Source organism: Typopeltis vanoorti, chromosome 24 (assembly GCF_054136105.1).
Source record: "Typopeltis vanoorti isolate ZY-2024b chromosome 24, IOZ_Tvanoo_1.0, whole genome shotgun sequence".
Lineage (NCBI taxonomy): Eukaryota > Metazoa > Arthropoda > Arachnida > Uropygi > Thelyphonidae > Typopeltis > Typopeltis vanoorti.
Window position 1 is genome coordinate 35142062 of NC_143572.1, and position 144179 is coordinate 35286240.

The window sequence follows — 144179 nt, forward strand, 5'->3', positions numbered from 1 at the left end:
ATTGCACATATGTGATGCCTCCAGGAAGTCCAGACTCATCAAGGGAGAGGCACTGCTCTATAACCGTGTCACACAATCTGCCAACTACAGCCCACCACCACCAGTATTTCCAAAATGAAACATCCATGCCCACAACAGGATTCGAACCCAGCCTTTTGGCTGCAGAACAGATATACTAATCACTCGGCAATATGCATTTTTTTTTCTTTTTTCTTTCATGACTTCTATGAATGTTGGCAGTGTTTATCTGGATTGATGGGGAGGGAAGGACAGCTAGAGATAATGATTTGCATTTTTGCTTTTCATTTTGAGATTTCATTTCGTAGTAATCACGTTGTGTGTAAAAAAATTAGGTTATGTAGAAGATATATATTTGCTTGTTTTGCTTTGTATTATAACATTTTTCTTGGATATTTATGTGAATAGCACTTTGTCATCAGTATAGTGTGGAGTCACATGGCTGAAGTTAATGGATATGGCATCAGTCATGTAATTGTTATGCAGTTCATATGGTTTCTGGAATTCTCAGTTATCAGAGAGAAGCCAATCTCCAAGATTTCTGCAGTGCTGTCATGGTAGTTACTTACAGACAATAATATACTGTAGTTATTTTTGTCAACAATTTTGCAACATTCATCTTTCAAGTTTACTCTTATGTGCATATATATGTTTCAGATCAAAAACTTACTTGCCTCTGGCAAAGAGAGAGAGAGGGGGGGAGGAGAACTTTAGGGATATGCATACACCACTCATATGTGATGGTCATCTTCTAATATTCTAACTTTCCTGCCAGCTTTCTTCTTGCTTACTTCCCCCTAAACTGTTTTTTTTTTTGTAAACTGATTATACCAACAAGAAAAGTTTTGTTCAAAAGATCTGTTGTTTAAAGAGCACTATAATGTATTATAAAGAGTAATTCCTTCATGAAAAAAGAAATTCCCTAGTTAATTTCCGGTACTAAACAGCTGAGTTTTCTTCCCATCAAAAATGGATAGTTTAAATATTTCTTACTGTGAAATTTAAAAGGTTCACTTGTGAAATAAAATAGTTCACCCTGTGAACAGTTTTATTACCTAAAAACAGGTTGTTGAATATATAGATTGAATAGAATTTTAACCAGGCAAGTTATACTCACTATTTAAACTGAATATTCCATTTATAATAAAATTTCACTTGCAATGACAAAGCAAACTTTTTTTTATTAGAATTTGCATTTGAAAATTCTTCAGTGAACACATTTGGTAAGAGAAGGTTCTAGCATTTGATTATCACCAGTAAAAAGAAAATTTATCAAAAGTATGTAGCAACATTAATCTCAATTCTAGATTGTTTTTCATTTTACTTAAATTTTTATAACATCAAATACTTATACAATATATAATTTTCTTGTTTTTTTTCTTTTATTATTTTTTTTTACAAAGGGTTCATTGCAGTTAACTTACAAGAGAATTTCCTGCCCCTAGATACATTTCTGAAACTTTTGAAAACTTATATTCTACAACATTTTTTGTTGTTGTTAAAACTGCAACAATGTGTAGTATACAAAAAACCTACACACTGCAGAATGAGTCATGGAATAAAGCAGTGATAACTAATCAAAAACAACTTTTTGGGTAATACCAAAATAATTAACACACAAAACTAATACTCAGGGTAGGAAAGAATATAAACAATCTATAGAATAAAAGAAATGGAATATAAGGGGAGGGAAATACACTTTCACACAGATTAAGTTCATGGCATCTTAATGTGACTAGAAAAAAAATACAAAAAATTAATTTCAACAAGAAACCATATAAAAGTATGATGACATTATAATACATAATTCACAGTTTAAAATGTGTCTATTGTAAATATTTAATTAGGAACACTGAACAAGGCATGATTTGTGGTCTTCGAAAAGCCAGTGTAAAATTGAAGCAGAAAATAAATATTTTAGTAATGGTCTATTAATGCAGTTACATGTTTTTAATCTTCTTAGTAACAAAAATATTTTGCATGTAACTAATTCATTGTCTAATGTCAAAATCAAACAAGCACTTCATGAACAAGTTAAGAGTAGAACATCACATAAATTAGAATAAAAGTTCACCTTGCTGCCACACCAATACCAAAACAAACTACACCTTTTCTTACAATAATTTCATTTACAATATTTGATATACATAAAACAAAACATTTCAGTATCCTAAATTTACAGAATGCTGTTAAACAAAACATTAAAAAATTATGTACTGTAAAATGAGTAAAAACATTTCAAAATAGAATATAAATTATCACACCAATTTCTTACAAGTACTATCATCATATGGTCTTATTTTTGTGCAGGTTTTTTTTTTGTCATTTATAAACTTGTAACAAACTATGTCACAGATTATCAAAACATTACTCTTCGCAGACCATTATTTCTTCCAATTTATATGACACAGTAAATATTCCTGCTTATGGTTATCTGACTAAAGATCACACTCAGTTTCCTTGTCAGTACTTGTAACATACAGCAATATTGAAAAATTTCATTATTTGAAGTATAGTACTTTAAAATCTGAAAACTAGCCACAGGGGGAAAAATATATTAAAAGCCATACTACAAAAAAAGTAAGTATATAAAAAACACACGTGCAACATAGATTACAAACCCGAAGAGTAACCTGTGCTATGTGACTAAACTAAGCACAAGATTTAATTATGACATTCTATGATGAGCATTTTTAACATTCAACTCCCTACATTTCTGTTCCTAAAACACACAGAACTTGCAAATCAGATGACAAATACGAGAAATTTGAATCAGGTTACATATAATTAACACTCCTTGCAGTATTTCATCAGAAAGTGTAGCCTTTTCGTGGCTTGCAATAAAAGTGAGCACTTAAAATGTTCATCACAATATCTTCTTTATCATGAAGCCAAAAGTAGAGAAAGGGTGAAAATAAAATATGAATATGCTAAACCAGTTTGCATTTTCTCTGTCGCCTTTTCTGTGGTTCAGGTCGTAACACAGCACGCACAGCTTCATCAAAAACCTATAAAAACATACATAAAAATAAGCATCTTGTTCATATGTAAGTTAATAAATGAATGTTTAAGACATTATTTTTACAACTATCACATTTATTTAAACCTAAGGCTAATGTTTTATCTTTGCCTTCTGATTCTGATGTTAGTATTTCAGAAGCTATCTGATCAATACCTCTTTAGCAGCCTGGTAGGCTGGGTGGATATCATACCTGCTCAAAGCTGTGGATTCAAATCCTGCCACGAATGTTTGTGATTGGGGGGGGGGGGGGTAAATTTATAATTGAAAAAAGTTCCATATCCTGTGGCTCATGACAGGGGCATGAGCCACACTTTCTGAATAATACTAAAAAAATTAGATCAATAACAGTATTAAATATTACATAATGGATTCAAATCCCACCATAGGCATGGATGTTTGTAAAAGCCCATGGGCTATAAAAGCCTACTCTGTACAAGCTTGTATAGCTTCGAGTTAATAGGGGTTGTCTTTTTAAGGCAGCACCCCATCCCTAATTTTGATGCTCGTATTTCAAAAGTTGTCCGAGTCATTACCAATATTCTTCTGAAGAATCTAAATATAAAAGTAGTAACTACTCCATGATATCCTTCCCATTAGAAAAGATGTTAATATAAGCTAATTCAATAGCTCATAGTCTCTTAGCATTCCATTTGTACAATACCCCCCCTCCCTCTCTCCCTATATTTTCCTGAAAGAAAGACCTCTCAGCCATAACTTTATAGAATCTCTGTTGAGCTGGTCTTCACTCTGAGTACTGCAGATTGAGTGCATTTTTAGCCAGTTGCAGACAAAACATAGCAAGTAAATGAAATACATGTAATCAAAATGGACACAAACTAAGATTGTCATTTATAATATGAGAATAATGAACTCTGTATATAAACAAAGAAACATGAATATACATGGTCAGCCAGAGGATTATCACAAGTTTAAGTTAACCAAGTTAATCCTAGATATAAGAGGATATTGATACCTTGAATTAAACTGATAATTATACAGTATTATCAAAAATTTGATTTAAACCAAAATGCTAAAAATAAAGTGGAAAATAACTATCAACTGGGTTACAAAATTTCATCATTACAAGATTCACATACTAGGCAACGTCAAAAATGAAATTTATAAACAGAAACTAGACACGAATCAAATGACATAGAAGAGGAATGGGAAAATCTGAAACAAATCCTGACAAAAGCAGTTTACGAATAACAGAGTAAATGGAATAGATAAAGTGGACTACAAAATTAGGACAAAGAAATAGAAAAGATTATAATAATAATATTAAGTTACCAGAAATAGTTAAATTCTAAGACAGTGGAAGCAAAAGTAGAGTACTAAAGAATTACAGTGCAATTGCAAATTGAAAAGTAAGGAAAGAAACAGGGATGGAACAAGTTTGTAACAGAACAAAGAAATAAAAACAAGAGCTTGGTCTTGTTTTTATTTTTTTTATATGTTTTATTGCTCTTGTTAAAAACAAGAGATGATTTAAATAGGTTGTCAGTATGAGCAAAAGATAATGGGTGTCAGTTTAATGTGGAGAAATGTAAAGTTATGCCTTTTTTGGATAGACAGATTACAAGCTGTGCATCACATTGATGGCACTATACTCCAGGAAATAGATGAAGCTAGAGATTTAGGGGGTGGTGGTGGCAGACAGAGTTAAAATTTAGAGGAAATATTGCTAAGGTGGCCTGTAAGATTACTTGGCTATTGAAGAACACATTAACAAGTAGAGATAAGGAAATTATTCTTCTTTATAAGCCTTGATATGTCCACATCTAGATTACTGTAATCAAGTCTGCTCTACTGGACTTCTTGGGGGATGAGGAAGAAGTGATAGAGAAGATTCAGAGACAAGTGACCAAGATGGTCTATAGAATGTTCCCTATGAAGATAGATTGAGGATGTGTGGATTGCAGAAGTTGATTGATAGGAGAAAAAGGGGAGATATGACAGAAACATTTAAGTTGCTTAACACTTTCATTGCCAAGCTGAAAATTGGAATTTCGTGTGGTGGCCAAATTTTAAAAATTTTTTTATTTAGTTAGCGACGGCCACACGATAACGCGTGATCGACCGTTTGGTGAAAACTCTCATCACGCGTATCATTCATTGCCAAGCTGAAAATTGGAATTACGTGTGGTGGCCAAATTTTTTTTTATTTTTTTTTATTTAGTTAGCGACATCCACGTGCTAACGCGTGATTGGCCGTTTGGTGAGAACTCGCATCGTGCGATATCGCGTGATTGGAAATGAACATGTTAAAGGGTTTTATAGGATTGATGCAGGGGAGATGTTTCAGCACGTGGCTGGAGGATGGCCAGAACATGAGATCATCCCTGGAAGTTGAATAATGGTAATGGTATTGTCAGAAGGGGGTGTGAGGACTAGATTTTTTGCTTTGAGAGTTGTGAATGAGTGGGATGGATTGCCCGAGTCAGTTGCAAGTGCTCTGTCTGTTAATGGGTTCAAGGAGATGTATGATAGATTGTGTGGATAGTTTGGGTCTCGCAATGAGTCTTCAGTCTCCATGGAGGTGCCTGTACAATAATAAAGTAAAATTCTATACAACAAATAATTATCTAACAGAAAATATATGTCAGAATTAAAAAATATAATAAATAAGATTAAAAATAGGAAACATCAGGAGAAGACAATATAAACATTGAACTGTACCAAAATGCAGATGAAAAATTTAATGACTTCTGAAATTCTTTAATATGGTGTGGATTTCTGAACAAAACTTCCAAGTCTTGGAAAAAAAAGCACTAGCTATCCCAATTTATAAAAAAGGAAATAAAGGTGACTGTAATAACTATAGTGTAATTTAGTCTGCTAAATGCAGGATACAAATTATGTGCAGGAATGTTAAAAGAGAAATAAAATAGTATTGTAGGGAATGAACTACTTGAACAAAATGGATTCCAAAAAGACAAATCTTGCATACTCAAAATTTTCACTCTAAAACAGAGCAGAGTGGTAAAAAAGAAACATAGATAGCCATCATTAATTATGAAAGCCTTTGATAAAATTAATAGAAAAAATTGTTATTTAAAAGGTTAACCAATTTAAATACACAAAACAAGCTCTTGCAATCTATTCAAGAAATATACACAGGAAACAATAGAGGAATCAAATTAAAACAAATTTCATAATGGAAAGACATAACAGATGAAATAAGGCAAGGATGCACCCATCACCTCTACTTTTTAAATAAACACACACAAGTGCTGAAACCTCTTAATTCTATAATTTTTTTCAAAACCTCTGAAATGTCTACTTATCTATCTTAAAAGAAAAAACAATTACAATTTAATGAAAACGTGGGTAGAAGGGTTTTAAGATATGTTCTTTCTTGTGATTATATCAGTTGCTTTAATATCATATTTGTTCTAGGTGTGCATCAGAACTTATCAGCCTCCCCTCATGTGTGTACGCGAGTGCAAAATTATAATAATCTGGTAACAGCATAATCTATTTAGTATACAAATAATCCCAACACACAAATACAGTGCTTGTTGTATTTGTATACAGAAATCAGTAAAGTCATTAAATTAAATTTCAAAAACAATTAATATCAAAAGTAAAGACAAAAATAATGGCTTTCAAAGGAAAAAACCAATAAGAAGTAAAACAGATATCAGAACAAGTAAATACTTTCAAATACCTAGGATGTGACTTATATCATATGAAGATGAAAATGATACAGACATTACAATATCAAACTTTGTTAAAGTAAACAGCATAATAAATTATGTATTTAAGCCATCCTTGGTAAAAAAAAAAAAAAAAAAAACACACACATCATAATTAGATTATATAATGTTCTGTCTAAATATTCAAATTTCTAACATGTACCCTCAAGAGGTGTACAGGACATTACGATAGCAATGATGTAAGGTCTTCATGTAGTACTAACTTCCTATCAATAATTTTCCTACAAATCAATCTGTTATCTGTCAAGAATCCAACATTATCATATCTTATATTTCTGTCTTCTAAGGAACTTTTTTTATTGTTCCAATCCACCTATATCTTGGTCTTCCTCTGAGTCTTCTTCCTCCCAATCTGGCAGAGAACACTTGTTATGCTAATCTTTCCTCCCCATTGTTCAAGTGACCATACTACCTAAGATTAGCTTGGCTAACACATTCCTGGATACTAACAATTGAAGTTCTTTCCTAATATTCTCATTTTTAATATGATATTGCCATTGATGCCATCTGTTCACGCCTCTAATCTTTCTCAGGACTCTCATATCTGCAGTCTCTAGTCTTTGGTCAAGTGTTTCACTTCTGACCCAGCTCTCAGATTCATACGTTAAAACTGGTTTGAACACTGTCTTGTATACAGCTAATTTAGTGTTTCGACTAATTTCTCTCTTATTCCATATGAATTTATTCAATTGACTTCCCACCATACCAGCTTTGCTGATTCTGTTGTCTATTTCCATATTTAATTTACCATTGTCATTAAAAATTGTATCTAAGTAACTGAAATGTTTCACTAGGTCTACAGGTTCTCCATTCATGACGCATTTAATATTTTCAATGTTTCTGCCTATTTTCATAGTCTTTGTCTTGCTATTGCTGATTTTCATAACAAATTTATTACAACAGTTATTCAATTTAGTCAGGGAATCTTGCAGACTTGTGGATTTATTTAGAAGTATAACATCAGAGTTGAGGTTAACAGCTCCAATTTTGATATCAGGTTTATTGCTACTTTCCTTCATAATGTGATCCATATTGATAATGAATAACAGAGGGAATAACGTACATCCTTGTGTGACACCAGATTTAACATCAAACCACCTTCTGTACTTGCTGATTTACAACTCAAATAAAGATGGAGTATTGCTTGGTATAATGTACCATGACATAATATAACTAGCATTTTGAATTCTCTTGACACCTTGTCATATGCCTATTCCAGGTCTATTACAAAACTTAAATACAGATCTTTGTTACATTCCCATGGTTTCTCAACAATTTGTCGTAAAGTGAAAATCAAATCCCGACAGCCTCTATTTGGCCTGAATCCAGGTTGTTCTTCACCAAGCTTCCATTCCACAATCCTTCTCAAAGAATAATAATAATAATAAAGTATGCTTGCATACAGTGGCGACTGGTGACAATAGAAACAGGTGGGGACAGGGGCTAAAAACAACTTAATTTTTTTTATATTTATATAGTGGGTTCTATTGTTGATTTATAGTTATTATTTCTATTACAATAATGTTTAGTCAGAATCCACTGTTGCATTGAGCTATTAATTTTTTAAAATTGTTAAGATGTAACATATACAGGCTCAACCTATTAATAACACGAAAACATTCAAGATTTGCAGTGGGCATATAAAACAATAAAACAGATCAACAATGAGAAAAAATAATAAGACAATGAAAGAATCGCGTGCTATTTACGCACAAATGCAGTGATTGGGCCAGCCAAAAAGGGCCCCAAAATAAGCGTTGTGCCCAGTAAACAAACACGATTGCTAGTGCACGTGCAGACGTGCTTCACAATCAAAGAATTGCGTGCTATGTACGTACCTGCCAACACAGTGACTGAGCCAGACTAAAGTGGCCGCAAGATAAGCGTTGCACCTGGTAAACAAACACTATCACCAGTGCATGTGCTTCACAATCAAAGAATCGCGCACTATGTATGTATGTGTCAACACTGGGCCAGGCTAAACTGGCCCCAAGATAAGCATTGCGTCCAGTATACATACACAATCGCTAGTGCACGTGCCTCATACATGCCCTGTGTTCTACACGTATAAAATAGGGCCAGCCGTGGCTGGCCCCAGAGACCGTACTAAGTCGCATTATACAATATTGCCACAAAATACTACAGTAATTTATTAAACAATAAAACGTGTTGGAAATAGATCAAAAAATAATAATTACAAGAAACATATTTTTTAAAACTACAATTATTGGGTTAGTTATACAAATGTAGATGGGGCCTGGCCCCTATAGACGAGCCGCCCCTGCTTGCATACATCTTACCAGGAACACTCAATAGGGAAATACCTCTGTGATTTGCATTGTTTTATTTCCCTTTTTGTATATGGGTACTGTGAGAGCTCTACTCCAATCATCTGGAATTCGTCCCTCTATCCAGGCATTCTGTACTATGCAGTGCAGCCACTGCAAGACATTTATACCTCCATACTTGAACATTTCTGGTCAAATATCATCTACTTCTGCTACCTTTCCACATTTTCTGGTCTCTGATGGCTTTTTCTACTTCAAGTATGGATATGTATTCCTGACTGCATGCCTGTTGAGTGTTTTTTTTTTTTTTTTTTTTACCACTGTGCTGTCACTGCTTGTTTCCTTTAAGAATTTTTCAAAGTAATTACTCCATACATTAAGATTTTCTTTTTCTCAAGTTTTCATGTCACCTGTATTATCTCTAATTGCTTTTACAGTTCTCTTTTCATCTATTTCTGAGTATTTTCAACAGCCTCCAGAATATTTTGCCACCTTCCTGATAGTTATTTTCCATGTTCTTGCCAAAGTCTTCTCATGATTTTTGTTTAGCTAGTTTTACAGTGTTTAGCTTTCTTACATTTGTCTCTGCATTCTCTAATAGCACAAGTTGGACTTATTTGCCAGGAACTTTTGATATGCATTCTTCTTTTCCTTCACTGCCTCTAACTTCCTGTGTCCACGATGCAGTTCCGATTTTCTATCTTTGCAGACAACCTCACCACAATGCCTCTCTGGCTAAATCAAAGTTTTCTTCAGGGCTTGCCACTGAATCTCCAAGGTTTTATTCCTATTATCAAACTCTTTCATTTTTTCTGAATAATGTGTGTATTTTAGTCTACAGTTTATATCTGATTGCTGCACAACTTTTGAGTTATAACTTTCTTACAAGTTCGTCTTTTCAATATGAACTTCAATTTTAACCTGCCCAAGACTAAATGGTGATCACTTCCAATTTCAAATCCTCTGTACACTCTAGTGTCCTGCACTAGTGAGAAAACATCACTATCAACAATAACATAGTTAATAAGGCTATTTTTTTTTTTTATTCCTTTCCTCCATGTGAATTTTTGCATTTTTATGTTGGAACATTGGGTTAGTAATAACCAGTCCATGTCCTGAGCAGAAATCCAACCATTATTTGCCATTATTAGCTTTGCTCTTTTCTCCAAATTTTTCCAAAATATTTTTATGTCTGACAGTCATTTCTTACTCTGCTATTTAGATCCCCAACAATGACCAACTTTTTTTTTCCATTATGTTCGTTGTTTTCTCTAAAGCAGGGGTCAGGAACTGGCAGCTCCAGAGCTGCATGTGGCTCTTGGCTGAATAAAGTGCGGCTCTTTTATATTGAATTAAAAGATAATTAATACAAACAACTACATATTTTTTTTTGATACGGCCTGTTCGTGGTGCTAGATTTTATGACATGAACAACTGACAACCTACGTTACATTTGAAATACATCTAAATGTTAACCCTGTCTAAGGTAATTAGTGTCACGGCAAAAATTTGATCTAATTGATTAGCTGTCCTGTCAAACACACGGATTTTAGATACATACGAATTTTAACTGTCAAAATAAATATTCTGTTAGTTAACTTATTTATTGTGGTACTTAACTGGTGTTTATTTTAGTGTCAGGTAATGTTATGCACAAATTAATTTTTAATTATGTTATTATATTGAATTTGTGTTTTTACTTGCAGGTAAATTTGTGATACCTCCTAATATGAGTTCAAGAAAAAGAAAACAGAGGATTTGATAAAATGTGAATGATTATTACTGAACTGATTACTGTAATTTTAGATTCATTTACAAGAAGATTAAATTTGCTTGTAAATTTACAATCAGGAGATGATGAAATTTCAATAACATCCGTTAAAATTGCAATTTAAAATTAATAGATATTGAAGCTTTTCTGGAATATCAATTGCAGAACTACAAATGGAGCTTCTGGAAATTCTGAAAAGCATCTGGGTACAAAAACCTCAGGAAATGGTAGCACAAATTGAAGAAAATGAGGAAACTATGGAAGAAACACCACAGGAAATTATATTTAAATGTTGGAATTCTTTCCCAACTAATTATTCAAATGCCAGATGACTTGCTTTTGAGGTTTCGACTCTTTTCGGTTCAACGTACAGTTGCAGACAATTTTTCTCTTCAATGAATTACATTAAAAATAAGTATATTTTTAATGTTAAATATAGGAACAAATTGACTGATGAAAGTTGAAAGTCGAATTACTATTAAATTGCACGACATACAATCCAGATTTAAGTAAATTGGTTGAGAAGATGCAAGATCAAAAGTCTCAATGAATTTTAAATGAAAACAATCAAATATCTATTAAAATACATAATATTGTATTTTTGTTTGGACTAATTCTTTTTGCGATACAAATCCTGATATTTTTGCAATATTATACTTAAACATGTTTCGTGATTAAAAAATTAATGTTATTATATTTACTGAACATATAAAAAATTTATATGCAAACATAAAAGTGGTATTTGATATCTGGAAGTGCTGAATTAAAAACAAATTTACCTAAGTTTGAACTAAGTGCAACTTTGAGTCACCAGGAAAAATCTAATTGAAGTTGTGGCTCCCAAAATTTTGTTTTAATTAATTTTTTTGGTGGAATGGCTCTTTGGTTCAAAAACATTCCCGACCCCTGCTCTAAAGCCTCAAAAAATTCTTCCACTTCTATCTTAGTAGAACCTTCTGTGGGACCCATAGGCACAAGTAAGTCTCATTGTCTAGTTGTTCCCCCATTTTGATATTTGCCCACATCACTATTTGATATTGCCTGTCAGTCATGAAGATAAGCTTTGTATTTAGTGTTGAATACCATAGCTACTCCTTTTCCTTGATTGTTATTGCCTGAATATAACATTGTATTTATCGCTTAGAAAGATTTCACCAGTTTGTCTTTTTTTTGTTTTAGTCACCTCTATTATGCTGATCTGGTACTTATCCAACAATTCCTCAACCAGCTCCATATCTTTGCCATTCAGGCCTGTTATTTTCGCTGTTTGTCTTGGTTCCCTGGTGAAAACAACAGAGGGCCTTGTTTAACCGGGCACCGCCCCAGCCTGCATGAAATTCTGTCATGTTGTACCATCATTTTATTTGTGATTTAAGCCAATAAGAATACAATTTGGTCAGCTAAATCCCAAATTGCCAGCCCATCCTTGCTAGTTCAGTATCCAGGTATCTGTCTAAACCAACTTTATTATATGGATGTGAAACAGGGACTGTAAAAACAGAACAAAGAATCAAATGGCAGAAATGAAATTTCTCAAAAAACACGGTTGGATATACTAAATGGGAATCATAAAACAAACGAAGAAATTTTACAATCCCTGAATATAAAACCAATTAACTATTATAAGATAATATAAAGAAAAATAGTTAGAACATCTAAATCAAATCAACAATAGCAGACTGCTAAAAAATACTATATGGATATAAAATAAATGGAAAAAGAATTGGAAGAATAAGAAAGAGTTGGCATGAGACTGGAAGAGTCCACTTGACCTAAAATCCACAATAAGAAGAAGCAGAAGATATTTTAAATATATCACATAAAATCAAGAAATGCATCCCACAAATAAGGAATACAAAAAATAAATAAAATAAAACTGCCATATATTTATACTGTTGCTTCAATTATTAGAAAATTTTGCAGTGTACATTGCCTATTGTCTTGTCAGATGTCATCTCCACCATGTACTGTTTTATGATTCTCTTTTGCTTTCTTCATAGAAGAAAAAGGTCCGATCCCTAATATTTCCCATCCAATCTGTTCTTTGTCTTCCTCTTCTTTTTTTTCCCTTGTATCATTCCTTCTAGAAGTGTTTCTTGTAGGGATTCATGCCTTAGTATGTGACCAAGGTAGGTGGTTTTCCTTTTCTTAATGGTTTTCAACAAATTCCTATCTTCTCCAATCATCTCTAATATTTCTCAATTAGTTTTTTTGGCAGTCCATGGGTCCAAGAATTCTTCTGAGGATCCACATCTCAAAGGCTTTTAGTTTATTTTTGCAATATTTTGATATTGTCCAGGTTTCTGCTCCATATAGCAGTGTTGACCGTGCATAGCATTTGGACAGCCTAATTCTTGTTTTTGTTGGAATTTCCCTTGAGGCAGAATGTTTTTCATGCTAATGAAGGTTGATCTAGCAATTTCTATCCTTAGTATTTCCTTATCACACTTTCCATTCTCTGTAATTAGTTGACCCAAATATATAACTCTCTACTTGATCTAAAGTATTTCCTTTGATCATAATATTTAGATTGGGTATTTTCCCTTTTTCTTTTGTTACCAGCATGGTTTAAGTTTTTTTGAAGTTGAAATTAAGTCCATATTTTTCACTTAGCTTCAGCGTCTCTTCTAGTAGGTTTTGAAGATTTTTTTTTTTATTTTCAGCTAGCAGTATGGTATAATCTGCATATCTTAAGTTGTTTATATTCCTACCTCCTATGCTAACTCCTTTAAATTCTTCTAATTGCTGGAAGATATTTTCAGTATAGAGGTTAAACAATATATGAGAAAGAACGCAGCCTTGTCTGATGTCCTTCTTTACTGGGAATTCCTCCAAGATTTTTATTAAGCCAATTTGCTCCCAATATAGATTTATCAGTAATCTGGTATCTTTACCATCTACTCCTAAATTTCTGATGCATTTGATTAGTTGTTATGTTGTATATTGTCAAAGGCCTTTGTGTAGTCAATAAAACATAAGTAGACTTCTTTCTGCTTCTCCTGATATCTTTCTATAATAGTTCTAATGTTGAAGAGTCCTTCTCTAGTTCCTTTATTTTCCTGAAAACAAGATTGTGTTTCATTAATTTCCATTTTGATTTTATGTTTATTTCTTTCTAGGATGATATATAACATAACTTTTGCTATCTGACTGATTGTTCTGTACTATTCCCATTTGATTGACTTTTTTTTTTTTTTTTTTTTTTGGTATTGGTAAGGAATGTTGAGTGCTAAAAAAAACTTTTGGCAGGTGTCCAGTTTCGTATATTTTGTTACATGTCAGTCAGTGATCTTATAGCCTTATCATCTAAAGCCTTTAGATATTCTGCCATAATTCCATCCATTCCTGGTCTCAGTTTCCTAATGGCATTTGTTACTTCCCAGGTAAGAATAGTAGGCCCCTTCAAATCTTCTTGCATTGGCTTATCTATTCTATCATGATTGTAGAGTTCCTTTGAATACTCTACCCATCTATCCCTTATTTTGTCTTTCTCCATTAAGATGTTTCCATTGGTATCTTCGATGCAATGAGAGCCTACCCTTTTACAAGATTTGCTAGTTAGCTCCCTAACTTTTTCATGAAGTTCTCTGATTTTGTGCTTTTTGTCCAGAAGTTCAATTTCCTTGCATTTATTGTTGAGCCATAGTTCTTTTGAAATTCTATATTCTTTCCCGGTATCCTTGTTTAAGTTCTTGTATTCAGGACGATTTTTGTTTCTTTCTTTCCTCCATTTTCAGTATGTCATTCATCCAGGGTTTACTCATCTTCTCAAATTTGGGAATTGTTTGTTTTACTGCCTTTTTTATGCCCTCTTTAAATTTCTGCCTATTACCAATGACAAAAAAATGTTATGACTGGCTGGTGAAAAAAAAAAAAAAGCCTGTATATTATTCCTTCAAGATTAAGCCAACAGACATATGGGATCATTCGGTACCCATGACAATTTTCTCTGCAGAAACTTTTTCAGTGTTCATGATCAATAACACACAGCTAATACTACTTAGTTTCTGTAGGAATAACCAAATCCTTTCCTCCTCTTTGGAAAATATTTGTTAAGGTTTATTACAGCTGCATAGAACTTTATAATTATCATGATTTTGTAGTGAAATTTTATCATTTTTTTTATTCTAGTTTTTCAATTTATAATCCCCCCCCCATAATACGGGTATCTTCTGAAATCCTCAACTGACTTATTATTTAACAATTATGGTCATTTAAAGCATTTTAAGTGAAGCAAGCTGTGTAGGTATAAATCATATGAGAGATTTCATTTAGACCCTTTTCTTGATATCTTCACAACTGCGATCTGTTTTCTCTCCACCACACTTACCCATTGTTTGAGAGGAATTTTATACTTTGACTCTATAGTTAAAATTTTTTTTTTTTTTAATCAACATTTGGAAACTCCCAAGCTTTCAGGAAGTTGATATTTGTGTAAGTAACAGAAAAAGGTAATTAATGCTAACTTACTAGCTAAAAACTTTTCATATGATTTCTTTTATGGGCTCTAACTTCCTGTGTCCACCATGAAGACTTAGTTTTATGACTTTTCAGAGAACTATTATGTGTTTCCATGGCTGGGTCCATCATAATTTGCTTCAGATTTTATCCCTTCCCTAGCCCATAAATTACTTTGCTCCCCCTCCCAAGAATATTTGCATATTTGGGTCTATAATTCATAGTTTAATATGCATTTTCCCCTTTTCAATGGGATATGCTTTTTATCCTGCTTAATACATAGTCACTTCCTATTTAACCTTCCCTGTACCAATTTTTTGGACCAATCCAAAGACATGACTATCAACAATAACAATCCATAAGGATTTATACACGGTTATGCTGAAACAGCAGTAGTAACAACTAGTACAAAATAGAAACTAGCATCTACATGAAATTATTAGCCATACATGCCCTTTCCTCTAAATTCACCCTGAATATTTCTAGATGTGTGGGATGGATTCATGTTCTGTTGTTTAGGTTCTTCAGCAGGAATTGGTTTTTCCCCCTTTTCTCCATGTCAATTGCCTTCTCTAATAATTGAAAAAAATTCCTCTATTTCTTCTTTACTATAAAGTTCCAAAGGGAGACAGAAGTATGTGAAATGAAGGAAGATGAGGAGTTGGTTTGGAGCTGAAAGGTATATGGATGTTAACCAGCAAATGTACATGTTTGTACATGATTAAAGAGAAGTGGAGGAATAGTGGTGGCCAGTTCAGTGAAGCAGCATCCATGAGAAAGTGATTGGAGAGAGAAAGATCTATTTAGTAAACAGCTCTGTTCCAGATACAATCTAGCATTCTGAGGGAGGATTTGGTGCCTATCCCAGATATGAAAGTAATATTCTAAGGCTGGATGAATTTGGGATTTATAAAGTGTTAGGAGTTGAGCTGAAGAAAAGTAATGTTTAGAATGAAAAAGAATACCAAGTTTTTTTGAAGGCCAAAGAAGTTATGGACATGAAAGTCAGCCCAAGAAAAGTAAATGCTCTTAGCTGGTGAGTAGTATTATCAAAAGTGAGAGCAGGATTCTGTTCTGGTAACATTAAAACTTAAGTTACCACAACCAACACGCCAGAATCAAGTTCACCCTGGAAAAAGAGGAAAACAACTGCCTCCCCTTCCTAGACACACTAGTCACCCGCCAGCCTGATGGAACTTTGGTTTTCTCAGTTTACAGAAAACCCACCCATACAGGTAGATACACCCACCAACAATCTCACCCCCCCCTCACAACAATATGGAGTGGTAAAAACACTATACAACAGGGCTAAACTAATCTGTTCTAACGACATAGCCCTTAACACTGAACTAAATCACATCCTCAACACTTTCTCAGCCAATGGCTACCCCCCCCAAAAAATATTAAAACCTACAAACCACAGCCCCCTCCTCCCCCCTGCCACAAAAAAGATTACTCTAAATCCATCACCATTCCCTACATCTGAGGCACCTCAGAAAAAATTACCAAAATTCTAAAAAAACATGACCTCACCTCCTGTTACAGGCCTTACAGAAAATTGGCATCCCTTATCCGCTCTACCAAAGACCAACCACTTCCCCTAGACCTACCTGGTGTATACCAGGTCCCTTGCAGTTGTAAACTGTCGTACTTTGGCCAAACAGGCAGGACAGCGAATATCAGAATTTCTGAACACAAGGACTACACCCGGTTTGACAAATATAGCCATTCTGATCTTGCAGACCATGCTCTGGATACTCGCCACAGAATACGGTGGAAGAAAGCAAAAATAATACACCGGAGCAAATATAAATTTGAAAGATTATTTATGGAATCAGCCTCTGCCCTAAGAAACTCTCTAAACCTCAACAAATTTGGTTGTATGCGACTGCCCCAAATTTGGGAGGCATACATCAGCAGACCTTCAGCCCAACGGCCAAGAACGCCTACTTAGCCTGCCAGAGGGCACCATCAGGACTTCTAGGAGAAAGATAGCTTCATATCTTCATTTCCAGTTACTGTATTGTTAGGGCCTGTTGTGCTCCTGCCTTTTGTAAGTTCCTTTAGAAAATGGCAATGAGACATTGCCGAAATATCGGAAATATCTATTAAAGTATTATTTAATTTATATTGTGATCTACGTTGTTTCAATTCCCTAAGTGATTTAGAGAAGTATACTGTAATCAGCAAAGCTACAAATAGGATTGAATGTTAGTGAAAGATCATTGCTGTATATAGGCTAAAGTGTCATTATCTTAAAATGGTAACTGTAAAATTAGCACAAGTTATCTAAGTTAAGAAGCATGATAAAGATCCAGAGGAAGATAGAAAAATTGATAATTCGAATGTACTACATGTCCAAATTTGAGAAAGATTAATATATTTGCTAGACATCAAATAAATATAAAGAAATATTCAATGTTTCTTCACAATATCTTTAGATTACAATCTTAGTAAGAAAATTTTTGCCATGATAATTAAGAGTACTCGATTCCACAACAGCTGGGATAATAGCATTTCTGCTCTTTGGTAAGAAAAGACTTGAACATAATGTAATCTAGGTAGGACAATTGGGGACTTTAATTAAGTGTAAGTTAGCCAGCCCTATATGAGGATAGGATTACTTTTCCATCTGTAAGCCACACCCTCACTTTTGAAAAACAAACCTGATGTACAAACACATGCAATTAACAGAGAGATAAGTTTAGGAGACAGAGTAAGTAACCTCCTCCTGCAATGTAAAATAAACAAATGATAATGAATTCCTTAATGAATTAAAAATGATTAACTACATAAATATAATTTTAAAATAAGTATGAAAGCATTCACAGGTCAGAAATTTCAAAGTCGATAAATGATAATGACATCTAAACATTTAATATTCTTTACCACATTTTTATTTAATTCTTAATTAAATAAAATAAGAACTGGAAAAAAGAATATTAAGATTATTAGCTAACCTGTTTTAACCCACGTTGTGTGAGAGCTGAACATTCTAAGTATTTGACAGCCCTAATTTTGGAGGCTAGTTTTTGACCTTGTTCCCGTTTAATAGGGGAAAGACCCTGTTCTGCCAACTGTTGAAGTGTTTCCTTATCTTCTCTTAGATCTATCTTGGTACCTTCAGAGATAGAGGGAGGGAAAAAAAAGCCTGAAACATACTTAGGTATATTATTTATTAGACAATATAAGAATAAGCAGCACCCTCTATACATCTGATTTTTTTTTATTATTATTATTCGAGATAGCTCAAATATAAGATCACAATAATGAAGTCCTCAGAAATATCAACCTCAGTGAACTGCATAATCTTATTTATTTCTATATTTGAAAAAGGAAAATATATCATCCAGTTTCCTAAAAAATTACTGTCACATGACTATTCAGAATGATAGCATAATACCTGACAGCACTATTACTTACATTTAACTAAGACATAAGTGCAAAACAAGTTTATGCTCAGAAGTTTATTTTTGTACTCAAATCTCTTCAAGAATCTTGTTTAGGAAACTAATGACAAATGCTGACATATCTACTGGATACATGATGAAAAAAAACCAGGCAAGTACCTGAAATTACTACTGTTCAAAATAAATAAATATACACAGAAATAGACACAAAATTATAAATTTATTTTCTAGGGAAAAAGTATAAATCATGTATTTAATAAAAAATTATTTTCAAAAGAAAAAAAAAAAAAAAAAAGATGGCAACATTTATTATAAAATAATGATTTTTAATTATTATTTTCTAATCAAAATTTTTATAAGTTTTGCTTCGGTATTCGGCCAGCCAAAGCAGAAAAATTCCTGTTACATGCATCAGAATCATAACAAAGGCAACCGATCGGGAAAAGCGTCCACTTATCTTGTGCAAATGCATACAAAAGCTTGTCATTTGCTACAGAAATCATCTTTGGGTGCTTTTATTTTTGTCTATATTATAGTCTTAAAAGTTGTTTACATTATGAAGTATTAAAATTTGTTTTAAAATACTGAAAAATAGTACAGTTTTGACCATAATAAAAATAAACAATATCTGGAAGTTTTATGATTTACATGCAGATTCAAAATTTGCAAAATGTAAAATATCTGAACAAAATACAGTTGAACTTGGTTATGATGAGCACCAGGGGACCAACAAAGTTCCTCATTATGACCATTACTCAATATATAAGTGATGAGTTAAATCTACTTCCTGTTTTTTAAATTCTCAATAACTTGATAAAAAAAATACTAAAAACAAGTATTAGAGAAAAAAAAAAATTAAATACCTAAATATTATTTGTATGAATGCTTGTATAAACTACAATACATTTAATATTAAACCCAGTCCATAATTTTAAAATGCACTTCATACTCTCTGTGTGTGTGTCATGTTGTTTTCCAGTGCTAATGTGTAAGAATCTTTATTCTTCCACAATGTTGATACTGTTGATGAGGACAAAGAAAAAAGTGTTGTGATGTTAACATTTTTCATTACACGTTCTAACTCATGAATAATTTTGACTTTTTTGCAAACTGATAAACATTTTTAGTCGACACGTTTCTGATGCAAAGGTTCGTTTTTAACTGATTTTACAGTTGTAGTGGGGTTTGGTAAAGTGAGAGAAGAGCTGGAGGCTAGAGAACTGAAGAGGTAGGCAGAGCAAGGATGGTTTTCAAGAACAAGATCTTTCATTTTTGTCTATTCCAAGAAATACCTGAGAAATTAATAATGTCTGCATAGTTACCAAAATTTATACGCTATATTTGTGTGGTATACTCATAAAAGTGAGCAACGGTATGAGAATATGCATAAATGAAAATCATTATAGCTTTTTTGCTCATTTCAACACAGAAAAAAGGATATACATCTCTGATTAATCACAGAAAAAAAAAAAAAGTATAGAAATGAATTTATGAAAAGAAAACAATGAAACTGAAATACCAAACCACAAACATCAAAATAAATAAACCATATTTCAGATTATATTTTATATAATAAATAAAATAATAGAATGTAAATGACAAATAGGCAAAATCTCAGCATCATGCTATGGCTGAAATGAGTGCATTGGATAACAGGCCATACTCAACTCTTCAAAAAGAAGGATTTTCAAGGGTAATGAGTAAACTTATTTTGCCATACAATTTCTCATAAAATTTCCTTTGGAACAAGCTACCAGTGTATTCATTGATTTTTTTGTTTGTTTTTTTTTCCCAGAAAGAAATATTTATGAAGAAACCAAAACATATGCTACTCCAAAAATGCTTCAAGATTATTGTGAAGTCATTTTGATTGTAAAATCCATAATTATTCTCGATATTTCACAACTTAAAATAAGTTCAGTTATTATTTTTGAAAAAAATAAGTGCAATACTTTTTGATTTTTAACTGTAGCGTTTTAAATACAATGTTCTCTATAAAATTAAGTGAAGTTTTATTATATTGAAATGGTGGATATTATCGATCCATTTATATTTTATAGACTAATGTAAAAGGAAATTAAAGTCTTGAAAACTTATCAGAACATGAACCCATATATTCACCTATGATTTGTACACTGATTTTCCTACATTTGACTATAAAATTACAGGAATATAGAATGGAAGGATGAGACAATGTATGGGAACAAGGAGAGCAAGTTTTTATGAATTGCTGAGAGATAAATATCCCAGACAGTATGTGATTGAAGCAACTGGAGGTTTTGATGTTTTGGATTTGGTGATAACTTCACAAGATAGTTATTAATGAGGTGTTAACACTTTTACCAGATGGTGTGAGTGATCATGAGTTACTTGTTTTGGAAAGGTGGCAAAATAACCTGGAGGTAGAAAAAGCTCTGAAATGGAGAAAAGAGTGCTGTAAAAGGAATTAGAGATGATAAAAGTGACATGAAAACTGGAGAGAAAAAGAGATTCTTGATGTATAGAGTAATTACTTCGAAAAATTGTAAATGAAATGAAATGAAAGTGGTAAAACACTCAACAGGCATGCAATCAGGAATACATATCCATAGTTGAAGTAGAAAAAGCCATCAAAAGCCTGAAGCATGGAAAGGCAGCAGGAGTAGATGATATTTGACCAGAAATACTCAACTATGGAGGTATAAATGTCTAAATGTCTTGCAGTGGCTGCACTGCATAGTTCAGAAGGCCTGGAGAGAGGGATGAATTTCAGATGATTGGAGTAGAGTTCTCATAGTACCCATATACAAAAAAGGAAATAAAACAATGAGAATTACAGAGGTATTTCCCTAATGAGTGTTCCTGGTAAGATTCATGCAAGTTTTTCTTGCATAACTGATTTTCACTTTATGACAAATAGTTGAGAACTCACGGGAATATAACAAAGATCTGTATTTAAGTTTTGTAGACTTCGAAAAGGCATATGACATAGTGCCAAGATTAAATTCAAAACATTACAGTTATATGGTATCATGGGACATTATATCAAGCAATACTTAGTCTTTATTTGAGGTGTAAGTCAGCAGTATGAAGGTGGTCTGAAAAGTTCTTGGCCTCGACTATAGATGGCAACACTATCGGCAAGATTTTTTTTTTCCTAAGTTGGTACATCTGTCATAAGCAACCATGTGAAGCAAAAGTGTTGTCTGTATCCCTTGAAATGGATAAAATTGAGTATCGTGCAGTTATAAAATTCTTTTTAAAACAAGATTTAACACCAAAAGAAATTCATTCGAAGTTCATAAAAGTTTATGGACACTCTTCTCCTTCATTTTCGATAATTAAGAAATGGGCTGCCGAGTTTAACGTGGCCGTGCCAGCCTTGAAGATGATCTACTTGGACATCCAAAAAGTGTAACGACACCAGAAATCAATGATCAAGTGCAAGAGATGGTACTGGATAACCAGCAAGTCAAAGTCCATGAAACTGCTAAGACTATAGGCATTTCAAAAGAATGCGTAGGATATATTTTCCATGAAGAACTGCAAATGAAAAAGCTTTGTGTAAGATGGGTGCTGCACTTGTTCACAGCAGATCAAAAACGCACTCAAATGAAAATCTCTGAACATGCTTGGAGCGTTTTAACAAGAATAAAACTGATTTTGTGCTTCGTTTTATTACTATAGGTGAGACATGGATTCACCATTACACACCATAATCCAAACAGTGGACAGAAGTCAGTTGTTTGGTGCCAAAGAAGAGGACATGGCATCAGTGTTTTGGGATGCTATAGGCATTTTGTTTGTTAATTATCTTGAAAGGGTAAAACAATAACTTGGGAATATTATTCCAATCTTTTAACCAGACTAGATGAAAAAATTCAAGAGAAAAGATCTGGTTTGCAGAAGACAAAAATCATCTTTCATCAGGACAATGCACCTGCCCACAAAAGTGTTTCGGTAATAGGAAAATTAAGGGATCTGCACTATGAATTGTTGGAACATCCACCCTATTCCCCAGATTTAGCTCCCTCCGACTCCTATCTCTTCCCAAAACTAAAACACTTCCTCGCTTGTCAGCAATTTTCTTCGAATCAAGAGGTGATCGCTGCTGTAGAGTGCGTATTTCGCAGATCTTACTGAGAACACTACAGGGACAGGATAATGGCATTGGAGCATCGCCGGAATAACTGTATTAGTCTTAAGGGAGATTATGTTGAATGGGAATATAACAAAGATTTGTATTTAAGTTTTGTCGATTTGGAAAAGGCATATGACAAGGTGCCAAGAGAGAAGCTATTCAATACGCTGCAGTTATATGGTGTCAATGGGGCATTATATCAAGCAATCCTTAGTCTTTATTTGAGTTGTGAGTCAGCAGTTAGAATTGAAGGAAGTACAGGAAGATGGTTTAATGTTAAATCTGGTGTGAGACAAGGATGTACATTATCCCCTCTGTTATTCATTATCTATATGGATCAGATTATGAAGGAATGTGGTATTAAACCTGATATCAAAATTGGAGATGTTAATGTCAGCTCTTTGCTTTATGCGGATGATGTTATACTTCTAAATAAATCCGCTACAAGTCTGCAAGATTCTCTGACTAAATTCAATTGCTGTTGTAATAGATATGGTATGAAGGTCAGCAACAAAAAGACAAAGACAATGAAAATAGGCAGAATCATTGAAAATGTCAACTGTGTTGTGAATGGAGAACCTGTGGAACAAGTAAAACGTTTCAGCTACTTAGGCACGATTTTTAGTGAAGATGGTAAATTAAATATAGAAAAAAGACAACAGAATCAGCAACGCTGGTATGGTTGGAAGTCAATTGAATAAATTCATATGGAATAAGAAAGAAATTAGTCGGAACACTAAATTAGCTGTATACAAGACTGTGTTCAAACCAATTTTAACTTATGGATCTGAGAGCTGGGTCAGAAGTAAAACGCTTGACCAAAGACTAGAGACAGCAGATATGAGAGTCCTGAGAAAGATTATAGGCGTGAACAGATGGCATCAATGGCAGTATCATATTAAAAATGAGGATATTAGGAAAGAACTTGACATTGGTAACATCCAGGAATGCGTTAGCAGAGCTAATCTCAGGTGGTATGGTCACTTAAATAGAATGGGAGAGGAAAGATTAGCAAAGCAAGTGTTCTCTGCCAGGTTGGCAGGAAAACGACCGAGAGGAAGACCAAGATATAGGTGGATTGATACGGTACAAAGTGCCTTAGACGATAGAAATATAAGATCTGATAATGTTGGAGTCTTGACAAGTAACAGACTGATTTGGAGGAAAATTGTAGATAAGAAGTTAGTAATGATGTAATTTTTTCATGTAGTACTGTCATATCCTGTACACCCCTTGAGGGTACATGGCAGGAATGATGATGATGATGAGATTATGTTGAAAAAAATAAATTTGAAATTATAAATTCATTTCTTCATTGTTAAACTGGGAACTTTTCAGACCATCCTCGTAAGTACAGGAAGATGGTTTGATATTAAATCTGGTGTCAGACAAGGATTGACATTGTCCCCTCTGTTATTCATTATCAATATGAATCACATTATGAAGGAAAGCAGTATTAAACCCGATATCAAAATTGGAGATGTTAACCTCAGCTCTTTACTTAATGCAAATATTATACTTTTAAATAAATCCAGTACAAGTCTGCAAGATAACCTGACTAAATTGAATAGCTGTCGTAATAAATTTGTTATGAAAATCAGCAATAGCAAGACAAAGACAATGAAAATAGGCAGAAACATTGAAAATATGAAATGCATCATGAATAGAGAGCCTATAGAACAAGTAAAGCATTTCAGCTACTTAAACACAATTTTTAGTGAAGATGGTAAATTAAATACGGAAATAGACAACAGAATCAAAGCCAGTATGGTAGGAAGTCAAATGAATAAATTTATATGGAACAAGAGAGAAATTAGTCAAAATACTAAATTAGCTGTATACAAGACGGTGTTCAAACCAATTTTAACATATGGATCATGTGTTTTATTAGAAATAAAACACATGATCAAAGACTAGAGACCACAGATACGAGAGTCCTGAAAAATTAGGGGCATGAACGGATGGTATCAATAGATATCTTATTAAAAATGAGAATATTAGGAAAGAACTTGACATTGTTAGCAGAGCTAATCTTAGGTGTTATGGTCACTTAAGCAGAATGGGAGAAGAAAGATTAGCAAAACAAGTGTTCTCTGCCAGGTTGGTAGCAAAAAGACCCAGAGGAAGACCAAGATATAGGTGGATTGATACAGTAAAAAGTGCCTTAGAAGACAGAAATATAAGATCTGATTATGTTGGAGTGTTGAGATAACAGATTGTTTTGGTGGAAAATTGTTGATAGGAAGTTAGCAATGATGCAAGTTCTTCATGTAGTACTATCATAGTATCTTGTACACCCCTCGTGGATACATATCAGGAATTTGATGAAGATGATAAAAATGACTGTCTTCCAGATTTTTGGTAAATTTACACCACCATACTTATTGAGATTTGCAGTATGTTTTAACACTCCTGCTGATTCCAAAAACAATCTCTCTGACTTATGCAGTGTTTCTGTTTTCTTACAATTGATCCTGTCTGAAGGGGTATCTCCTAGCCTGGTCCGCTAGACCCAATTTGCTATAATGGATGTATTTTTTTTTTTTATGTTCACCAAGGCAGATATCAATAGTTCTTCCTGTCTGTCCATAGCAAGCACAGGTACAAGAATAGGACAGTTTATAAACTCCTGTATATGATAAAGAAGAGAGTTTGTCCTTAGGTGAACAGATGAGAGTTGCTAATTTGACATAAGTTTTAAATACAGTGCATAGCTGATGTTTATTAAGCACTCTAGATATCTTTTCAGATTTGCATTGAACATATGGGATGGTAACAGTTTTGCTGTAGTCTTGTGTGGTAGACAATGGACTGGGGAGGATTGGATTTCTGGGAAGCATTTCGTATTTTTTCTATTCTATGGGGATTATAGCCACTGGCTAAGAAAGTGTGATGTGACATAAGTGAATGAGTGTTTTTAGAATACCATACTGTTGAGCTGATGGTGTGACTGTGCAAATATCTCCCTGTATATATGGGTTTTCTATAAACCAGAAAATATAAGGAACCATCTAGAAGCCATGTGATTAGTGTATCCAGGAAGGGCAGACAGTCATTAGCTTTGTATTCCATTGTGAAGTGGATTTTAAGATGGTAGCTATCCAATGCATCTGGAATATGTGGCCAAATAGCAAACACATCACCAACATAGCATAGGCAAACCACTGGCTTGAGATTGGCTGTATTCATATCTAGCTTTTTCAAGTGTTCTATGAAGAAATTGTCTAAAGGGGAGAGCCCATTGCAGTCCCAACTAGTTGTTTGTATGCCTTCCCTTTCTATGTAAAATAACCTGCGTGTACTGTGCATTTAAATAATTCAAGTATATCTCAGGAAAATGTGACTTTAGTAAATCAAGAGTTTCAAATTAATGGTGCATTTGTAAATAGTGAAGTGATATCAAAACTAATCATTCCATCTGAACTTAAGATATGGTTTTCTAAAATACTTTTTAGATAAAAAACAGAATTTTTAACAAAGGAGAGAGAATTATTTGTGAGGGTGGCTAGTGATTTAGCCAAATGTTTAGCAACAAGTTTGTATGTGGGACTGTTTATACTATCCACATGGTATACATTTTCCAACACAAATGGTGCCTAATTAGAGCCTTAGTTCCTAGTGTTGTCCATTACAATTGTTTAAACTAATCCCACTGTTATACCAAATTACTGTTTTGCATACTGTTACAAACTGCTTTTGTGCTCTGAAGATGCTGTATATAATACCAGTGAAATATCGGCAAATAAGTTAATAAACATTGATTATTTGCTCATCATTTTGTATTTTCATCAATGCCATGAAAATAATTAACATGTACTGCAAATATGTAAGCCTTTCCATGTGTTTGAGAATTCTTCATGAAGACAATATCATATGCAAGATATGACAATTCAGTAAGTGGAAGTTAAAGCTGGTGCAGCAGCTAAACAGGTCAGTCTTCTTAAAGAGGTGCAGAGACACCAATACAATACCAAACTGTGTCAGAATTAAAAACAAGGTTCACTTGGCCAAAGCTCTGCATATTTACAAACAGGCAAGTTTAGCACTATTACGTGAACAGATTAGTGCTACTTGTATGGAGCTCTCAAAAATAAATGCAACTATCAAGCTCTACGCAATAAACTATGCGATGTTTTAAACTTGGAACTGTGGAATATCCTTGACAGCATCTCCGATGCAACAACTAATAAAGAATTCAAAATTAAAAACTGGCAGCAAAAAAAAATTTGTTATTAAATAGACAAAGGGAATGCAACTGTGGTAATAAATTTAGCTGAATGCCGAATGCAAAATGCACATACTTTTACAAGACCAGTCAACATAGTCACCCTCACAAATAATTCTCTCTCCTTTGTTAAAAATTCTGTTCACCTATAAAGTATTTTAGAAAACCATATCTTAAAAAGTTCAGATGGAATGATTAGTTTTGATATCACTTTTACTATTTACAAATGTACAGTTAATTGAAATTCTTGATTTACTTAGTCACATTTTCCCCAGGATATATTTGAACTATTTAAATTCACAGTACATGCAGGTTATTTTACATGGAAATGGAAGATATACAACAGTCTTTTCCCCTTTCTCCCCCTATAGCCAATTTCTACAGAGAACACTTGAAAAAGTTAGCTATGAATACAGCCACTTTTAAACCAGTGGTTTGGTTACATTTTTGGTGCATTTAAATGGTCAACACCCTAAAATCCATTTCACAATGGAACACAAAGCTCATGACTATGTGCCCTTACTGAATACACTAATCACATGGCTTCCAGATGGTTCCTTATCTTTTTCAGTATATAGAAAACCAAGTCTCACCATCATCCAGTTCAACAGTATGGTATCCTAAAAACACAAACTCACAGAGCTAGAGCTATTTGTTCCAATGACAATGCTCTTACTGCTGAACTCACCATGTCACACCTTCTTAGCCAATGGTTATAATCCCCATAGGATAGAAAAAATACTAAATACTCCCCAGAAATCCCACCTCATAACCTACCACACAAGACTACAGCAAAACTGTTACTATACATACATTCAAGGCACATCTAAAAAGATATCTAGAGTGCTTAATAAACATCAGCTATGAACTATATTTAAACCTTATGTCAAATTGGCAACTCTCATCTGTTCACCTAAGGACAAACTCTTCTTTATCATATCCAGGAGTTTATGAAGTGCCTCATTCTTGTGACCGGGCTTACTATGGACAGACAGGAACCTTGGTGAACATAAAAAATACATCCAGCACTATTGTTATGGCAAACTGGATCTAGCAGACTATGCCTTGGATATCCCTTTACAGTATCAATTAGAAGAAAAAAAAAGTTCTACACAGACCTCATTATAAGTCAGATTGTTTTTGGAATCAACTGAAACTTTAAAACATATTGCAAACTTCAAGTACAGCTGTATAAATTCACCAAAAATCTGGGAGACAGTCATTTTAAGATCTAATACTTGTTTTCTCTCTTTTTTCAACATAGACAGCACCTAATTATGACCTTAGTTCCTTGTGTTGTTCTGTTATAACTGTTTATACAAGTCCCACTGTTATACCCAATTGTTGTTTCATGTACTGTGACAAACTGTTTTTATGCTCTGAAGATGCTGGATATAATACCAGCAAATAAGTTAATAAATATTAATTATTTTCTTATCATTCTGTGTTGTCATCAATATCGTGAAAATAAATTAACATGTACTGAAAACACATAAGCCTTTCCACGCATAGTATATTAGTGCAGATTGTGTTTTTAGAGTATTTAGTGTTTATAGTATATTTTTCTTAAGAATGCTAATAATATGCAATGCTAAGATGAACATCGCAGTGAAAAGTAAGAAGGCTTGTCCTGCTTAGGACGTTATTTAAGATATTGAGGAGGATACTGAAAATAATTTAACCTTCAAATTTTCAAAGTTAAAGCAAATTATTAGATAGACAATGCAGGAATTACAGAAATTCGAGGTGGTGTTTAAATGAACATAGGGAAGATAAGAAAATGAAGATGGATACAAAATAAGGAAACAATAAGCACAGAATCAGAAAGTATCAAAAATCAGACAAGTAACATTGATTGTAAAGAAGGATATTATTTGGTATGACACTATCAAAACATGCTGTTGATGAGTGGGTTATAACTAAGCTATCCCAAAGCAAAAATTAAAAATATAGTACATGCAATTTGAAAAACAGAAATTGTCATAAGTATACCAACAACTTAACTAGCAATAAGTTCAGCATGACAGAAGATATGCAAGGATTGCTGGAAGAAGAGGGAAAGTTAAACTCATAAGTATATTACCTAGATATGATAAAAATATAAAAATAAATTAAGAAGACAGGCTATGATGACAAATGATTCAATACAAAGGCTTTGCAGAAGGAATGGATGCAAGTTTTTGGATGTGTGGAGTGAGTGTGAGAGAAGATTAGATGATTTTTATAAGAGGGATGGTCTACATTTGAATGCTTTTGGTATCAGGTAAACTAATTACGATGGGAGGAATGGTGGGAATGTGCGTGCAAGAACAACAATGTAATGTAACCATGTTAATGAGAGGAATGGGCATTATCATTGAAATGAGGAGAGAATGATTTCATTTTTGTGTTCATTCAGTTCAGACCCATCAAATGTTTGCAAAGATGTCTGCAGATAAAAGGCATGAGAGAACAACAAAGATCTGCAAGTTGTCTAATTGAGTCACCCAGCCAAGAGTATACAAAAGAACAAGCAGGTAGCTTATGTCTGTACATGAATGCTAGAAGTATCAGAAAAAAAAGGGGCAGAGTTTGTTGCTTTGGTCAATATGTTAGGACTTCAGATTGTAGGCATTAGTGAGACTTGGCTATTAGAAGTAGACGTACTAATTGGTATCAAGTGAAAAGGGCAGTATTTTTAAGAAGGATAGACAGGAAGGAAAGGATGGGCATGCTACTAAATTGGATGACTTGAATCCAATTAGAGTTGAGACTTATGACTAATACTAACAATTTTTCATTTGGCAGTAAGTTTAAAAGCCATCTGGTGTGAGGTGCAGGTTAACAAGATCAAATACATATTGGAGTGTTGTTACAGTGAAGTGAATCAGTTGCTAGTGATGAAGAAATGCATCACCAAATAAAGAAGATGCAGTGAAAACAGTAATCATAACAGGAGACTAATTATTTAAACACTGATTGGAGAACAGTAAAATCTCATGAGAAGAATGAAACTAAATTTATTAGGCTGTTACAAGACAACTTCTTCAATCAGCATGTGACAGAAGCAATTCTAGGTCAAAGAGTGTTAGATTTGATTATAGTGTCAGAGGGGATTTTAGTTAAAGATGCGACTATTCTGTCTCCGGTTGGTGAAAGTGACCACACGATTCTCACTTGGGGAGCTAGTAAATTTATAAATAATGTTCCATTCAGAAAAGGTTACCTGCTGAACTACAAAGCAGGAAATTATGACCAATAGAGGAGTATGCTAGATCCTGCACCATGGTATCAGCTGTTGGATGGGAAGGATATCTACAGTGCATGGAAGTGTTTGATGCATTACTACAAAACAGTAGAGTAATTCTATCTTTGGAAACTTTGAATCCAGGAGCTGATCTTTCATTTTTCGAAATATAGGTGCGTTTTTGCATTTTTTTCCAATATAACCCAGATTCATCCTCATTGAACACCTGGTCTGTACTGTAACCACCTTCTTTAATGATTTTTAAAAGTTCTGCTGGGTATTTCCGGGCAGCTTCAACGTCTGCTGATGCTGATTCTCCCTGGATTTTAAGATTATACAAAGAAAACCGCTTTTTAAAGTTTTCGAACCAACCCTTACTGGCACAAAATCCATGCCGAAAGATTTCTTCTGAAGAATCTTGATTGAGTTCTTTTAAATGTTTATAAACTTTGAGAGCTTTTTGCTTATACAAAGGAATTTTCTTTTGAGTGCAATCTTCTATCCAAATCATTAGAGATTTCTCCATTTTTTCTATTAAAATTTTGTGAACACAAGCAACGCACTTTGCACTTACCGTTGACTCAGCAATAACACTTTCTCGGATTTTATGTTCATTTTGTTTGATTGTTCGAATTGTTGATTCATTTAAATTCAGAGTCCTTGCAACAACTCCTGGTTTTTTTCCAATTTTCAACCGATCCAAGATTTTAATTTTTTCTTCAAGAGAAACGAATTTCCTATTCAATGTTGGTTTTTTCCCCTTTCGTTGTAGTTTTAGTGGCCATTACAATAAAAATAAACTTTTACATAAAAAAAAAAGCATTACATATGTATGTAACTCATGAGAAAATCAACTGCTCAGCTTGAGAATAACACACTTATGATTTTAAATGTGCTTTCCTGGTAGAAAACGAAGACAATTTTCAGCAATAAACACTTTATATGGTACACCCTAGATTGCAAACCTATGGCACTCGTGTCAGAGAATTTTGCTGGCATGTCAACGATTTACAGGTGATATCCTTTTATACGCTTATAAATTATTCAATTTTTTTTTTTTTAAATTGTTACGATACGTACAAGCTGAATTTTGTTTTACACAAAACAGCAGCTATAAAGACGTGCATATGATTGGTGCGGTATTAACAAAAGATCATGCTGTGACAAAAGCAACTGACAAGTGTTGAGTTGAAATGCTAATTCTCTTCAATCGAATTCCATAACATATGAAACTGTCATAACATTCACTATTAGTTTTAACACGTTCACAACAGGGTGGGTGTCATTTATCGTTCCGATGAAACTTCTCATTACTGACTGGCTCAACTCACACAAACATTTCAACCCTTGGTTGAATTTTATGGCTTCTTGGCAGGCGAACTTGCACATTCGTTATATGGCATGTTTCGATTCTTGGTAGCCTTTTATTTTAAGTTAGCCTTTGTGATCTGTCATAATGACAGAGAATTTCAAATGCAATAAAACAAACACTTATTTAATAATTGAAAAATTGGACAATAGTTTTTAGTTAGATACTGTGTTTCGGTGCAACATATGGTTTTGTTTAAGTCTATACAGCATAGTTTCTGTGAGAGGGTACATGTGATTTATTAGTTAGCGCCGTTTTTATTCCATCTGTCTCTAATTGCACTATTTGTTGAGAATGACACAGACTGCAACAGCCTCTGTACAGTACCTTATCAGTGATATAATAAAACTAAATTCGATACTTATAACTACTTGCACGAAACAGGCAGACACAAATTTAACGAAGATAAAATTTGATTTTCGCACCTGGTCATCTAAATTCTCTTAATGATCTGTGTGAGAATGTGAGAGTTTTATTTTCCCCCACCAAATACGACATCATTGCTACACATAATTCTGCCACTGTTACCATCTCTTCACTCCATTGATTTTTCTCACATCTGCGGGGTTCATTCTTTATTCAAGTGTTTTATTTCTTTCTTCACTTAGATAAAGGATTCAACCAAGAATATAATTTCCATGGTGAAAAATATGAAAATAAATAAAGGGTTACTAGAAATTGTAGACCGCATTGTATAAGTATGCCTTGTATAAGTAATTCATGATTACCTATATAGATTAACAACTGATTGAAATTAAGAAACTTACCAACAAGAATGATTGGTGCATCAGGACAGTGATGTTTTATTTCTGGATACCATTTAGATGTAACATTTTCAAAGGAAGAGGGACTCACAACACTGAAGCATATAAGGAAGACATCCGTCTGAAACAAATTGCAGCAGATTTCAAAGTATGTTTATACCCAAAGTATAATTATTAAAGGGCATATATTACATATTAATTAAGAGCTCTTTTCATACCACCACCTTGTCAAAGATAGGAAGCATGTATGACCATAACCAAGAACTATGGTGACAAGAGAAACTTCTTATTGTTTGATATTAAAACAAAGCCCAAAGTCTTAAGATTTGAAGAAACAGAATATAATGTTTTACAGCTAAACAGATTGAAATAGAAGATGGCTACAGGTTTTTATATATACACACAAATATCAATTTGTAGTATTAACTCAGTACTGGGATATGTTCATATTTATACATACTGACTATAACCGAGACTGGAATAATTAAATTTATTCAAAACGCAACGCGTTTCATCGGAATGTCTGACTTCTTCAGGCGTGGGAACATAGAAAGCAAATAAAAAACACTATAAGAAACCTCATATCATTATAAAACGACTATTATAAAATTCAGTTAGCTTTGAACTGTAGCTACAGTCTGTGTTGAAGTTCTATTGTTAAGTAGCTGCGTGCATCTGATTTCACGTGTGTGCCAAGATCAGATAGCAGAACTGAAAGAGTCAGGAAGATTATAGCTAAGGTTATTTATGTGAATAGGGTCCATAACAATTTCCTTAGATTTGACTATGTGTTGCTCCACCTCGTCACGGAATATATGAAGGTTTGAGGTTGTTGTCCAGTTTATCTCATGTTGACGGCCTTCATCATTTGTGTTTATTGGAAACAGTACATGGCTTGACAGGGCACTTGCTCTAGTTCTTTTGTAGGCAATGTCTCTCTGGTGTTCTTCTAGACGTAGGAGGATGGATTTTTCAGTTTGGCCATAGTATTGCTTCCCGCAGTCACACGCGATTTTGTACACTCCTGGAAATTGTAGATGGTTGTGAGCTTGTTTGTATTTTCTTAAAATCGATCGTAGTTTAAGAAGAGTAGAGAAATAGGTTATGTTGAACTTTCTTAAATTCTTCTTAGTTTCATGGAGAGCGAGCTGATATATGGTAAGGAGATATAACCTTTTGGATTGTCTTGTGTTTCTGATTTGTTTTGATGGCAGTGGTATAGATGCTTAATAATAGTTTTCGACGAGTAGCCATTACTTGTGAAGGTTCTTTGTAGATGTTGTAGTTAGTTCATTTTTTAGATCTTCATCATCTGACAGTATAGATCTGGCACGATGTGCTAGGGTTGAGATGATACCCACTTTCTGTGCAGGATAGTGATGTGAGGACGCATCACTATCCTGCACAGAAAGTGGGTATCATCTCAACCCTAGCACATCGTGCCAGATCTATACTGTCAGATGATGAAGATCTAAAAAATGAACTAACTACAACATCTACAAAGAACCTTCACAAGTAATGGCTACTCGTCGAAAACTATTAATAAGCATCTATACTGCCGGCATCAAAACAAATCAGAAACACAAGACAATCCAAAAGGTTATATCTCCTTACTATATATCAAGCTCGCTCTCCACGAAACTAAGAAGAATTTTAAGAATTTCTCTACTCTTCCTAAACTAAGATCGATTTTAAGCAAATACAAACAAGCTCACAACCATCTACAATTCCCGGGAGTGTACAAAATCACGTGTGACTGCAGGAAGCAATACTAAGGCCAAACTGAAAAATCCATCCTCTTACGTCTAGAAGAACACCAGAGAGACATTGCCTACAAAAGAACTAGAGCAAGTGCCCTGTCAAGCCATGTACTGTTTTAAGTAAACACAACTGATGAAGGCTGTCAACATGAGATAAACTGGACAACAACCTCAAACCTTCATATATGCCTTGACGAGGTGGAGCGATGTATAGTCGAATCTAAGGAAATTGTTATGGACCCTATTCACATAAATTTTAAGAACCTTAGCTATAATCATCTGGACTCTTTCAGCTCTGCTATCCGATCTTGGCACACGTGTGAAAACAGACGCACGCAGCTACTTAACAATAGAACTTCAACACAGACTGTAGCTACAGTTCAAAGCTAACTGAATTTTATAATAGTCGTTTTATAGTGATACGAGGTTTCTTATAGTGTTTTTTATTTCCTTTCTATGTTCCCACGCCTGAAGAAGTCTGACAATCCAATAAAACATGTTGCGTTTTGAATAAATTTAATTGTTATTCCAGTCTCGGTTATAGTCAGGTCAATATATATATATATATATATATATATATATATATATAAAAAATAGGGTTACCAAGTAATTTTATAAACTTGGTTATTTTATTCCTAATCCCAAGTAAGCAAACAGTTCAGTTTGCAACTGAACGTAGTTCAAGTATAAAGGTGGTGCAACACCAGGGCAACTCATTGTAAAGATGGGTAAAGCTCTGATCACTATTATGCTTTACATTATGAAAAATACTATCTGACTAAGAGATGTATACTGCAACACATTATGGGTGGGGTCACTACCCAGACCGGTTTCAACCTTTTTTGAAGTCTCCTCAGTGAGTAGCTAGACCCTAAATACCAAGGTTTTAGTAATACAGAGCCTTATCAACTTTACCTATACAAGTTGCTACAAGGTATTTTTATTTTGAAAAAGAATCTCTGGAGGAGATATAGTTGTAAATAAGTTTTTTTACATTGGGAATAATGTATATTAGGGTTATCAAGTAATTTTATAAAGGTTAATAACCAAGTTTATAAAATTACTCAAATTCCTGCCACGTACCCTCAACGGGTGTACAGGATATGATAGTACTACATGAAAAATTTACATCATCATTACTAATTTCCTATCTACATTTTCCTCCAAATCAGTCTGTTACTTGTGAAGACTCCAACATTACCAAATCTTATATTTCTATCGTCTAAGGCACTTTGTACCGTATCAATCTCCATCTATATCTTGGTCTTCCTCTGGGTCATTTTCCTGCCAACATGGCAGAGAACATTTGTTTTGCTAATCTTTCCTAGCCCATTCTGTTTAGGTGACCATACCACCTGAGATTAGCTCTGCTAACGCATTCCTGGATGCTGACAACGTCAAGTTCTTTCCCAATATCCTCGTTTTTAATATGATATTGCCATTGATGCAATCTGTTCACGACTCTAATCTTTCTCAGGATTCTCATATCTGTGGTCTCTAGTCTTTGGTCAAGTGTTTTATTTCTGATCCATCCAGCTCTCAGATCAATAGGTTAAAAAACTTGTCTGAACACAACTTGTATAATTTAGTGTTCTGACTTTCTCTCTTATTCCATATGAATTTATTCAATTGACTTCCTACTATACCAACTTTATTGATTCTGTTGTCTATTTCTATATTTAATTTACCACCTTCACTGAAAATCGTGCCTAAGTAGGTGAAATGTTTTACTTGTTCCACAGGTTCTCCGTTCACAATGCAGTTGACATTTTCAACGATTCTGCCTATTTTCATTGTCTTGGTCTTTTTATTGCTGACCTTCATACCATATCTATTACAACAGCTATTCAATTTAGTCAAGGAATCTTGCAGGCTCGTAGCGGATTTATTGATAAGTATAACATCTTCCGCATAAAGCAAAGAGCTGACATTAACATCTCCAATTTTGATATCATGTTTAATACCACTTTCCTTCATAATGTGATCCATATAGATAATGAATAACAGTGGGGATAATATACATCCTTGTCTCACACCAGATTTAACATTAAACCATCTTCCTTCAATTCTAACTGCTGACTTACAACTCAAATAAAGACTAAGTATTGCTTGATATAATGCCCCATTGTCACCATATAACTGTAGCATATTGAATAGCTTCTCTCTTGGCACCTTGTCATATGCCTTTTCCAAATCGACAAAACTTAAATACAGATCTTTGTTATATTCCCATGATTTCTCGACTATTTGTCGTAAAGTGAAGATCTGATCCTGACAGCTTCTATTTGACCTGAATCCAGCTTGTTCTTCACCAAACTTTTCTTCCGCAATTCTTCTCAACTATTTCTGAAGAATACCTGCATATATCTTGCCAGTAACACTCAGTAGGGATATACCTCTAATTCTCACAGTCAGTTTTATTTCCCTTTTTATATATGGGTACTATGAGAGCTCAACTCCAATCGTCTGGAATTCGTCCCTCTGTCCAGGCATTCTGAACTATGCAGTGCAGCCACTGCAAGATTTTTATACCACCATATTTCAACATTTCTGGTCGAATATCATCTACTCCTGCTGCCTTTCAACATTTCAAGCCTTTGATGGCTTTTTCTACTTCAAGTATGGATATGTATTTCTGACTGCATGCCTATTGAGTGTTTTTTTACCACTGGTGCTATCACTGATGGTTTCATTTAGTAATTTTTCAAAGTAATTACTCCATACTTCGAGGATATCTTTTTCTCCCATTTTCATGTCACCTTTATCATCTCTAACTTCTTTTAGAGCACTCTTTCCTCCATTTCTAAGCTTCTTCAACAACCCCTAGAATATCTTGCCATCTTCTTGATATTTATTTTCTATGTTCTTGCCAAAGTCCTCCCATGACTTTTGTTTTGCTAGTTTGACACAGTGTTTAGCTTTGTTACATTTGTCTCTGTATTCTCTGATAGCACAAGCAGACTTATTTGCCAGGAACGTTTGATATGCTTTCTTCTTTTCCTTCACTGCCTGTTTAACTTCCTGTGTCCACCATGGAGTTCTGATTTTTCTATCCTTGCAGACAACCTCACCACATACCTCTCTGGCTGAATTAATCAGGGTTTTCTTCAAGGTTTGCCACTGAATCTCCAAGGTTTGATTTTTGTTCTCAAACTCTTTCATTTTTTCTTCAATAATCTTTGTGTATTTTAGTCTACAGTTCACATCTGAGAGCTTCTCAACTTTTATTCGCTTTAAAACATTCTTACATGTCATTCTTTTCAATATGAAATTCAGTTTTAACCTGTTCAAGACTAAATAGTGATCACTTCTAATTTCAAATCCTCTGTACACTCTGGTGTCCTGCACCAGGGAGAAAACATCACTATCAACAATAACATAGTCAATAAGACTTTTCTTATTCCTAGCCTCTTCTCTCCATGTGAATTTGTGCACATTTTTATGTTGGAACATGGTGTTAATAATAACCAGTTCATGTCCTGAGCAGAAATCCAACAGGTATTTGCCATTATTATTAGCTTTGCTCTTTTCTCCAAATTTTCTCAAAACATTTTTGTATGTCTGACAATCACTTCCTACTCTGCTGTTTAGATCCCCAACAAGGACCAACTTTTCCTTTTTCATTGTGTCAGTAGCTGTCTCTAGAGTTTCAAAAAATTCCTCCACTTCTATCTTAGTAGAACCTTCTGTATGACCATAGGCACAAATAAGTCTCATTGTTCAGTTCCCCATTCTGATATTTGCCCAAATCACTCTACTTCACACTGCCTGCCATTCAAGAAGATGAGTGTTGTATTTTGTGTTGAATACTATGGCTACACCTTCTTTTCCTTGATTGTCATTGCCTGAATATAAGATCTTGTATTTATTGCTCAGAAAGATCTCCACCAGTTTTTGTCTTTTTTGTTTCAGTCACCCCTATTATGTTGATCTGGTACTTATCTAATTCCTTCGCTAGCTCCATTTTTTTGCCATTCAGGCTTCTTATGTTGATAGTACCAATCTTTAACTCTGGTGATGTTGAGTTGGGGTGCGTTTTCAGATTTGTTTCAGTAGCTGACTTTTAGCTGTTCACCCTGGCGAAAACAATGGGGGGGGGGGGCTTGTTTAACTGGGCGAAAACCCTGCTGGCATGAAATTTTGTCATGTTGTACCATCATTTTGTATTTTGGTTTAACCAATAGGAATACAATTTGGTTGGCTAAGTCCCAAATTGCTATCCCATCCTCGTTCATTCAGTATCCAGGTAGATACCCAACAGGGTGCACCACGAGAAGATGAGGATTGGACATTAGGTCAGAAGCCCTGGTTGGTTCTCCGCATTCCTTTAAAGGATATGTGGAGGTCCCCTCTCAGTTATACAGCTTTGACCCTTAAGCACTCCCAAGTATAAAATTACTTGGAACCCTAATATACATTATTCCCAAGGTAAGAAAACTTATTTATATATATTTACACACACACACACACACATATATATATAGTTAAATGGAAGGTCAAGATTTTATTTATAAATAAGAGAATCATAGCAGTATAATTAAAAACATTATTTGGCCATTCTTGGAAATAGACATGAGAGAGAGAGAGAGAGAGGGGGGGGGAAAGTGAAATGCAAATGAAATTTACACATATTAATCAGTGCCATGTGTAGAGGCTTAAGTGCTGTGAGGACATCATTTTGGAGGCTTAATGGATTGTATACAGCACTCAAAAACAATTAAAACAGAATTTAATTCTTCCTATATTTCATCTCAATCAATGAGACGCTTATCACCAGAGGTCCCACTTTACATTCCAGGCCACCTGCAACTGCCCTTAGAGGGTGCTCCACCTAGATAGAACTTTAGTGTCATCCATGTGGTTGGGCTTAGTATCTTGTTATTTGTATAAGTTACATTAATTTTTTTGTAACCCCTGAAGATGCCTTATTGACTGAGACGATATATAGGAAGAATTAAATTCTGTTTTAATCCTCTTTGAGTAATGTATACAATCCATTAAGCCTCCAACATGAAATTAATCAGTGCATTGAGCAATATATTGAAAATTATCAGAAATTGAAATTTTGCAAGCTACAATAAGATAAAATAACATGCATTCTTTAGGAACACAGACAAACACATATGGAGTATACTAGACCTGAGAAGCTTGTGCCTCCAAGCATATAATGCTTAGAGGCTTGTGGTTTCGATATGTGCCAATTGGCAACGTGGTTGATGTACCCATTCTCCAACCAACAAGCTGCAGGAATGAATGTTTATGATTGCCTTTAGGTGAGTGATGAATGCCATCACTTGGTGTGAGACCACCATCCTGCTTACTAGAAGCCTGAAGTGGTTGAAAAAGTTTCATGTTTGGTCTCTAGAGAAGGGTTTCTGGACTGTGTATAAAATAAATTAAAAAAATGCAATATACAAAACTACCAAAAATCCACAAGACAGCCATTCCACTTAATATTGCAGACTATTGATTCACCTACTTACCGTAAGCCAAATATTTAGTGAACTTATTGAAATCACATATAGGTAAATCTAGTCTTTTTTTTTTTTGAAAAACTCTTGTGATTTCTTAAAAAAATTAAAAAATGTCTCCTTATAATCTCTATTCACAAATGCACCTCACAAAGAGACTACAATTACTTACTGACATCTTCCCACAAGATAACATAAAATTATTCAGATCCGTAATGCACTCCAGATATTTCTTGTGTCAAAACAAATTCTACAACCAAGTAGAAGGAACTGCCATGGGAAGTCCACCTTCACTTACTTTAGCCAATTTATTTGGAGCATTTAGAAGACATCCTTTTTTCATCTATATACCCACAACCTTCATTTTGGGTTAGATATACAGACGAAATTTTTGCAGGATGGCACACAACAGAGATTCCTTATTTTCCTTTTTAGCCAAAATCAATACCTTATACCCTCATATCAAGTTTGCCATGGAAATTGAAAAAGATAAATTATCCTTTTCAGACATCCTTCACCATCACTCATCCACTCACCATCAGGTAATTTAACAACATCTGTTTACAGAAAACCTACTTTTACTGGACGTTACATTTCCGAACAATCTGCTCATCGCCCTTCCTCAAATTCCTGCCATGTACCCTCAAGGGGTGTACAGGATATGACAGTACTATATGAAAAAATTACATCATTACTAACTTCCTATCTACAATTTTCCTCCAAATCAGTCTGTAACTTGTCAAGACTCCAACATTATCAGATCTTATATATTACTATCGTCTAAGGCACTTTGTACCGTACTATCAATCCACCTATACCTTGGTCTTCCTCTGGGTCATTTTCCTGCCAACCTGGCAGAGAACACTTGTTTTGCTAATCTTCCCTCTCCCATTCTATTTAAGTGACCATACCACCTGAGACCAGCTCTGCTAACACATTCCTGGATGCTGACAATGTCAAGTTCTTTCCTAATATACTCATTTTTAATATGATATTGCCATTGATACCATCTGTTCACGCCTCTAATCTTTCTCAGGACTCTCATATCTGCAGTCTCTAGTCTTTGGTCAAGTGTTTCACTTCTGACCAAGCTCTCAGATCCATAAGTTAAAACTGGTTTGAACACTGTCTTGTATACAGCTAATTTCGTGTTCTGACTACTTTCTCTCTTACTCCATATAAATTTATTCAATTGACTTCCCACCATACCAGCCTTGTTGATTCTGTTGTCTATTTCCATATTCAATTTACCATCTTCACTAAAAATTGTGCCAAGTAGCTGAAATGTTTTACTTGTTCCACAGGTTCCCCATTCACAACATAGTTGACATTTTCAATGATTATGCCTATTTTCATTGTCTTTGTCTTTTTATTGCTAACCTTCATACCATATCTATTACAACAGTTATTCAATTTAGTCAGAGAATCTTGCAGACTTGTAACAGATTTATTTAGAAGTATAACATCATCCGCATAAAACAAAGAGCTGACATTAACATCTAAAATTTTGATATCATGCTTAATACCACTTAATACCAGGGGCCTTGTTTAACCAGGCGATGCCCCAGCTGGCATGAAATTATGTCATGTTGTACCATCATTTTTTTTATTTTGGTTTAACCAATAAGAATACAATTTGGTTGGCTAAATCCCAAATTGCCATCCCATCCTCGTTTGTTCAGTATCCAAGTAGATACCCAACAGGGCGCACCACGAAAAGGTGAGGATTGGACATTAGGTCAGAAGCCCTGGTCCGTTCTCCGCATTCCTTTAAAGACTACGTGGAGGTCTTCTCTCAGTTATACAGCTTTGACACTTAAGCACCCCAACAGGAATCATAAAATGTTTAATTCAATGAGCTAGAACTAATTGTTCAACTCCATCATTTACATAAAGAACTTTCTACTTTCAAACATTACATGAAATTAAATGGCTTCTCTGAAAGGACTACACAACATCTGTTTGAATCCTACAAGCCAAACCAAAACAACAAAGAATCAATACATCGAGTTCTAATCCCATACATCTCTGGAATTTCAGAGCCAATTTCAAGAATTTCGAAGAAATATGATCTAACAGCTACTTATATTCCTATCAATAAAATATCCACCTATTTCCCATTGTCTAAAGATAAATGCTCAACTATATTTATTCCTGGTGTATACCAAGTTCCATGTGACTGCCATGTTTCTTACTTTGGACAAACCGGATGCTCTATAGAAAAAATAATAAAAGAACATCAATCTTATATTCTTCACAACAAATCCAATAAGTCTGAATTGGCGCAACACAGAATAGAGACAAACCACAACATTCTCTGGTCTAAAATTTGCCTTCTACACAGATGTCGATTAAATTCGAACATCTATTCAAAGAGGGTGCTGAGGCCTTACTTCAATGCCTTATCTTGAATCAGAATGACTGCAAATTTCTTTGTAAAAAATATGGGAAAGTTTGATCCAAATAACGCATTAAATTTTTTTTTTAAAATTAATACCTTCTAGATACTACATCTGTCTAATAATATATTTAATATGATTTTATAAATCAAGTTTTTTGCATGACATTGTAAATTTATTTACACATGTAATTTATTTCTTCACTCTTATGTTTACCTTTCTTCAGTGAAATGATATCATGATTAGCAATGTAACATCACGCAGCTTGTTCTAATTATTGAATGATCAATTGCTTGCATTCTACCTTGTAAAAGACTTTCATGTCAAGCCACTGATGTTATTTTAGTTTGTTATTTTCAAACTGAAATATCTACCAATATATTAAATATACTTTTCTTGTGGTAATGTGTTGATAATTCTTAATTTCATGTGACAAGTTTCTCTCAAAAGTAGAATTATGTTAACAATATTGTTAATAACTATAGGTTTCCTTGTCATTTGCCTCATAAGAAGAGGTGCATCACATCACCATTCCTTATATTAAGGTGTCCTTAAAGGAATAGCCAAACTACTTAGATGGCCTGAAGGTGTCGTTTCACTGTATTTAACAAGAATTCTGCTTTTGTAGACTCAAAAACTTCCACCTTTGGCCCAACCTGGACTATCAAATTCCTTGCCGTATGAATTATCACATTTTGGCCAAATTGACAGATCTAAAGCTATTCATTATGAACAACTCAAATGAATTAAATTCCACAAGCATGAACAGCCAGGACTTGCAGAACATGCTATTGCCAACAAACATCAAATCCTTTGTAAGAAGACTGAGGTTACTCACAAGAGCAAGTTGCAAAACCTTATTACACTGTCTGAATCTGAAAAGAAATACTGAAATAGTACTCCTCCACACATTGCATAGGGCTCTTGATACTTTAACAAAAATTCTGTGCTTAATAAAAATGCATAGTATAATCCGTAGAGTTTTATTCATCTAATACTGCCTCCGTAGCACAATTGGAAGAACAACAGTGTTGCAACCATCGACTGGAAAAGGCCCAAGTCTGATTCTCGTCGTGATGAGAGGAATCTTTATATGGGTTTTTTCAATTGAAGGCGAGTTAACCAATCTCATATGGAGGTAGCAGGGCTTTTTTCTCCTGGAAACTGGTTTTTCATCCCATATACAGACAAATCAGCCTTGAGAAAACATGCAATTTCCAGACCAAAAAAAAAAAATTAGTGGGCAGTAGATGGCACTGATGTAGATGATGGTAGTTGCAGTTCCATGCAGATGGTGCAGACTGAGAGCTGTGGAGTAGGTGCCCTCCGCTGATGAGTCTTTGGACTTCTTAGAGGTGTCAAGTAATAATAATAATAATAATGAACAAACAAGATAGTGAACACAACATCGAAGATGTTGGTATCACTTAAATGCAAGATACAAGATTAACAAAACAAGTGTTTCAAGTAAAAAGAAGCAGAAGAAGAAGATCAAGATTTAAAGATATAGGTAGGAATGGGTTAGAAGATTGAAATGTAAGCCAAGCAGAAAACTGAGAATCAAAAAACTTTAGAAAAGAGTAGTCAAAACTAGTCATGAAAGTTAACTATCAGAGTGACACATTATCTGGTGTGTGTGTGTGCGCGCGTGCGCTTCTTGAGGATGTACTAGAAAACAGTGCTGAGTATAGTAAAATTCTTGAAATGTGGTAAAAGCAAAATAAATAAAAAAAATCTTTAGAAATGATGTACTATTGTTTAAAAGTATATGATACGTATGTATTTTTTAAATATATTTCCTTAGCATGTTGTTTATTCCCACACCTAAAAAAAAAAAAAAAAAAAAAAAAAAAAAAAAAAAAAAAAAAAAAAAAAACATAGGTTAGGCTTCTACCATGGTTATTATTTATTTAAGTATTTCTAGTTTCTTTCCAATATATTCATTTACTTTGAAATCAATTCTAGTTTTCTTCCAAAATATTAAAATCTCTTTACTTTCACTTATCTTAGCCTTGTAAATAAGACAAGAAAGAAAAATCATTTAATATAAAAATGTATAAATATAATTATTTATATAAATCTGTTTAAAAATATTCCCTAAGATACACACTTTCTTCTATGGACTCATACTAATTTACTTTCAGGAATTAAATAAAAATTTAATAAAAGGACAAATTCTTTACTAATTCTCTTTAGGATTAAGAACTATAGCTTTTCACTGCAATCAGTTTCAAATCTAGAGTCATCTCACTCTGGCTCAAAGTTAACACTTTGGAATTAAAGGATTTTGTTCTACATCAGTAGAACTCAGTATAAACAATTATCAAAAAAATTACCTGCTCCAGAATGCTATCCATGAAGAAAAATTACTTAGAATAAACTGTTGACTTTACAGTTTTATCAGCAATCCCTTCATGAATTCAGTTCCTTTATCTGAATCATACAGTTTTCTTATCTTTAGCATTTTTTAATACACTATCTTGAAGAACACTAGAAGAAAAACAACTTTCTGGTTGAAAATTGTTCACTAAACCAAAACTAGTACTTGAATTTGCACTTTCCAAACTAACTACTGTTTATTCTTTTAAAACAAGAACATTAGACACTTTCCAAAATTTTAGCTTCTGGTGGTTGTACACCATTTGAAAAAAAATGCTTTCAGATAAATCTATAGGTCTCCAAATACATTCCTACAGCTCTTTCTCCTCTCTAAAAGGAATCCATATTTTTATTCTAATCTCCGCAGCAATGAACACAAAACAGCTGTTAATTAGCTTCAAGAGTAAGCATGTGTGCACCAGCTTCAAACTGCCAGTTAACTCAATGCCACTCTCCTCGTACAGGTGGAATGAATGAAACATGTAAGGTGTTAGATCTTGAATGAGGACTCTTTCAAGATCTAAAAAGAAACAATTCTGAGCTAGAAATACTTGTACTATTAGTTAAGAAAGCAAAATATAAAAGAAAACATGTTAGAATTACCTTAGAAAGAAGTAAAATAGAAGAGAAAATTTGTTGTTTCAAGGATACTTGCGACATAAGGCTGAATGATATAATCGCAAGAAAGATATTTATTTAACCAAATATTTCGGTCTGGAAATAGCAGACCATCGTCAGTGGTAATACAAGAACAGTTTAAAAAATACAAGCTAGAATACTAACAATGGATTGTTAAAATTATAACACGCCGCGTGATGTTAAATCACTAAGTATGAAACGAAATATTTTGAAGTACAAACGTGATTGAATTTGCTATTATCAGGTTGGGGCAATGGAGCAAAGCCTCCACGCTTTCCTTGAACAAACGTTCGAACCTATAACGGGATCTATGTAAGAGGCGAGTCTTGGACCAAAGGATGCTGTGGTTAGTTTCAATCCCGTGTTGAGCCAATCCAAACTTTTCAGGTTTGTTGTGAAGAATGGATGATTGATGTTCTTGGATTCTTTTTTCAAGAGAATGTCCAGTTTGTCCAAAATAAAAGAGATCACAGTTGCATGGAATTTGATAAACTCCAGGAAGAGATAAAGTTAAGCGTTTGTCTTTAGAAGAAGGAAAATGAGAAGACAATTTGTTAATAGGTGAATACGTAGTTGTTAAATCATATTTCTTTAAAATTCTTGCGATAGGTTCTGAAATACCGGATATATAAGGAATAGGCACTCGACGTGTTGAAACTTTGTTGTTTTGTAGAGGATTATAAGAATTGAGAAGACGTTGAGTACTTTTTTCAGAAAAGCCATTGAGTACTCAAAAAAACAAAAAAAGTACTCAACGTCTTCTCAATTCTTATAATCCTCTACAAAACAACAAAGTTTCAACACGTCGAGTGCCTATTCCTTATATATCTAGTATTTCAGAACCTATCACAAGAATTTTAAAGAAATATGATTTAACAACTACGTATTCACCTATTAACAAATTGTCTTCTCATTTTCCTTCTCCTAAAGACAAACTCTCAACTTTATCTCTTCATGGAGTTTATCAAATTCCATGCAACTGTGATCTCTTTTATTTTGGACAAACTGGACGTTCTCTTGAAAAAAGAATCCAAGAACATCAATCATCCATTCTTCACAACAAACCTGAAAAGTCTGGATTGGCTCAACACAGGATTGAAACTAACCACAGCATCCTTTGGTCCAAGACTCGCCTCTTACATAGATCCCGTTATAGGTTCGAATGTTTGTTCAAGGAAAGCGTGGAGGCCTTGCTCCATCGCCCCAACCTGAATCGTAATGACTGTATATCTATATCAAAAATCTGGGAAAGTCTAATCAAGATTACTCATTAATTTTTTTTTTTTTTTTTTTTTTAAATAACAAATTCAATCATGTTTGTACTTCAAAATATTCCGTTTCATACTTAGTGATTTAACATCACGCAGCGTGTTATAATTTTAACGATCTATTGTTAGTATTCTAGCTTATATTTTTTAAACTGTTCTTGTATTACCACTGACGATGGTCTGCTATTTCCAGACCGAAATATTTGGTTAAATAAATATCTTTCTTGTGATTACATGATTATATCATTCAGAGGAGAAAATTGTATGTCTAAATAGAATTATATTGTTTAAAATTGTTGATGTCAAAAATATACTCTATGTAAGAATGTTTGTCTAAGTGCAAACAAAGCTAGCTGCCCACGATGACGTAACGCCTGAACCGAAAGCTTTCGTGGAAAGTGAACAGAACTCGCGTTCTACGAATAGAGCACTCATCGAAGAAAGAGGTATGATGCCACTTCGTAAGAGCGAATAGGAAGGCGCCATGAATAAGATTCGAATGTGGAAAGATGGCACTGTAACAGGGGATAAGTACAAGTTCACGCGTGTTTTAACCCCCCCGTTTTTTTCTGTTCCGGTTTTTCTCGTGTGGACCAGCAGTGCTGACCAATCGACGGCGCCGGGCCGCAATCTCCTTCCTGGTTACTAACTGAAGGAGTCAGGCATGCTATACGCGAGATGACGGCAATCCTCCAAATTGGGCCATTGGTCAAGCTTTCGGCGATGTTGAGATAGCAAAGGATTCCTTTTGATGGAGGTCGAGCTAGCGACAGCAATCCATGAGATGAGCGAGTATCCAGCAAAGAAAAGTGGTCATTTCGTGACGAACACGTGGCTGCAATCTACAGTAGCAGAAAGATGTCCCATCACAAAGAATGGACGAAAGAATCACGACTTCATCATGTCAAGGTGGTAATGTACTAAGACTTTTCTTATTTGTGTAATAGTTAGTTTTGGAGGGAAGAAGGAGCAAGATTTCTTGAAGGAAGAAGGAGAACTCTTAAGTGACCATGTGCTTAGTGAGCGACTTATTACCTATGTTGGACTGGTAGTCTGAGAACTTAAGATTGTGTTGTTTCTAATTTAATCTGAAGGGGTCAATATGATAGCAGATTTAGTTTAGGATTTTAATTTATGTTTTGAGCTATGTGTGAACCTAATTTATTCCTGGAATGTGAATAGTATGCTTGTCAGTTTGAGTAATTTTCTTATTCTGTTTAACTAGTAATTTAGTAATGAAATTATTGAATTTTGCTTTGATATGTTAAACTTAATTGTAATCCTTTCAGCTATTTAATAAACATGTTTTTCTATGTAAGCCTGAGTTTTATCTGAGCATGAGACTGATTTTACCACTCATAAAATCATGGACCTATGCATAAAGGGAATATAAAGAAAGTTAAGAGCAATTTAGGCCATCATTGTATGCTAAGATTACTTTAAGTTACTCAATTCTTTTAACAAGGTTAGGTAACACTTGATCTCTGGGAAGTTTTCTTTGGACAAGAATTTTCTGTCCTAAAGCTCTGACTGGCACAGCTAAAACAAACAAATATTGTCAGAGCTTGAAAAGGGAAACAGGTCCCAGAGAGATATTCTTAGTAGGCACAAGAGAAATAATAGCAATAAAAATATTAGAAAAACAACAACATAACAAAGGTAAATTTTCAGGGTAAGGAAAACAGTTTACTTTATTAAAACAAAATGATAGTTTCTTGATATCTGTTGGCTTAAAATGCAGTGCAGTTCTTGACTTATGAAAAATGGAAATTTCATGCATTGTAACCATTATCATTATGAAACGTTGTGGAAGTTTTGCAGTACTTTACATGCGAACTAAAGTTAGCAAAAGTGTTCTAATAACATTCTACAAAATTAATTACATCATTTTTGTGTTCTTTGTAGACAAAAATACAAGTGAATTTAATTATAATGCTGAATTAAATTCTGCAAGAGTATTAAAAGAAACCATTACATTATGGTGAATGGAGGGCAGGGGAGGGGAATATACATTTAATTATCCAATTTCTTTCCAATTTTTTTTTAAGATGTTTAATATATAAATCACCTAATTTATAAAAAAAAATAAAATGTATATCTGAATGAAAGTCCTCAGATACTATCAATAAATTAAAAATATTTTGTACCACTTGTTTTTTTTCTGGTTCTTCATCTCCCAAGTTTACATTTCAGCTTAACATCTTTCTCTGAAAGATGTTTTACTTACCCTTTTTTTAATAACCTATTAGTTCAAATTTTAATACTATAAAAATCTTTGATAATATTGACAGTTTATACAGATTTCACCATAAAAAAATTTAAAATTGTTAGTATTGAGCTCTCTGAATTAATCCAGTTACTATACACTGCCCTGTCAAAGTATCCAGACACCACTGGTCTGGCAGACTATACATGATGAATGCATGTCAATAACATGTTGGCCGCCCTTTGCAGCAATAACTGCAGCAACACATTGCGAAGGTTGCCTACAAGTTGCTGACACTGTTTTGGTGAGACACATTGCCATTCAGCCTTCAAAACGCTCCAACAATTGATGGTGGTTAGTACACGTGGCTTGCTAATTTCTGTGTTTGGGCTAATTTCCCTCACACCACAAAAATCAATTCAATTAGTTCCCATCTTCACTAAAAAGTACATCTAAAAAACTCAAATATTTACCCATACTATAGGTTCTCCACTGAAAATGCACGTGATGTTTTCATTGTTCCTGCCAATATTCCCGGTTTTTGTTTTATTACTGATTTTCCATACTGAAGTTGTTACAGAACTTATTCAATCTAGCCAAATAATCTTGAAAATTTCTACTGGACTTATTTAGGAGTATAACATCATGTGCATAAAATGAGCTTAGTAAACCTTTATATTCTTATTCGAAACATTACTTCTACATTTATAAGAAAAATGTAAAAAACATCTAAATCCTTCAGACAGCCTTGGAAGATACTAAATAGTCAGAAAATATCATTAGACACGTGCAGGCTGTACACTGTTGTGTAAAACTTTTGAGTACTAGCATAACAGAAGTCTCACATATAACATACACAAATTAAAAACTTCCAAACTTCCAGATGTCATGAAGTATAAAAATTCTCTGGTTTCTGTTTAATGCACAATGTGAGCAAATAATCCTCAGAAGACTGAACATATGGCAAAAGTGTTTTTCTTCTAAGGCATGGATGCAGATGTCCAGTCAATAGTGCGATATTCTACAAAAATGTGTGCAACTTAATCACTTTTTGCTTCTTTCTTGTTTTCAATGTTTTAAATATATGCTTTTTTGTTTCGAAACTTCTCCCAGTTTGACTTACATGGACCTTCCCACTGAAATAAAATAAAAAGAATTTTTTTTTAAACTAACAAAATTTACCAGTTCCCTTATGATTGGAAGATGGTCTTAGGGAATAATTACTAAACCTAGCTCTGCATCTATAAAGAATGCCCATCAGTAATTTCACCATCTCTCTGTATGAACATTCCATTTAGACAATGAAATTTTTGAATTTTCTTTCAGCTGTTCATCCAAGAGGAACTTTCTTAAAGTATTCCCTAAAAATACAGTACTTCTATCATAATACTTTTTGAACCTGTTAGTGCGCTACAACATAGCTATTTGGATACTTAACAATGACAATTTTATATGTCACAGGAGACATCTTTTTCAAAACTATATGGTCCCGATGCTACTAATCCTAGTTTACCTTTCCTCCTCTGATCATATTTGTCTTGAAGACAGACAAAGTCACTTACTTTTAACACGCTTTCTCTTCTCAGTTGATTCAATGCCAGTTTATGCTTCTCTCATGTAGATTCACTATTCCACTTTTAGATTTTCTTCCTTTTTATTAATTTCTTAGAAGGTTCCAATGACATCATACTTTACTTAAACTGAAATAGATCTACATCATTCGCTTCAGCATGCTTGCTCACATTACCTGCATCACTTCCAGAAATAGAGTCAGCAACTACATTGTGCATCAGGTAAACAGGACACTTTAAAGTCATATTCTTCAACTTCCAGAGAATCCTGTCTGACAATTCTTTGGTTTTTACCCTTGACATTATTAAAAAATGTCAAAGGCTTTTTTGTATGACTTTAGTTCTATTTGCTGGCTATATAACAAATACTTCGGCTTCCTAAGAGGATAAATTATGCTAATGTTTCTTTCTCTACTGAGGACTAACTCCTCTCTACTAAGTTTCTTACTGAGAAATGAGACTAGTTTCAATTCAGATTGTTCCACTACAGCTACTATACAATTATATGTAGCATCAGGTGAAATATAAAACTCAGATACTAACTTTGGGTGAATCAGAATAGGTAGATTTGTCAAAATAGATTTAAGATCAATGCTTACAGTGTGCTTTTACCCAAGAAAAATTAACACTTTTTTTATGAGATCAGTGAGAGGATCGAGATAGACCGAACAATTTGGGATAGATCTCCCATAATTTTGGGAGATCTATGTTGTTTGTATGTAGACATGTTATATCTACATACAAACAACATGAAACTTTTGAAAAGCTTGTACAAAGTCATAATTAATCAATAATATCTAATTTTATTTCACTTTAAACAAGATTAGTAGTCAAATATAAGAAAAACATCAGAAAAATGTCTCTTGTAACATACAAAAATAAACATTTAACTAACAGCTTTACAAATACTACGTTATTAATTTCTAAACTTTAATTCATTTAATATATAGTGGAGGGGGGAGTCTGGAAAGTTCTGATAAACACCTAGAACAAAAATGATATTAAAGCAACTGATAACACAAGAATGAACATACTAGTAGCAGTTATAATGGTAACTTTATGTTCTTTCTTGTAGTTATTATTTTATTATTAAGAGAGACCTCTAGGGAGTCAGTGACTCATCGAGGGAGGCTACATACTACACGCACCAGCTATCATACTTATTCTTGAATTCACACTGCGCTTGCACTCACAACATCCAATGGCAATCCATTCCAATCACGTACTACCCTATTAGAGAAAAATCTAGCCTCACCCCCTTCTTAGCAGCATTCAGCATTCATTCTCAGCTTTCAAGGATGCCCTCTTGTCCTTTCCCCACCCTTCATAAATTGAAATTCTGTATGACCCTTTCAAATGTTCGTAAGTCAATCATATCATCCCTCTTTCTCCTGTTTGCTAGTGTCTGCAGTCTATAAATTCTCACTCTGTCTTCATAAACAGTATTCTACGATCCTGATATCTCCTTTGCACTCTCTCCACTATATCAGAATCGCAATGGAAACCAGGAGACCAGACCTGCACACAATATTTCAAGTGAGGTCTTATCAAGGCCTTGTAGAGAGCAAAATGACATACTTATCTTTACATGTGAAGTTTCGTTTCAGCATTGCAATTATCTTTTGAGTTGTATTTGTAATCTTTGCTACATGGCCCCTGAACTTCAACTTCCTATCTAACCAAGATCCTTAGCGCCATCAGTTTCTTCTAGCATAATCCCACCAGTATAATACAACATTAGATATCTAATCACAAAGTGCATTATTTTGCATTTACTGACATCCATTTTCCCATGCTATGATTACAGCCTATTTAAATCATTCTGCAAGTACTGCATATCAGCAGCATTCCTGATTATTCTACCTAACTTTGCATAAGCAAATAGCTTATGCAAAGATATGTCATTTGTCAAATCCTTCCCGATATCATTAATGCACAGATTGCATAACAGTAGACCAAACAGTGATCTTTGTGGTACACACTATTTATCTTAAATCTTGCGGACTCAAATCCCCCGTATTCCACTTTTCTGATATCTCTCAGTCAGCCATCCTCTTATCCATGCTAATATTCTATAATCCAAGCCATTCTCCCATTTATGTAATAGTCTACCATGCTGTATTTTGTCAAAAGCCTTAGGAAAATCCAGAAGTATCATGGTGCATCGATTCCCTCTTGTCTAGTTCAATGGTAACATTGTTATAGAATGTGAGCGAGTTGCTAAAACATGGCCTTCCCTTAGTAAACCCTTGTTGTTCATTGCAAAGTATAGGGTGGCCATAAAATAACTTTCCCTCTTTGGAGGCATCTGTAGCTAAAACCAATAAATGGAATGAGACCAAATTTTATACTGAGACTTTTAAAAGGCATGGGAAGATGAATTCTGCGAAAAAAATATTTAGTACCAAAAGTCGCCAATAGGGGAAATTTTGGCACTGGTGGAGCCTAAAACAAGCGGATAATTACATTAAAGGCAATAAAATGGAATAATAACATTGACGGTGTAAGCGACAGCCGCATCACTCATTCCAGCTAGATATGTGGCATGTTACAATGATAATAAGAATAATAATAATTAAACTAAAACAACTTGCAAGAGAGACAGAAATTAACATAGTGATTGAACTCACAGGAAATGATGTTTTATTCATCAGAATCCACTGGACCACATACACGATTTTCAATGTGCTGACCTTTGTGTACAACAAATTGCATCCAATGTGCGACATGCTCTACAGCTGAACTCATACAGATAGAAGTGAAGCATTTTCTGTAAGATTTTCCAGACTGTCCACGAGCGCTTGGACCAGTATTGGTCCCTGTGTAGAACACCCCAGTAGCAACGTCTGTTACTGTCTCTTCTTGCACTGCTTTCCATCCTCTGCCAGGTATAACTCCTAGTGATCCAGTTTCTTCAAACTTCTTAATCATAGCTCTCAGTGATACAGCTGACATAGGACCTGTACGCAGGTTATGAAGCCTTCTGAATTCCCGAAGGTTCGCTACGGCATTGCACTGTTTAAGGTAAAACAACTTAACAAGTAAAGCACACTGAGGCAAGGTAGGATACATATTGAGCACAATTCGTTAGTCATAACTGCCTGAACATTCCCAATCCTTTAAGTGGAATTGGTGGCGCTGCTGTCATGTGCGCACAGTAAAATTTGCATAATTCTTTTTACCTGCGTTTACTGCAAATATTTGACTGCTTTTGACTCTGCCAGCGCCAAAATTTCCCCTATTGGCGAGTTTTGGTACTAAATATTTTTTTTTTTTTGCAGAATTCATCTCCCCATGTCTTCGAAAGTCACAATATAAAATGTGGCCTCATTCCATGTATTAGTTTTAGCTACAGATACCTTCAAAGAAGGAAAGTTAATTTATGGCCACCCTATAGATTCACTGTCAACCCATTTCTGAATGCGAGCCCTACCAAAATCTTCACCACCACTCCTGAGATACTAATTGGTTGACAGTGGGATACATCGGTCTTTGCACCACCCTTATGCAATGGAATTACCATACATTCTTTCCATTCCTGTAGAATCTTCCCTGTTCTGAGACTCATTAAACAGCCTGGTCAAAGGAATAGCCAGTTCAGCTGAACACTCTTAGCACATGTGCTGATATCCCATCAGTACCTATTGCTGAATTCTTATTCAGTTTGTGCAACAGCTCTAATACCTTGTCCTCAAACACCTGTATTTCTTCATCCAGTGAAGAGGTAACAGTGAGCTCAATTTTTATTAGTTGCTTTAATATAGTTTTTGTTCTAGGTGTTTATCAGAACTTTCCAGACCCCCCCCCACTCTCTCATAATTTAATATTATTTTAACTTGTGGGCCTATCTGAATTTTACTACAGATATCCAGAAATGTTTAGCTAATTTTACAGTTATATTACATTTTTCTATGTATTCTCTAAGAACATCTACTGACTTATTTGTTAGACAGTTTCAATATGCTTTTTTCTTCTTTTCAAGGGCCACCTCCAACTTCCGTCCTGAATCCACACCAAAGTTTGGATTTTTCCATCCTTACAAGCAACCTGCAGAAAATCTTTTCTTTCGAGTATGCCACAAAGACTCCAAGGTTTGGTTCTTGTGTTTTTTTCCCCCTCCCTCCCTCTCTAATAATATTTGTATATTTGAGTAAATATTATATATGTTTGATTGATACCTTAAAAATTATTGCATATTTTTCTTTTCAATATCACTCAAAACTAAATGGTGATCACTTCCTATTTCAAATCCTCTGTATATCTTATTTCAATTCTGTTCATGCTAGTTTAAGATAGGCTTGTATCCTGAACCAACTTAAGATATTGCTATCGACAAATAACAGTCAGACTTATTTATTTTTCTTATGCCTTATGTGTCCGTGTGAATGTGCACACCTTTATGTTGAAAAAAATTTAGCAAATACTGAGCATTATTAATAACTTTGCCCTTTTCTCCAAATTTTCCAAAAACACTTCTGTATGTCTGTTATTCATTTCTCATGTGCTGTTTAAATCCTCAAATAGGGATCATCTTTTCATTTTCTTTATGTCAGATACCATCTCTAGTGGTCTAAAAATTTCTAATCTTCTTTAGTAGCCTTCTGTGGGACCATAAGTGAAAATAAATTTTACTATCCGTTTCTTCATTTTGAAATGTGCTCTGATCACTATACTTTAAAAACGTCTATCAATCAAGAAGTTTATCTTTGTGCTAGGTGCTGAATTTTATAGCTACTGTGTCTTTTTCCTGACCACCACTGCCTAAATATAATATCTTATATTTATTTAGAAGAATCATGCCCATTTTTGTCGGTTCCAGTAATGTAACTTATGCTAACCTAGTATTTTAGATTTTCTGCCAGTTTGACTTCTTTTCTATTGATACTTATGTTGATAGTGCCTATCTTAGATCTGTTGATGTTGAGTTTGTTCAGGTACCTCATTTTTTATATTTGGGCATTTGAACTTGTTAATGCTGCAGTTGGCATTTCTTACCCACTAACAGAGAACATGGTACTAATGCACCATGTTCTCAGGCTTTCATAGGTAGGATTCACATTTAAAAAAACTGCTAAAAGTACACTATGCAACATTTTATATATCATTTGTGGTTTTATACGTTTTTGTACAGAAGCATGGCTCAGTACATGGGAAAAAAAAAGACTAACCTGTGGATATGAAAGTGGGCGTAATCTGTCATAATCCTCTTGTCCTGCTGTATCCCAAAGTCCAAGACTAACAGGTATCCCATCACACATCATAGCTGCAGAGTAGTTGTCAAATCTAAAATTCATTATAAAAAAATTATTATTAGACACTAATTAATAGGTATAAAAACATTTCATTATAGATGAATATTTGGAAGACTGGATGCTCTGCATGAATAGCATGTATAAAAGTATTTATTTTCAGTGCTTGTCCCTACTTTTTTTTCAATTACAATAAGCCACGAACAGAATAGATAATATGTCTCACTGCAGTTATAAAAAAAAGCTCCCTCAAAAATATCAAAAAATTAGATTACTAAAAACAACATTCTTAAAAATAAAACTGTAAATCACTTATAGACATCCTGATCTGTTCCTGAAAAGAAACTCAACCACAATCTTGGCTATCTGAAGTATGCTGTGTATGACTCCTAATAATGGCCATACTCTTTGTGTAATACAAAGTTTCCCATCAGAGAAGAGAATTCCAAGGATGGCAAAAGGCATCCTTGTTGCCTTTCAATTGCATTCACTTGTTCTTACAATTCACTAAATTCTATATACAGGTATCCCTTGCTTAAAGTGGGATTTGATTAATGCAGAGAAATTAATTGCGACAATCCCTTGATATGCATGGCAAGAGTTTTAATTAACAAGCCTTTAAATTTACCAAAATTCCAAATACTACATCGTTGCTACAATCCATGGACATCACTGAAACTTTCAAAGCTTATTTTCTTAAAGAGACATTCTCAAAGGCAGTAGAAACAACAGGAGGAAATGTGTTTAGGCCCCAAGAATTTTGGAAAATTTTTAGCATTAAACACATAATTGAAAACAATGATTCGTGGGAGCAAGTGTCTTCTTGCTGCATGAGAGCTGTTTGGAAAAAACTTTTGCAGAATGCACTAATGACGTAGGTGGTTTTCAAAATCCTGTGAACAACGTGGTTGAAGGAATCGTTGCAATTGGTGAAACAGCAAGTAATGGATGTGGATCCAGATGTTAATCGAAGAATGCTTGTTTGCCGAGGTCTAGAGAGTCGTTTTGCTTATTGTAGAATTTATGCTGATAGGAAAAAAAAACTAAAACTATTCAAACGACTCTTGATAACTTTTTTTTTTGATAAAAAAAAGTGCAGTAACCAATGTAGGTACAAGCATTTATTAAACATTTACTTTTGCATTCATTTTTTTATCTTTCCTAAAAGAGTACCATCCAAAACGAATTATTAATACAGTAACCGATCATGGACGAATTGCAATTTTTACGATTATTATATTTGATTAACACGCTTCTGATATATGGGATAACATCGAGGGATTAATTAATCATGTTAATCAAGGGATACCTGTGTGTGTGTGTGTAGAGAGAGAGAATTTTATTTAAAAAACTCCAATATATTTCACTCAACTTTGACTCAATCTTATGATTCATGTTTTAAATGTACTAATTAGTCTGTTTACCCCAATGGTGTTCATGTAATATTGGATGAAATATATTGGAGCTTTTGAATAACCTGACATCTCCTCCAGCTAGGTTTGCAAGAGCATTTGCAGTAAACATTGATCTAACACACAATGTCCATCTACCAAAAACCTTTCCATTCAACCAAATGTGCTTTTATCTTTTCATAACTAATTCTCTTTAATGTCACCTCTTCTTGATAATTTGGACCATAATCTCATGCAAGCTTCCTTTCCACAGAAAAGCAATTTATGTTTTTTGACTAGCTAATCAGATGCTATCTTCTAGGCATTCAAACCTTTCACTACATGATCGGGCTACCACTTCCCTATTCCTGATCTAAAGGATTGCTTTGAACAAGTTACTGAAATTATCCTCATTGGTATGAAGATTCCACTTTATTCAAATTTCCACCCAACATCTATCCAAGCCATGGTTTAATAACAGTTGTGTCGAAACAATCCAAGAGAAAAATTTCAACAAAACACAATTGGCTTGAGGACAAGAACTTAAGTTCTTGTATCAGCCTACTGTGAGATAAAACGTTTATTTAATAATAATAAATAAAAAAACTTTCTAAAGAAACTTTTTTTTTAACTAAGAAAACAACAGAAAATACATAATATAAAAGGCCATTCCAATAATAAAAATTAATGTAACAAATTATATTTTCCAAAAAAATATAATGTTTTAATGTTCTTTCTATTCTTTTTATCTACTTTTTTTTGGAATGGTTCTTACATAAAGGAATGTTCTCCAAACAATGATACGACAGCAGTTATTACTCTGTGGAACTCCTGACTTATTGGGAAATATAAAAAACAATGGGAGAAAGTTGCTTGGGTGCAAGAAGGATTTTGCATTTGTCAAGCCCTGGTGAATGACCCAATTAATAAGATCTGATCAACTCTTGAATCACAAAGGTTATGAGTTTGTTCTCTATTTGGTTATGCCATGCTTATGTTTTATCCCTGAATGATGGCTTAAGCACTGTTTCCATTTAGCATAGTGTAGTGTCATCTACTGTACAGAATTTTTTTTCTGTATGCCCTAAGAATTTCAATAAAGTAACGATGAAACTAATCACCAAAATAATTATAATTTATTAACTGTGGCTGGTAGACATTGCTAAAATCAGAATTAATAGCAAAACTTAATTGTTACCCACTCCAGTGTGGTAACACAAGTATTTTTCCCTTAGCGGTCACAAATCTGTTCTACTGATGAACTATTGATTTGACCAATTACATTCCAGTTCATTATCCTACTAGACCAATTAAGTTTTTTCACATCATTTTTTTTATTTTTTTTTTTAAATCAAGGCATGTTACAATAACATCACAATTCTTTCATCTGCAATATGAAAGGAATGAAAGAATTACGAGTGTTATGGAAAATTAACACAACATAGACGTTTTGCATTATTCATTCTTTCAGGCATTGTAACCAAAAAGAGCAGAGTCAATAACAAAGGAACAACTCCAAACTATACCCCTCCAACATAAAAAAAACTTTAGTCAAGATGATGAACTAAGCATACAGTATTCCCAAGGCATTTGTCACACTTACATTCACCCATGCAATCAGAAAAGGGTGTAGTACAATTTGTTGCTCCATAAGACTTCTGACACTCTGCAAACCAGTTCCAATGTTCATTATACCGATGTAGTTTCCAGGGCCAGCTTAAAATGGTAAGCAGGCGATGCATTGCACCGGGGCACCTTCTTCAAGGGGTGCTGAAGTGAGTAGAAAAAATAAAATAAAAAACACGTTTTAATATTAGCATTTATTAAATGTGGATATTCAATAAATATATTGTAATAAATACTGTGAGTTTTAATAACATTTAGAAAAACTGCAAGTTGTTTTTCAACATGTGTGGTTGAGAGCTGTCAGAAGCACCAAACGAGCCAGGCACTTATCTGGGGCACCTTATATTACTGACTTTCTTTTTTACATGCAATGCACATTTGTCAGTTAGGACGTGAGGCACACGTGTATCCGGCTTAACCTCTATTACGAAGTGACATTTGGGCATTTTTTGTGGAACAGACCTCACGTTGTTTTTAGATAAATCATCGAACTGTCGATTGCCAAACACACAGTGAGTGTAGTTAATTCATACTGAGGTAAGTAGATTCAAATTTTAACTCATGAGTTGCCTCAGCTTGCACTACCTTCAAGGGTCAGTTGCTGCAGTATCCAGGTATTTGCTTACGCTTGGAATCGCCGAACTTTATATAGTTTCTATATTCGGCATGAAACTCTGAGTTTCTTATTCAGCTAAGACACAATATGGGATAATATCCCTTAACTTAAATATGTTCATGTCGCCGAATTGAAGCTTTGGCTCTTCATTATATAATTAGTAATTTAATAGGACACCTCTTGGCAATTCTCATAGAAGGGATGCAAGTTCTGTTCGCTACAAACTTGGTATTAACTAGGTCTACCTACTCAGTGATGAGACCTCAAAAAAGGTCAAAACCGGTGTGACCTTCTCTCATAATGTTGAACAATAATACAGCTCCTAGGAGTTAAGTTCACATTATGGGTAAATATCAAGAATAGTGATCGGAGCTTGCTCTGCCCTTTATACGAGTTGCCTCAGCTTGCACTACCTTCAAGGGTCAGTTGCTGCAGTATCCAGGTATTTGCTTACGCTTGGAATCGCTGAATTTTATATAGTTTCTATATTCGGCATGAAACTCTGAGTTTCTTATTCAGCTAAGAAACAACATGGGATAATATCCCTTAACTTAAATAGATTTAAATTTAGATATTAAAAATTTGTAGAGACAAGGATACGATAACGGCACGAACATGCCAGGAAAACAGTGGCATTCGGTGACACTTATCAAACATTAGGTCTCAAGCACTCTGTCCCATGGGCAGCATACACATTGAATTTGGTGATCACTGATGCTGCTCAAGTCAATACTAAAACAGTGAGTTTTTTAGCAATATACAAGAAATTTATAATTCTTTAATGCTTTGACTAAACAATGGAATGTACTGAAAAAGTACACCAAAATTGCACTTAAAACTTTATCTGATACTAGATGAGAAGCAAGGATTGACGCTCTTCATTCGCTTAGATATAATACTGAAGAAGTTTTAGATTATTTTGTGGAAATTTATGATAATATTCAAATTAATGACAATAACACAAAATATAAAGCAAAAACATTACCTTTGAACATTAAAGGCTATAGATTTTTGTGTTCATTTATAATCTGGTGTGAATTTTGTGCAGGATCAATGTAGTGAGCAAAATGCTTCAAAATCTAAACACAAATTTCAATGAATCTATAAATGCCCTAAATAATGTAATCGACTTCACTGAAGAATTTAGATTGGACAAAAATTTTAATGGTATACTTGAATTGACAAAAGTTAGCATTAGATTTAGAATCTCCTGAGTTCAAAAGCAGTATATTATGCAGATGTAAGAAAAGACTGTTCTGTTATAAATGTTCAGACTAAGTGCTACTAGATCTGCAATATAACTTTAAAGTCAGATTTTTTCTTCCAATTGTGGTCACTATTATTAATTCTTTGGCTGAAAGGTTTGATCCATTGACAAGTCACTTTAACATATTTCAGTTTTTATCTAGTTTCAAGGAAATTTCTCATATGGATGAGGACAGCTTAAGAAAATACTGTGATGATTTACAAGTCGCACCAACTGATTGTGAAAAAGGATATTTGCGCCACGAAATTATATAATGAAATACAAATTCTAAAGGATACAGAAGAGTAACAGCTTAGACCCACTGAAAATATTGCAATTAATTTAACAATTTTGCTTTGAATATTTTTGACACTTCCAGTTTAAGTAACAAGTGGCGAATGATCATTTTCAAGATTGAAGCTCATTAAAACATATCCAGGATCTAGTATTTCACAGGAAAGACTGGTTGGATTGTCAATGATTGCAATGAAGGTGATATCTGCAAGAAACTAGAAACAAATGAAATTTTGTATGATTTGCTCCCATAAAATCAAGAAAAGTAAACTTTTAAATAATTTTTTCAAACATTTTTTTCCCATTAAAAATTAAATTATTCTTATCATCGTGCAATTTTTCTGGTTTGTTCATCTCTAATTCATCTGTAATTCTGTCTGCATTTTTGCATGTTTTGCAATTTTTGCTGTGTTGTTAATATATGTATTTTTCAAAGTACACAACTTTCCATAAAAATATGTGCTTTGAGTTTTAACCTTTAAATTTTAACTACATTTTTTAAAAAATGTAAAGGGTGCTCAACTTAAATTTGCATCGGGGCACCAGGACTCCTAGAGTCGGCAATGGTAATTTCCATGTTCAGTTTTTAATGCAACACCCTATCACCCTGAAATCCTTTAGCTGTAGATTCTGTGAACTGTTAAATGATAGTTTCCACTAGATTTCTAATACTCTTTAATATAATTTCCTATGTATTTTCTGGGTAGAATCAACTGCCATTTGAGGTAAATTTTAATAATAAAATTCATTGTTTCAACCTTCTTCAGGGTCACCTTCATGGTGGACATGTGTTAAAGAAGCATGTCATACAAGAAAGCATACTGAAAGCTCCTAGCAAATAAGTCAGCAGATGCCCTAAAAGAATACAGAGAAATGCAAGAGAAAATTATGTGTAAAAGTAGCTAAACAAAACTTATAGGAAGACTTTGGTAAGAATAAAGAAAAAATATTCAGGAAGCTACTGAAAGGGCTAAGAAATGGAAGGAATACTGTAAAAAGGAATTAAAGATGATAACAGTGACATGAAAACTGAAGATAAGGATATCTTAGATGTCTTGAATCATTACTTTGAAATGAATGAAACAAAACAAGCAATAACAGAACAGTAGTAGAAAATTTTTAAAAGAAATATAAACAGGAGTACATATCAATTCTTGAGGTAGAAAAATCCATCAAAAACTTCAAATGTAGAAAAGCAGCTGGAGTAGATGATATGCAACCATCAACACTTAAACATCATCAAATTCCTGACATACACCCTCAAAGGGTATACTGGATATTATGATAGTACTACATGAAAAACTTACACCATTACTAACTTCCTATCAATAATAAATTTAATTTAATCCTTTATCCGAGTGTGAGCAAACAAAGTTTGCACCTGAAAATATCTTCAGGACTGAGGTAAGGTAATACAACAACGGGCAACTCAGAGCAAAGGTGGACCAAGCTAACATTACTCCTATCGCACACTTGGATAAAGGATTAAACTAAATTTATTATAGTCTAACCAAGTGAAAAATACACTTCCTATCAATAATTTTCTTCCAAACCAATCTGTTGTATACATTATGAAATTTATGGATCCAACTACCGGTGTTAGAGTAAAACTTTAATTTAATATAAAATAAAATACACACTTGACGTTTCGACCTTCACATTAAGGTCATCTTCTGGAGTATACGTATATATATATATATATATATATATATATATAAAGAAACACGCTGCACTACAATCTACATGACATGCTAAAGTTACTGATCAACCTTTAAACTTATTTGGCTGACCTCTGGTGCTAAAAAAACATCTCACTACATCAAAGCTAGAGTTCTGTTATTATTATTATTAGGTTACAAAGTTAAATTAAGCTGGAGAGTAACATGTTTATACAGAAAATAATAGATAAATAAATAAACAGAAAATAAAATTACTTATATAAGTATGCATATAAATTGCAACTGGTATGGATAGTGGCCAATAAAAAAAATGAAAACCTGCTTAGAGTCCTAAAGTCAGGGTTTGCTGGAAAGTGGGCTGAATGTGTGCAATCCAAATTCTTGGAATTTTTTAAGCCCCCATTATTATTACGATTAGGGTGATTAATAACAATTTCACAGGCTTCTTTAAATTTCTGTTCACTGGTTTATATTAAATTGAAGTTTTATTCTAACACGGTAGTTGTATCCATAAGTTTCATAATGTATCCCGATCACCGTGTAAGAATGAGAGGACAACCTGTTGTATGTCAAGACTCCAACATAATCAGATCTTATATTTTTGTCATCTAAGGCACTTTTTATTGTATCAATCCACCTATATCTCAGTCTTCCTCTGGGTCTTTTCCCTGCAAACCTGGCAGACTTGTTTTGTTAATCTTCCCTCAGCCATTCTGTTTAAGTGATCATACACCTGAGATTAGCTCTGCTAACAATGTCAATTTCTTTCCTAATATCCTCATTTTTAATATGATATTGCCATTGATGCCATCTGTTCAAGCTCATAATCTTTCTCAGATCTCTCATATCTGCAATCTCTAGTCTTTCGTCAAGTGTTTTATTTCTAACCCAGCTCCATAAGTTTGAACACTCTTGTATACAGTAATTTAGTATTTTGACTAAATTCTCTTATTCCATAAGAATTTATTCAGTTGACTTCCTACAATAATCAGCTTTGTCGATTCTGTTATTTCCAAATTTAATTTGCCATCTTCACTAAAAGTTATCAAATTCCTGACATGTACCCTCAAGGGGTGTACAGGATATGATAGTACTACATGAAAATTTACATCATTACTAACTTCCTATTTATAATTTTCCCCCATATAATCTGTTGTATGTCAAGACACCAACATTATCAGATATATTTTTGTCATCTAGGGCACTTTTTATTGTATCAATCCACCTATATCTCAGTCTTCCTCTGGGGTCTTTTTTCATGCCAACTTGGAAGAGAGCACTTTTGTTAATCTTCCCTCAGTCATTCTGTTTAAGTGATCATACACCTGAGTTAGCTCTGCTAAGACATCCCTAGTTGCCAACAATGTCAAGTTCTTTCCTGATATCCTCGTTTTTAATATGATACTGCCATTGATACCATCTGTTCACACCCCTAATCTTTCTCAGGACTCTCATATCTGCAGTCTAGTCTTTGGTCAAGTGTTTTATTTCTAACCCAGCTCTCAGATCCATAAGTTAAAACTGGTTTGAACATTATCTTCTATACAGCTAATTTAGTGTTTTGACTAATTTCTCTCTTATTCCATATAAATTTATTCAGTTGACTTCCTACCATACCAGCTTTGTTGATTCTGTTGTCTATTTCCATATTTACAAGGATTGTTTGATAAGTCCGTGCAAAAATGAGGAAATCAATTTTTTTGGGACAAAAATTTTTTTATTTTTCAACATGGCCTCCTTTGAGGTCTATACATTTAGTACAATGATACTAGTTTTTTGATCCCATCCATATAATATGATTTGTCCAACTCTTCAAAATAGGCAGTTGTTTTACCAATCACCTCATCGTTTGATGAAAATCTCCTTCCTGCGAGCCATTTTTTTCATGTTTGGAAACAGATAGTAGTCCAAGGGAGCCAAATCTGGAGAGTAGGGAGATGCTAAAGGACTTCCTAGCGTAAATTGAACAATTTTGCAATCACAATTTTTTTCCGCCAAGTGTGGTCGTTTTCGATTATTTCGTTATTTAAATGATCCAGCAAAGACACATAATACACTCCGGTAATTATTTTGCCTATTTCCAAGAAGTCTATGAAGATTATGCCACGAACATCCCAGAAGACAGTGGCCATAACCTTTCCTGCTGAAGGAACGGTTTTTGCTTTCTTTTGTGCAGATTCCCCGCTTACAACCCAGTTTGGACTGATCCTTGGTCTCAGGCTGGTAGTGATGAATCCATGTTTCGCCCACCGTTACAAAACAACGCAAAAATTGCTCTGGATTCAGTTGAAACAGCTTCAAGTTGTCCTTGCAACAGTTCACAAGTTGATGCTTTTGATTCAGTGTGAGCAAACACGGCACCCATCTTGCAGATAGGTTTATCACATGTAAAATATTATGTGGTGAGCAACGGAAATTTTAACAAAGGGCTCGCATCGTCGAGCAAAAAAAAAAAAAAAAAAAAAAAAAAAAAACATTTCACACAAACTTTTATTAACACAGCTTCTGTACAAATGCCAATCAAAAAGTATGAGGGGGACAATCTACCTATAAAGGCTATCATTTTTAAACAAATATCTCATGATCTAAACATGAAATATTTGCACACAATCATCTGTGTTAATTTATCTTACAAAAGAAAAACATTTTTTAACTATCAAAATATAAGAATAAAATCTTTTATAATCGCACATATGCAATATGTCTGCATTTTTTATAAACAAAATAAATTTGTTTTGTTTGCGACAGAAGTTTCTATGACAAACAATCTATAAATAATAAATATTATCTAAACAATAATATTTGTTTAATGAATTATTATTTGTAAAATGGTAGTAATAGTAACTATAATATTTTATTAAATAAAAATCACTTTCGAGATGATTTTACATGATAAAAATAACTGTCTGGTGCACACCCAGAAAACACTCACTCTTTTGCGGGTTAACATTTCAAACAATTACTTTAAGGAAATACTTATGACAACAGCTGCCACATCTTATTTCCTTCCTCCTTCACATCTTGTGTTCTTCTAGGAGGATCTATAGCCAAGCGAAGATTTTCTAGAAAAGATTTGACATAGGGATTTGGATTAAATTCATTCAAGAGTTTCCCATTTATAGATATTGTCATTAAATCAGAAATATGTTTTATAGTGAGAGAAGATCTCTTCTTCGTTACGATATTATTCATCACACTAAAAGCTCGTTCGGCTTCAATGCTGCAAACTAATTGTTGCCATAATCAACGTTGGCATTTTTCACCGTGCTGGGAATTTTGTTTTGTAACTTTCCAGTCAAAGCCATTTCCACTAAGTCTCTAAAATCATTAATTTTAATTTCATATTTCAAAAAAAATTTAAAGATTTTATTCTCTTTTCTCCTAACCATGGACACGTAACTTCTTCCATATTCCAGGATAACACATATTTAAAATGTTTTTCAGTTCTTCATCTTCCAAATCCTCATGATTTTCATTTTTAAGTTTAAAATTACTTTGCTGCATTAATCTATCCTTTAAAGACATTATAAGAGAGTTTAGTAATGTTTCTCGTGGTAGTTTGTGAAATCTGATTTTGCTTTCAATTGCTATTCCTTCAAATTCTTTTAACATGGTATCAATTTTAGATTCATAAGAACCTACAGAATTTTTAAAATCATTAATTGCATTAATTGTGTGCATGATTAAGGAGTTAGCCCTTATAATACTTATTTTGTGACTTTGTAGAGCTTCTGACATATGATAATTCCCGTAGGAGATCAATCATTAATGCTAGATCTTTTAAAAATTCCAAATTGAGAAGTCGATTTAAAAAGTCCTTATATTTATCGTTCGATGCAAAATGCTTGCATATATGGGCGATGTTTAAAATTTCGATACCAAGGTCTTTTGCAATCTTATTTAATTCTTGTTCATTTTTTTTAGTGATTGATGATAAAAAGCATATAATTAATCCATAAATATTTCAAAATAATTTATTTCTTTAATGTTTTTTTAATCAAATTTTCTAATGCTAATTGTAAACAATGAGCTACACAATGCCAAATCACAATGTTGCGAAATTTTTGTAGAAGTATGATTGCAACACCTGATTTGTTACCTAACATTACACTAGCTGCATCAGAACAAAATGCAATGAGATGATTTTTTAAATAGTTATCAGAAAATCCACACGAATTTCAAGTAGCAATTATAGTAGCATGTATACATTCCGCAATAGTATTCTCTAGTTCTATAAGATCTACAAAAATCATACATGGTTCAGTGAGCTCGACTTGTATGTGAATAACTAACACGCTTGATTAATGTTGTCGATTCGTCTGCTATTATAGAAATTTTGCAATTTTTTCCCATTATTTTGGAGAATATTTCTAATTTTATTTGTTTAGAAATATGTTCAACTATTCTAATTCCTGAGAATCTAGAATGAAATGATAATCCTAGATCAATACCATTTCTAATTTGAAGTTCAATTAAATCTGGTAAATCAGACATTGGTTGGTTTCTCTTCACCAAACTATAAACAGAAGTAAACATTTTTGAAGTTATCAAATTTTCTTTTTCATTTAGTTAGTCAATTAGATTTTGTAATATAGATTTTCTACATTCTTCTTTATTTTTATGATTTTATTATGAGCAAATGATTCATTATGTTTGGATAACTTTTTACACAAAGATGTGGTTCTTGAGTCTAAAGTGTTTCCATTCAGTTCCATTTTCATTTCTACCCATTCCTTTGATAGGTGACAACTTTTTTCTCTTTCAACAACTAAGTTTTTATATTTTGAGTAAATTAGGATGTCATCTTTGCTTTGGTAAATGATTTTCTTTTGTAAAAGAAAATCATTTACCCGATTGCTGGAACGAGAAGCAAGCATTGTATTTCAAAATGCATTTTTAACTTCTAACCACTTATACTGTATTTTGAAATACGATGCTTGCTTCTCGTTCCAGCAATCAGGTAAATGATTTTCTTTTTCTCCTCCAACTTGTTGCATATTCACTGAATCAATGTGCATATTATCTTCAACTGCAGTAGAATCAGCAGAATCACTTTTCATTATTTTTTCTTTCCCCAAAAAATTTAATTTGATTGTCTTTTCATGTTTCAAGGGTAAAAATACTTTTACAATTATAAAAATAAAATTAGCTGAATATACAGTTTTTAAATTTATTATTATTTTTAAATTTTAAACACAAATAACTGTTATACATCAGTGTACTGACGAACACACTAATGTCCAGTGGAACAACCCACTGCCATGATGACAGTTTTACGAACATTTGATTGGCTACCAAAATGGGGAAAGGATAAAGATAGCGCATGCACTTATTTCATTTTCAAACTTGGGCACATTTGTTATAGAGGAGTTGAAACAATAATTCAAAATAATCTATACACTGCCGAATAGACTAATTTTTGTTAGGTTACCGTATGAGTTTGTTGCTTAATATATTTCAAAAAATTATGTTTTTTTTTTGAAAAAATAAAAAAGCAAACAAGAAGAACAAGGGGGGTCACAAATTTGAGAAAAATTTAACAAAGGCTCACGAGAGCCCCTTATAGCTCACACTGTGTATGTCGTCATATGAGATGCCCACAGCCTTGGCAATTTCATGTGCCTTCACTCTTCTATCATACATCACTATATCATGTATTTTTTCAATAATTTCTGGAGTAGCGATCTCAACAGGGCGTTCAGAACGTTTAGAGTCACTTGCTCATATGACCACTTCGAAAGTTACTAAACCACTTACAAAACATTCTAATCGAAGGTGCAGACTCACCATAATGTTTATCAAGCTTAGCTTTGGTTTCCTGAGCCGTTTTGCCTTTCAAAAAGTAAATGTTTAATCACTACATAAAATTCTTTGTCATCCAGTTTTCCTAAATCACGGTACTTGATCAATTCAAATGAACGCCAAATACAGAGTAATAGATCTATCTGACTGAAACTTAGTGTGTGATCCTCCAACAGTTGCCAGCAACTAAAAATAACCTCAATACATACTGGTGGCACCATCTCTTCGACTTTGCACAGACTTATCGAACAGCCTTCGTAATTTACCATATTCACTAAAAAATCGTGCCTAAGTAGCTGAAATGTTTTACTTGTTCTATAGGTTCTCCATTCACAATGCAGTTGACATTTTCAATGCTTTTGCCTATTTTCATTGTCTTTGTCTTGTCATTGCTGATCTTCATACCTTATCTATTACAACAGTTATTCAATTTAGTCAAGGAATCGTGCAGACTTGTAGTGGATTTATTTAAAAGTATAACATCGTCTGCATAAAGCAAAGAGCTAACATTAACATCTCCAATTTTGATATCAGGTCTAATACCACTTTTCTTCATAATGTGATCCATATACATAATGAATAACAGAGGAGATAATGTACATCCTTGTCTCACACCAGATTTAACATTAAACCATCTTCCTGTACTTCCTTCAATTCTAACTGCTGGCTTACAACTCAAATAAAGACTAAGTATTGCTTGATATAATGCCCCATTGACACCATATAACTGTAGCGTATTGAATAGCTTCTCTCTTGGCACCTTGTCATATGGCTTTTCCCGATCTACAAAACTTAAATACAGATCTTTGTTATATTCCAGGGGTGGGCAAATTCTTTGGTAATAAGAGCCACATATACATTTTTGAATGTATAAGAGCCATAGAAAATATTATTTTAAAATTGTATTTATAAATAATAAAAAAATACAACTATATATAGTAGTCATCACCAAAGAAGAATGTTTAATCTCTACTTGTTGAAGGCTTTGATTCTTCATTTGTGCAGTTAATAGTTTAAAATCTGGCTGGTAGGATGTCAAAGCTGTTCTAAGAAACTTGATGAGGTGGCTGTTAGCGAGGAAAGCACAATGTTTTGACTTGAGAAATTTCATTACAGAGAAGAGAGATTCACAGAAGTAAGTTGTCCCAAAAACAGTAGTCAGAAGCCAGTTACAGATGAGCTTTTATGTACTAGCTTCAAAACCCATAATAAGCCCTGTCTCTATTGAAGCAACATCCGTAGTAAAAGGTGCAACAACAGGATGTTTTGACTTGACAAATTTCATTGCAGAGAAGAGAGAGATTCACAACAGTAAGTTGTCCCAAAAACAGAGAGTAGTTGAAAGCCAGTTACAGATGAGCTTTTATGCACTATCTTCAAACCCACAATAAGCTCTGTCTCTATTGAAGCAGCATCCATAGTAAAAGGTGCAACAACAGGACATCCATCATCGATGACATCAATCACAAAAGGATTGACAAGTAATTCAAAACATGGCGTTAACTTTTTTAGTTTCTCAAACCTATTCTCAAAATCATTATAAAGTGTTTAAGTTTCCTTCGTATTGTTTCAGTTTACTGTCTTTAATTTCAGCATCAGGAAAAGCAGTTATTCTTAATTTAAGGTTGGGAAAGTGCTCAAATTTCTTTGTTGCCAGATCTGTAATAACTTTGTTCCTTCCTTGAAGTGCTAGATTTAAATATTGGAGGTGTTGCATTACATTCGTAAAGAACATCAGTTCCTGTACCCATTTATGATCTAGTTGTGGGTTTTTTTTTTCCTTTTCTTTCATGAAAGCTATGATTGGTTCAAAAAGAGCAACAAACTTATTCAAAAGATTAGTAGTTGATAGCCATCTTACAATAGAGTAGAATTAAAGATCACTTGGCTTTTCTTCAAGCTCCAGCTCCTCAATAAAATTTCTAAATTCACGGTGTTTTTGCACTTGTCTGAATGAAATTCACAATTTCTAAAACGCAATTTATGACATTTTTGAACTTGAAATGTTTGCTTACTAAATGCTCAAGGTGAATGATACAATCAATAAAGAGACATTCAGGATAGTTGGTATTATGTGTCAATTGCCAAACTAGGCCAATATTTTGACCTACCATAGCTGATGCTCCATCTGTTGCAATACTAACAAGTTTATGCAATAATGCTCAACTACCATTGTAAGTTTATGCAATGGTAGTTGAGCATTTATTAAGTGCATTTTTGATGTCAATACCTTTTGGTTTCCTTTAAGCTTATCAAGGCTAAGAATTCTTTTACATTTCCTTCATTTATAACACAGCGAACAAACATAGCTAGCTGAGGGATATCTTGAATAGATTCATCCAATGCTAAGCTGAAAGCAACACAGCTTTTCAGATCACTCTGCAGTGAACATACGATTGTAGAACTAATTTCAGAAATTAGCCTCTCAGCAATGCAACCAGAGATATGAATTTGTTCTATTGCCTAAGTTTTGAGTTCTCTGGAGTGAGAATTGCAATCACATCACTAATATTCTTTTTAACAAATTCTCCATAACTGTAAGGTAGTTTACTACAAGCAATATTCCAAGCTATAACAAAACTAGCTTTGGTAGCTAAATCACTTTGATTACAGAGGGAAAATAGGCTATTTTGTTGAGTGACTAAATTAGATTTTAAACGCTTCATCTTGTTTTTTCGCAGTTCTGATTCAGGAGGAAATTCAGATGCAAACTTTTTATGATTACATTCATGGTGATGCTTTACATTACTGGCTGATGGTTATATGACAGATATAACCATCAACTATACAAAGAGCCTTTTCACCCTTAACAGTAAAAGCAAAATCATCCTCCCATTGTTGGTTAAACACTCTTTTCTTGTTCATGTTTCCGTTTTATACTCTACTGTTGCTCAGTCATTTTAAACAAGGGTTTTATAACTTTCACTAAAATCAATTTTAATTATTTATTAATCAGAAAAGTACTTATCTACACTAAAATTCACTAGCTATGTTCTGCTACCAGCACAAGTGCGTAACTTGTGTGTACTGCATGAAGAATGATGATGCAGAGTCCAGACACCAAAGGCAGTGGGTAATGCTGAGATCATAGTAGTCACTTTTGGAACTAATTTTGGTGGGAGCGACACAGGCCATAAAATGCCGAAACACTTTTTACCAACCAAATACGATAATAAAATCCACGTTAACAACTCTTTTGACTGGTACCGTTTAAAAGCTAAAAATGTAAAGTTTCAAAATATATGTTTCTTACTTATCTTTAAAGCATTTACGAAATAGAATATTCTAATATTGGTGCATACTATATTACTATAGATTATAAATATAAAAGTTTAGAAAAAATGGTAATGAAAGCCAATATTGTCTCGGGAGCCTCACAATCCAGTTTGCCCACCCTTGTTATATTCCATGATTTCTCAACTATATGTTGTAAAGTGAAAATCAAATCTTGACAGCCTCTATTTGGCCTGAATCCAGCTTGTTCTTCACCAAGGCTTTTCTTTCACAATCCTTCTCAACCGTTTCTCAAGTATACTAAAAATCTTACCAGGAACAGGAATTACAGAGGTATTTCTCAGTAGAGAAATACCTCTGTAATTCTCACCTTTCAGTTTTATTTCCCCTTATAAATGGACACTATGAGAGAGCTCTACTCCAATCATCTGGAATTCATCCCTCTGTCCAGGCCTTTTGAACTATAAAGTGCAGCTACTGTAAGACTTTTATACCTCGATACTTGTGCATTTCTTGTCTAATATCCTCTATTCCAGCTGCCTTTCCACATTTCAGGCTTTTTCTAGTTCAAGTATGGATATGTAATCCTGACTGCATCCCTGTTGAGTTATTTTATTTTTTTACCACTGTGCTGTTATTGCTTGTTTCATTTAGCAATATTTAAAATTTAGTAAATACTCCATACATCAAGGATAGCTTTTTCTCCAGTTTTCATGTCACCTTTATCATCTCTAATTCCTTTTATAGCATTCTTTACTCCATTTCTGAGCTTCAACAACCTCCAGAATAATTTGGCACCTTCTTGATTTTATTTTCTATATTCTTGCCAAAGTCTTCCAATGACTTGTTTAGCTAGTTTCACATAGTATTTAGCTTTCTTACATTTGTCTCCGTATTCTCTAAGAATACAACCCAACTTATTTGCCAGGAACTTTTGATATGCTTTCTTCTTTTCCTTTACTGCCTCTTTAACTTCCTGTGTCCACCAGGGAGTTCTGATTTTTTTATCCTTACAGACAACCTCACCACATGCCTCTCTGCCAGAATTAATCGATGTTTTCGTCAGGGCTTGCCAACGAATCTCCAAGGTTTGGTTCCTGTTCTCAAACTCTTTCATTTTTTGATTAATAATGTTTGTGTATTTTAGTTAGAGTTCATATCTGAACACATAAAATTTTCTTATATGTTCTTCTTTTCAATATGAAATTGAATTTTATCCTGCTCAAGACTAAATGATCATTTTCAATTTCAAATCCTCTGTACACTCTGGTGTTCAGCACCAGGGAGAAGACATCACTATCAACAATAACACAGTCAATGAGACTTTTCTTATTCCTTGTCTCTTCTCTCCACGTGAATTTGTGCACATTTTTATGTTGGAACTAAAAATCTTCATTAAAATTAAAATAGGCACTTTTCTGCCTATTTTAATTGTCTTTGTCTTGTTATTGCTGATTTTCATACCAAATTTATTACAACAGTTATTCAGTTTAGTCAGGGAATCTTTCAGATTTCTACTGGATTTATTTAAAAGCATAATATCTGCATAAAGTAAAGAGCTGAGATTAACATCTCCAATTTTGATATCAGGTTTAATACCACTTTCCTTCATGTGATCCACTTCACTGCATTATTCAGAGGACCAGGTCAGAAGGTATTCCAGATGATTGGAGTAGAGCTCTAATAGTTCTCATTTATAAGAGGGAATAAAGCTGAACATGAAAATTAAGAAGGAATCTCTATTAAACTTTCTAGGTAGAATGTATGCAAGTATACTTGAAGATACTGAGAAAAACTGCAAAAGAGAAACTTGGAGATGAACAAGTTGGATTCAAGAAAAAGAGGTTGTCAAGATCAGATTTTCACTTTATAACAAATAGTTGAGAAATCACAGAATATCAGAAGAATGTAAGTTTTGTAGATCTGGAAAAGCATATGACAAGTTGTCCAGAGAAAAGCTTTTCAAATCACTACAATTATATGGCATAAATGCAACATTATATAGAGTAATACATAATCTATTTTTAAGTTATTTTAGTTGCAAGTCAAGTTAGAATTGAAGAAAATACAGGAAGATGGTCTGAGGTAAAATCAGGAGTAAGACAAGAATGCACACTATCTCCACTCTTATTCATCATCAATATGGATCACATTATGAAAGAAAGTGGCATTAAATGTAATATCAGAATGAGCAATATCAAACTTAGCTCTTTGCATTATGAAGATGATGTTGTACTTTTAAAAACATCCAACATAAATATCATTGATTTTCTAACTAAATTGAATAATAGCTGTAATAAATTTGGCATGAAAATCAGCAATAAGAAGACTAGAACTATGAAAACGGGCTGAAACAGAAATTTTCAACTACCTTCTCAATGGAGAACCTATACAAATAAAATGTTTAAGCTACTGAGGCACAGTTTTTAATGTAGATGGTAAACTAAATTTGGAAATAGACAATCAAACAAGCAAACTGGTATGGTGGGGAGCCAAATGAATAAACTTATAAGGAATAAGAGAGAAATGAGCCAAAACACTAAATTAGTTGTATATTCAAAGCAGTTTTAAGTTATGGATTTGAGTGTTGGGCTAAAAATAAAGCACTTGATTGCAAAGTAGAGACCACAGATATGAGAGTTCTGAGAAAAATTAGAGTAATCAGATGGCATCAATGGCAGAATCATATTAAAAATGAAAATATTAGAAAGGAACTTGACATTCAAGAATGTGTGAAAAGAGCTAAACTAAGGTTAGCATGGGTGCGGAGGCAGCCAGGTGAATGCTTGTTACTACAGTGTGTCATACTCATAGTAAAGTTTGATAGTAGAGTAGTAATGGTGTGGGGTGCATTAAGCTGGTTTAGAGTAAGACTGCTGGTCATTTGTGGTTACATGAAGGCAGCTCAATACCTTGGGTTGCAATTCTAGCTCGCCTCCTCGTGGTGCACCCTGGGTTATGCTAAAGAGCTAGAGCAACTTGCAGCAAGACCATTCTGCAATCTCCTGACCATATTTACACATGGAAACTCAAAACCTTCACAACGGTTCTTCAAACCAGCTGATAAGGAATTGGACATAATAGCCATATCTGCCAGTTAAATGTTGAGGGTATTAGCGCATCAGAATGTCAATGTGTTTCCAAACTTCCACGAGAAAAAAACGATCTACTTCTCATTCAAGAATCACATATCGAAATTGAAGATCAAATTAAATCTAGAGCAATAATCCTTGGCTACGACATTCTTGGGATTACTTAGTCGTAGCTACGGCAACATAACATATGTCTGAATTGGTATTGGGAATGCTGTGCTGATATCTTCTTCTACTGAAGACAAAATCCATAAGATCGCTGTTAAAATAGCAGACATCACGATTGTGAATGTATATAAACCACCTACAACCGTTTGGCAAAATGATGTTCTACAGACATACTCCCACCCAATGGTGTCATCATACTTCTTGGAAATGCGATCGGAATGATCAAAACGGGGAAATATTAGTTGAATTGGCAGATCAACACCATCTTCACTTGATTTTTGATGCCAAGGAAAAAGACACCTTTAAATCAAAAGCCTGGAATAGGAATATAACCCAGATTTGACATTCATTTCCACTGATAGTGAAAATCAGCCTCTACAGACTTTCAGACGTATTCTTGGGGTTTTTCCAAATAGCCAGCACTGTCCCATCTTTATGGAATTAGGAACCCAAATTTCAGTGATTACACCATTTCCTAGACCAAGATGGAATTTCCAAAAAGCTGACTGGGAAAACTTTACTGCAGATCTAGACACACGCCTCAGAAGAATTCCCCCAACTTACAAAAACTATACATGTTTCACTGCAGTAGTTATAGCGATAGCAAAAATACACATTCCTCGGGGCTACCGAAAAGAATACGTGCCTGGATGGTCCAATGAAAGTGAATCTCTGTATCAGGAATTGAAAGTAAGGATCCTGAGATAGGAGAAGAACTGCTCCATAGTCTCAATGCTGCTTGTAGGAAAAAGTGGATTCAAATAAGTGAAAAAACAGATTTCAAACACTCTAGTAGAAAAGCCTGGTCACTACTTAAAAAGCTTGGTTCAAGCCCCTCTGTACCAAAGAAATCTCCTCTTGTCGATCCAAATCAGATAGCAGCTCATATTGTTTCACTTTCTAGAACTCCGATAGATAAAGAACATACTAAAGAGGTAAAACGCGAACTAAAGGCTATGAAGTCTGTAACTCAAAAGAATCAACAATTCTCTTCGCCTTTTTCCCAAAAGGAAATATCCTCGGCGTTTCAAAATATCAAAATGGGGAAGGCTCCTGGATTTGACAATATTCATAATGAATTCCTAATGCACTGTGGACCTTATGCAAGATCATGGCTGGCTAAGTTCTTTAACGATATACTTGAAAGTGGCTGCGTTCATAAAGAATTTAAAAGGCAAAAAATCATTGCTGTGTTAAAGCCAGGTAAGCCAGCAGACAGAACTGAAAGCTATTGCCCCACAGCCCTTTTAAGTGCAACCTACAAATTGTTGGAGAGATTAATATTGCATAGGATCAGCGATAAAATTTTGGAACGCGTCTCAATAGAACAAGCAGGGTTCAGAAGTGATCACAGCTGCACAGATCAAGTTCTCAGCTTAACAACCTACATTGAAACAGGATTTCAAAGATGCCTGAAGACTACTGCAGTCTTTATTGACTTAACAGCGGCTAACGATACTGTTTGGAGGAAGGGACTCATATGTAAATTTCTTAAGGTCATCTCATGTAAAAAATTGGGTCAACTCCTAAACAACTTACTGTGTGATCGATACTTCAGGGTGGTCTCCGGAGAAAGCACTAGTAAACAGAGAGTGCTTAAGAATGGATTACCTCAGGGCTCGCATCGCAGATATTCCAAACAGCCAGCAGGAAGTTTGCTTATGCAGATGATCTAGATTTGGCAATCAGTGATAAGTCTATAAAAAGAACTGAAGAAATATTGACAAATGATTTGTTGGCTTTATGGCAGTTCAATAAAAAATGGAGATTAACACCAAATTCTGGTAAAACTGAATGTTCTTGCTTTCACCTCAATAACAGACTTACAAATCAAAAACCAGATATATGCTGGTGGAACATTAATTTCGTTTAATCCGACACCTAAATATCTGGGAAAAACTCTGGGTAGAACTGTCATATAAACAGCATATGATTAATATCACTGCTAAAGTTTGCACCAGAAATAACATAATTCTAGTAGTAAGACTTATACGTTGGTTAAACATAACTGGTAATTAATTTACGGAATTAACAACGCAAATGAAGTATATTAATTAAAGATAACTTTAATGAATCACTTCTATATTTCGGCAATGTCACATTGCCATCTTCAGGAACATAAAGATATGGTATGTGCACTAAGGAACTAACAAAGCAAATGAGGAAGAAAGTAATGAACTAATTTTGTTCCTAAAGTCCTAATGGTGCCCTCTTGCAGGCTAATCTGGTAGTCTTGGCAGTTGGGCTGAAGTTCTCATAATGAAAGTCTCCCAAATTTGGGGCAGTTTCATGCACCCAAATTTGTTGAGGTTAGGAACGTTTTTTTTTAGAGCTGCTGAAGATTCTTTGAATAATCTTTTGTATTTATACTTGCTGCGATGGATTATTTTGGTTTTCTTCCAACGAATTTTATGGTGGGTATCTAAGGCATGGTCTGCCAACCCAGAGCGGCTGTACTGGTGAAACCGGATGTAGTCTTGGTGTTCTGAAATCCTGATATTTGTTGTTCTGCCTGTTTGGCCAAAGTAGGACAATTTGCAGCTGCAAGGGACCTGGTATACACCAGGTAGGTCTAGGGGAAGTGGTTGGTCTTTGGTAGAGCAGATAAGGGATGCCAACTTTTTATATGGTCTGTAACAGGAAGTAAGGTCATACTTTTTGAGGATATTGGTTATTTTTTCAAAATTAATCTGCTCAGATGACAAGGCCCTGACTATGGAACTAAACCACATCCTCAACACTTGCTTAGCCAATGACTATAACCCCAAAAAAATCCAAAAAATACTAAAACCTGTAAACCACAACCCCCCCCCTCCCCCCATCCACAATAAAGACTACACCAAGTCTATCACTATCCCCTACATCCAGGGCACCTCTGAAAAAATAACCAATATCCTCAAAAAGTATGACCTTACTTCCTGTTACAGACCATATAAAAAGTTGGCATCCCTTATCCGCTCTACCAAAGACCAACCACTTCCCCTAGACCTACCTGGTGTATACCAGGTCCCTTGCAGCTGCAAATTGTCCTACTTTGGCCAAACAGGCAGAACAACAAATATCAGGATTTCAGAACACCAAGACTACATCCGGTTTCACCAGTACAGCCGCTCTGGGTTGGCAGACCATGCCTTAGATACCCACCATAAAATTCGTTGGAAGAAACCAAAAATAATCCATCGCAGCAAGTATAAATACAAAAGATTATTCAAAGAATCTTCAGCAGCTCTAAAAAACGTTCCTAACCTCAACAAATTTGGGAGACTTTCAGCCCAACTGCCAAGACTACCAGATTAGCCCGCAAGAGGGCACCATTAGGACTTTAGGAACAAAATTAGTTCATTACTTTCTTCCTCATTTGCTTTGTTAGTTCCTTAGTGCACATACCATATCTTTATGTTCCTGAAGATGGCAATGTGACATTGCCGAAATATAGAAGTGATTCATTAAAGTTATCTTTAATTAATATACTTCATTTGCATTGTTAATTCCGTAAATTAATTACCAGTCAGAAATAACAGTTCAGAAGCCCTGTGGTACTATATGGGGGGGGGAGCTCAAGTGCCACAACTCTACGGTGCACTGCCATGGGTCTATTTTACAGAGCAGCAGAGTATGGTGCTCCTGTCTGGCTCAATAGTTACCATGTCAATAAACTAGATGCTCAACTTAACTCCACTCTGCATTTAATAATGGGTTGCATTAGGAGTATACCCTTACAATAGCTGCCCACTCTGAGCCATATTGCTCCTCCGAAACTGCGATGACAGGAAGCCTTGCTTCATGAATATAAAAGAATTTTAAATAACCAACCTCCCAATACACAAATTTATTCCAAATGCTTTATCTAATAAACTAAAATCCAGAAGACCTGACATAACTGCCCGTAATCTTCTTAGCCAGAATGACAGTATGGTGAGTAGGTGGGATGCACTGTGGTCCCAAGCAATATCGCCTGAAGTTCATAATTACATAAACATCTTCCAAAAACCATTCTGGACTTGACCTGCTCAGGAATATATGGATGATGGATAACAGGATTCGTACAGGCCATGGTGTATGTGGAGACTTACTTTCAAAGTGGGGTAAGACACCAAATCCTCACTGTCCCTGTGGAGCTGAGACCCAAACCACTCACCATATAGTACAGGAATGTGAGCTGACTGCATATCCAGGTGACTTGAAGGATATCTTTGACCTATCTCCAGAGGCGATCAACTGGATTAAAACCCTAAATGTTAAAATATGATTAATCTTCTGTCTGATGCTTGTCATAATTTTCATATTTGTATTTGCCTGAATGTAGATGTTTTACTTTCTTTTATTCATATTATCATATATGTGTATTTTATCTATATTCATGTGCATTTTATCTTATTGTCTTTTAACCATGTGTAAAATGCCTACGATAAATAAGTACCTTGATATTCTGGATGCTGCCTACACTATGGAAATTTTTATGAAATAGACGTGTGTTACTATCAAGACGACAATGCCCTATGCCAAAAAATCTACAGCTGTTATGGAATAGTATGAAGAGATGGGTGTTAAACATTTCCCCTGGCCTGTGCAGTCCTGACCTCAACCACATGAAACACCTGTGGGGCAAATTGGAACAGCGATTGAGGTCCAGAGCAGCATGTTCTTGATCTGTTACTGAACTCAGTGCTGCTTTGATGGAGGAATGGAGAAAAATTCCACTTGATGTCTGCTGCACATAGAAAAAGCCTCTCTCAGAATGCAGGAGGTGATCAAAGCCAAAAGGTGGACATACCCAATATTAGGGTTTGCCTGCTGGTATCAATTGTAAATTGCTAAATGTGTCCGAACGATTATCGGTAGATGGTGTATATTCACATTTCTATTAGTTGATAATGTTGAATTCAGGTGATCCAGTCTTTTACCATTATTTTACTACCAATATGGCACTTATAACTCCATTTAACTTTTTCTCCTCATACCACTGGCAACATAGAGCAGACTGAAAGTATATCCATTTGCATTAGATAGCAGTATAAGCCATGTGTAATAACTGGATTATACATGTTTCATTGTAACTTTTTTTTTGTGTTTGGTCAAAACAAAAAATACATACATATATTTCGTCAAGTATATATATATATACACACACACACACTTGACGAAAACTTTATATTCTTGTTTTAATCCTACCCAGCAAAAGTTTCACATGAAGTTTTTTCATGACTAGGTTACTGAACACAAAGCTGTTCACATCAAATGGAGTTTCACTTCCTTCATACCCACTTATTCAAAACGAGATCCTACATGCAAAGTATAAAATCTACCAATCTACCAAGAAATTGACAAGAGAAATAAAACTGTTTGCATACAGTGCTCAGAAGTCCAATTAGGTCACAACAAGATTAGTGACTCACCTCAGCTCAATTTCTTCATATATGAAATATAATAAACACATCTGATATATGAAAGTGAAACTGTTTCAAAAGAAAGTGAAATCAATGCAAGTCATGTCATAAGATGTTCGTGAGAAAAATTAAGTTGCTTCTAGCATTGAATAGATTTGCTTTACTTCAGACACATTAATATCTGTATGAAAATATTTCAAGAAAGAGCCTCTCAGTTTTCTAATGTGTAATGTAAAAAAACTACATTATTTTAGCTGTTACTGCTTAAATTGCAAAACATTAGTAGAAACTAACTGCTTTTATATAGATATTTTAAAATTGATATATTAACAGCATGTCTATTTTTACCAATTTAATATCTCTAGTTCTATATTGACAATACACACTTATGGTGAGTGATACTCTTTCAACACCAAACATTGTGGAGACTAGAACCTTTCTCCACCTTCCAGAGTATATCAATAAAACAGTTTCGAAGCCTTGGTGCGAGATAGTGTACAGAATCAAATCTGACAGTAATGCGTTTGAGGCTTCCTGATCAGTAGGCACATAATCTCAATGCCATTGATGTTGCCATATGTGCCTGTCAGGAGGTCCTGTATGGCATTTGAGCACAGAAAAGACTGGACGTTTCTGTTTGAGCACATCTAAGAGGAAGTCCTCTTGCAGCTCTTTTTCTCAGCACTGAAATACCAATAGGATAGTAAACCTAAATAAAGTGTAACTGCAGTTGAAATTAAAAAGTCTTCTACATTCACTTCAACATTTATGATATAAATACCAAATGAACGATGGGCACAATAACTGAATGATTCCTTCTGCTTTTGCATGATCCAATATTCCTTACCAAGGAATGCCTAATCTTCCTCTCTCTCCCCCTACTTTCTGATCCTCTGCAGCTCAAGATTTCCTTGCCTATGTGTATCATTCACCTGCTGTAATCTTTACCGCTATCATTATTACATATCAATCATTATATGCTTCATATCCAAACATGGATATGAAAGAATCTAATGGTTGATACATTTCATCCATATGGAGAGATAAGTAGTTTTTAGATGACATTTCTAAGGTGAAATGGTATAGCAAAACCTTCACAAAGGAAGAAATCATGACCAACTCAGGAGAATACCATCTTTGGTTCCATAGTGTCAGAGTGATTTAGCAGCTTACTATTTTTAAATTCAGGAGAACTAAATGAAACCTTTTAGAAATATATACCAGCATGTATTTTCAGTGGAAAAAAAAAAAATAAATTCTCACTGAAATACTTGGAATCATTTTTTAAAGTCAACAATAGTGAAAACATTACATGATGTTTTTATTATTTTACTTAAAACTGAAGTTCAGAAAAAATTATTCCCGTGCCAGATGTATTAGAAGGTTTCTCAGTAATAGTTAAAGGAAAACTTCATAATAACTGGAGCCTAGGTACTAGGGTAGAAATGAAAATACTAGGTGTAAATATAACTGACAATGGGTTTCATCATTAGGCCATAATAGTACAGATGATTATGCCCACTAATTTCATCACACATGCTAGTGGCTTCTTCTGGATTAGAAAGAAAGTATGCACTCAATTTGGTTAAATGCATACCTTGTGGATTGTATATTTCATCCAATTGCATAGATGCTGACCTATGGTCTTTGTTAGATAATATGATCAACTCTTCTTACAATAACCTTTTTCTGACCTCCAAAAACAGACAAATCAAAAAAATCGTCCCTGAAAGTTACCATACCTGATGAAAAAGTGGTAATAAACTTCTCTAATCATAACTTGAGATCAGCAGAAGCTAGCATTTTAAAGAAAGGTTAACCTTTCTGTCACACCAGAATACATTCCTAAAACAAATTTTATTTGCCAAGTAAAAAGGCCTTTTACTTTCTACCTCAACCTGTTTCAAATGACATCAGATTGTGATCCTTTACTCTTCTTCTCATCCTCCTAGAAAAAAGCTCTTTCAAAATTAAGATATTATAATACTTAATTGTGAAAAACAACTGATTATATGTCTAAGATTTCATCTTTACTTTCAGATAGCTCCACTTGTACTACATTGGATTATGAACCCCACTTGGACAAATCATGAGGAGACCAATAACCTTTTATGCAAAATGCTCACATGGCCTACAGAAGATTGAAATTATGCATTCCTTAACTCCACCACAATATGGAACGCCAAGGGTTCCAAAGACTAACGTTCCTCTTTGGCCTATCACAGATGGTATTAGTTCACTTACCTACATAACTGTTATCAAAGAGCCATATTAGACATATGAACTAAATCAAAAACTTGCAACATGTACACAAACTAGGATAAATTTCCATCTTACCATCAGATATTCTAGCTAGTCTACATATTGTATCCTTGTTCACCAATGTTCCTGTGGATTAATTTATGACACTTATAGATGATCTGTTCCCTCTTGACATCTCTAGTCATTTATTTCAGATAGAATGGGAATATTTACAAGCAGCTATGTGGCCTCGCAAATGGGAAGCCTTGCCTCCATGTGCTGATTTATTCACGAAAAACTCTGGAAAAACATTTTCTCACATCTACAAATCAAAAGACTTCACTTTGGTGGAGATACGTAGATGATGTAGTTATCTGGAAATACAAATGCTGCCGAGTCGCACAATTTTCTTTCATCCATCAACTCTTTCCATCATAAAGTTAAATTCACTTTGGAATTTAAAAATGAAGGAAAATAACCTTAGAATCTAAGGTATTTATATAGAAACCAGTGATTTGATGTGATATTTGGAAGTTGCTTATTCAGCACATCAGACTAACTTTTCTGCTAACAATCATCCATACTCATGCTTGCATAAGAGTGGCTTTTTGATTTTTTTGATTTTTATTTTTGGGTAACAGTTTTCTACATGTTTGTCTTTTAGTTATATAATGGTTCATGTTTATCCTTTTATTATATTATACATATTTTTTTTGTTCTTCTAACCCAGAAGAGGTCACTAGCATATATAGCAAAACTAATTAGTATAATCATATGTACTATAGTTCGCCCACCGTTTGTAGGTCCCTGCTTCGCGTCTTTCCAAGAATAGTCTATTCATGCTGAAGGGGAGAAAGAAATTAAGGATGTCCGAATTGGTCGCCAACACGCAAAATCATGTGCTTTATAGGTAAAATTTTCCAACTGTTATACAAGCAACATAGTTAACTACAATAATCATAAAAGAGAAGTTAATTTTCCCGACCAGTAATAATAAACAACTCATACCACAATACGGACTGATTACCCTATTATCGGAATGGATTATCCTTTTTCTAACATGCGCAGAAGTGTCGAAGGATCTCTAATCGGTGGGCGAACTATATTATGGCTTAATAAAATCCAATGTTTAATTTTTTTTTTGGTTCAAGCTATAGTACATTAGTACCATGTATGGGGGTAGTGGGTTGGGAAAGGAGGAACTGGATTTAAATGACTGTAAATTGCATTCCTTGGGAAACACAGCAGGGGGGGGGAGACTGTTCCACAGTGCAGGGATCAAGGAGGAGGAAAAGAAAGTTGTTTTGTTTGTTTCTAGGTGTACTGTGAAGGGATGTTGAGCATCAGCTGCCGTGTTCCAACGAGCTTAATACTGAGTAGAGGAATTATTATTTCAGATGAGCATTTCCCATGGAATTATTTGTAGAATTATACATACTGCAGAAACCAGACGTCTGTGCAAAAGTGAGGGGAGAGAGAGAGGGTAAGAGATGGGTCATTAATAAGTCTAATTGCTCTCCTCTGTATTGAGTCAAGCATTTTGAGAGAGCTTTTAGGGGCCCCCACCTCATATGTGGGAGCACCATTCAATAGCTGGGCGGATTTGTATAATGTTAACAGCTGTTCAGGGATGCAATTTTACATCGCATTTGTTTTTTGGTGGATAATTTTACATACTCATCAGGAAGATAGATATTTTAAGCTAATAATAGTATTTGATTTTTAATTTATTATTTCGTAAAGTATTCCACTAGTTATACTGATCTGCAATTCAATTCAGAAATATACTACGAATTAAGTTGTTACAATCGTAAGCAACTTAATTAACAGACATCGTTTAACAAAAACAGAATATCTATTAGAATTATCTGGTTCAATACGAACTAGAGAATAAACACTTGCATTCAGATTGAATAAATGCCTGAATATTTATTCTTAATCTAATCTACTTTCAAGGAGAGGAAGTGAAGGAAAAACACATTTCAATGCAGGAATAGAAAATTAGAATCTTGGGCTTTAGCACTTATAATTAAAGTAGACATCTTTCACTACTTTTCTACATAATTTCCGCCATTGTTCAGGCACTTATCATAACGGGGTACCAAGAATTGTATACCTTCATTGTAGAAGGTTGCTGCATGTGACGCAAACCACGTATTGACTGCCTCTTTGACCTCATCATCTTTGTCATGAAACTGCGAGCCACCAAGGAAAGATTTCAGATGTTTGAACTTGAACAGGTGAAAGTCGCTTGGTGCGAGGTCAGGACTATATGGGGGATGATGAAATTGTCCCAAGCCAAATTGTGGCAAAAATTTGTGTTATGCCAGGGGTGTGTGGGCGGGAGTTATCATGAATCAAAACAATGCCCTTAGTAAGCATGCCACGTTGTCTATTCTGGATTGCATGACACAGTTTCTTAAGGGTTTGGCAGTACATACTTGCGTTGATTGTGGAGCCTTGACAAGAGGTCTACCAGCAAAATTCCTTCTCTGTCCCAAAACACAGTGCACATGATTTTCCAAGTGGAAACCATTGTCTTCAATTTCATCTTGACTGATGATGAGGTGTGGCTCCACTCCATGGATTGTTGTTTGGATTCAGAGGTTGCATGCGACACCCAAGTCTAGTCCCTGGTAATAAGTCTGCTCAGAAAAGCCTCGACATCCTCATGGTAGTGTGTGTCAAGAATTACAACACACTGCCCAGCTGATTCACTTTGTGTTGTTCTATAAGCAACTTCGGCACCTAGCTTGCCCATAATTTCTGATAATTCAGTTTCTCTGACACAATTTCATGAAGACATGAATGCGAAACTTCTGGATATTGCAGTGAGAGTGACATCATAACAAATCCCCTATTCTGTCGAATCTTCTCTTCAACTGAATGCACCAAGTCGTCAGTCACTAAAGATGGTCGCCCGCTCCTTTCATCATCGTGCACACCTGTCCTTCATTAAAAAGTCTTGCCCATCTTTGTACCATTGAATTACTCACTGTGTGTTCTCCATAAACCTCAATAATTTGCCGATGAATTTCAGCTGCTTTAAACGTTCCTGACATTCAAGAAACGGATAACTGACCTAATTTCACATGCAGCTGGTGATTCAATTTTCTTAGACATAAACACACACACACACACACACACACACACACACAGTGAAAATGTCTGAAAATGGCACCAATGCCTTGCTAACGAATCAACAAACTCATCATGGATGGGCATCATTGTAATTGCAGCGCTGCAGTGAAAATATTTAAAGACGAAACTTACTACCTGGATGTCCCTCGTGTATATATATTTACATTTTTTGAGGTGCTTAAGGGTCAAAGCTGTATAACTGAGAGAAGACCTCCACATAGCCGTTAAAGGAATGCAGAGAACCAACCAGGACTTCTGACCTAATGTCCAATCCTCACCCTCTCGTGGTGCACCCTGTTGAGTATCTACCTGGATACTGAACGAACGAGGATGGGCTGGCAATTTGGGATTTAGCCAACCAAATTGCAATTCTTATTGGCTTAAACCAAATTACAAAATGATGGTACAACATAACAAAATTTCATGCCAGCTGGGACGTCGCCTGGTTAAACAAGTCCCACATTGTTTTCACCAGGGTGAAAAGTGAAAAGTCAGCTACTGGAACAAATCTGAAAAAACATACCAACTAAACACCAGAGTTAAAGATCGGTACTATCAACATAAGAAGCCTGAATGGCAAAGAACTGAAGCTAGCTGAGGAATTAGATAAGTGCCAGATCGACATAATAGGGATGATTGAAACAAAAAAAGACAAACTGGTGAGATCGTTCTGAGCAATAAATACAAAATGTTATATTCAGGCAATGACAATCAAGGAAAAAGGAGTACCCATTGTATTCAACACTAAATACAGGGCTAATCTTCTTAAATGGCAGGCAGTCTCAAGTAGAGTGAGTTGGGCAAATATCAGAATGGGGAATTGGACAATGAGAGACTTATTTGTGCCTATGGTCCCATAGAAGGTTCTACTAAGGTAGAAATGGAGGAATTTGAGGATTTAGAGAAAGCATCTGACATAATGAAAAAGGAAAAGCTGGTCCTTGTTGGGGATCTAAATACCAGAGTAGGAAATTATTGTCAGACATACAAAAATATTTTGGGAAAATTTGGAGAAAAGAGCAAAGCTAATAATAATGGCAATACCTGTTGGATTTCTGCTCAGGACATGGACTGGTTATTACTAACACCATGTTCCAACATAAAAAGGTGCACAAATTAACATGGAGAGAAGAGGCAAGAAATAAGAAAAGTCTCATTGACTATGTTATTGTTGATAGTCATGTTTTCTCCCATGTGCAGGACATAAGTACAGAGGATTTGAAATTGGAAGTGATCACTATTTAGTCTTGAGCAGGATAAAATTTAATTTCATATCGAAAAGAATAACACGTAAGAAAGTTTTAAAGCGAATAAAAGTTGAGCAGCTCTCAAATATGAACTGTAGACTAAATTACACAAAGATTACTGAAGAAAAAATGAAAGAGATTGAGAACAGGAACCAAACTTTATGGATTCAGTGGCATGCCTTGAAGAAAACCTTGATTGATTCAGCCAGAGAGGCATGTGGTGAGGGTGTCTGCAAGGATAGAAAAATCAGAACTCCATGGTGGACACAGGAAGTTAGTTAAAGAGGCAGTGAAGGAAAAGAAGAAACCATATCAAAAGTTCCTGACAAATAAGTCAGCTTGTGCTCTTAGAGAATACAGAGACAAATGTAAGAAAGCGAAACACTGTAAAACTAGCTAAACAAAAGTCATGGGAGGACTTTGGCAAGAACATAGAAAATAAATAACAAGAAGGTGGCAAAATATTTGAGGTTGTTGAAGAAGCTTAGAAATGGAAGAAAGAGTACTGTAAAAGGAGTTAGAGATGATAAAGGTGACATGAAAATGGGAGAAGATATCCTTGAAATATGGAGTAATTACTCTGAAAAATTACTAAATGAAACAATCAGTGACAGTACAGTAGTAAAAAACATTCAACAGGCATACAGTCAGGAATACATATCCATACTTGAAGAAGAAAAAGCCATCAAAGGCTTGAAATGTGGAAAGGCAGCAGGAGTAGATGATATTCGACCAGAAATGCTGAAGTATGGTGGTATAAAAGTCTTCCAGTGGCTGCACTGCATAGTTCAGAAGGCCTGGATAGAGGGACGAATTCCCGATGACTGGAGTAGAGCTCTCATAGTACCCATATATAAAAAGGGGAATAAGACTGAATGTGAGAATTACAGAGGTATTTTCCTCCGGAGTGTTCCTGGTAAGATATATGCAAGTATACTTGAGAAACAGTTGAGAAGAAAAATTTTTTTTGAAGAACAAGCTGGATTCAGGCCAAATAGAGGCTGTCAGGATCAGATCTTCACTTTACGACAAATAGCTGAGAAAGCATGGGAATATAACAAAGATCTGTATTTAAGTTTTGTCGATCTGGAAAAGGCATATGACAAGGTGCCAAGAGAGAAGCTATTCAATACGCTACAGTTATATGGCGTCAATGGGGCATTATATCAAGCAATACTTAGTCTTTATTTGAGTTGTAAGCCAGCAGTTAGAATTGAAAGAAGTACAGGAAGATGGTTTAATGTTAAATCTGGTGCGAGACAAGGATGTACATTATCCCGTCTGTTATTCATTATCTATATGGATCACATTATGAAGGAAAGTGGTATTAAACATGATATCAAAATTGGAGGTGTTAATGTCAGCTCTTTGCTTTATGCGGACGATGTTATACTTATCAATAAATCCGCTATGAGTTTGCAAGATTCTCTGACTAAATTGGATAACTGTTGTAATAGATATGGTATGAAGGTCAGAAATAAAAAGACCAAGACAATGAAAATAGGCAGAATCATTGAAAATGTCAACTGCATTGTGAATGGAGAACCTGTGGAACAAGTAAAACATTTCACCTACTTAGGAACGATTTTCAGTGAAGATGGTAAATTAAATATAGAAATAGACAACAGAATCAGCAAAGCAGGTATGGTGGGAAGTCAATTGAATAAATTCATATGGAATAAGAGAGAAATTAGTTGGAACACTAAATTATACAAGACAGTGTTCAAACAAGTTTTTTAACTTATGGATCTGAGAGCTAGATCAGAAATAAAACACTTGACCAAAGACTAGAGACCACAGATATGAGAATCCTGAGAAAGATTAGAGGTGTGAACAGATGTGAATGGCAATATCATATTAAAAACAAGGATATTAGGAAAGAACTTGACATTGTCAACATCCAGGAATGCGTTAGCAGAGCTAATCTCAGGTGGTATGGTCACTTAAAACAGAATGGGCAAGTAAAGATTAGCAAAACAAGTGTTCTCTGCCAGGTTGGCAGGAAAACGACCCAGAGGAAGACCACGATTGATACGGTACAAAGTGCCTTAGACGATAGAAATATAAGATCTGATAATGTTGGAGTCTTGACAAGTAACAGACTGATTTGGAGGAAAATTGTAGATAGGAAGTTAGTGGTGATGTAAATTTTTCATGTAATACTATCATATCCTGTACAACCCTTGAGAGTACATGGCAGGAAGATGATGATGATGATATATATTTCTCCTGTTGTCAATTCTGTAGATATGTTCAAAAGTTGACTTTTCTTCTGATTATTTACTTCAGTTAGATTTTCTGATTTACTGTTCTGTAAAGTTCTTCATTCATTCATTTTGCATACATTCAATCTGGAGAATCTTTGTACAGCATGTTCTTTCGATATCAGTATTCACATTACAGAGTTATTAACCATTAACTATGTGCCACATCTATATAAAGCCCTGTCCAAAGATTGAGACATGATTAACAGAAGACAATATACTAATAGGAATAGAAGTTGCAGGATATAACATTCTTTGGCAAGATAAGAAGGGCATGGTGGAGTATTGCTTATGATAAGTGATGAGTTGTCCTCTCAGGACAGGATATTTAGTAAGGTGTTACTAAAAACCAGGGAGCATGGAGGGTGAAAAGCAGAATATGTTCAGGCAACTGCATGTAATAGTAAGGGAATGGAATTTCTGGAATTCTTGAGAGACAATTGTGTCAGGCAACATAGTCGAAGGAACACAAGGTTCAAGAGTTTTGGATTTGGTCCTAGTAGCATCAAATCAAATTTTAACTGAGTGGCTAGTAATTTTGCTAAATGTTTAGCTAGTTTATATTACACAAACAATTCTCCCTCTTTTGTTAAAAATTCTACCCACCTAAAAAGTATTTTAGAAAACCGCACCTTAAATAGTTCAGACCTAATAATGAGTTTTGATATCACCTCATTATTTACTAATGTACCACTGATTGAAACGCTTAACTTACTAAATTCACAATTTCCCCCAGATATATTTCAGCTATTTAAATTCACAGTACAGGCAGGTCCTTTTACATGGAAAGGGAAAATATACAAACAATTAGATGGGACAGCTATGGGTTCACCCCTTTCTCCCCCCTTAGCCAACTTCTACATTGAACATCTGGAAAAATTAGCTATCAACACAACCACTCTCAAACCTAGTCTCTGGCTACGCTATGTTGACGATGTGTTTGCTATTTGGCCACATGGCCCAGACACATTGAATACATTTTTAGTGCATCTAAATAGCCAGCACCATAAAATCCACTTTACAATGGAACTAGAAGCCAATGACTGCCTGCCCTTCTTGGACACACTGATCACACGTCTTCCAGAAGGTTCCTTATCATTTTCGGTTTATAGAAAACCCACACATACAGGGAGATACTTACACAAACAATCACACCATCACCCTTCTCAACAATAAGGTATCTTATAAACACTAACCCATAGAGCTAGAGCAATCTGTTCCAATGACATTGCTCTCACTGCTGAACTTTCTCGCCTACGTCAAACCTTCTTAATCAATGGTTATAATCCCCACAAAATAGATAACATACTAAATACTACCCATAAATCCCCTCTATCTACCACAGAAGACTACAACAAAACCATCACCATCCCATACATTAAAGGCACATCTGAAAAGATATCTAGGGTGCTTAACAAACGCCAACTATGCACAGTATTTAAACCTTATATAAAATTAGCAACTCTCATCCGTTCACCTAAGGACAAATGCACTCCTTTATCACATCCAGGTGTCTATGAAGTGCCCTGTTCTTGCCATCAAGCCTACTACGGACAAACAGGAAGAAATGTGGACATCCGCCTCAGTGAACACAAAAAATATATCCGACACTTTCGCTATGGTAAGTCAGGTCTGGCAGACCATGCTTTGGATACCCCTGCACACAGGGTCAATTGGAAAGAAACAAAAGTAATGCACAGAAGTTTCTACAAGTCAGAGAGGTTGTTCCTGGAATCAACAGAAGCCTTAAAACCTACTCCAAACCTTAACAAGTATGGCTGTATAAATCTACCAAAGATTTGGGAGACAGTCATCCTAAGACCAAATTAATATTTTTTTAATTTATATTTTTTCAATTTGAATTTTTTTTTTTTATCTAGATGGCGCCACATTGGGACTTTAGTCTTGTGTTGCATGCTGCAATCACTTGTACTAGCCCCCACTGTTACACCGGATTGTGGTTGTCTTACATTTGTAAGAAACTTTGTGTGTGCTCCGAAGATGCTGGATATAATACCAGCGAAATACTAGCTTTAAGTTAATAAATAGTTATTTTCTTAACTATCTGTGTTCTTATTATACCGTGAAACCTATTGCAACACTTCTTGAGGAAAACTGTTCCGAAGGGAGAGGTGAACAGAATAAAAGAGGATGAATAGAAGCAGGTTTGGTGCATTTGCCGTTGCATAGTGTGACTGATGCAAAGGACATACAAGTTGTTTAATGAACACTTTATTGGGGTATTTCATCCTGGAGAAGTAGGTTTTAATACTAGTGGGATAGAGCAGGTTCTAGGTTTGCAAGAACGGTGTTTGTGGATGTCAAAGCAATGGAACTGAGTAGGATTTCACTATGGGTTTTGAGAGAATGTGCTAAAGTAACTGATAGCTCCATTGACCTGGCTTTTCAATGAGAATCTGACCATGGGAAAGGTGCCCAAGGATAAGGTAAGATATCACATAAGTAGTAGAACAGAAGTGTTAAACTATAGACCAGTTTGTATTTCATCATTTGTAGCAATGAGCAGATGTCATCTGTGAGAGTCAACATGGATTTGTTAAGGGGCACTCGTTTTATTAAGCTGCTTGTTTTTCACAATAAAGTAAAAAAAGCAGTTGAAAGAAAGGCATATTCTGTTTGTTTTTTTTAACAAAAAAAGGTATTTGACAGGGCACTACATGATAAGCAGATATTTGAGTTAGAGCATATGCGTTTAGATGTTTCGTTATGAATTGGATTGTCTGTCTGATAGATAGAGCTATGTACAAGAAAGTGGTATCAAAGAAGCAAGAGGGTACAGTGGGGTCCTACAGGGACTTGCATTGTTTAATCTTTATATCACTGACGGTCAATGAATTACAAGAGGATATTCAGTTGTTTGCAGATTATGTGAAGCATTATTAGTAATAGTGCAGTGGTGCATGGAAGTAGCACTTCAAGAGAATTTCAATAAGCTGGACAAATAGGCAAATGAATGAGATTATCAGTTTAATTCAGATAATGGAAAGAATGTCAAGTCTTGAAGTTTGAGATATATCCATGGGAGGCTGCACACTGTTGGAGGAACTGTAGAAACTGAAATTCAGAGAACATATTGTAAAAGTGGTGAAAGCAACCAAGAGGATTGCTACAATACTGAGAAAGATGCTGACCAGTAGAGATGAGAATTGTCATTCCATTGTATAAAGCCCTGATCAGACCACACCTGGTTTATTGTGCTCAAATTTTGTCCCCAGGATTTGAAAGGATAAATTATCCTTGAAAAGAGTATAGAGGCAGATAAAGATGATATCAAGACTATGATGTTGGTAATAAGGATAGAATGATGAGACATTTAAACTATTGAAAGGCAGTTACAAGTTTGAAACTGAGGAGATCTTTAGTTTGGTGGAAAAAGGAGAAGGAGCATGCAGAAGGGGCCATCCATGGAAATTGCAAAAGGAACTCATGAGCAAAGGAGGTGGCTGAACAGTAGAATGCATTGCCTGATAAGGTGGTAAGAGCATGAATAATGAATGAATTCAAGGAGTAGTATGATACTGTGTTTCTAGGGTGGGTCTCCAATGATGCCATAGAGGTCCCAAATCATAATAATAAACTAACAAAACTTTATGTAATAACAAAACATTTCTTTCAATATGGAAATTGCTTATACTTACACAGTAGGTACATATTCACCAGGAAAGCTGTCAGTAGTATAAGAGATTAGCATGCATGTTTTCCCTACAGTTCCATCTCCAACAACAACACACTTAATTGGTCGTCCAGAAGATACACTCCCTGCTGGGACCCTCTGCATTGTGGCTTATTTTGTTAAGTACACTTCAGCTATTAATTTTCACTTAATTTTGCCACAACTCACCAAGCTACACAAACATACACAAAAGAAAAAAATTACATTAATCAAATTTAGTCTCTAAACACATTCTGAACTAATAATGGAACTGCACTTAATTATAAATTACTAATTGAATATTCAGCTCATATTAAACTATAACAAAGGATCTGAAGGTGAGCCAATGGAAAAGGCAGGCTACTAAGTTTATATAACATGTCTTCCAAAATCACCTCTTGAAGATGAAAATCTTCACTGTTTCATAACTTATAACTGCAATGCAGTTATGAGTTAGAATTAACTCATAATATCAGGCTTCTTTAGAGGAGCTTAAATATCTCTCTCTCTTTACAAAAAAGCATTTGCAGAAGAGCCACATATACTGCAATGAGTCTTTCACTCCATAAGGTCTGACATAAAATCCAGCCATTCCACATGCCATGAAAAGAATCTGGAACTGAATGCTTCCAAACTACACTTGAAACTTCACTTGCCATGAACTACAAAATCTCACTTGTATGTATCCATCTTATCTGCATGTATTACACAGATCTGGTTACATGATTACAGGTGATAAGCAAATGAAAGCATATGCAAAAGTAAACAAAAAATTGTCTCAGGATTCTTGAATGCTATTTATAAGGACAGATTAAGGGAATGTTGTCTAGGGAGCTTGGTAGATAGAAGAAGAGGTGATAAGTTGGTGAAAGAATCCCATCAAATAGATACAGGGAAATTATTGTACAGGGTAGATGGGAGAACAAGAGTTCATCCATGGGTCATAGGAGTAAGAAAGTGAAAAACATTTTTTTGGATGCCAAGCAGTGGAATTAATAGAATGCACTGTCAGAATAGGTAGTGAATGCTCTAATAGTGAATGTTTTCAAGACAAAGCATAATAGGTATTGTGGTCTGCAAGTGTCTGGCCTCCTGCAATGAGTCATCTGAATCCATGGAGGCCTAAAAAATAAATACTGTAAGAGCCCTTACTAACTCGTGTTTCTATCATCTCTCCAACTCTGAGGACCACATACATTTATTCTGTTCTCACATGTGTAATTCCATAGGCCAATTATCTGACCTAGTTACAGTCTGCTGGATCTTTTCAAATGTCTTCCCATCTCCTCTTAAGTCAACTGACGATATCTGAGTACAGAAGTCAAGATGTTTTCTCATCCCTTGTGCAGTGGAAGAATAACTTCCTTATTCTTTTAAACGTTGCAATTAACCCATGTGATGACTTAACCATCATAGCAATGTAGATCCTCAACTTTACTTCACTTTCTACAATCAGCCCAAGGTCTCTAGACTCACTGACCGTCTGTAGCAAATTATTAATATAATGCTCTGCCTGCAATACCGTCAATCCAAAATGTAGTATCATTTACCCATAGAACCTGTTTGACAAGATCAGAATGCAAGGATTCTGTATTGGAAATGCCCCTTACTAATCTGCAACACTGGAATATAACTTACTAGCCAAACCAACCCCAATATCATTAATATTCCACGCCAAGCAATGAAATTTATCTTCCACCTAAAAACTTTCACAAACACCCATATTCAACTGGGATCTGAATCCATAGCTCTAACTAGAGAAGCAGACATGCCATTAGATCAATATCTTTAGGTGATAGATGATTTTCATCGCTTAGTGTAAACCCCCAATTTATTAGGGACCCAATTTGCTTGGAAACAAGTATGTTTGTATCACTATACTACCATACTGCTATATAATATAACCTATAGTATACCAAATCATCAACTTAGTTTCTCTCCACTCCATAGATAAATACCTCTCATCTTCCATAAACAAGATGTTTCTAGCCTGGTTGGCCAAGTGGTTAGCGTATCCATTCTCCAGCCAAAAGGCTGCAGGTTTGAATCCTGCTGTGGGTATGGATGTTTGTGATTGTCTGTGGAAATACTAGTGGTGGCAATTGGCGTTGGTGTAGTTGCATGCCTTCCCTCGATGAGTCCTTGGACTCCCTAGAGATGTCATGTAATAATAATAATCTTTCAATCAGTTTATCAGTTCTAAACAACTAATGTAGTGAATTCTTTTTTATATAAAACAGTGTAGCACTAAGTGAAGAAATGAAGTGAGCAATTAAGTGGTATAGCGCATTCCTCCTAGCCATCCAACCATATTTAGCTGTCATACACCTGAAGATAAATCCAAAATGTGTTCATTTATATTCACAAAGAACATTATATAAGCATCATGATCTAAATAATGTTATCTTTAAAAAATAAATAATGTAAGCATTTAAGGTTTTTGATATAATTCACAACATCAAAGGGGAAAAAAATGTTTTTTTTTTTCGAACTGATATTTTTCTGGATTTCAACCAGTAGCATCAGAACAGAAAACTCTACCATCAAACACATGTAGCAATAAGTGCAGAAAAAAACTCAAACAGTAACAGACTTCAAGTTCGTGCACTTTAATTTTTGATAAATAGAAGTTTTTACAGACAATGGGTTAGTTCATCATAGAATAACTGTTTCCCAAATTTAAAGTAAATTATTGCAGCCATACTTGGAGGCAAGGGAAGTGTTTTAGTGCCATTGCTGATTATAAAAATAGTCTCCTCAACTTGTAATGAATTCTATATAGCACATTTATTTCCATCTAATCCTGTAATAGGGACATCCTATATGTGGTCTGCCAGACTTGACTTGCCTGTCTTCTCAGAGGCAAATGTTAACAGATCTTTCTGTCAGTCCATAGGCTGTATAATTTCTAGTTTGGGTACCTGTGTAGCAAATGACAGTGAAGTTACAATCTCAAATAAAGAGCACTAGTAACTTCTGTGAGAGATTTCCAACAATCAATTTACAACTGCATGATTTAAATCAAGTTGCAGTCAGTGCAATGTATGTCATTGAAGGTTTATAAATTTTTTCAAGTGCTGAAATTTTGCAGACACAATACAGAAGAGACACTTCAGTATTTAAAATATTCATCAGTTCCTCATGTAGAGCACCAATAATTTATTTGTAATATGTGAACAGCAATTTGTTCATATAATAGTGCTCAACCTTTCCATTTGTAAACACTATTCACACACCTTTCAAACGACTCACTATTTTTTTTCTGTTTATAAAATGTCAACACATTAAGTGACCTGCATACACAACCACAGCATCTAGCCCAACAATGCAGCTCTTGCACACAGAACTCAATTACTTTCATCCCACTATTTTTTTTTTAATTTACACAATGGCTACTACAGCCTGTATAAAATACTACATGTCATTGCCCCCTCCCCACTTCATAAACACACAAGACCAAAGCACTGCTATTCTTATCTCATATCTATGGTACATCTATAAAGTTAACTAAAGTGATAAACATAACCTTCACATATGATCAAATCTTACTTTAAACTAGTAACCCTCATCTTCTTGCAAAAAAACCAAACTCCATTCTCTGTCATAACCTGAGACTAACTTGGCCTACTACAGAGACAGATGTTAACATATTGAGAACACAAGGATTACATCTGCTACCATCAATACAGCAAGTCAATACTGTCTGGCATGCTCTGAACACCCATTTTCACACAAGATTAGATGGAAGAGTAGTAGTGATATATAATGTGCTCTTAATCAAGTATAGCTACATTAATTTTTATTATTGTTTGAAAGAAGATTGGATTTGTATAAGAGGGATGGCCCACACCTAAATGTGAATGGTATCACGAGTCTAGAAAAACATAATTATAAAGTGACGAACAGTGAGAATGAAGATGTTATATAACTGTGTTAATGATGGGAATGAGCTTTGTCATGGAAATGTTGATGAGGAGAGAATGATTTTGACTTTGTGTTCGTCCGGTTCAGACCAATCAAACGTGTGCAAAGTTTGATTTGTGTAACAACATGTATAAGACACTAAAGAATAGAGATCTGCAAGTTGCTCAACTGTGTCATACAGACTGCAGACAAGAGTACAGAAAAGAACATGCAGGTAGATTATTATGTCTATACACGAATGAGTCATTGTGCCATGGCCACAATGACTCATTGCAAGAGGTCCTCCATCACACACACACACAGCTCATCATACCATGACTTGAATGCATTTCAAATCACCCATGATTCCATGCAAAAATATCCTACTCCTCACTCCCTCCTCATACAGCTCCCAAGGATGGCCACTTGTTCTTCCCATCTCCATCTATCTATAAAACATCTGATCCACATTAATCTGGTAATAACTCCTTATGTCTTGATCATCCCCCCCCCCTCCCATCCTATCCACTAGACTGAAATTTGCAATCCTTCAATCCGCCTTCATACTATACATTAAAGACTAGAAACCATCTTAATCATCTCTGAAACTGTTCCAACATCACTTCATCCATTTGAAAATCTGGTGACCAAATCTGTGCATGCACAATTTTGCACAATTTTGGCAAAATGTCCCCAAAATTTCAAGTCCCTAACTACTATCACCCCTCAGATCTTTCATCTCCTCCACCTCCTTTACAATATCTCCATCAATCATATACTCTGCATCTCACCTGTGCTTTCCAAACTTTAAAAGCTTACACTCTGCTACACTGAACTGGTAACCATTCATTTGCCCATTCCGAAAGTCTATTCAAGTCTTCCTTGCAAGGCTACAACATCCATTGTACTCCTCATTGCTCTTCCCAACTTTGCAGCATATGCAAATAACTGTATAACACCATTCAAGCCATTCCCAGCAATTTACATACAAATTAAACAGCAATAGACCAAAAATAGACCTTTGAAGGACACACCACTGGTTACTTTCTTCCTCTGGGATATCACTCCCCCATACACAACTTGCTGATGCCTATCAGACAGCCAATCTCCAATCCAATACATTAATCCAATCCCTTTTTTTTTTCAGTTTAATTACCAGCCAGTCATGTGGCATATCAAAGGCTTTAGCAAAATCTACATATACTACCATGTATGCTTCCTCTTTATCCAACATACCTGTCACCTTGTTGTAGTAAGCAAGTGCATTGCTAAAACATGATCTTCCTTTAGCTAACCAATGCTGTCCAAAGAAAATGTTATCATCAACCCAATTCTGAATCCTGGTTCTCACTAGCCTAACAACTTTACCTCTTGTTGCTAAAATTTATGGAGAAACTTCTATTTATCCAATATTTGAAGATACAAAGTTAGGACTAAGTCCCATCTTTACAATTTTAATTGTTTCCTAACTTACTGTTGCATGTGACAATAAGTATATATTAGTTTGTGTTTGGATGGTGCTGGTTTAAAACCCAGCAAAATATTAGATGGTTACTAATATCTTAATTATTATTTGCTGATATGGTGTTTAATTACTGTTAAAACATATGGATAACTTGAAACACTTAAAGTCTGACAGCAAGACAGTGCACTAATTTGTCACAAGCACTGACAATCAATGGACAAAAGTACTAATTGGATACCTATTATTGTATAAGCATACAGCAGCTGGATATGTTAAGTTTGAGTTGGTCTTAAAATGACACACACACAAATGTAGGACTGACTCCAAATGGATTTTTTATTTTAAATTATTATTATCCAGGCCTCCATGGAGTCAAAAGACTCATCGTGGGAGGTCCTTCCTAAGAACATAGTCTGTCAAGACTCATCGAGGGGAGGTTCCCCCTAAGAAACACAAAGCCTATCATACCACTCCTTAAACTCATTGACCGTTCTCGCCCTCACCACTCTATCAGGCAATGCATTCCATGGCTCAACCACCCTCCATGCAAAGAAACCACTCCTCACCCTCTTGCTCACAGTTTCCTTTCGTAACTTCCAGGGATGGCCTCTTGTCATCACTCCTTCCCGCTGTTCAACCAAGTGAAAGAACTCCCCAGTGTCAACCCTGTAACCACCTCTCAACAGTTTAAAAGTCTCAATCATATCACCTCTCCTTCTATCTGCCAAACTGCAGTTCACATTCCCTTAGCCAATTCTCATAACTATCCTTCTACAGTCCTGAGACCATCTTTGTATCTTTTCCACAGTTAATTTATCCCCTTCAAATCCTGGGGACCAAATCTGAGAACAATAGTCCAAGTGTGGTCTGATCAGAGTCTTATACAACAGAATGATAACCATTTTATCTCTGCAGGTCAGTGTCCTTCTCATAATTGCAGCAATCCTCTGTGTTACCTTCACCACATTTGCAATATGTCCTCTAAACTTCAGGTTTCTATCAATCATCAACCCCAGATCTCTTGTCTCCCCCAACTTCCTCCAGTATAACTCTTCCAATAGAGTATGCAGCATCCCATTGATGTTTCCCAAACCTCAAGACCTTACATTTTGCTGCATTAAACTGACACCCCCATTCATTTGCCCATCTATCTAGCTTATTCAAATCCTCTTGCAGGGCTATTACTAATAATCCTTCCCAGCTTCGCATCAACTGCAAACAACTGAATATCCCCTTGCAAGCCACTGGCAATGTCATTGATATAAAGGTTAAACAATATAAGTCCTAGTACTGAGCCCTGTGGGACCCCACTTGTAGCCTTCTGTCTCCTTGAAACTGCTCCACCATACACAACTCTCTGATACCTCCTATCAGACAGCCAATCCTGAATCCAGTTGACCAATCTGACATCCAGACCCATTTGTTGCAACTTAAATATCAGCTTATCATGTGGAACCCTGTCAAATGCCATTGCTAAGTCTAAGAAAATTGCAGTATATGCCTTTCCCTCATCTAATGTTCTTATAACTTTATTATAAAAGGCTAGCATATTGCTAAAACAAGAGCACCCTTTCACAAATCCATGTTGACTCTCACAGATAACATTACTCTCATCTGCCCAGCTGTATACGGTCCCTCACTACTTTCTCCAAGGTCTTGCAGTAACAGACTTCAAGTTCGTGCACTTTAATTTTTGATAAATAGAAGTTTTTACAGACAATGGGTTAGTTCATCATAGAATAACTGTTTCCCAAATTTAAAGTAAATTATTGCAGCCATACTTGGAGGCAAGGGAAGTGCTTTAGTGCCATTGCTGATTATAAAAATAGTCTCCTCAACTTGTAATGAATTCTATATAGCACATTTATTTCCATCTAATCCTGTAATAGGGACATCCTGTATGTGGTCTGCCAGACTTGACTTGCCTGTCTTCTCAGAGGCATGTCAACTACTGATGACACACAGACTGGTCTATAATTAGACACTTCCAGTCTGTTACCACCCTTATGCAATGGCACTTACCTTCCTTCCATTCCCTGGGCACCTTTGCCGAAGCCAGACTTTCATTGAAAAGCCGGGTTAAAGGCACTGTCAGTTCCCTAGCACATTCTCTCAAAACTCGTGGTGAAATACCATCCAGTCCAAAAGCTTTATTGACATCCAGAGTTCTCAGTATCTGAAATACACTCTCCTCCTGTACCTCTAAACCTTGAACCTGCCCTATCCCTCTAGCATTAAAACTGACTCCTCCAGGATGAAATACACCAATAAAGTGGTCATTGAACAATTCCACTATGTCCTCTGCATCAGTCACTCTATTCCCAATTTTATCCCTCCCACAATATCATTCTTCCACAGTCATTTCTCCTCCTACTGGCCACATACCTAAAAAATTCCCTAGGATTTTCTTTGGATCTTAGGGCCAATCTCCTCTCATATTCCAGTTTCGCTTTCCTTACCACACTAGTGACTCTTCTGGCCTATGTCTTATATTCTTCACGCATCCTCTGTTCACCTGTCTCATCTCCTTATATCTCTTCCATAGCCTCTTTTTCACATGCAATTCCTGTTTAATATTGTTTGTCATCCACTTTACTCCAAATTGTGTCTTCTTCTTCACTCTTGGTATACAACTTACCATTGCTGCTAACAAATGTTCTTTCACAATTTCCCACGCACTAATGATATCCCGGCCTTCCAATTCTTCCCTCCATGAAACTTCCCGAAGTTGACGTCTAAGGCTATTATAATCACCTGCATTATAATTCCACATAAGTTCCCATCTCTTTGATACTCCTGCATGTCTATTCATTTTCCAAGTCAAAACCATATGGTCACTCTCTCCAACTGGTGGGAGAGATGTCATCTCAGTTATTATCAACTCTTCTGATGCTATAACCAAATCTAAAACTCTTGAACCTCTTGTTCCCTCTGTTACATGTTGCCTAAGACATTTGTCCCTCAAGAATTCTAGAAATTCCATTCCACTGTTGCTACATGCATCTTCCTCTCTCCAATTTATACTACTGTAGTTAAAATCTCCCATAACAATCATTCTTCTTGCACTTGCAAAACTTAGCTGTCTAAGCATCTCCTGGTCCCCATCCTCCATGCTCCTGGGTCTGTAGCAACACCCCACTAAATATCCTATCTTGCCTACCTCTACCTCACACCATATGCTCTCAAATTCATTTGTCTCACTTCCTTCCAAAGCCTCCACTCTTAGAGGACATAGGTCATCACTTATCATAAGCAGTACCCCACCACCACGCTTTCCCCTCCTATCCTGACGAAAAATGCTATACCCAGCGACTTCTATTCCTGTTATTATATCCCCTTCTCTCAACCACGTCTCAGTGATCCCAATAATTTTTGGCCAGGCTGATGCTACCTGCGCCACAAATTCCTCTCCCTTATTCCGGATACTCCTGGCATTAGTATAAAGCATATAAATGCCATTGTTTCTATACCCAGCATTATCCTTTCTAGACTCCACTGGACTCAGTGTTACCTGACATTGTCTCCCTTCTCCCAAGTATCCATTCCCACAAGAGGCCACCCCTGCTATCATCCTCCCTGGGACACACTGACTCTTTTAGAACAGCAATCTCTCTAGATGCCTACAACCTTCCTCATTCAAATATAAACGGTCTCTCGCATACAATTCCTCTCTTTCCTCAAATGCACTCCAAGCATCCACATATACCAGTCCTCTCTTGTCACACATTCTTGCTATTATGCCATTCAATATCACTGCTCTTCTGCTCAGCTCATCATTATCATACCTAGGCAACACACACAGACAATTTTTCCTCTCTGTCTTCTTCCATACAGTCTCAAGCAAAAACCTCATATCTCTCGCTGCCCAACTTATATTACTACTCAAGTCATTCGTTCCTACCCTCACAATCATCTCATCCACCCTTTCACCTCTCTTAATTGCCATAGCCACCCACTCTATTGTTCCTTCTGGCAAAGACCCCTCACGCATCCTATCTTGAACACCACGGATCATTGAGTCGTTATAGATTATACCTCTTACCATTCCTTCTCTCCTATTGTTTCCATCCTCTCATCTTCTAGCATTCCCATACCTCTCTCATTCCACCTCTCCTGCCGTTTCCATCCTCTCATCTTCTAGCATTCCCATACCTCTCTCATTCCACCTCTCCTGCCGTTTCCTTCCTCTCATCATCTAGCATTCCCATACCTCTCTCATTCCACCTCTCCTGCCGTTTCCTTCCTCTCATCATCTAGCATTCCCATACCTCTCTCATTCCACCTCTCCTGCCGTTTCCTTCCTCTCATCATCTAGCATTCCCATACCTCTCTCATTCCACCTCTCCTGCCGTTTCCTTCCTCTCATCATCTAGCATTCCCATACCTCTCTCATTCCACCTCTCCTGCCGTTTCCTTCCTCTCATCATCTAGCATTCCCATACCTCTCTCATTCCACCTCTCCTGCCGTTTCCTTCCTCTCATCATCTAGCATTCCCATACCTCTCTCATTCCACCTCTCCTGCCGTTTCCTTCCTCTCATCATCTAGCATTCCCATACCTCTCTCATTCCACCTCTCCTGCCGTTTCCTTCCTCTCATCATCTAGCATTCCCATACCTCTCTCATTCCACCTCTCCTGCCGTTTCCTTCCTCTCATCATCTAGCATTCCCATACCTCTCTCATTCCACCTCTCCTGCCGTTTCCTTCCTCTCATCATCTAGCATTCCCATACCTCTCTCATTCCACCTCTCCTGCCGTTTCCTTCCTCTCATCATCTAGCATTCCCATACCTCTCTCATTCCACCTCTCCTGCCGTTTCCTTCCTCTCATCATCTAGCATTCCCATACCTCTCTCATTCCACCTCTCCTGCCGTTTCCTTCCTCTCATCATCTAGCATTCCCATACCTCTCTCATTCCACCTCTCCTGCCGTTTCCTTCCTCTCATCATCTAGCATTCCCATACCTCTCTCATTCCACCTCTCCTGCCGTTTCCTTCCTCTCATCATCTAGCATTCCCATACCTCTCTCATTCCACCTCTCCTGCCGTTTCCTTCCTCTCATCATCTAGCATTCCCATACCTCTCTCATTCCACCTCTCCTGCCGTTTCCTTCCTCTCATCATCTAGCATTCCCATACCTCTCTCATTCCACCTCTCCTGCCGTTTCCTTCCTCTCATCATCTAGCATTCCCATACCTCTCTCATTCCACCTCTCCTGCCGTTTCCTTCCTCTCATCATCTAGCATTCCCATACCTCTCATTCCACCTCTCCTGCCGTTTCCTTCCTCTCATCATCTAGCATTCCCATACCTCTCTCATTCCACCTCTCCTGCCGTTTCCTTCCTCTCATCATCTAGCATTCCCATACCTCTCTCATTCCACCTCTCCTGCCGTTTCCTTCCTCTCATCATCTAGCATTCCCATACCTCTCTCATTCCACCTCTCCTGCCGTTTCCTTCCTCTCATCATCTAGCATTCCCATACCTCTCTCATTCCACCTCTCCTGCAGTTTCCTTCCTCTCATCTTCTAGCATTCCCATACCTCTCTCATTCCACCTCTCCTGCCGTTTCCTTCCTCTCATCTTCTAGCATTCCCATACCTCTCTCTCTCTCTCTCATTCCACCTCTCCTGCCGTTTCCATCCTCTCATCTTCTAGCATTCCCATACCTCTCTCTCTCTCTCATTCCACCTCTCCTGCCGTTTCCATCCTCTCATCTTCTAGCATTCCCATACCTCTCTCTCTCTCTCATTCCACCTCTCCTGCCGTTTCCATCCTCTCATCTTCTAGCATTCCCATACCTCTCTCTCTCTCTCATTCCACCTCTCCTGCCGTTTCCATCCTCTCATCTTCTAGCATTCCCATACCTCTCTCTCTCTCTCTCTCATTCCACCTCTGCCGTTTCCATCCTCTCATCTTCTAGCATTCCCATACCTCTCTCTCTCTCTCATTCCAGCTCTCCTGCCTTTTCCATCCTCTCATCTTCTAGCATTCCCATACCTCTCTCTCTCTCTCTCTCTCATTCCACCTCTGCCGTTTCCATCCTCTCAACTTCTAGCATTCCCATACCTCTCTCTCTCTCTCATTCCAGCTCTCCTGCCGTTTCCATCCTCTCATCTTCTAGCATTCCCATACCTCTCTCTCTCTCTCTCATTCCACCTCTCCTGCCGTTTCCATCCTCTCATCTTCTAGCATTCCCATACCTCTCTCTCTCTCTCTCTCATTCCACCTCTCCTGCCGTTTCCATCCTCTCATCTTCTAGCATTCCCATACCTCTCTCTCATTCCATCTCTCCTCTTCTAGCATTCCCATACCTCTCTCTCATTCCATCTCTCCTCTTCTAGCACTTCCATCTCTCTCTCATTCCGTCTCTTCTACTGTTTCCATTCTCTCTTCTAGCACCCCCATACGTCTCACTCATACTCCCTAAATTCTCTCTCTCTCCTACTCTGATTCTCCTTGCATTTATCTCTTCCATTCTCCTAATCTTATCTTTCATACTTCTGCTCTCATTCACAAGACATTCCACCTCCTCTTTCAACTCATCTATCTCCCTCTGCAGGTCAGTCACTCTCAATCTAAATTCACTCTCCCAAACAAAACCATCTCCTAAACTTTCTTGGTCACTCACACCTTCCACACTATCAACTATTATTTTCTATTCATATATATCTTTTTTTCATTCTCTCCTATCACACTACTTGTCTTCCTACATTCACTCCCAGTTCCTGGAGCAACGAAGTCGAATATCGATATTTCTAATGCACTTATTTCCTCCAACTGCCTGCATTTTGTACATATACGCTCTCCGCTCTCTTTCACAAGCCACATATCTAATTCCCGAGATGCATACATGCCGCAAGTATTGCATGCCACAAAGTCCCTTATGATATTGCTCTTAAATGCACCAGTTCTTAAATGGCGGAGGACTTGGCGATAAGGCACTTGCGACTGCTGCTGAATCCGTCATCATTCCTTACTGCCAAGTAGCGTAATCGTTAATTATTCAATTAATAAATTCTGTTAAATAGAAAAAAAAAAGTACAAACAATTACAAGCAAAACAAAACATTTAAGTACACCAAATAAAATGAAATAACTAAATACAGTAATGAAAACTTAGCTTCGTTTTGTCTTCCGCCGTTATGCATTCGATTCCGAAGGTAACCAAAATATATTATATCGCGACAGCAACTAACTTCCAAAAAACAACCACTGAAGTACACTCTTATTCAGAGAAACGATTTAGCACTTCCAAAAACAGGGAAAAAAACTGACTATTTACCAATTAAAAATCACTTTAAATGTTTTGTGAAAAGGCAGATATAAAGAAAAAAGCTCAGAAGAGTGCTTTGGATGAGTGATAATTGTGGACAGTAGACACTTGGTTGAGAAATCATTACACCTTGACTTGGTAGGATATAAGTACTTTATTATTATTTTATATTGCTCCCACCAACGAAAAGTTATTTCAAACCTATAGTATATTTTGTACCGTGGGAAGGCTAGAGATTTTTCTTTCTATTTTTTTTATCAATTGTGTGTGTGTGTGTGTGTGTGTGTGTTAAAGATACCAAGCTATTTTAAATATAAACCTGGTTTTTTACTCCATTTCCCAAGCAAGCAAACAGACAAGTCAGTCAAGTTTGCGCCTCCAAGTGTTGCAAGTCAAACTGACCTTGCAGGTAGTGCAAGTCAAGGCAACTCATGGTAAAGGTAGAATAAGCTCTGATATATTTAATTTTTATTTATATTTAAAATAGCTTGGTATCTTTAACATATATTATACCCAAGGTATAAAAACTCTTTACATATACATACATACATAGATACATATATAGTATTTTTCATATAGTCCAGAAACCCTTCTCTAGAGAACAAACATGAAACTTTTTCAAGCCACTTCAGGCTTCCAATAAGTGGCAATTAAGCATTATACAAATTGCCTAAAATTTATTGGAATTAGTGAGCCCCGATTGACATGGCTCTTACTACAAAAATAAAATGTTATAGCATACTTGGGGAAAAAGAGAATGTGAGGAGGATTATTACTAATGATAGCAGAATAATTAAATTCCATCAGGAGAGAGATCAGGATGAAGGCAATAACTCCTTCCAAACAGTGGGACTGAGGATGATTGTTGTCAAGCAATATAAAGCAGAGGCCAAAGACAGCATTGGCCATTATATGGAAAAAAAATAAAAATTGACCACAAAAATGTTGGATGAACATGCCAAAGAAATTTAGGAGTTATTCAGAAATCTTAAGTAAAAGAGGAATTGCAAATACTGTAGCCAATGTGAATACAGTTGTGGTAGATAGTACATCAGTGTATTAAGGGAATGTGCAAGAAGTGGTTGCAATTCCCTAACCTGATTGTTTAACATGAGTCAACACAAACAGGATCACAAAAAACTGAAAGGGATGCAAGATAATTCTAATGAAAGGACAGCTAATTACAGGCATCTAGATGATGAAACACTGGAGAAGCACATGTTACATGCAAAAATGGATAGGCAAGGATAAAATCTTCTATAGAAGTATGGCTTTATTAATGACAGATCTTGTGCATACATTTTATGAGTATGGATGGTACTTGGACATATTACAGGACTCAAAAAATGCATGACAGAATATCACATGGAGGATTGTTATATAAACCAGAAGAGATACGAGTGAAAGGGATAGAAGGATGGCTAATGATAGACAAACAGTATATGGAGGGTAAGGGGAAGTTAAGAGGACAAAAAAAGGTACTACAGTTGTTCAAGTTGATATTGGAGATGGTCTGGAGAGCAATATCCAACTGTTTAATGGAAACACTGAACATGGGGAGTGGATGACATAGAATGTTTCTGATATAGAATTTCCTACAAGATGGCTTGAATGGAGTGGCAATACCAGCAAACTATGTCAGTTCGATAGTGATGCAACAATATGCATTTTGGACTAAAGATACTTACTACTGTTTGGATATTATATATGAATTCACCTTAAGCAGTTGATAAGGTATACCATTATAAAAAGTTTGGCATACTAGGCTTTTACACACTTCTTCACCCAAGAAAAGAAAGCAGAGCTACTACACAGAAGCTATTTCATATTTGTAAGGCTTTTGGAGTTGCTATAGTATCAACCCTAATCTCAACAGTATGGCTGCATTAATTTATCCAAAACTGGGAAGAGTATGGATACCTTCAACTTGTCTGAATTCAGGAGATGCTCACCAGACCTTAAATTTTTTATTTTCCCTTAAATTTTAAGCTTTTTTTACTATATACTTAGTTGCAGTGCCACTTATCTTTGAAGTGCTCCTATACTCTTCAGCAAATAATTTGCTAGATAAATTCACGATTTATTTTACTGAAATATAGGACTGCGAGTTAACAATGAAAATTAGCACGAATAATAATTAGCAAATGAGTTGTACGTAACAATAAAAACCCTCCAAGTCAAATATTTTAAAAACCCTGTGCCAGATGAGTTTCACTGATAAGTATGAGAATACCAGAGTTCAAAAGCTAAAAGAACATGTTTGGTGTATAGAGCACTGTTTCTGGATTATATAAACTTTGGGACAGTCAAAGTACTAATGTATAATGTGTTTAACAATGATGGTGAGTTATGCATAAAAATAAAGAAACAGCAGATAATCACAGAAAAAAAAGGCAAGTTGTGTAATGTTATCCTTGTATAGGGGCACCATTCATTATTACAAATGAATGTAGAACTGCTTCTAAAGTACATTGCTCAAAACAATTACAGGATATTTTAGTTTGTCGGATAATTATAAATTTCTGCAAATAATTATAAATATTGGGTACTTTATATATGAATCAATATTTCTTACTTATGGATAAGGTGTAATTGATGAGATATTGTTTAAATAATCAATATTTATTACAAATTTAACAAATTACATTTTAGCATGAAATAATTTTAACAAGAATAACCCCTAATTGTTTTCAGCAGTATTTATACTGCAGATAACTTTGGTTTGCCTAATTTTGAAATTAAAACTAAAATGACCACACCAAATCTTAATGCCGACTATAAATATCACATTTTGCTGAATTCAAATTTAAGACTGAATTTATCTTGAATATTTCTGCCAATGGGGGGGAAAAAATTTCAGGAGACCGAGGAATTATTATTATTCAGGCCTCCATGGAGTCAAAAGACTCATCGTGGGAGGTCCTTCCTAAGAACATAGTCTGTCAAGACTCATCGAGGGGAGGTTCCCCCTAAGAAACAAAGTCTATCATACCACTCCTTAAACTCATTGACCGTTCTCGCCCTCACCACTCTATCAGGCAATGCATTCCACGGCTCAACTACCCACCATGCAAAGAAACCACTCCTCACCCTCTTGCTCACAGTTTCCTTTCGTAACTTCCAGGGATGGCCTCTTGTCATCACTCCTTCCCGCTGTTCAACTAAGTGAAAGAACTCCCCAGTGTCAACCCTGTAACCATCTCTCAGTTTAAAAGTCTCAATCATATCACCTCTCCTTCTATCCGCCAAACTCTGCAGTCCACATTCCCTCAGCCAATTCTTAACTTCTTTGAGACCATCTTTGTATCTTTTCCACAGTTAATTTATCCCCTTCAAATCCTGGGGACCAAATCTGAGAACAATAATCCAAGTGTGGTCTGATCAGAGACTTATACAACGGAATGATAACCATTTTATCTCTGCAGGTCAGTGTCCTTCTCATAATGGCAGCAATCCTCTGTGTTACCTTCACCACATTTGCAATATGTCCTCTAAACTTCAGGTTTCTATCAATCATCAACCCCAGATCTCTTGTCTCCCCAACTTCCTCCAATATAACTCTTCCAATAGAGTATGCAGCATCCCATTGATGTTTCCCAAACCTCAAGACCTTACATTTTGCTGCATTAAACTGACACCCCCATTCATTTGCCCATCTATCTAGCTTATTCAAATCCTCTTGCAGGGCTATTACTAATAATCCTTCCCAGCTTCGCATCATCTGCAAACAACTGAATATCCCCTTGCAATATCATTGATATAAAGGTTAAACAATATAGGTCCTAGTACTGAGCCCTGTGGGACCCCACTTGTAACCTGTCTCCTTGAAACTGCTCCACCATACACAACTCTCTGATACCTATCAGACAGCCAATCCTGAATCCAGTTGACCAATCTGACATCCAGACCCATGAATGAGTGAGAAATCCAAGACTTGTTGAATAACAAAAATGACTGTTCCGCAGCATATGACCAAAGTAGATATTAGGATCAGCAGACTCCTACATACAACTTTAAAATTGTTCCAATTTCAAATTTACAACTATACAAATTTTTTTTAAATCACCATCACAATCTCCATGCAGAAACTAGGCTCATCACAAGAAGTTCACCCCACTAACTAACAACATTAATCATAATAAAGAAGAAAAATATTGAAAGTTTTTTCAGTTGGTTATACTATAACCAAGGTATGATACTGCAGAAGTCATTTCATACATATTAGTCAAAAGGCATCACCTTATTATTAAAATATTCTGGATTAGAGAGGGCCTTCATAGGATTAAACAAAGAATATAATTTCTTGCTATCTTCAAATTCATAGTATAACTATAAAACTTGCTGGCCTGGTTGGCCGAGTGGTTAGCGTATCTGCACTCCAGCCAAAAGGCTGCAGGTCGAATCCCACCATGGGTATGGATGTTGTGTTGTGTCGCCAATTTGCTTATCACAGCTATTTTAACCTTTTATGCTATATCTCTGTAATACACTATCGGGTACATAGTACCTCTGAAGGACAATGGAATTTCCTCGAGATCGAGGTAGTACCAGAGTATCAGAGTGTCTGAGATTTACCTCTCGTAAAACGCCAAGAAATTTATTCGTTTCGCTGCGCCACTTAGCGCTATTAGATTATTAATATCAACAACCAAGAGGTAATCTCAGGACAGTACTCAATGATACTATCAACTTTGCAGACGTGGCCAAAATATACCCTTTTTAATATCCCGCGTAGGTTCGCATGAATATTTTATAAGCGGTGCATCGGATTCCAGAAATCACAGAAAGTCTTTGTTAGAATCAAATGCAAGGTTTATTAATTCTCAAAAGTAGATACACTTAATAACATTAATTCAAATCTAATCTTAAGGGAAATCCATACAAAGCATAAAACATTCTAACACTACTATTATATTTATAACATGTCATGTAGCAGCTATCTAAAGTAAGAACTATATTACCTCCACTAAAACATCAGTCATGTACTATTATCACAATCAATCTAAAACTCCACAGCTCTGTCAGACTACACAAGATAACATTCATATCTTTCATAATCTCTTTATATTATGCCAATTCTTTACTCTAACATATCCTTAACTTCATTCAATATAAAGGCAAATTTTAACACAATGACAGATAGTAAGGTTAAAATCAATATTTTTCTAAAGTGATAACAATACAATCCTATCCTATATCATTAATGTGTTCTTCTTCTATAACATATTAACATGACACAAATCTTTCATTCATAATCAGTGTAACACAAACAAAGTTTACTTATCTTCCCTTTTCGGCTCTTTAGTGCTTCATAGGTTCACAGGAAACTGGCCTTCTGTGGACAGCCAGACTTGCTTCTTTCCGCGGAGATACTGCCGCCGTGACCCGCGACTGTCTTCGGTACCGGGGCACTGGTATCCTTCGCCGCCACGAGGGGAACACACAGGAGATCCAGGAACAAAAAAGCCTTGTTACAGGGTCGCATGACCCTTATATTTCCCCCTATTCTTCTCGGCGATTCTTGCCCTTTTCGATGTCCAGCCAACTCACACGTGCTACTACGTCATGGCGTCCATATCTCTCCCCCGCTATCACACATACGCTGATGTCACGTTGTTTGCTTGGGGCGAGCCACTCCCTCGCACACAACTCCGTGACCTTTGGACTTCACTCCCCCCAACTGTTGAATTTGTGCTTACATTCCATAATTCTTTCATAGATGTTAATTTATAAAGCTCTGGTAATGTTTTACATTTTCAATATTAATTTAACCTCATTCGCGAAATGGGACAAAATATATACTTATTTAACCTTTTCATAACAGAAACATTACTTATCTTACACTTAGAGGCAATTTACTGTATTTATCTCTTTCTTTTGTTTGGAAAAGCATGTTAGACTGTGATAAGATAGGAGTTCAAAAATTTCCACTCTATCACAATCTAACAGTTGGCGATTGTCTGTGAAAGTGGTGACAGATGGTAGGTGGCATTGGTGCAGTTGCAGTTCATTGGTGGATTGAGTGGTGGAGATAGTTGTAGAGTAGATGCCCTCCCTCGATGAGTCTTTGGACTCCATGGAGGTGGCAGATAATAATAACCAAGAAAAAACTTTCAATATCTATCTCTATCCAGAATATCTTAATAAGGTGCGACAATTTTGACTACTTGTACATGGGAAATATGACCTCTGCATTACTTCAACCTTGGCATCTTATCTCTCCTTGGATGCTCCCACTGATGGTAACTTCTTCTCAGGAAGTAGAGAGATTCTACTCAGTGGCTGAGTTTCCTGTCCTGGGGTGATTCAGGTCAAGGGTGATGATTTAGTAATGATCCTTTAGGGTTACTTAGTGGCATTTAGAGTGATCTTGTAGATCAAAGTTTTTGAAAAGGTATCCCAGCACTTTAATATACCCCAATAAAGGCTCAAACCAGTCTGGGTAGTGGTCCTTCCCATAATGCATAGCATTATACACATCTGAAAGGGTGTGTGCTTTGCATTATGGGGTACTAAAACAACTGATATGAAGTCATTAGCCTTTATCATCATCTTCATCAGCCATTGTTGATCCACTATTGGATGAAGGCCTTTCCAAGATTATCTGTCATGGCTCTCCTTTTCCATGTCACTACTGCAAATCTGATGATAATTATCAACCCACCGTGATTTAGGTCGTTGTCATGGTCGTTTCTCCTCTCGTAAAATCTAATCCAGTACTTCTTTTGTCCATCGTTGATCCTGTCTTCAAGCAAAATGCCCAGCCCAATGCCAATGCAGATGTTTCACTCTTCCTATGATGTCAGACTTTGGTTTGATTTCTTATCCATATATTCCTTTTGTGATCTAATCTTGTGATACCAAGCATACTTCTTTCCATACTAAATTGTGTTGTTCTTAATTTTTGAATTTTCTTTGCATTCACAGTGTCCATGTTTCACAGCCATATGTCAGTATAGAAAGAATACATTGGTTAAAAACTTTTCTCTTCGGGCATAATGGTAGTTGGCTTTTGAATATTGAATGTAATAATTTTCCAAATTTTTTCCACCCAAGCATCTTGTGTCTTTTAATTTCGTCAATGATATTTTGTTCCATTGATATCTGTTGTCCTAAGTATATGTAATGATCTATTTGTTTAATTTCCTTGTCATTGATTTTTATTATTGCTAGTTGGACATAGCTATTGAACATAACTTGGATTTTTCTTTAGGCCAGCTGTTTTGCTAGCAATTTGGAGTTCATCGATAAGAGTCTGTAATTCATGAGCAGTTGAAGTAAAGATAACTACGTCATCTGCAAAGCGTAAATGGCTTAAATATCTTCCATTCATCTTCAGACCTTTCCCATCCTAATCAAGAAGTTTGAATATTTCTTCTAGGCATGCTGTCAATAATTTTGGAGATATTGTGTCTCACAAGGTGACACAATATCTCCATTGGCATTGGTGTATGCTGATTTGATGGTAATGATGTATGGCTCCTCCACTTGGTTTCATAATGCTTTAAGTATTGCACAAGTTTTAAGTGAATCAAAGGCTTTCTCATAGTCAATAAAACCAAGACATAGTGGTAGCCTTATATACACACACACACACACACATCTGTTTGGGATTCTCTTTAGCTTGCATAGCTAGCTTCCTTTCATAATCCACTTTTGCTTTTTTTTTTTTTTTTTACCACACTCGTTACCCTTCTGGCCTGTGCTTTATACCGTTCGTGTGCCTGCAGGTCACCTTTCTCTTTAAATTCCTGCCACAGTTGTTTCTTTTTTTTGCAGCTCAAGCTTAATGGTGTTATTCATCCATTTAACTCCTACTTGTTTTACTATTCGGACCTTAGGTATACAATCAGCCATAACCTCCTGTAAATGCTTCTTGACCACTTCCCATGCTCTATCGACATCCAGCCCTTGCAGTTTTACATGCCATGGCATTAAACCAAGCAATCTCCTAAGCTTGTCATACTTGCCAGCACGGTAATTCCACATATACTCTGTCTTAATCGAAAATTCCACACCTTTAGCCACCTCCCAGGTCAAGACTTTATGATCACTCTCACCAATAGGTGGCAACATGGTCATATTCCTTACAGTCAAATTCTCAGATGCTATTACCAGGTCAAGCACTCAAACTCCTTAGTATTTTCAATTACATGCTTTCTCAGATAGTTATCCCTTAATAATTGAATAAAATCCAGTTCCTTCCTCACACGTGTCCTCTCCTCCTTCCAATCAATGTTACCATAGTTGAAATCCCCCATAATAATTACCCTCCTTCCACTCATTTCAATTTGTTTATGCATACTATCTCCACCATCTATTCCATCCCCTGGTCTATAGCAGCACCCAACTGTATATTTTGTTCTGCCAGTCTCAATCTCACACCAAATAGCCTCAAATGAGCTCTTTTCACTATCCTGCAATACAACTTCAATTCTCCTTGGCTGCAGTTCATCAGCTATCATCAATAACACTCCTCCACCCATTTTATTCTCTCTGTCCCTCCTAAACACACTATAACCTACACATTCTATTCCACTTACTATATCATCTTCCATCAGCCATGTTTCACTAATGCCAATAAACTGTGGCCAAGAAGAGCCAACCAAGGCCAAAAATTCTTCCTTCTTGTTCCTAATACTCCTGGCATTAGTATACATGAAATGCAGAGGTCTCTTTGTCCCACCCCTATCTTGATGCGTTATTCTAACTATCCCATTCTGATTACTTGTCTTTAGTACTGGCTTGGGTACATTATATACATTCTTACACTCAACTGTCTCACTGATGTCCGCATATCCACTCCCCCCCCCCTCCTTGGTAGTTCTAGTTTCCCTGGTTCTGCACATCCATTTTCACTTCATTCAGCAACACTTTTTCCAGTCGTCACACACCAAATCCATTCAAAGGCCATCCATCTTTAATAAATCCTTTCGCCCATCAAACTCATCCCGCACGTCCACAAATTCCACACCACACCGTCTGCATAACCTGCACATAAAGTCGTTTACAATTATGGCCCTCCTTCTAAACTCCTCTCTGTCGTACCGCGGCAATAGACTCACCATCCTAACTCTGTCACTCTTTTCTTTCGTTACCTTTAACAATACTAAGTTCTCTCTCATAAAAAATTTATGTCCTTTCAATTCATTTGTACCCAACTATCAATTCTTTCACCCTCTGTTTTTGCACTCTAATACTCTCACTTACATCCTTAAATTTTGCACCCAATGCTTACATTCTTAAATTTCGCACCCGATGCCATGAACAACTATGGTATCAGTTGCTAGAGAAGGATAATTGCAGTGTATGGGAAGCATTAAAAAAATACTTAAATGATGCAATATAAAAATGTAACCTTATCAAAGAATAATAAGGTAGGAATGAAATGATAGCAAGGTTTTCCAGAGATAAATTTCATGCTATTTCCATATGAACAAGGCTAACTCGCATTCAATTAAAAGAAGCCCATATAAAGCCTCTCACCACAACAAGTCACACTCATCTTAATCAAAATGGAAAAATGATGTCCCATATCCTAACATTTTTCCTAACTGCAATAGAGATGAGCATAAAAAAAGTTCTGCTGACAAAATGCGAAGAACAGTGATACGAAGAAGAAGGAATCTGACAGTAACTTTACATCAGGAAACATATGGATTTCTGTATCTAGCCAGATAGCCAAGTGATAAAAAAAAATAAAAAATTAAAATTAAAAATAAAAAGAAAGAATGAGAATAGGCAAAGTGGAAAAGACTGTCTCAGGTGTTCAAAATACAAAGACAAAGACAAATGGGAAGAGAGAAAAGATGATGCAAATGAGAAAGTTATATGGACATGTCTGGGGAGTTCTCTACAAAGGTCACAATGCTTATACTTATTGCATCTCTCTTTGTAAAAATTTGTTGAAGTTGTACTTGCAACGTCCATTTACAGCTGCTTCCACTCAGTCACCACATCAAATGAAATGAACTAAGACATCGTTTCCTGACAACAACCTTACTGAGCTTCTGGGAATTATCCTGAGTAATTCTGGGGACTACCTGCTATGAGCTGCAAAATATCCATTATATGATAAAGATACCGTAAGATTTCCTTATCAACTTGTGTTTCCATTTCCTCTTTTCCTGCTACACACACACACACACACACACACACACACACACACACACACACACACACACACACACACACACACAGAGACAAATTAGCTATGAACACACATAATTTAAAGACAAAAATACTGGCATCTGACAGTAGTAGTATTGTAATTAGAAAATTAAGTAGTAAGAGACATGACAAGATGTAGGTAGGGAAGTAGAGTAGAATGCCCTCCCACGATGAGTCCTTTGACTCCTTGGAGGTGTCATGTAATAATATATCTCAAACACTGAAGACAACCACATTCCTTCAATCACTTCATATGCAAAATTCCACAGGTTAACTCCATAAAATCCTTATTCCTACAAGTTAACATTCTCTTTTATTCTGCAATCATCACTCTCCAATGTGATGACTTAACCATCTTAGCAATACAGCCTATAAACTTCAACTCACTGTTCACCATTAGTCCTAGGTTTCTAGCTTTAATAACCACTTGTAGCAAATTCCCATAAATATAATGCTCAGTTTCAATATCTTCAGTTCCAAAATGACAGTTATCCAAACCTTCCTTGCACTTAGTAACATTAAAAAACATCTGCCCATAGAATCAATTTGTTGAAGTCAGTCTGATTATTGACGTCACTAATCACCAAATCTGGTCTGGAGGGGAACATCCGATTAATTGGATGTTCCCCTCCAGACCATCTCCAGTCTTAAACATAAGTTAAATAGCAGTGATACAAGAACAGAACCTTCTGGTATCTCCTCCCTGCAGTCCGTTTCTGTTCAGCTAATTTCTTTTTCACTTTGATTTCGCCTTCCTCATCATGGCTATCACTCTCCTTGTCTATTCTTTAGACCTCATGTGCATGATTATCACATTTCTCCAGATACTGGTTTCATGACATTGTCTTTTCATGTAGTTTTTGCCTTAAAGTTTTGTCCATTAACTTACCTGCAATTTATTTTCTTCACTCTAGAGATGTAGTCAGTTACTGCTTCCTTATCAAATGGTAAGAATCAGACAGACATAGGGAATATATTAAAGAAGTGAAAAGTAGATTTCTTGCATGGAGAATAGGTGAATGGATGCAATAAATTGTGGGAGCAGTGAGACATTGTGCAGAGTGGAAACCCCTCTGAAATGAGTTTCACTCCTGAAAGGGCTGGAAATAACAGTAATACTAACACATACACACACACAATACATTAGTACCATGGGTGTTCTAAAGGTTAGTTAATCCAGAAACTCTGCTCCAGACACCAAACATGTTAGCCTTTTTGTGTGTGTGCGACTATTGCAAGCTATTAAACCAGGATGGTGGTCTCCTACCAAGTGATGAAAATCATCTGGCAACTAAAGGCTTCCATAATATCATAGCATACCTGTACAGAGATTCAAATCCATGGCCTACTTGTTGGTAAGTAAAGATTTATCTATATGGTGCAAGAGGGTGGCTTGTTTCTGTAGTTATAAGAACAGATTTTTTTTCAATAGAATTTTAACTCTGTCAACATGATTACCTTCAAAGTCTGCTATCTATATGTTCACTGCACATCCACAGATGTCGTATGATCACTCTGATGCTCGATGATGTGCCACACCAGGCCTAGCCATGTAGTCCTGTTGTTTGCTTTTCTGGAGGCATCAACTCTTTGAAGATCAGTCACTCCACACACATACCATCCATCCCATTGATGGTCTACCCCTTCCTCTTTTTCCAGGAACTATAACTTCTATTACTGTTCTGAGAAATCCCGCTTCTATCCTTTCAATGTGTGTGTCCAAAATATTTTAATTTTCTTCTGTCTTCTGTCAATATCCTTAAGGAGCCTTAAAGTTCTGATCTTTTCTAACACCCATTCATTTATATGCCTTTCAGTATATGAGATCCTCAACAGCCTTCTGCAACACCATATCTCAAAAGCAGATATTCATTCCTATCTGACTTCTTTAGGTCCCAAGTCTCACATCCATAAGTCACTGTTGGAAGAACAATTGCATCCAAAATCCTCAACTTTGTACCCATGGAGATAGATCCATCCTTCCTAATTTTAGACAAGTCTCTGACTGTTGTTTTAGCCATTCCTAACTTTCTTCTGAACAGCAATTCTTCATTACCTAGGATTGAGTACCTAGGATCCATTAATAATGGATCCTAGGTACTCAAATTTGCCGACTTTCTCAATTCTTTCTTGATTAAGGTACACTTTTTTATTGTCAAGAGCTTCTCTGTTTGTATTTCGTTTGAGAACCATAATCTTTGTCTTGCTAGGATTGAGTTGAAGTCCTCTGTTATTACTGATCTTGTTAACTTTGTCAAGAATTAATCCTAGTTCTTCCATATCATTACAAAGGAGTACTTTGTAATCATCAGCATACCTCAGATTACTGATCAATCTACTTCCTATTCTAATTCCTGTCTTGAGCTCATCCAATACTTCACACATGATGTCCTCCACATATATACTAAACAAGAGAGGAAAAAGTAAACAACCTTGCCTAACTCCTCTTCCAACTTGAAGCCAGTCAGTCAATCCAACATCTGTTCTTACCGTGGCTTCTTGTTACCTGTACAAGTTGGCTATCAACCTGATAGTGTGTGAGAAAACCTACTCTTTTCATTACTTCCCACAGTTAAAAGTCTGCCTAGCCTTGTAACTCCTTCGGCTAGCTCTGCTAAAGACTGTATACAGGTTTTATCACTAGAACTATTTCAATTAGTCAACCACTTCTTAAGCATATTCTGTCTCTCTGACAGAAGAAATTCTGGTTTTTAATCTAGAAATTCTGCAAACTATTATAGAATGCATAAATACATACCAATAAATATGAGTTACTTTGTCATTCATGTCTATATATTTATCTCTCTGAATATATTAACTGAATAACATCTACTGGCCCATTCCACAAACTTGTGCTATGAGTAGAACCTTGCACCCTATTCATATAGCTAAGCCACCAGTCAATAAGAATACACTGAACCTTGCAAATGTAGAGACTAACTCCTGACCAATTTCAAACAGTTAGGGCAAAAAAGTCACTTCCTTTAAAAAAAAAAAAAAAATGAAGTCATTCTCTGCCAAAAGTGGATTGTTTTGGGTTTATACCAAAGCAACTAAGGTAGAGGAACAGTAAGCAATCATAAAAAGTTACAATACTATGTGATATGTTAATTCAAAAACTATTAACATCCTCATTTAGCATTAGGTTATTGTGCGTGTGTGCACACCTACAGACTGCTTTTAGCAACTTGCAAAAAAAAAAAAATTATGAAATCAAGTCTATGATTGGTTAAAATCACAACTTTTCAAATTTAATGCTATTCTCCTTTGTATGAGGTAGAGGAACAGTCAATCCAATTAGCATTTATCAGCATGAGAGGTTGCTGCAAATGTAAAAGTATATATTTTATTCCTTTTGAATAGCTAACAGAATACAGCTTTAAAACATTCAAAAGAATTTCACAAGTACACCAAGCATGATGATAATGACATGATATGTGAAGAAGCAAAATGAATGTATTAAAAAACTTTTCAGTAGTAAATTTGATGGATATTTATAATTAATATTCTGTAGGTGACATACCTACTAGTACCAAAAGTAAAGTACATTAGGTCCTGACAGAATCTAGGCTTTACAAAATATGAAATGATAAACAGTATAACATTGTCTATAATTATCATTTACATTATACTGATTGTGATTTGCAGTCAAAAGATGTATTAGTAATTGAAAGAATGCTTGAAGACCTTAAGATAAGTTGGTATTGATCAAGTTTCAAAACAGAGAGATCCTCCACCACACACCTAATGCTGTAACTACAAAAAAGAAATAAATAAAAATAAAATAATAACAGATCTTGGCTGAAAGTTTAATTAAAAGATTACTGCAGAAAATCACAGGTAACTTTTCCAAGTTTCTCTAAACTTTGTTGCGGTTATGTGAAAAATGCAATCGACTAAAGGAAAAACTTAGTTGTGGTTCAAATCTATTATGATAGATGAAATTCGCTGCCGATATCAGCATTATCATGAACGTTATTCTTTAGCGTAACAACCAAAAATGTGCATCACCTTGCAGCGTGACAAAAAATACGATGAAACAATACTTGTGTATATAAATAGCTTATTTATAGTTGCATATAAAAAATTAAAAATTATCTTATACAGGTCTGTTAAACTAAAACACTTTACGCAAAATACCATAACGAAAATTATTTCTTCAATGATATATATACAAAGCTTCATTCTTATCAACAGAAATGCGAACTAAGATAGTACTCTACTACTAATAGTATACTCTACTTGGATAACCCAGGGGAACTCCAGGATGATATATCCAATAAAATTTAATGGCCATTAACTTTTCATCCAAATCAAATGAATGTTGTCAGCAGTCGGAATAATTACCAAATTTATCGCACTCATCCACCTTCCTGTACATTATAATATTCCAGATCGACAAGTACTAACGGCAGAGAAGCTGTTTCTATGGAAACTTTTTTTTTTTTTAGCAAAGTCTTCCAACAAATAATCAAGGAGGTCCATTTAATATCACTATATCAGAAGAAACATTGTCAAGATGTACAGATGTATTAATAAAACTGAATAATACTGCATCCTACTAGCTGACTATTTCTATCGCTAGTCTATTCTGATATTATTTTTAGAACAACAATAAAAAATTAAAAAATTTAATCTCATTTGATCTCTCCAAATATACCATTACTCACCGAACATATGACTCAACCACAAGGTTGCACCGAAACAAGCCACCAGAACTCACAAGTTTTGTTCTTGATGTGATGCCATATTTGGTCAATATAGCGCTATCTAGTGGTGTTAAATGAGTATATTTTGTGAAAATATACTGTATGTATAATAAAACAAAAATTTAAACCTGCAATATATAAACTAGTGGTGCGAAACATCTTTCGATCTCCGAAATATATATATATATATATATATATATAAATTTTAACTTTTAAACACTGCGTGGGAAGCCACGTTCTAGGCTTAACCATTGACAGATAGTTGGCCCAAGATCAATGATGTTAAGCATCCACGCCAAAGGTGGAATTCAAACCAGAATCCTGTTGGTTGGTGAGTGGACACATTAACCAGTCGGCTAACCAGGCCGACAAATTTTGCGGTAGTCTCAGCGGATTCCACTCCTTATCAGAAAATAAAATTTATCCGAAACAAAAGGACGATTTTAAAAAAATAAATAAAGTAGAAGAACGAAAGACCAGCTGCTTGTCGATAAAATGATCATCAAAAAAGTCGAACAGAGAAAAGAAGACTAATGGCATGGATATATCAGAAGAAAGCATACGACTCTCTAACGCATTCTTAGATCCAAAAAACATTACAGATATTCGGAATTAACAAAATCATATGTTGGATTCTAGCTTATATGAAAACATGGAAAACAGTTTTAATGCTGGACAATGATTTCCGAGAAGGTAGCACAGAAAGTGTGCAAACCTCCATAGCTCAATCTGTATACACAGAGTCCTTTGGTTGGAAAAACCTGGGGTCATATCTCTTCTACAATACGAAGGTCCTCATCATGGCTTTTCAACTAAAGATGAGTAGCCAGGCACAAACAATTTACATAAAAAGAATACCTACAGACATGGGACTAACAAAGTATCAGGTATTACGTAATATATAAAAATATAAAATCAGCAAACGCCTTTTTATTCCCGTACAGAAAGTAGTCGAAGCTATTTTAACCCTATCTAAGTTTTGGAGACTGAGTGGGTACTTCAATCTTCACTGGTACCAAATTAGAGATAGCTGACCCAAGGCCTAATTTAGCGGCACGCCGTGAAGGGACGGCTCAACAAGTGCCGCCATCTCGTAGTTCCTAACCTTAACACAATATATTTCATGCCTGAAATAGGGTGGGTTCTATGGTCGATTTTCTTGAGTTTACTGGATGAAAAACCGAGTTTCCAGGAAAAAAAAATTCACAGATCGACAAACTCGAGAACCAGTCGAAAAAAAACCTTGGAAAAATTTCCTCTAGTCGCCGATTAGATTTGAAACCAAGTCTTAATTCGTGCGGTCAAGCGCAGTGGTATGCAAACCCCACATCCACTGAACTACACAGGATCTACATATCGGGTAATGATAATAATTTTTATTTTTATACATTATATATTTCATATACTGTATTACATAGCAATATTATTACATTATGCATAGTAATATTGATATATTATATAATAAGATTATTACACCATTATGACATTTCGAAGAATAAATAGGGTAGGAGACAAATGGATCTGTAATTTTATTAAGCAAGAGATTCGTAAGAAAAGGAAGATGTGGAAGGAATATAGCGTGCATAAGGATGACGTCCGTTATGAACATTATAAAGCAGGCTAGAACAGTGACAACTGTTGTTTCAAGGATACTTGCGACATAAGACTGAACGATATAATCACTTAATCACAAGAAAGATATTTATTTAACTAAATATTTCGGTCTGGAAATAGCAGACCATCGTCTACTATTTCCAGACCGATATATTTGGTTAAATAAATATCTTTCTTGTGATTACGTGATCATATCAGTCAGTGACAACTGTTGTATGGAAAGCAAAGTCTGAGTATGAAAAGTAACTAGCTCAGCGAGCTAAATTCAATCCAGAAGAATTCTATCCATATGCTGAAAGTAAAAGAAAGAAAGAATATGAGAGGATAATTCTTCTAATTCCAGGTGGCATTATGATTACAGATGCAGAAGAGTTTGTTCAGTTCATGAGTACCCAATTTGTTAAAAGCTTTCAGCTTGGTGTAAGCAACATTATGCTCACTGCTACCTCTTTACTAGATGAAGAAACGCGGGTGTGTGCTGAAGAAGTGCTAGAATTATTGCACAAATTGAATAAGAATTCAGCAACAGGGACTGATGGGATATCAGCAAGTGTGATAAAAGAGTGTTGAACTGACCATCCCTTTGACCAGGCTGTTTAATATGAGTCTCAGAACAGTATAGCAATTCCATGTTAGCAATTCCATTGTACAGGGGTGGTGCAGAGACCGATATATCCCACTATCAACCAATTAGTATCTCAGGAGTGGAGATGAAAATTTTGGAAAAATGGTCAGGGCTCGCAAATGGCTCACGTTCAATAACAATGTTGCCATTGAAGTAGACAAGGGGGAATATATACATCATGACACTTTTGGATTTTGCTAAGGCTTTTGACAGAATACAGCATGGTAGATTCTTGCATAAATTAGAGAAAGTGGGTTTTGGAGGGTGCTGACTGACTGACAGATATCAAAAACTGATATGCAGTACTTGCAAAATGATATGAAAAGACTGGAATCATGGCATGGGGAAATGGATGTCAGTAAATGCAAAGTCATGCACTTTAAATGTGATTAGATATCCAATGCTGTATTATACTGGTAGGATTATGCAAGAAGAAACTGATGAGGCTAAGGGTCTGAGTGTTATTAGATAGGAAGTTGAGATTGCAAAGTAAAGATTGCAAATACAACTCAAAAGTTAATTGCAATGCTGAAAACCGTTCACATGTAAAGATAAGGATGCTGTTATTATTATTATTATTATTATTATTATTATTATTATTATTATTATTATTATTATTATACTTAACAGGCTACAATGGTTGCAAGATAAAATGATAAAACTGATATTCTGGGAACAACCCACTCTTATGCAGGAAGCATGGACAAAACATAAAATATTTAAGGTGAAACACTTACGCCACTACACAGTCATGTTAAAACACTACTACAGCCCAACATATAGAGTAACCAGAACAACATATCAAATAACAAGACTACAGTCAACAAACTACATAACATATAAGTACAACAATCACCACGGCAAAGCCACCCGAAACTTCTACGTACCTGACATGATAAACAAACTGCCGTTCGACAACAGAAACCTAGGAACATACAGAGAGCTGAAACAGGCACTATATAAATATTATAGCGAGAATGAAAATTAGAGCAATTCCTGTTTCTCTCTCCCCCACCACACATACACACACACACACAAACCTACGACAACCCCCCCCTCTCAAAAAACTACCACTACAAGAACACAAAGAAACAAACACACCATGTCTAAATCCAACCCTATTTGCACAAAAAAAAAAAAAAAGTTAAACTGTAATAGCAGACGAAGTCTTTCAAGCACGTACCAACAAACAGTAAAATCAACACCTGACTTGTGACCAGTATAGGAACACAACCATGAAACCACCACCCTCTGTCATCTATTATCTTCCTCAGATAAGCTCTGCTAAGCTTCGAGGAAGAAAATTACTAACTTGCAAGTATCTGTTATACACACTTGTAATGCGTTATAAATATTATATACATATAATTACTACAGCAACTATGAATGCAATTCATCTGAGACATAAAAAAAAAAAAAAAAAAAAAAAAAAATTCTGTATAATCCTTATTGTAAATACTGTAAATATTATTATTGTATGTAACTTATACTGAGACATAATAAAATGTAAAAGAAAAAAAAATTATTATTATTATTGAATTGTGTGTGTATGCTGCATTACTGCATTGTATCGTGAATTGTGTGCACATTGGTGCCAATCCATATTTAGCTAGTTTAAAAAAATGTATACTCATATTAATGTACTCTGTATTTTGTATATCGAATTTTCGTACTGTACAGAAAAGATAATATGTTTTTCATTGTGTGTGTGCAGATACTCTGTGTAATAGTAAACCTTATCATTTTCATTGTAAAAACAAATAAGTCGTTTATAAAAAAAAAAATAAAAAATAAAAATATTATTATTATTATTATTATTATTATATTCTAAATTCAAAAATTCTGTATAAACTTTATTGTAAATATTGTAAATATTATTATTGTATGTAATTTATACTGAAACATAATAAAATGTTTAAAAAAAAAAAATCATTATTATTATTATTATTATTATTATTGAGTGATATGAGTGAGTGAAAAGTTATTATTGAGTGAAATGAGTGATATGAGTGAAAGAGGGCGCTTTAGCAGCCAGCAGTCGCAAGTACGATATTTCGATGCTCCCATATTTTAAGTTGCAAAGTAGATCTTTTCTTGTGAATTAAAATTTAAAGTACATCAGTGAACTCCGTTCTTCAAGACGAACATATAGATGTAAAAACTGTAAGTATCTGTTAAGTAATAAGTAAAATATAAGTATTCAAAGTTCAAAATGATCTGTGGGCTCCAAAAACTAGCTGATAGACGTAGGAGAGGAGATATGATAGAGGTATTTAAATTGTTAAAGGGATTTTACAGGATTGATACTGATGATATTCTTAAGACCAATGCAGGATGTGAGAGAACGAGGGGCCATCCCTGGAGATTGTGTAAGAGTGTGGTTAACAAGGGTGTTAGGACTAGATTTTTTACTTGGAGGGTTGTGAATGTGTGGAATGCTTTGCCAGAACTGGTTGTGAATGCTTTAACTGTGAATGAATTTAAGGAGAGGTATGACAGGTATTGTGTAAATAATGGTTAGTGTGTCAATGTCGGGTCTCCCGCGATGAGTCTTTTGACTCCATGGAGACACCGTTAAATAATAATAATAATAATAATAATAATAATAATAATAATAAAGTATACGTTGGTCAACTACGCGAGAAGAGAACAAAGGAAGACGCCATATTATAAAATACAGCAAGATCGTCAAACAAGAAATATGAAGTGCTACAAATGCCAAGAAGACCTAACGGGGGAAGAAAGCCACGTAACATGTAGGAACTGCCAAAGAAACATGCATTTTTTATGTTCAGGATTGTCCGAGACTATTTGGCAGCGAAAATCAAACAAGAATCGTGACGAGTGGAAGTGTCCCCATTGCAGAGATAACAAAGGAACGTCGCCATCGACCGCAGGCGGAAAACAGCCAATGCAGAAAACAACCGCAGGCAGTAAACAGCTATCAACAACAGAGGGAATTCAAAACAAAGAAAACAACAACGGAAACCCAGGTGAGCCATCTTTAAATGCATTACTTGAAAATAGATTACAAAACCTAAAAGACTGTTTAATCGATTTTGTTGGAGAACTATTTAAAAAGCATACCGCACAAATTATAAAAAAATTCAACCAATATGAGGAATTTATTAAATTTAATAATAACTCGATAGAAAGTATGTTACAGACCGTTAGAGAAATTAAACACTGCGTCAAAGAGCTAACTGAAAGACAGCATAATTTAATTAAAGAGACAACGGACCTACGGCAAGAACTAAACTCTCTAAAGCAACAGTACGAGCTCTCAAACCAACAGCAGCACAAAAATGACCTCCTCATAAATGGTCTCCCAGAAATAGCTACGGAACATCTAAGAGACACTGTAATACAATTAAGCCAAAAAATTGGCTCTCCCATTGAATCAAGAGACATCCAGTCAGTGCATCGGTTACCACAAAAAAGGAAAAGAGAAAATAATACCCATCCTTCTCCCGTCGTACTGCGACTCACCAACAGCCAAACAAAAACTACACTTATAAAAGCTAGCAGGATTAAAAAATCCAGTAGTAAAGGATCTGAAAGGAGACCACGACAACACCCCAATATACTTGTCCGAATACCTTACTCCACACTATCAGAAAATATTCTACCAAGCAAGGAAAGTAAAAACAGAAAACAATTACCAGTTTATATGCATAAGAGACAGCAAAATATTCCTTAGAAAGACACAAGACGCAAAACCAATCGAAATAAAATCCGTAGATGACCTCAACAGGCTGTCACATTGAAAGGAATATTGACAACTCGTAAAGAAGGAACAGCACACCAACCAACATGAATGCACACCATCAAGCAGACGTAATCACCCCGGAACATGATAATTGCCACATTCTGAAATCAATATCAGAATGGAAACAACTGACAATCCCCGAAAAAGGACTATATATTCTCCACATCAACATCAGAAGCATTCAAAAATACTGGCTGACCCTGCAAGCTTATCTGAAGGAAGTTATAGACCAAATAGACATTTTAATACTGACTGAAGTATCTACGACAAAAGAAGAGGCAACCTCCTACCAAATGTCACACTTCCAACAACACAAGCACTGCAGACAAACAAAACGAGGCGGTGGTATAATAATATTTACCAAACATAAACTAGAAGTAACAGAAATAAACTATAAATTAGAATATGCAGAAAGCATATGCATCGAAATTAAAAACATCAAACAAGAAAACTCCCTGATAATAAACACAATATACAGACCACTCAACTTAACCACCACAAAATTCCTAGAAGAACTAAACAGATGGCTTTCAGCCACGAAAGTAGGCACCTCAAAATACTTGATAATAATAGGAGACATTAATATAAACATTAGGAACATAAATAACTACACAGAACAATACCTAGACCTATTATCGGCATATAACATAACCCCATCCATACAGTAGTATACACGAGAAGAGATAGTCGGAAACACAACAACCTCAACCTGCATTGATCATATAAATATAAGGGCCCCTCCAAACAGCCACACAGCAGCCGTCATAACATGCAAACTAGCAGACCACTATTTCACAGCACTGCAGTTACACACTGAACCAGAACCCATAAAAATCACTGAGACTACAAAACAGTATCAAAAATCAAATCAAATCAGCTAACGCCTTTTTATTCCCGTATATACGGGAGTAGGCGAGGCCATTTAGCCCTATCTAACTTTTGGAGACTGAGTGGGCAGTTCAATCTCCACTGGTACCAATCAGAGATAGATGGCCCAAGGCTATCACTAATTAAGCGGTACGCAGTGAAGAGAGACGGCTCAAATGTGCCGCCATCTCGTGGTCTCTAACCCTAACACAATATATTTTAATGTCTGAAATAATGTGGGTTCTACGATCGATTTTCTTGAGTTTACAGGACGAAAAACCCGAGTTTCCGGGAGGAAAAACCTGCTTGCCCGTGCCAGAGATCGACTAACTCGGGAACCGGTCGAAAAAAGGCTTAGAAAAATTTCCTCTAGTCGCCGACTAGACTCGAAACCAAGACTTCCTTCGTGCGGCCTAGCGCGATGGTGTGCAAACGCCACATCCACTGAGCTACACAGGCTCTCAAAACAGTATCATAGCATTGTAAACGAAGCAATAGTGAACGATGAAATCAGAAAAACAGACTGGATGCAGATAGCATCTCTAGACTCTGCTGAAGCTGTATATAATAATCTTAAACTTGCATGTAACAAAATATACAACAAAGCATTAACAAAAATAAAAATACGCCCCCAAACGAAACAAAATCCATGGATAACAGACAACATACTAACAGACATACAAAGAAAAGATGCCCTATGGAAACAACTTAAGAAGTCGCCAAACAATATCGCTTTAAAAGCTGAATACAAAAGAAAACGGAATCTCCTAACAACCCAGATTAGAACGGCTAAAAGAAACTATTACAGCAACAAATTAACAACAGCACAGAATGACATAAAGGAAACCTGGCACCTGATTAATGAAATGCTGGACAATATACACAGAACCACTGCCTCAGAAACAATAAAACACAGCTTTGCCTGCGACCCCAAATCCCTCAAACAGTTGGCAAACAACTTTAATCAGCACTTCGTGAACTTTGTCCAAAAGCTACAAGAAACAACCCTTCCTCACACAAAGGAACATTCTCCACTAGGCCCACGAGCAACCCAGTCGATGTGGTTCCCCACAGTAACAAAAGAAGAACTATCACTGGCAATTCAACAAATTAATCCTAACAAAGGACCGGGGATAGACGGAATCAGACCAAAAGACATCAAGAAACACTCAACCGACCTACTTCCAGTTATACAAAAACTGTTAAAAAAAATCTTCGAAACGGGACACATACCTGAAACACTGAAGACTGCATTAATCACACCCATACACAAACAGGGAAAAAGAAACATAATAAGTAATTACAGACCTATCGCCACGCTGCCTGTAATCAACCAAATCATGGAGCGCATTGTACATCAGAAACTCTCCACATCAGTTGAAAAATTTCAAATTATACCCAAAACACAATATGGCTTTCAAAAAAATAAAGGAACAGCAACACTCCTGGAAGATTTCACAGATCTAATAAACGCTGCATTGGATAAAAACAGAATAACATTAGTGGTCTTCATTGACTTAACAAAAGCATTTGACCCACTAACACATAAAACCTTGTTAACGAAACTTACCCATATCGGAATTGGAGGTCGTCTACTCCAGTGGTTTAAAGCATACACGAAAAACAGAAAGCACATCACACGTATAGGATCAGCAAAGAGGTACATGTAACCTGTGGAGTACCGCAAGGAGCTGTCCTATCTCCCATTCTATTTAACATATACACGCACGACATAAGCCAACTCCCCCTAAAAAGTAAAACCTTCCAGTATGCAGACGACACGGCCATAGTATCCATTCACAACAATGCAAATATCGCTTACAAAAATATGCAACACGACATCAATCAAATCACTAACTGGTTAACCAAAAACGGCATATATATATAAATCCTGGAAAAACAAAGCTAATGATATTCAAAAACCCCCAAACCCTGCCCATAGAAACTAAATATCTCACTATCAAACATTCATCCTCCTATACACAAAGTGTAGAACCTAAAATCACAACCATCACACAGGTGAAAACAACACGCTATCTTGGACTTCACTTCGATGCTGATCAAGTTGGAATAGCCATACAATCTACCTACATACCAAGCTTAGGATAATAGCAAGCAAACTATACAGATTAAAAGACATTGCCCCAACCCACATAAAAATACTACTCTATAAAGTATTATGTGAAAACATTTTAAGATATGCAATCACATCATACGCATTCTGCACAGCCTACAGACTTAACAGGCTACAATGGTTGCAAGATAAAATGATAAAACTGATATTCTGGGAACAACCCACTCTTATGCAGGAAGCACGGACAAAACACAAAATATTTAAGGTGAAACGCTTACGCCACTGCACAGTCATGTTAAAACACTACTACAGCCCAACATATAGAGTAACCAGAACAACATATCAAATAACAAGACCACAGTCAACAAACTACATAACATATAAGTACAACAATCACCACGGCAAAGCCACCCGAAACTTCTACGTACCTGACATGATAAACAAACTGCCCTTCGACAACAGAAACCTAGGAACATACAGAGAGCTGAAACAGGCACTATATAAATATTATAGCGAGAATGAAAATTAGAGCAATTCCTGTCTCTCTCTCCCCACCACACATGCACACACACAAACCTATGACAACCCACCCTCTCAAAAACTATCACTACAAGAACACAAAGAAACAAACACACCACGTCTAAATCCAACCCTATTTACACAAAAAAAATAAATAAATAAAAAAATAAAAATAAAAAAGTTAAACTGCAATAGCAGTCGAAGTCTTTCAAACACGTACCAACAAACAGTAAAATCAACACCTGGCTTGTGACCAGTATAGGAACACAACCATGAAACCACCACCCTCTGTCATCTATTATCTTCCTCAGATAAGCTCTGCTAAGCTTCGAGGAAGAAATTTACTAACTTACAAGAATTTGTTATACACACTTGTAATGCGTTATAAATATTATATATATATAATTACTACAGCAACCATGTATGCAATTCATCTGAGACATAAAAAAAAATGATAATAATAAATAAATGAATAAAATAAATAAATAATAATTATTATTATTATTATGTATATTCTAAAATCAAAAATTCTGTACAATCCTTATAGTAATTACTGTAAATATTATTATTGTATATAACTTATACTGAGACATAATAATTTTTTTTTTCTTTAAAAAAAAAAAATTATTACTATTATACTCAAGATAACTATTGAACATATGTATGTGTAAATATTTTAGCAGTGAACAAAAATATTATTTATTTAAAAAAAAAATTATTATAATTTAAAATTATTAATAACTCGTCAGTATTTGTTATTCACAATTGTAACGTATTATAAATATTATGTATATACATATACTGTATACGTGTATATAAAACTATTGTTGTATCTATGTATGTAATTTATCTGAGACAATAAAATGTTTTAAAAAAAATTATTATTATTATTTTTTTTTTTTTTTCTTTATAGAAGGACTTGATAACCACACTTGGACTATTATGTGGAGGTCTGGTCTCCTCGCTTCCATTCTGATTCTGATATATTGGAGAGAGAGAGAGTGCAAAGGAGAGTGTTAAAAATGATTCCAGGATTGTGGAATAATGATTATGAAGAATTGAATTATGAATTATGAAGAATTTTTTTAGATTGAGAATTTTTAGACTGCAAAATCTAACAAACAGGAGAAAGAGGAGTGATATGATTGAGACATAAACTTCTGATAGGGTCATACAGGATTTCAATTGATGAAATTTTTCAATTTATGGAGGATGGGGAAAGGACAAGAGTGCATCCTTGGAAGATGAGAATAAAGGCCACTAAGAAGGGGGTGAGGGCTTGAATTTTCTCTAAGAGGATGGTGTGTGATTGGAATGGATTGCCATTGAATGTTGTGAATCCATGCAGTATGAGTGAATTCACTAATAAGTATAGATTTCTTGTGTGTGTAGTATGTGGCCTCTCGCAATGAGTCTCTAACTCCCTGGAGGTCTCCATTAATAATAATAATAATAAAATCAGCTAATGCCTTTTATTCCCTTATAGGGAGTAGGCGAGGACTGTGTAGCTCAGTGGAAGTCTTTGCGTCCTCTGTGCTTGGTCGCTTGAAGTCAGATTTAAGTTCAAGTTAGTCGCTGACTGGAGGAACTTTTTCTAAGCCTTTCTTCGACCGATTCCCGAGTTAATCGATCTCTGGCATGGGCAAGTGGGTTTTTCCTCCAGGAAACTCGGATTTTTTATCCCGTAAACTCAAGAAAATCTACCGTAATACCCACATCATTTTTCAGAGAGTAACATATCTTGTTAGGGTTAGGTACCAAGAGACGGCAGCACTTGTTTGCCAGCCTCTTCGTCGGTGGCTGCTATAATTAATGATAGTCATGGGCCAGCTATTTCTGATTGGCTACCGATGGAGATTGAACTGCCCACTCAGTCTCCAAAAGCTAGATAGGGTAATAATAATAATAATAATAATAATAATAATAATAATATTATTATTATTATTATTATTGTTATTATTATTATTATTATTTTATTCATATAATTGATGCACAGTCATAAACAAAAATTTGACTGGTGGTACACAACAATTCAGATTCTACCCAAGAATCTAAAAATAGTCCGTCAGGTAGCGTCATAAAACATGGACTGTTACACGTAATTCTGTTTTTTGTAGGTCATATGGGGTCACTTCATTGATGTTTAATCGCTGTAAATAGTTGGATAGCCTCCTTCAAATTGCACCAAGTGCACCGATAACTATTGGGATCACTTTGTTGTGTTGAAGTCACTGCAGGCCAACTTAAATTTCCAGATCTCGATATTTAGTAATTTTTCCAGTTCTTTGTTGTTAGTGTTGTTATCACTGGGTATTGCGATATCAATAATCCAAACCTGTCGATGTTTGATAATTGTGATGTCAGGTCTATTGTGTTCCAAAAGCCGATCAGTTTGTATTCTAAAGTCCCAGGGAATTTTTGCTGTTTCGTTTTTCAATACGGTCTCTATTTTATGCTGCCACCATTTATCAGAAATAGGTAAGCATATTTTTTGCAGGCATGCCAATGATTTATTTTGGCCACTTTCATCATGGCGGTATTTATAGTTAGTTTCAGCTATTTTGCTGCAGTACTGATTACATGTTCTACAGTCTCATCTTTCTGATCGCATAATATTCAAAATTTTTACTTTGATTGTATTAGCTTGTAATGCCTGTTCTTGAGCAGCTGTAATTAATCCTTCTGTTTCGTTTTTAATGTATCCGTATTGTAGCCATTGCCACGTCTTGTTAACGTCAATTTTGTCCTCAGAATCCCGAAGAAATTGGCCATGCAAGGGTTTATTTTTCCAGCGCACATATCGGATATTTTGTTGTTCTTTTTTAATCGGATTTGTTTCCTGTTGCTTTTAGAAGGCGCTCTTGTGTAATTGCTTGAAGTATTGTCTCAGAGCTATTGTCGGTGTAGTTTCTTAAACCAATTTCTTTTTCTTCCACAGTCTGTCTCACTTGCAGCAGACTCCGTTCACCTCCTATTCTCCTCGGTAGGTTCAACCGGTCAACATCACTTCGTGGATGTGATGCATGATGCACTGTCATTAGTTTTCTAGTTTTGCGGTCCAGTTTGTCCAGGTCTTCTTCTGTCCAATCTATTATGCCAGCTGTGTATCGGTTCACTGGTATAGCCCAAGAATTCTTTGCTCTAGTTGTGTTTAATCCATTTAGTTTTGTTCTCAGAATATTTCTAACTCTTTTGGTGTATTCTGATGCATTTTGTTGTTTAACTTTCGAGTGGAGAATATCATTGGCTTCTAATATTCCTAGGTATTTATAATGTTCGTCAGTGAAATTATTTTTATATATTTCTCTTGACCAAAATTAAAAATGCTATTGTCATTAATGTTTCCTCGTTTTATAGATAAAATTGATCATTTATCTAAACCAAATTCCATTTTGATATCCTTACTGAAAATACGAAATTTGTTCAATAAAAAGTCTATTTGATGGGTCAATTTTCCATATAACTTCAAGTCATCCATATATAACAGATGGGAAATTTTAATATTACATTTAGGAATTTCATATCCAAGTTTTGTTTTCTTCAAAATCATGACAAAGGTATCGAAGAAATGTAGATGAGCAATGGTGACAAGGAATCACCTTGGAAAATTCCACTTATATGTGCTGATATCTCCAAATCGTTCATTATTCACTATTAAAGTAGTTTTCCATGATTTCATAGCAACAGCCTGAAACGAACATATGTTTTCGCCAGTTCCAAATACTTTTAGTGATTTTAGGATCCAGGAGTGTAGGAGATAATCTTCTAGTCTATCCATGAAATGTTTAAGTTAGTTTTTCGTCTTTTTGAGTTTCTGAGAATCATTTTATTAATAAGGATTTGGTCTTTTGTTCCTCTAGATTTTTGAAAATTGCCTTTTTGTTCAATCGGATAAATCTGATTATCTGATAAGTAGTGGTATATGGAATTTGCTATGATTGCAGAGAACAGCTTAAGCATAGTTGGTAGGCATGTTATTGGACGATAGTTACTTGTGTCTGCAACCTTATCCTTATCTTTCATGAAGAGAAAAGTAAGCCCAGATATCATCCAGGCTTCCACTGAGCCTGACTGCAACAAATAATTAAATTGTTCTGCTATTCGATCATGTAGACTGGTTAGATATTTTAACCAAAATCCATGTAGTTTGCCTTTGCCAGGTGCACTCCAGTCTTTTAATTTTCTTGCTTGAGCACTGACTATTTCTTTAGTGATAATGACATTTTGCATTTGTTTTTGTTTCATTTCTGACTCTATTTGCTTAATCCATGAGGCATCTTTATTGTGTTCAATAGGATTATCCCAGATTGACTTCCAAAATTTGACCGTTTCTTCTTTTCCTGGTGAATGATGGTTTGCATTTGTATTTCTCTGGAGAGACTGAAAGAACTGACGTTGGTTCTGTCGAAAATTGCATATTTTGTACACATTGGTTTATTCTTGCTTCATATCTTTTAATTTTCTGTGAAGTCGATGTAATTCTTTGTTTTAGCTCTTCAGTAACTTCAGCAATTGTTTTGTTGGCCACATTATATGTGTTAATCAGTTTGTGTTTGATGTTATTATTTTTCAGCCGTCCTTCTTTAAAACTCTTTAAGTTGCTCAGATCAGCTCGAAGTTTGTTGGCTTTTCGTTCTAACCGGATTTTCCATGATGTAGATTGTTTCATTCTCGGCCTTTGCTCTTTCGGTTTGCAGTCAAACTTCGCTGAAATGATATGGGCTGTTCTGTATAGGAGCTGATTTGTTTCCTTTATACTGTTGGTTGTGATAGTTTCAATTACAACATTGTCTAACAGGAGCTGTTTTAGCTTAGATTTTTGTAAAGCTTTTAATGGTGGTAGTCTTATATGGTCATTTATGCAGTTCATATATTACAAAATCCCTGACTTCATTTTACACTGCATTTCTGTCAAAACATTCTGATGTATGTCGTCAGCTTGATGTTTACTGAGTTGAATTCTAAAGTTTCGTATAACTAACTGCTGATGATTTGCTGTTATTGGAGTTATTGGTTTATTACGTAACTCTTGCAGCTCAAGTTCAGTAAATCTTTTGTTACGAAAATGAAATTCTTTTGGTCTATAAGTCTTTGTTCTGTTATTGCAGATTCAGGGAATTTTTATTTCCAAAATAAATGCATACGCTTTCTAAAACCTCGTTTTTCTGGTGTCGATTGTAAAAACATTTCATAAATTCTCTGTTTTCTTCTAGTCCATTTTTTACGTTTGGTTTCTTAGAGTCGCTTTTAAGCTTCCTGCCCTGATTGCCCAGCAAGGAGAGCTGGGTCCTGTAGCCCACTTGTTGCCTGATGGCCAGGATCCCCAGCATCTGACGCAGTCCTTGATGTCCCAGGTGTCGACTGATCCGGTATGGATCTCTTCTTCCTTTTCACCATTAAGATGGGGGATGGAACACTCTTAATCTGTCTCCTCGGTTGAGATCGATCTGACAAGGGTGCCCCTGCTGGCAGCTATGCAACCGCCAGGATAGCTCTCAATATCACTGAAGCACACTATATATAGTAAAAGTCATATTTTGACTTAATAATATTATTACATCATATTTAGTAATTTTAATATATGACCACGTAGCAATATATGGATGTGGCGTTTGCACACCATGGCTCTTGATCACATGAAGGAAGACTTGGTTTTTTCAAATCTAGTCAGTGACTAAATGAAAATTTTCGAAGTATTTTTTTGACCGGTTCCTGAGGTAGTTCATCTCTTGTAAGGGCAAGCGCTTTTTTTATCCCGGAAACTCGGGTTTTTCGTCCCGTAAACTCAAGGAAATTGACCGTAGAACTTACACTATTTCAGACATTAAATATATGGTATTAGGGTTAGGGCCCACGAGATGGCAGCACTTGTTGAGCAGCCTTTTCACTGCGTGCCGCTTAATTAAATATAGCCTAGCTATCTCTGATGGGCTACTAGTGGAAACTGAACTACCCACTCAATCTCCAAAAATTAAATAGGACTAAAGCCAGCCTCTCCTTCTCGTTGTAGGGGAATAAAAGGTTTTAGCTGATTTTGTTTATTAATTTAAATATCTTTTATTCAATACATACATCAGTTTATTTTGTTTCCTTTAAAATAAGGTTTAGAAAAGAATAAGAAAACATTATTTGAATAATTAAGCATATTTGAGTATGTGTGTGTGTGTATCTTACATAAAATAAAGGAATAGAAATGATATATTCATGAAAAGAAGTTCCTTCCTCTTGGCTTCAATCATAATAATTTTAAATTATAATACATGCATAATAGGATAATGTGATGTAAGGAAAGGAAATGTCATGTATTTGTTAATATGATTTCAATGCCAATATTCGGAGTAAGGGGATGATGCGGCGCAGTAATCAACTGTCTTCGAAGCTTAAATAAACTATTTTTCATTTTTATTAACGTTTGTTACTGTAGTTAATACGTTTCATGTGAAATGTATGTAACTGTTGCAGTTCTAAGTTTTCTGATACAATTTCCATTGTTCGGATTTTAATATTCCATAACGATTCAGATGCTTCATCTTATATGGCTGGTTGTTGAGTAATGTGGGTATAAGATTCTCCCTCACGATGGCTCCATGCAAATTATTATAACGACTGGTTGTGTAGAGGGCTGGGTGACAATTGACAATTAACATTTATGTCTTTAGGGGTAAAGCAAAATGTTTTTCATATTCCCAGCTATCTGTTGTGGTTACAGTGAGGGTAAAATTTACGAGCAGTTTGCTCGCCCTTAATGGGCATGGAGATTATGCATCGTTATAGGAGGCTAATATGGCTTTTGGTCTTCTATATTTGAATATGTCCGGGGAGGTTTTTCTTTTTGGGTCAATAATTCATAAAGTTTCTTTCATATGGGCGCTGTATTCCACGAATTTCTGGTAACAGTGAGCATCTTTTATATAATAGAGCATCTTTTTGTTCCAAAACGGCCTCGCCTACTCCCTATATATATATACGGGAATAAAAAGGTGTTAGCTGATTTTTTTTAATCTTTTTTGTTCCAATTTGGATACAAGAGGGAAGTACATGGTTTGGTGTTGAACTTGGGTCAACAGTTTTGTGTAGGGCTTAATGGGAAAATAATTTCTTTTGAGTTTGTGAATGAGTAATTAAATGACTCTGCAAGTTCCTTCTGATTATTCTGGTCACCAAAGTTGTTGGTGATAAAATCTTTTTGGGAGGTTTTCCTTTTCAGGTTAATAGTTCATAAATTTTCTTTCATATGGGCGCTGTACTCCACGAATTTCTGAAAGTAATAGTGTCATTTTGATTTTAGTTGTTAGTTGGTTTCTTGTGTTTTTGTATAATGTTTGTAGGTGAATTTCCAACGCAATTTCATCTTTTTGAAAACCAGGTGACCAGATCTGTGCACAGTAATCCATATGTGGCCTGATCAAAGCCTTATACAAAGGAACCATATCCTTAGTTCTACAAGTCAATGTCCTCCGCATCATTCCCATTATCCGCTGTGTTGTCTTCACTATTTTAGTAATATGTCCCCGAAATTTTAGGTCCTTGTCTACAATCCCTCCCAGATCTCTCATTTCCTCTACCTCTTCCAAGATACTTGCACCGATTGTGTAAATCGGTGCAAATATCTCTGCTTCCCAAATTTCAAAACCTTACACTTTGAAACATTGAATTGACATCCCCACTTACTTACCCATTCAGCCAGTGTATTCAAGTCCTCTTGCAAAGCTACAGTATCCACACTACTCCTGATAGCTCTGCCCAATCATCTGCAAACAACTGCACATCACTATTCAGACCTCTCCTGATATCATTTACATACAAATTAAACAGCAGTGGACCCAAAACAGACCCTTGAGGTACACCACTAGTAACGCTCCTCTTCTGGGATATCGCTCCTTAATAGATAACTTGCTGATACCTATCAGACAGCCAATCTCCAATCCAGTAAACCAATCTACTGTTCAGCTCCATCCGTTCGAATTTAATTACCAGCTTGTCATGTGGAAATTTATCAAACGCCTTTGCAATATCTAAATATACCACTGTATATGCAACACCCTTATCCAACGCATTTGTCACTTTATTATAAAAAATAACCAGGTTGCTAAAGCACGATCTTCCTTTAGTAAATCCATACTGGCCACCAAAGAGTATTTTTCGGTTGTCAACCCAATTCTGAATCTTATTCTTAACTAACTTCTCTAATACCTTGACCACAACTCCAGACACACAGACTGGTCTATAATTCAAAGCCTTACTCTTATCACTTCCCTTATGAATTGAAACAATTTTACCCTCTTTCCACTCTTTTGGAACTTGACCAAGTGAGACACTCATGTTGAAAAGATATACAAAAGCTGTTGTTAACTCTCTGGCACATTCCCTCAAGACACGTGGTGAAATAGCCTCAAATCCCACAACCTTATTTACATCAAGTCTATTCAATTCTTCATATACCTCCTGTTCACTTACTAATAGTTCCTCCTCCTTCTCCTTTCCCACTGCTATCAAGTCCTGCATGCTGCTACATTCACAGGAATGAAATACCTTTAGAAATTGCTCACTAAATATCTCAACTATATCCTCCGCAGCGGTTGTCATTCCTCCGTTTTCACTAATCAATCCCATCCTACCATAATCATTCTTTCTTCTACTGGCCACATATTGAAAAAACTCCTTAGAATTTTTTTTTGACCGCTTTAGCTAATTGCTGTTCATACTGCACTTTTGCTACCCTTATCAAGCGAGTCACCGTCCTCGCCTGCTCTTTGTACTTCTCATGCAACTGGTTGTTATAACTACTCATCTTGTGTTTCTTCCATAATACCTTCTTCTTCCAGATTGCATACTTTATCTCTTGATTCATCCATTTTACACCCACTCTATTTACCCTCTTGACCCTGGAATACATTTTGATATTCCCTGCACCAAATACTTCTTCAGTATGGCCCAAGCAGCTTTGATATCCTTTCCATCCAGTTACTCTTTCCAATTTATTATCGCAAGCTGTTTCCTGAGCTTTTCGTAATTATCAGTCTTATAATTCCACATATATATCCCTTTCTAACAGACGTCCTCGAATGACTGGTCATCCTGCACGTGATCACCTCATGGTCACTCTCACCAACTGGTGGAAGATTTGACACCTCATTTATAATAACATCATCTGATGAGATGATCAAATCCAAAACTCTTGATCCTCGTGTACCCTCCGTTACGTGCTGGCTAAGGTAATTATCTTTCAAAACTCCAAAAATTCATTTTCTTTACCCCCAGATGCAGTCTCTTGCTTCCACTCTATATTACTATAATTAAAGTCGCCCATAATGATAACTCGTTTCTTGCTAGCTAGGCCAATTTTCCTATACATTTCCTTCTCATTACCCTCCGTATTACCAGGTCTATAGCAACACCCAACTAAATATTTCATGCCATTTACTCCTACCTCACACCATACTGCCTAAAAACCGTGATGACCACTATTTGCACCTTGCAATTCCACCTTAGATGGGCACAACTCATCTGCTACCATTAACAGTACTCCTCTTCCCTGTCTATCTTCACGAAAAATATCATATCCGTTCATCTCTATTCCTGTCAGAATGTCATCGTCATCTAACCAAGTCTCACTTATACCAACGATTTTGGGGCGAACAGACTGGAGCAAAGCAACATTTTCGTTCCCCTTATTTCGAATACTTCTAGCATTAGTGAATAAACATAAGAAATCATTACTGCTTCTACAAGTCCTACGAACGTCACTCCTACGATGTGACTCTTTAATACCTTCCTCAGTCACTTCCTCTATATTACCACCAAAATTCTCTATAGTCACTTCCTCTATAAACTCTTCCCACCCATCCCAGGCCATCTCAATCTGTGTTTGTCCGCTTCAGCACTCGCATGTTTCATAAAGTTTCTCCCCATCCACCGTGACTCCTCCCGTTTCCCTTTTCGTGTTGTACCTCCACTCTCTCTCATTTACTTCATTCATAATATTCACTTCCCTATTTGCAAGGAACAATACCTCTCCCTACCCTACTTTTTTGCTCTTTCATATCACTTTGCACCACCTCAGATATATTCATTACAGTCATTACTTCTCCTGCCAGTAACAATCTCTCCAGCAGACTCACACCAAAACCATTTAAATGCAGCCCATCTTCTTTATACAATTCCATCTGTCCATCAAATTCCTCCCACACATTCACAAAATGCACTCCATTCTCCTCACATAACTGCGCTAACATATCATTCATAATCTTTTCTCGCCTCCTCAATTCATCACTATCATACCTTGGCAACCCACTGACTACTTTCCTACCACACTGTTATCTTCTACTCTCCTTAATAATCTCCTTATATCCAATCTGGCATTTTCATTGTTCCCATTCAAATCATTTGTTCCTACTACAACCACCAACTCTTGTGCTCTCTTATTCCTCATGTCCAACGCCTCAATCACTCTCTCCATTCTACCACCAGAAAAACAAACCTTATGCATCTTCTCATTCATCACACCTCTAATAGTGGAATCTCCATAGAGAACCACTCTTGAATCATTCCATATATCTTTCGCATGGCCATCTTTCCTTCTCTCTTTTTCACTCTTCCATGCATGTTTCTAATTCTTTTCATCTCATTTCGCATGCAGTTCATCTCCTGCCTCATCATTATCATCAACTTTGCTTTCATGTCTGCATCAAATATATACTCCTCTCTGTCATTTTCATGAGTTTCATATGTCTTTCGATATTTTTGGTCCCACAGCATCTACAGCAGTCCTCACACTGATGTTATGACGAGGATATCCATGGATAATTAACTGACCCATTTTCCTTCTGTTGAGCAATATTCTGATCCTGTAATGGAAGCTGCTGATCATGTATTTTAAGAATGTTTGGCATAACAGCAGTCGGCCTGGATGTATCCCAAAACATCATCATCATCATGGATCTACTGTCTTGATGTGAAGAACTGGCACAAGGTGAAACTGCAGCTCCAGGTAATAAGAGTGAGACACCAGATTCGATATATTTTATCATACTTTGTGCAACTTGAAGAGAAGTAGATAATTCAGGTGATACAGAACAAGGAACTAATATTTGGCTATCTGTACTTAGCCCTAATTCTATGTCATTTGAGTGAGTTTCAATTAACTCAACAGTATTAAGAATAGGCATCGTATTCATTACTGGGATTGACAATGAATCTTGGAGCAAACTGTCAAAAGATGTTGTCACCGCCTCTGATTCCTCAATTTCTATTATGGTATCTTCACTTTGTCGTGATCCTTTTACCAACACTGAACTCTGTATAGATGGAAACGAGTTCTGAGTTGGACTATGATATATATTTGAATTAGAAACAGAATTCTCATTTAATGAATAATCAGTTTCTGACAGTTCTAACTTTACTTCACTTGTGAACGACTTTATTGACCTGTTGGTATCTTCTGTTGTGTCTAATTCATTTACTTTTGATGACACATTGGCCTTCATGCCTTTACTGTTAGAACCACGAAGATATATACTTCGAGGTTTTCCTCTTTTCTTCTTAATTACCGGTGACAATTCTGTGTTGCGTTTTTTCTGTTGCACCTCAGCAAGTAAGAAGGCCTGGTTACTTGAGTCATGTTCACTGTTCTCCTGAATAATAATACTGGAAGTATCCCCCCATGCAACTTCTGTACAGATCACAACATTCAAACTTTTAGCAGCACTAAGCAGCGTGGTAAGTTGGTCCTGCGAAATGATCACTTCACCCTTGTACATAAAATCTATTATCATTTTTAAATCCGTGTATTTTATATCTTTGAGAATAACAACTGGATGTTTACAAGAGTTTTCAAAAAATATGCCATGAAAGAAAGAACTGTAGGCGGACAACACTATTTTGTGTGCTTTAAGTCTCTTATCTTCACATACTAAAGTCACATCTACAAAAGTTTCAGTAAATAGTATTTCATTAAAAGTAGTTAGTACATTGACATGATGATTATTCCTTCTTAAACAGATCTGCTGAGCCTCCATCTTCATAATCTAGTAACAATTTTTATTTTTTTTTTAAGTTAACAAATAACAAGTTGGAAAAATGAAACTAGCACCTAAATTGTTATATCTTTACCAGCAATTGATATTGATACCTCGTATCATAAATTTATTGCAATATTGAACAATAAAATACAAGACCCGATTAAAGTTAAAATAATAGACAAAATGAAAGAAACAAAGCCCTGGATTACACAGGAAATCAGGTACTACATAAAAATTAGAGAAACAAAATGTATAAAAAGTTTAAAAAATACCCGCACAATCAATATTATGAACACAGTTTCAAGTACTATAGGAATCTGATACATCATAAAATTAAAAGAAAGTAAAAACGAGTACTACAGAAAGAATTCCTAAAATGCCAAGGAAAGCCCAGAAAACAATGGAGGTTTTGTGGGCTTTCCTTGGCATTTGTGAATAAATTAATCGGTAAAGATACACGCAAACAAAACCTTCCCATACTTAAAGATATCGATAGGAATAGAGCAAATGGAGACATAGGATTAGCTGAAAAATTCAATAACCATTTTGCAAAAGTAACAGTCAGTAAAAGCATTCTGAAAAATGCTAAACCCACTCCTCAGAATTGCACTCTCAAGAGAATTGATAACTCCATATATCTTTTCCCCACTTGTGAAAACGAAATCAAAAATGTTATAGCTAGCCTAAACACAACCAAAACTTCAAGATACGATGGTATTAATACAAACATTCTGAAAGAATGCCAAATATACATCATAGAACCCCTAATGTACATTTTTAACTTATCACTGATTACAGGCACGTTTCCATCAGATTTTAAGAAACTGGAGTTGTACCTATTTACAAAAAGGGAAAGAAAAATAAACTTAAAAAATTACAGACCGATTGGGAGGGGGGGGGGGATGCTGCCGGATACTAGTGAGTGAACGACGATTGGTGATTATTACATTATCCCGTTGGAAAAATGTTAGAGAAATGGGTAAAAATTATACTGGTGAAATTTTTGAACAAAAACAACTTCTTTTCAAAGAATCAATTTGGGTTCAGGCAAAAGTTTAGCATAGCACATGCTTTACTGAACTTCACAAACACAGTTTATACCTGCCTTGACGAACATTAACTAACATTAGCAGTATTTCTAGATATACACAAAGCTTTTGACTCTGTATCACATGAAATTTTAATAAAAAAAAATTAAAAGTCATACGAATACGAGGTACTGCCCTAAACTGGTTCAAAAATTACTCAAAATGCCAGATCACAAATTGTAAAAATAAACAACAGCTATAGCAGCTCCAAAACAGTAGACTGCGGTGTACCTCAAATATCTGTCTTGGGAAAAATTTTATTTAATATTTATATTTATATCAATGACTTCTGCAATCTTAAACTAAAAAGTATAATAAATAGTTTAAGTTAAGGGATATTACATCCCATATAATTTCTCAGCCGAATAAGAAACTCAAAGAGTTTCATGCCGAATATAGTAGAAACTATATATAAAGTTCGGCGATTCCAAGCGTAAGCAAATACCTGGATACTGCCGCAACTGACCCTAAAGGTAGTGCAAGCTGAGGCAACTCGTGTCAAAGGTGGAGCAAGTTCCGATCACTATTCTTGATATTTACCCATAATGTGAACTTAGCTCCTAGGCGCTGTATTATTGTTCGACATTATGAGAGAAGGTCACTACCCAGACCGGTTTCAACCTTTATTGAGGTAGAATGGGAGTTCATGTCTCTCATCATTGGCCTTTGGAGAATAAAGCATGCTGAGGATCAGCAGACAGTAAAAGAGGAGTATGTTATAAGATAGAGTAGGATAGTAGGAGGTAAAAAGAGGCCTCAGTCAACCTGTTTAGCCTTAATGGCTAATTGGTCTGTAACATATGTTTAGCCTTAATGGCTAATTGGTCTGTAACATAACTCAATTTATCTGTTAAAAAAAAAAAAGGTTAAAGATGGACTTTTGTCTATAGTTCACATATTATTTTATCTAAAGTAATGATTTACTCCAGTGTTAATGGAGGTTCTTTTTATGTTACTAGATATAATATCCTTATTTTTATTCCAGGTAATTTTTTTTTTTTTTTTTTTTTTTTTTTTTTAAACAAGATGTAAATAATAGGACTTATTTAAATATTTATTTTAAATCTAAAATAACAGGACTTAAGGTCCGGTAAGTAGGAGTGAATAGGAACTTTCTGAGGAACTTGTATACCTGGTACCACTGGGACTTAGAATGGGGAAGAGACTGGCCCGGGAGATGCCGCTCACGAGGAGCAGCACCGCCTCGCAGTAAGCCTTCGCCGCCCGGGTTCTCAGCTCTCCCCCCCTTGTTTGGAGTAAAGAAACCGTGCCAGCGAAAGCTTTGTGTCTAGGGGAGACAGAGTGGTCATTCTTTTTCCTGGGGTGGGGGGGTGATGGTGGGTTTTTTTGGGTTCTAAAGAGATATACAGGGCCTGATGCGTCCCTGTATAAGAAAGCATATTGTCGGTGGTTTGCAGTATTGATTCACAAATTTAAAGTCTCCTAGTAAGTGCCTTTCTTGTGCAAGAAATTTGGGTAAGTAGAAAAAGAAACCTTTTCTTATTCTTGCATACATTAAATTTGCGTCTCGTACCTGGGATTTTTTCCGTACTTTCCAGATGTGATATTTTAGTACATTGATTAGGAAGATAGTGAACTTTTGGGTTTTTTGGACTGGTGGCGGGAATTGTAGTCGTACGACCTCTTCT

At 35.4% G+C, this 144179-nt stretch overlaps 1 protein-coding gene across 2 annotated transcripts; it reads right to left on the minus strand.

Annotated features, from left to right (window-relative positions):
- Positions 1-1179: 1179 nt before the first annotated feature.
- Mtl (Rac family small GTPase Mtl) lies at positions 1180-119991 on the minus strand. Of its 2 annotated transcripts, none has more exons than XM_090413977.1 (6): positions 119916-119991; positions 92420-92626; positions 55252-55366; positions 32394-32511; positions 18237-18397; positions 1180-3026 (listed from the first exon to the last, which is right to left on the minus strand). In XM_090413977.1, exons 2-6 carry the CDS (start codon positions 92557-92559, stop codon positions 2949-2951), a joined length of 612 nt encoding a protein of 203 aa, XP_090270103.1. In that variant the 5' UTR covers positions 92560-92626; positions 119916-119991; the 3' UTR covers positions 1180-2948. The 2 variants fall into 2 exon arrangements, with proteins under 2 accessions (XP_090270103.1, XP_090270105.1); XM_090413979.1 differs by lacking the exon at positions 119916-119991 and adding an exon at positions 119593-119772.
- Positions 119992-144179: the final 24188 nt, after the last annotated feature.

What these genes read in the sequence shown, in the direction of transcription:
- Mtl (XM_090413977.1), bottom strand. Translation starts at nt 92,559, where the DNA reads ATGCAGAGGGTCCCAGCAGGGAGTGTATCTTCTGGACGACCAATTAAG. An exon ending in GGTGAATATGTACCTACTGT is followed by an intron (nt 55,367 to 92,419) that starts GTAAGTATAAGC and finishes AATGAATTTTAG; the next exon opens with ATTTGACAACTACTCTGCAG. An exon ending in TGCACCAATCATTCTTGTTG is followed by an intron (nt 18,398 to 32,393) that starts GTAAGTTTCTTA and finishes CTATCTCTGAAG; the next exon opens with GTACCAAGATAGATCTAAGA.